Source organism: Phaethon aethereus, assembly GCF_964289735.1.
Source record: "Phaethon aethereus genome assembly, chromosome: 2".
In the NCBI taxonomy this organism is placed as follows: Eukaryota; Metazoa; Chordata; class Aves; order Phaethontiformes; family Phaethontidae; genus Phaethon; species Phaethon aethereus.
In genome coordinates, this window is record NC_138582.1 from 1,151,723 (window position 1) to 1,267,350 (window position 115,628).

The window sequence follows — 115,628 nt, forward strand, 5'->3', positions numbered from 1 at the left end:
CAGGAAGACCCTGGTGCTCTGGCAAAATCTACGGCAAGCTAAGAACCTCAGCTTATGCTTGCCCTACCTGCTTCTCAGACCGCCTCCCTTCCACTCCGTGCTCCTGCCTTTTCACTCTTTTCCCTCAATAAAGGTGTCCTGCATCCCAACCTGAGACGCCTCCACTTCCTTTCTTCTCCCAAGGCTCTTCCAACCTCACCCGCCACAAAGCCAGGGCTCAACACGCCACCGGGGTGGGTGGAAACGGGCCACGAGACCTCTCCTAGGACATATGCCGCCACAACCAACTGCAAGACAGGCTGGCACCTGGGGGGCTTCCAGAACGTGACGCAAGCCCATCACTGGCTCAGACAAAGCCTTTGACACGACAGCGCTCCCCTGCGCACGCCTCTGACCAGATCTCCCCGTGCCAGCACACGCTCGACTAACTCTCTTCCCCAGCGTGACTCCCCGGCCCTCCCAGCAAACAGAATCACAGAAGCATTTCTTTCGGCAGGAACCTCTGGAGAGCGTGAGCTTCGACCTCCCCTCCTCAAGCAGGGCCAGCTAGAGCAGCTTGTCCGGGGCCACGGCCACTCGGCTTTCCAGTACCTCCCAGGGCGCAGACTCCACCACCTCTTCCACTCTTTGACCGCCCTCACACTGAAAAGGGCTTGCCGCCTTTGCCCGTGGAATTCCGTCTGTTTTCACTTGTGCCCAGAGCCTCCTGTCCTGCCCCTCATCACAAGCCTCCGGGCCCAGCCTTTCAGCCGCTTTGCAGACCACCTCCACTGGCCCCTTACGCAACCCATGCTTTCTCAGCTTGTCTACGAGCGTGTAACGGCAGACGGTGACAAAGGCTTCATTCAAGTACAACTCAACAACTGCCACTGCTCTCCCCTCGTCCAACACCCAGTCACCTCAACGTGGAAGGCACGGAGGTCGGCCAAGCACGATGTCCCCTTCGGAAATCCATGCCGACCACTCCCCATCACCTTCTTGTCCTTCTCCCCGGGCTTGGCAGTGCTTTCCGGGAGGATTTCCTCCATCACCTTCCCCAGAAACGAGCTCAGGCTCACCAGCCTCTCCTTTCCCAGATCCTCCATCTTCATCTTCATCAAGATACCAGGGCTGCGAGCTCTCTTCCCAGTCTTCAGGAGTTGCTCCCAAGCACCATGACCTCTCCAAAGCAATTGAGAGGGGCCTCCCAAGGACATCAGCCAGCTCGCTCGGCATTCATCGGTGCAAGCCGCCAGGCCCCATGCGCCTACTTGGGGACATCTAGTCCCAAAGCACACCTTCCTACCTCGCTCCATCGCCCTCGGCAACAAGCACTGCTCGCCTGACAAAGGGCCTGCAAAACACTCACCTTGGCTCAACTGCGGCAGGCCTTGCCCTCCATCAACCCTTCGGCATGCAGCCACCACCACCAGGGCCTCGGCTCTGCAGCCACGGGCTGCGTGCTCGCCTCCAACTCCCCTCGGCAATCTCCAAGTCCTCTTTCTGCCCCTCAGACACTGTGCACAGCAACGGCCTCAGCCCTCACCACTCAGCCCAAGTGAAGACACCAAACGCCCTGGCTCCCCTGCCTGCCGCTCCCACTCCCCCTCTGCCTCTCGCCACGCTCACGGGCTCTCCAGAAACTCACCTGCCCTTGCAGGGTGCCCCCTATACGATCATAGAGTCACTTAGCTTGGAAAGGACCCGTAACGTTATCGACTCCAACCCTTAACCTAACGCTACCAAGTCCATCACCAAACCACGTCCCCAAAAGGCGCCACATCTACGCGTCTTTTAAACACCTCCCGGCATGCTGACACAACCGCTTCCCTGGGCAGCCTCTTCCAGTGCTTCTTAACCCTTCCGGCAAAGAAACTTTGCTTAATATCCAACCTAAACCGCCCCTGGTGCATCTTGAGGCCGTTGCCTCTTGCCCTATCGCTCGTTACTAGCGATAAGAGACTGACACCCACCTCGTTACACCCTCCTTTCCGGTAGCAGTAGAGCGCAAGAAGGTCTCCCCTCAGCCGCCTTCTGCTGCAAACTAAACACCCCCCAGCTCCCTCAGCTGCTCTTCATAAGCCTTGCTCTCTTCTCCTTCACCAGCTTCGTTGCTCTTCTTTGACGCGTCACACCAGAGAGCAGCCGGCAAACGTGCCGGCCCCAGCTAAGGCGAGCGCTATGCGAGGGCCAACGCGAGCCTGTGGGGAGCGCGGCAGGGCTCCCCACGTCACAGGGCGTGCGAGCTCTGAACCAGGGCTGCCACGACCACGAACGGCTCTCGCAAGCAGCGCTCCTCTGCCCGCTTGCACTACCACCCCCAGCGATGGCACCAAGGGGCACGAGCCCAAGCAGGCAGCCCCCTTTCTCTCAGCTACGACCTTACGAGCATGAGGGGCACCAAGGCGCCCACACAGCACACCCAACGGGAAAGGCCAGGCCTAAAGACAGCCTGAGCGAGCTGGCACTAGGGTGGAGAGGGACTGAAGGCCATGGAAGGGGCAGCCCCTCACGCCCCGCACACCTCCAAAGACAAGACCAGCCTGCCAGGGCTGCGAGGAAATGGGGCCCCTGCTTCACAACGTACCCACAAACCACACCACACCAGTGCCACCAGATGACCTCACTGACGACACCCCACCTCTCCGACGCGTTGGCCGCTTCTGCCAAATGCCCTGACACGCACCTTCCATGCAAATCCTCCCAAACACTTACTCTCACTTAAAAGCTGCCGCCGCCACGGTCAGATGGACGCGTCCTCAAGTGCGGGACATGAAAAGGGAGTGTTGCGCGAAAGAAAACACACCCCACCTCGCTGCTTGCCAGGCTGTGGCATGCAAGTGCTGCTTGCCACAAAAGGCCGTCATGCGCACAGGCCGCCCCGCCCCCTCGGGGACCAGCATAAAAGCCCGCCCGGCGCCTCTCTCTCACACACTTCTCCTGACGCCTTCTCCTCCACGCTCAACCAGGTGAGCTTGAACCCCCTTCCCCTCCGTCTCCTGTCCTACCTGGCCTGCCTCCTCCAGAACCCTCTGCCCCCAGCCTCAGCAGCCCAGACGCTTCCCCACCGCCATGCTCCCCACTGCCCCACAACAGGCCTCCCCACTCCCTTGCCCTCCTGCAGCACTGCCCCTCGCACCCCCGCGCCCCTCCTCCTCCTCAACAGCCTCTCTTCCAGGGCCCCGCCACACCACACACATGGCCTGCTACGACCTCTGCCGCCCCTGCGGACCCACCCCGCTGGCTAACAGCTGCAACGAGCCCTGTGTCAGGCAGTGCGAGGACTCCCGCGTCGTCATCCAGCCTCCCGCCGTGCTGGTCACCCTGCCAGGACCCATCCTCAGCTCCTTCCCCCAGAGCACCGCCGTCGGATCCTCCTCATCGGCTGCCGTGGGCAACGAACTCAGCTCCCAGGGAGTGCCCGTCTCCTCCGGCGGCTTTGGCTACGGCTACGGCTACGGTTTAGGAGGCCTGGGCTGCTTTAGTGGCCGAAGAGGCTGCTACCCCTGCTAAGGGCCCTCCACACCACCCCTGACGGCAACGACATACGCCCTGGAAGCCACGGCATAGCTTGAGGACGCAGCTCCGCGCTCTGGCTGCCACGTTGACCTGCCGCCCACAGCTCCTCCTCTCCAGACAGCGAGCAAGGAAGCAGGGAAGGGCCCAGCCCGGCTGCCTCAACACATGGCCCATGTACCTCCTCCTCTTCTCCCACTGCCCTCTTTGCATTCGCCCCTTCTGCCAGGTCCACTACTCTCCACTGCAAACACCTTCTCTCAAGACAAAGGCCAGCGGGGGACCTCCGCTGGGCTGCTCCCAACGCAGGGCAGGAAGACCCTGGTGCTCTGGCAAAATCTACGGCAAGCTAAGAACCTCAGCTTATGCTTGCCCTACCTGCTTCTCAGACCGCCTCCCTTCCACTCCGTGCTCCTGCCTTTTCACTCTTTTCCCTCAATAAAGGTGTCCTGCATCCCAACCTGAGACGCCTCCACTTCCTTTCTTCTCCCAAGGCTCTTCCAACCTCACCCGCCACAAAGCCAGGGCTCAACACGCCACCGGGGTGGGTGGAAACGGGCCACGAGACCTCTCCTAGGACATATGCCGCCACAACCAACTGCAAGACAGGCTGGCACCTGGGGGGCTTCCAGAACGTGACGCAAGCCCATCACTGGCTCAGACAAAGCCTTTGACACGACAGCGCTCCCCTGCGCACGCCTCTGACCAGATCTCCCCGTGCCAGCACACGCTCGACTAACTCTCTTCCCCAGCGTGACTCCCCGGCCCTCCCAGCAAACAGAATCACAGAAGCATTTCTTTCGGCAGGAACCTCTGGAGAGCGTGAGCTTCGACCTCCCCTCCTCAAGCAGGGCCAGCTAGAGCAGCTTGTCCGGGGCCACGGCCACTCGGCTTTCCAGTACCTCCCAGGGCGCAGACTCCACCACCTCTTCCACTCTTTGACCGCCCTCACACTGAAAAGGGCTTGCCGCCTTTGCCCGTGGAATTCCGTCTGTTTTCACTTGTGCCCAGAGCCTCCTGTCCTGCCCCTCATCACAAGCCTCCGGGCCCAGCCTTTCAGCCGCTTTGCAGACCACCTCCACTGGCCCCTTACGCAACCCATGCTTTCTCAGCTTGTCTACGAGCGTGTAACGGCAGACGGTGACAAAGGCTTCATTCAAGTACAACTCAACAACTGCCACTGCTCTCCCCTCGTCCAACACCCAGTCACCTCAACGTGGAAGGCACGGAGGTCGGCCAAGCACGATGTCCCCTTCGGAAATCCATGCCGACCACTCCCCATCACCTTCTTGTCCTTCTCCCCGGGCTTGGCAGTGCTTTCCGGGAGGATTTCCTCCATCACCTTCCCCAGAAACGAGCTCAGGCTCACCAGCCTCTCCTTTCCCAGATCCTCCATCTTCATCTTCATCAAGATACCAGGGCTGCGAGCTCTCTTCCCAGTCTTCAGGAGTTGCTCCCAAGCACCATGACCTCTCCAAAGCAATTGAGAGGGGCCTCCCAAGGACATCAGCCAGCTCGCTCGGCATTCATCGGTGCAAGCCGCCAGGCCCCATGCGCCTACTTGGGGACATCTAGTCCCAAAGCACACCTTCCTACCTCGCTCCATCGCCCTCGGCAACAAGCACTGCTCGCCTGACAAAGGGCCTGCAAAACACTCACCTTGGCTCAACTGCGGCAGGCCTTGCCCTCCATCAACCCTTCGGCATGCAGCCACCACCACCAGGGCCTCGGCTCTGCAGCCACGGGCTGCGTGCTCGCCTCCAACTCCCCTCGGCAATCTCCAAGTCCTCTTTCTGCCCCTCAGACACTGTGCACAGCAACGGCCTCAGCCCTCACCACTCAGCCCAAGTGAAGACACCAAACGCCCTGGCTCCCCTGCCTGCCGCTCCCACTCCCCCTCTGCCTCTCGCCACGCTCACGGGCTCTCCAGAAACTCACCTGCCCTTGCAGGGTGCCCCCTATACGATCATAGAGTCACTTAGCTTGGAAAGGACCCGTAACGTTATCGACTCCAACCCTTAACCTAACGCTACCAAGTCCATCACCAAACCACGTCCCCAAAAGGCGCCACATCTACGCGTCTTTTAAACACCTCCCGGCATGCTGACACAACCGCTTCCCTGGGCAGCCTCTTCCAGTGCTTCTTAACCCTTCCGGCAAAGAAACTTTGCTTAATATCCAACCTAAACCGCCCCTGGTGCATCTTGAGGCCGTTGCCTCTTGCCCTATCGCTCGTTACTAGCGATAAGAGACTGACACCCACCTCGTTACACCCTCCTTTCCGGTAGCAGTAGAGCGCAAGAAGGTCTCCCCTCAGCCGCCTTCTGCTGCAAACTAAACACCCCCCAGCTCCCTCAGCTGCTCTTCATAAGCCTTGCTCTCTTCTCCTTCACCAGCTTCGTTGCTCTTCTTTGACGCGTCACACCAGAGAGCAGCCGGCAAACGTGCCGGCCCCAGCTAAGGCGAGCGCTATGCGAGGGCCAACGCGAGCCTGTGGGGAGCGCGGCAGGGCTCCCCACGTCACAGGGTGTGTGAGCTCTGAACCAGGGCTGCCACGACCACGAACGGCTCTCGCAAGCAGTGCTCCTCTGCCCGCTTGCACTACCACCCCCAGCGATGGCACCAAGGGGCACGAGCCCAAGCAGGCAGCCCCCTTTCTCTCAGCTACGACCTTACGAGCATGAGGGGCACCAAGGCGCCCACACAGCACACCCAACGGGAAAGGCCAGGCCTAAAGACAGCCTGAGCGAGCTGGCACTAGGGTGGAGAGGGACTGAAGGCCATGGAAGGGGCAGCCCCTCACGCCCCGCACACCTCCAAAGACAAGACCAGCCTGCCAGGGCTGCGAGGAAATGGGGCCCCTGCTTCACAACGTACCCACAAACCACACCACACCAGTGCCACCAGATGACCTCACTGACGACACCCCACCTCTCCGACGCGTTGGCCGCTTCTGCCAAATGCCCTGACACGCACCTTCCATGCAAATCCTCCCAAACACTTACTCTCACTTAAAAGCTGCCGCCGCCACGGTCAGATGGACGCGTCCTCAAGTGCGGGACATGAAAAGGGAGTGTTGCGCGAAAGAAAACACACCCCACCTCGCTGCTTGCCAGGCTGTGGCATGCAAGTGCTGCTTGCCACAAAGGGCCGTCATGCGCAAAGGCCGCCCCGCCCCCTCGGGGACCAGCATAAAAGCCCGCCCGGCGCCTCTCTCTCACACACTTCTCCTGACGCCTTCTCCTCCACGCTCAACCAGGTGAGCTTGAACCCCCTTCCCCTCCGTCTCCTGTCCTACCTGGCCTGCCTCCTCCAGAACCCTCTGCCCCCAGCCTCAGCAGCCCAGACGCTTCCCCACCGCCACGCTCCCCACTGCCCCACAACAGGCCTCCCCACTCCCTTGCCCTCCTGCAGCACTGCCCCTCGCACCCCCGCGCCCCTCCTCCTCCTCCTCAACAGCCTCTCTTCCAGGGCCCCGCCACACCACACACATGGCCTGCTACGACCTCTGCCGCCCCTGCGGACCCACCCCGCTGGCTAACAGCTGCAACGAGCCCTGTGTCAGGCAGTGCGAGGACTCCCGCGTCGTCATCCAGCCTCCCGCCGTGCTGGTCACCCTGCCAGGACCCATCCTCAGCTCCTTCCCCCAGAGCACCGCCGTCGGATCCTCCTCATCGGCTGCCGTGGGCAACGAACTCAGCTCCCAGGGAGTGCCCGTCTCCTCCGGCGGCTTCGGCTACGGCTACGGTTTAGGAGGCCTGGGCTGCTTTAGTGGCCGAAGAGGCTGCTACCCCTGCTAAGGGCCCTCCACACCACCCCTGACGGCAACGACACACGCCCTGGAAGCCACGGCATAGCTTGAGGACGCAGCTCCGCGCTCTGGCTGCCACGTTGACCTGCCGCCCACAGCTCCTCCTCTCCAGACAGCGAGCAAGGAAGCAGGGAAGGGCCCAGCCCGGCTGCCTCAACACATGGCCCATGTACGTCCTCCTCTTCTCCCGCTGCCCTCTTTGCATTCGCCCCTTCTGCCAGGTCCACTACTCTCCACTGCAAACACCTTCTCTCAAGACAAAGGCCAGCGGGGGACCTCCGCTGGGCTGCTCCCAACGCAGGGCAGGAAGACCCTGGTGCTCTGGCAAAATCTACGGCAAGCTAAGGACCTCAGCTTATGCTTGCCCTACCTGCTTCTCAGACCGCCTCCCTTCCACTCCGTGCTCCTGCCTTTTCACTCTTTTCCCTCAATAAAGGTGTCCTGCATCCCAACCTGAGATGCCTCCACTTCCTTTCTTCTCCCAAGGCTCTTCCAACCTCACCCGCCACAAAGCCAGGGCTCAACACGCCACCGGGGTGGGTGGAAACGGGCCACGAGACCTCTCCTAGGACATATGCCGCCACAACCAACTGCAAGACAGGCTGGCACCTGGGGGGCTTCCAGAACGTGACGCAAGCCCATCACTGGCTCAGACAAAGCCTTTGACACGACAGCGCTCCCCTGCGCACGCCTCTGACCAGATCTCCCCGTGCCAGCACACGCTCGACTAACTCTCTTCCCCAGCGTGACTCCCCGGCCCTCCCAGCAAACAGAATCACAGAAGCATTTCTTTCGGCAGGAACCTCTGGAGAGCGTGAGCTTCGACCTCCCCTCCTCAAGCAGGGCCAGCTAGAGCAGCTTGTCCGGGGCCACGGCCACTCGGCTTTCCAGTACCTCCCAGGGCGCAGACTCCACCACCTCTTCCACTCTTTGACCGCCCTCACACTGAAAAGGGCTTGCCGCCTTTGCCCGTGGAATTCCGTCTGTTTTCACTTGTGCCCAGAGCCTCCTGTCCTGCCCCTCATCACAAGCCTCCGGGCCCAGCCTTTCAGCCGCTTTGCAGACCACCTCCACTGGCCCCTTACGCAACCCATGCTTTCTCAGCTTGTCTACGAGCGTGTAACGGCAGACGGTGACAAAGGCTTCATTCAAGTACAACTCAACAACTGCCACTGCTCTCCCCTCGTCCAATACCCAGTCACCTCAACGTGGAAGGCACGGAGGTCGGCCAAGCACGATGTCCCCTTCGGAAATCCATGCCGACCACTCCCCATCACCTTCTTGTCCTTCTCCCCGGGCTTGGCAGTGCTTTCCGGGAGGATTTCCTCCATCACCTTCCCCAGAAACGAGCTCAGGCTCACCAGCCTCTCCTTTCCCAGATCCTCCATCTTCATCTTCATCAAGATACCAGGGCTGCGAGCTCTCTTCCCAGTCTTCAGGAGTTGCTCCCAAGCACCATGACCTCTCCAAAGCAATTGAGAGGGGCCTCCCAAGGACATCAGCCAGCTCGCTCGGCATTCGTCGGTGCAAGCCACCAGGCCCCCTGCGCCTACTTACATCTAGTCCCAAAGCACACCTTCCTACCTCGCTCCATCGCCCTCGGCAACAAGCACTGCTCGCCTGACAAAGGGCCTGCAAAACACTCACCTTGGCTCAACTGCGGCAGGCCTTGCCCTCCATCAACCCTTCGGCATGCAGCCACCACCACCAGGGCCTCGGCTCTGCAGCCACGGGCTGCGTGCTCGCCTCCAACTCCCCTCGGCAATCTCCAAGTCCTCTTTCTGCCCCTCAGACACTGTGCACAGCAACGGCCTCAGCCCTCACCACTCAGCCCAAGTGAAGACACCAAACGCCCTGGCTCCCCTGCCTGCCGCTCCCACTCCCCCTCTGCCTCTCGCCACGCTCACGGGCTCTCCAGAAACTCACCTGCCCTTGCAGGGTGCCCCCTATACGATCATAGAGTCACTTAGCTTGGAAAGGACCCGTAACGTTATCGACTCCAACCCTTAACCTAACGCTACCAAGTCCATCACCAAACCACGTCCCCAAAAGGCGCCACATCTACGCGTCTTTTAAACACCTCCCGGCATGCTGACACAACCGCTTCCCTGGGCAGCCTCTTCCAGTGCTTCTTAACCCTTCCGGCAAAGAAACTTTGCTTAATATCCAACCTAAACCGCCCCTGGTGCATCTTGAGGCCGTTGCCTCTTGCCCTATCGCTCGTTACTAGCGATAAGAGACTGACACCCACCTCGTTACACCCTCCTTTCCGGTAGCAGTAGAGCGCAAGAAGGTCTCCCCTCAGCCGCCTTCTGCTGCAAACTAAACACCCCCCAGCTCCCTCAGCTGCTCTTCATAAGCCTTGCTCTCTTCTCCTTCACCAGCTTCGTTGCTCTTCTTTGACGCGTCACACCAGAGAGCAGCCGGCAAACGTGCCGGCCCCAGCTAAGGCGAGCGCTATGCGAGGGCCAACGCGAGCCTGTGGGGAGCGCGGCAGGGCTCCCCACGTCACAGGGCGTGCGAGCTCTGAACCAGGGCTGCCACGACCACGAACGGCTCTCGCAAGCAGCGCTCCTCTGCCCGCTTGCACTACCACCCCCAGCGATGGCACCAAGGGGCACGAGCCCAAGCAGGCAGCCCCCTTTCTCTCAGCTACGACCTTACGAGCATGAGGGGCACCAAGGCGCCCACACAGCACACCCAACGGGAAAGGCCAGGCCTAAAGACAGCCTGAGCGAGCTGGCACTAGGGTGGAGAGGGACTGAAGGCCATGGAAGGGGCAGCCCCTCACGCCCCGCACACCTCCAAAGACAAGACCAGCCTGCCAGGGCTGCGAGGAAATGGGGCCCCTGCTTCACAACGTACCCACAAACCACACCACACCAGTGCCACCAGATGACCTCACTGACGACACCCCACCTCTCCGACGCGTTGGCCGCTTCTGCCAAATGCCCTGACACGCACCTTCCATGCAAATCCTCCCAAACACTTACTCTCACTTAAAAGCTGCCGCCGCCACGGTCAGATGGACGCGTCCTCAAGTGCGGGACATGAAAAGGGAGTGTTGCGCGAAAGAAAACACACCCCACCTCGCTGCTTGCCAGGCTGTGGCATGCAAGTGCTGCTTGCCACAAAGGGCCGTCATGCGCAAAGGCCGCCCCGCCCCCTCGGGGACCATCATAAAAGCCCGCCCGGCGCCTCTCTCTCACACACTTCTCCTGACGCCTTCTCCTCCACGCTCAACCAGGTGAGCTTGAACCCCCTTCTCCTCCGTCTCCTGTCCTACCTGGCCTGCCTCCTCCAGAACCCTCTGTCCCCAGCCTCAGCAGCCCAGACGCTTCCCCACCGCCACGCTCCCCACTGCCCCACAACAGGCCTCCCCACTCCCTTGCCCTCCTGCAGCACTGCCCCTCGCACCCCCGCGCCCCTCCTCCTCCTCCTCAACAGCCTCTCTTCCAGGGCCCCGCCACACCACACACATGGCCTGCTACGACCTCTGCCGCCCCTGCGGACCCACCCCGCTGGCTAACAGCTGCAACGAGCCCTGTGTCAGGCAGTGCGAGGACTCCCGCATCGTCATCCAGCCTCCCGCCGTGCTGGTCACCCTGCCAGGACCCATCCTCAGCTCCTTCCCCCAGAGCACCGCCGTCGGATCCTCCTCATCGGCTGCCGTGGGCAACGAACTCAGCTCCCAGGGAGTGCCCGTCTCCTCCGGCGGCTTCGGCTACGGCTACGGTTTAGGAGGCCTGGGCTGCTTTAGTGGCCGAAGAGGCTGCTACCCCTGCTAAGGGCCCTCCACACCACCCCTGACGGCAACGACACACGCCCTGGAAGCCACGGCATAGCTTGAGGACGCAGCTCCGCGCTCTGGCTGCCACGTTGACCTGCCGCCCACAGCTCCTCCTCTCCAGACAGCGAGCAAGGAAGCAGGGAAGGGCCCAGCCCGGCTGCCTCAACACATGGCCCATGTACGTCCTCCTCTTCTCCCGCTGCCCTCTTTGCATTCGCCCCTTCTGCCAGGTCCACTACTCTCCACTGCAAACACCTTCTCTCAAGACAAAGGCCAGCGGGGGACCTCCGCTGGGCTGCTCCCAACGCAGGGCAGGAAGACCCTGGTGCTCTGGCAAAATCTACGGCAAGCTAAGGACCTCGGCTTATGCTTGCCCTACTTGCTCCTCAGACCGCCTCCCTTCCACTCCGTGCTCCTGCCTTTTCACTCTTTTCCCTCAATAAAGATGTCCTGCATCCCAACCTGAGACGCCTCCACTTCCTTTCTTCTCCCAAGGCTCTTCCAACCTCACCCGCCACAAAGCCAGGGCTCAACACACCACCGGGGTGGGTGGAAACGGGCCACGAGACCTCTCCTAGGACATATGCCGCCACAACCAACTGCAAGACCGGCTGGCACCTGGGCGGCTTCCAGAACGTGACGCAAGCCCATCACTGGCTCAGACAAAGCCTTTGACACGACAGCGCTCCCCTGCGCACGCCTCTGACCAGGTCTCCCCGTGCCAGCACACGCTCGACTAACTCTCTTCCCCAGCGTGACTCCCCGGCCCTCCCAGCAAACAGAATCACAGAAGCATTTCTTTCGGCAGGAACCTCTGGAGAGCGTGAGCTTCGACCTCCCCTCCTCAAGCAGGGCCAGCTAGAGCAGCTTGTCCGGGGCCACGGCCACTCGGCTTTCCAGTACCTCCCAGGGCGCAGACTCCACCACCTCTTCCACTCTTTGACCGCCCTCACACTGAAAAGGGCTTGCCGCCTTTGCCCGTGGAATTCCGTCTGTTTTCACTTGTGCCCAGGGCCTCCTGTCCTGCCCCTCATCACAAGCCTCCGGGCCCAGCCCTTCAGCCGCTTTGCAGACCACCTCCACTGGCCCCTTACGCAACCCATGCTTTCTCAGCTTGTCTACGAGCGTGTAACGGCAGACGGTGACAAAGGCTTCATTCAAGTACAACTCAACAACTGCCACTGCTCTCCCCTCGTCCAACACCCAGTCACCTCAACGTGGAAGGCACGGAGGTCGGCCAAGCACGACGTCCCCTTCGGAAATCCATGCCGACCCCTCCCCATCACCTCTTGTCCTTCTCTGGTCTGCCAGGACCCATCCTCAGCTCCTTCCCCCAGAGGACCACCGTCGGATCCTCCTCATCAGCTGCTGTGGGCAATGAACTCAGCTCCCAGGGAGTGCCCGTCTCCTCCGGTGGCTTCGGCTATGGCTACGGCTACAGTTTAGGAGGCCTGGACTGCTTTAGTGGCAGAAGAGGCTTCTACCCCTGCCCTCACACTGAAAAAGGCTTGCCGCCTTTGCCCGTGGAATTCCGTCTGTTTTCACTTTTAGCCTAGGCTTCTTTTCCTATTAGTTAGTATAACTGAGAAAAGCCAGGCTCCCTTGACTTCCGTGCCCCCGATAGAGGATTTAGACACACTTATGGCATCCCCCTGCACATCCCTGTCTGCTGGCTAAACAATCCCAGGTCTCTCAGCCTGTCCTCATATGAAAGAATCTCCAGCCTGTTCAGCATCTTCATGGCCCTGTAATGCTTCAAACCATCTTTACCCATGGACTCATGTATGTCCAGTTACACAATTCCCCTTTCTGGGGGATAGCTGTGAGTCCACCTGACTGCGCCCCAACTCTGCATTGGTCCAGTGTGCCTCTCACCTGCTAGGTACTCCTTGGACAGAGTAACATCAGACACAAGTACAGATTGGGAGAGGAGTGGCTGGAGAGCAGCCCTGCAGAAAGGGATCTGGGGGTGTTGGTCAACAGTGGGCTCAATAGGAGCCAGCAGTGTGCCCTGGCAGCCAAGAAGGCAAACCACATCCCAGGGTGCATCAAACGCAGTATAACCACAGGGTCAAAAGTGGTGATTGTCCCGCTGTATTTAGCATTGGTGCAGCCTCACCATGAGTATTGTCTGCAGTTCTGAGCCCCACAATTTGAGGATGTTAAGTACTTGAAAGCATCCAGTGAAGGGCAGCAAAGCTGGTGGAAGGGCTGGAAGGCATGTCCTATGAGTAGTGGCTGAGGACATTGAGTTAGTCTAGGCTGGAGAAAAGGAGGTTGAGGGGTGACCTCTTTGCTCTTCATAGCTTCCTGAGGAGGGGAAGTGGAGAGGGAGGTGCTGATCTCTTCTCCCTGGGACTCAGTGACAGGACACATGGAAATGGTTCAAAGCTGCGCCAGGGGAAGTTTAGACTGGACACTGGGAAGCATTTCTTTACCAAGGGTGGTCAAACACTGGAACAAGCTTCCTAGGGAAGTGGTTGATGTCCCAAGCCTGTCAGTGTTTAAGAGGCACTTGGACAATGACCTTAGTAACATGCTTTAACTTTTGCTCAGCCCTGAAGTGGTGAAGCAGTTGGACTAGTTGATCACTGTAGGTCCCTTCCAGCTGGACTGTTCTAGTCTAGTCTAGTCTCGTCTAGTCTAGTCTGCTTCATCAACCCTTTGGCATGCAAACTTCACCTCCAGGTTCTCAGGTGCACTGGCCTGTGCAGCATGCACACCTCCCGTTTCCCCTCTGCTACATCTAATCCCACTCTGGCCCCACAAACACTATGCCTCACCCCTCGGCACTCACCCCAAATTAAGAGCCCAAAGGCAGTCTCTCACCAGCCTTCTCTGCCTGCCGGTCTCACTTCCCAGCGTCTCTCTCAGGCTTCACCAACTCTCTGCTCAGCAGCCTCAGCCCTGCGGCCGCTGCCTTCCCTCACCCCAGCCAGGCACTCCCTCAGCGCCCTCAGCAACCAGCCAATCAGGAGGCAGCTAACAACCTGCCAGTCATGGGGGGCTAGCAGCCTGCCAATCAGGGGGCAGCTGACAGGCGCCAGCTCCTGCAGAAACCCCTGGAAGCTTCCAGAAGTTGCCTGTCAGTACCCCAAAATCAACAGTAACTGTACAGTAAATAGATAATCTTCACCAAACGCCCCCCAAAACAACTGCTGGAAGACATAGGGGGTGAACAAGGGAATGAATGAGTAGAAATGCTTCTGAAACCCAAACCAAATGCCTCACATAACAGTAGCTGGGGGACTTGGAAGGGGAAGAGGGAGGGAAAATGCCCTGATTAAATAACAGCCCCCAAAACGCTGCAATCCGTAAAAATGTCACCAGACCCTGCACTTCTTGCCCATGCTGCACGGTGCCAGGGACACCCATGCGGGGTCCCCGCTCTTGGCCCCATCTTGCTGTGGTCTCCAGCCCAACCGCCTGGCAGTCCCCATGACACCATCTTCCCTCACAGTGGGGCCCTGGGGACACCCACACAGGGTCCCATGTCCCTGTCCCCACTTGCTGCCAAGACTCTGGGCAACCCATGAAGGGGCCCAGCTCACCACGCACCTTGATGTGGGGTTCTCAGGTGACCCAAGGGTGGGCCCTTGTTGCATGGCCTGCCTGGCAGCTCAGCTCCCATTCCACCTATGTGGAAGTCCCCAGGCGATAGTCTCACCTTGCCATTGAGTCCCCAACTCATCCCTTGGTGGGGAGTCCCGAGGCCACCTTCCCCTCTTCACTGCAGGGTCCCACAGTGACCCATGCAGGGGGTCTCCGGACCACCATCCTCCCTGCTGCTGCATCCCTGGACCACCTGTGCAGGGGACTCCAAGCCACCATCCTTCTGCTCTGAGGTCACAATGAAAGCCCCCTGTATGAGGTCACCATCCTGCTCAGTGTGGGGTCCCTGAGGCACAGCATGGGGCACTGAGAACGAGGTGCAGAACAGGCCTTGTGACCCTGCTCTGCTGTGAAGACAGGGCTCCTGTGGGACAGCACGGCCAAGGAGTTGGCAGGGTGGGTGCATTCCTTTGTGCCACCCTAATACCTCTGTGCCTCCCAACTTGGGCACTCAAACCCAGATCTTTGGGTACCAAATATCTTTGGTCCTCCCAAATTGCTGATCACCAGTGCCACTCTCTTCTCCTTTGTTGTTTTTATTTTTCACTCTCTGTAACTGAAAAATAAAAGGCTCCTGCAATACAGGTGAGCTCTGGCCTGAGACAGGAGCTTGCAGTCTCCAGGGCTATTGGCAGCACTGAAATATTAATCAAAAGCAAAATAAGAGAATGTCTCCAGAGCAGCTGGAGTCCAGAGTGCTGGAGAGCTCTGTGCACAGCTGGAGTCAGCGTCGTTTCAAAGACGAAGCTTTTGCCTAGGAACAAAGCCCTTTCCTAATTCAAAACCAAACATCATCTGCCTTGGAGCTGGGCAAGGAGTCAGGTAATGGGTTCTGATCTCTCTGGCCTTTTTAGCCAGTGATTCAGTGTAAATAGCACATCTCCCCTGCAGACACGCTTCATTGGACTTGGGGGGCTTATTTCAGTTCATCTTAATGTCTAATCAATGGAGGATAAACTGAAGTAATACCTGCTCTTAGGAGCAATAGCTGTTCACCTTGGAGTTCACCCAGCTTGACATCAGCCCTTGGACTGAAATGGGTGCAGGATCTCGCCTCCCCGCAGCCCTGCGACGTGCCTGAGCAGCCAGGCCCGGCGGGATGTCTGCCTCATGCTTCAGAGCATGTCTCGGCCCAAACTTGCTCCAGAGCTGCTCATTTTGGGTACAGTCAGCTCAGACGGGTTCAAGGGAGCGCTGGGAAGAGGCTCATAGCCACACTGCCCTCTTCCCAGGGGGTGGATGGACCAGCACATGCCTCTCTCCCATTCACCCTGGGGAAGACAGGTTCCTTTGGTTGCCCCCTGCCCAGCTCTCTGCACTTCAACCTTAGGAGACCCAAAGCCAGGCACGCAGCAGGAAGGATGTGCTGGAGGGCACCCTCCTAAGCTGCAGGTGAAATGGGTGGCACTTCTCCCAGTGTCTGACTCCCAAGGAGACTCTCAGCCACCCAAGTCAGGACCCGGCTCTCAGAGCAGCCCCAAGCCCCACCATAGAGCAGTCGCAACTTGCAGCCACACGTGGCCTTTTCCCTTGTCTTCCTCCTTCAAGAGGACTGGACTTGGCAGGGCCAACTGCAAAGTGACGATGGCAAGGATGTTACTGTGCATCAGCTCCTTCCGATCCCATGAGCCAGGAGTCTGTAAGGGGTCCAGTTCATTCCTGTCTCACCCCAAGTCAGAAATTTTCCATTTGAATGGCTCCTGCTTCATATTTCATATGCTAAGAAACCTCCCATTATTAGCAAGTGCAAGGGGGTCTAGGAAAAGCCATGGCCATTGCTCCCATTCCCATCCCAGCCTTCCACCTCTGTGGCTCTGCAAGACTGTCCTGTGTTTTTGGACAACTCTCCCATTGCCAAGGGGCTGCACGTTGGTGGGAGCAACTCCCAACCCCTATGGAAAGTGGTGGGAGCTGGGCTGCTTGGGACAAAATGGACTTTAGTCAGCTGAAATCATGCATGGAGGGAGGCACATGCCCTCCAGGACATGACCTGGAAAGGGGCTCACTGATGGTGTCCCATCTACCTAAAGGCATGAAAAAGAGCCCCAAAACTGAAATCCAAGTGGGAGAGGAATGCTTAGAGCTGGTGTGTCTCACCTGGGCTCCTGGAACTTGGCCACAGCCATGCAGCATCATTACGAGCAGACTTCCACGCTGGAATGTGTTGCATCCGGGTGGCTCATACCCATCTGCCCCACTTTCCTGGGAGGAACGGGGAAGGGAAAGCAGAGAGTGGGGCTGGAGCCGAAACTGGACCAGTTTGAGAGAAAGAGGTTACCCACAAGGACGCTTCGTTATGGAAACAACGCATGAGATGAAGCAGCGGTTCTCCAACGACAATGAGATCTGACCAAGCCACCCAAGCTTTATCCTGCCTGCAGCAAGGTCCTGGGCTGTCCTCTGGTTTGTGTCATGCAGAAGACCTGCCCAGTTGACCTAATGGGTCTCCTCCGGTCTTTCATCCTTAACTCACAAGACCTTGCTAGATAATATCAAAAGCCTGGGTTATATTTCAGTAACAAGAGAGTCCTGCTCCATCCCATGCGGTCAACTGCAAGTTTACACCTCTCCTCTGTGATCTTCCCTCATGCCCTAACATTGCTTTGGTAATTAGCTCCAGAATTACCATATTTAAATCCAGCACTGCGGTTATTCAGCTGCTGCCACAGCAGCTCTGGCTGCGCCACTTGCCAGTGATTACTCGGCCGAAACAGGGGTTATCCCTAATTAGTCTCCAAAGTTTGCAGGATGCAGCAGGAAGCTCTTATCCTCCCACTGGCACCTGGAAAATCTTCCTCGGCCTTTTGCATTTCCTTGGCTCGTCTAATGGATGCCCCATTGTTGGAAATGTTCAAGGTCAGGTTGGACAGGGCTATGAGGAACCTGATCTAGTGGAAGATGTCCCTGCCCATAGCAGGGGGGGTGGACTAGATGATCTTTAAAGGTCTCTTCCAACCCAAACCCTTCTATTCTGTAACTTTACCATGCAGTGGATGCAGCTGGATGTGGGGTGGTTACGGTTCACGCCCCTGCCTTGAGCCAGTGCAGGTGGAGTAGGACATGCTGGAAACATCAACATGAGGTTTCTTCTTGCCAAACTTTGGTGTCTCGCAGAGGATGGCAGAGGTGATGCTGTTTGCAGGGCAGTTTAGCCAGCATGGAAAAGGAGCTTCAGTGCTTCATCCCTGGCTCCACACGTGAAATCAGCCAGGGCATCCTGTATCATGGAGAGGGGAAAAATAGCACCAGGACTTGAGTCACCCATGGGATTTTGGAGTTGGGAAAGGCCTGGGAGGGCTGGGGACATGATGGGACTCACCTAGGTGGGAGAGGGGCTGCACACTTCCATGGGACATGGCCAGTCACGTGAGCACAAGGTGACATCTTTTCATGTGCAGGGGGAAAAAATGACACCCCACGCAGGATGGGGGTCCCCAAGGACTCTGCTTTTCCTCAGACTCGCAACGGGAAAGGGCATGTTCTGTTTCCAGATCTCACCCAGTAGAAAGGAGAAGGGAGAAAAGGGCTGAAAAAGCTGTAATATCCTACTACTCCACAACATGCAGGCCATAGCTCTTTTGTGGGAAAAGTGGGAATTCCTGGCAGGGTCTCCCTTAATCCCACTTTTCAACATTTTCATTTAGAGCAGTGCAGGACCCTGCCTTTACCTAACAGAAATCCCGAAGGAAAAGCCAGCTGGAGGGGGCGTCTTTGAAACGAACCCCCCCCCCGCCCACCGTCAAGCCTTGCTCATTTTTAATCTCAGTTTAAGTGTATTAAAGATGATTAAGCCTTTTCTCATCGAAAACCCTTCTGACGAGCCTTTGTGTTTGGGAGGAGGGGAGGGGACCTGTGCCCCCCGTCCCTGCCTCGCTGCCTGCTGTGTGCAAACGCCTGCCTTGCACCAGCAGCCCCCTACAAGTGATGGCTGGCGGTGCCGGTGTCTCCCGGTGCTGCGGCAGGTCCCGGTGACCCCGGGCGTGGACTCCATTTCCCGAGGAGCCGAGCGGCGGCGCACGGTGACGGCGGCGGGGAGGCAGGAAGCGCGGCCGAGCCAGGCCGTGCCCCGGGCCGAGCCAGGCCGAGCCCCGCCGGGCCGAGCCGAACCTAGCCGAGGGCCGGGCAGCGCCTAGACGAACTCAGCCGAGCCTTGCCGAACCCACCCGAGCTTCGCCGAGACCAGCCGAACCCCGTGCCAGGGTGAGACGGGACCCCTAGCCCCATCAGGGGACGTTTTGCGGGGGCAGCCTGCCGCCCACGCGAGGGTGCTCCCGGGGCGGGGGGGGGAGAAGTGAGGGTGTCCACAGAGCGAGGGGAACAGTACGGAGGGGAGAGCTCCGGGAGGGTATGAAGGATCGGGACGGGGGGTCGTGATGGGAGCCTCTGGGGTGGAATAGGGGCGCTGCTGCGCGAGGGGGGGCTGTGGGTGGATGGGGGTCAGGCGTGGGATTTGGGGTGGGGGGAGGAATGAGGTACAGACCTGGGACTCGGGGTGCAGGGGAGGCGTGGGAGTCAGGCCTGGGATTTGGGGTGCGAGCAAGGTGTGGGGTGCAGGCCTGGGATTTGGGGTGCAGGAGGAGGTGTGGGGTGCAGACCTGGGTGTGGACCTGGCATTCGGAGTGCAGGGGATATGTGGGGTGCAGACTCTGGATGCAGAGGAGTACAGACCTGGCATTTGGGGTGCAGAGGAGGCGTGGGGCACAGACCTGGGCTTTGGAGTGCAGACCTGGGGTGCAGGGGGAGATTTGGGGTGCAGACCTAAGACTCGAGGCAGGCACGGGGTGCGGGGTGAGCCTCAGTTTCCACAGGCCGGGCAGCGCCGCGTGGCAAGGTCTGGCCCCAGCCCAGGTGCTGCCTGTGCACAGGGAGCCCATGGGCCACCAGCCAGTTTCATTAATTAGCAACTACGGCTGATGAATTTCTGCCGGCCCAGCCGCGTCATCACCAAACACACTGCTTCCCCTTTTCCTTTTTGCTTTTGCCGGCAGAAGCAGGTAAAAGCCCCCCCCAAATAATCCTGCTGGCCTGGCGTGTGACTGATGCTTGTGGGCACCCATGCCAGGGTGGGGGTGAGCTGGATGGTCCATAGCAGGGTGCACCCTGAGGTGACCCCAGCTTAGGCCCTCAACTCCCTGCAGGCTTTTGGCCATGACGGAGGCGGCGGGGCTGGTGCCCAAGCGCATCTTGGTGACGGGTGGCACCGGCTTGGTGGGGAGAGCCATCGAGAAGGTGGTGGCTGATGGAGAGGGACGGCAGGATGAGGAGTGGATCTTTGTGTCCTCCAGAGATGCTGACTTGACGTGAGTTGACCCTGTGGGTTTTTGTTTGGAAAACTCCCTGGTCTGCTCCCTCGACATCACTGAACCCAAAATTTTCCATCCCAGGAATGCCACAGAGACCAAAGCCTTGTTTGAGCAGCACAAACCCACCCATGTCATCCACCTGGCCGCCATGGTTGGGGGCCTTTTCAAAAATATCCGCTACAACCTGGACTTTTGGGTGAGCACCTGGGGAATGGGTGGTATCATGGTCCCTATGGATGCTGCCACCCCCTACCCTCCCTGAGCTGTGGCATGGGGACGTGGCTTGCTCTGCTCCCAGGACCAAAACAGACCTTTTCTGGTTTCTGGAGATATTACCCATAGGATGTAGTTTTGGGGGTCCACACCCCACAGATATGACAAATCTCTCCATACCCAGAGGAGAAACATCCATATCAACGACAATGTCCTGCACTCAGCATATCAGATGGGGGTGCAGAAGGTGGTCTCCTGCCTCTCCACCTGCATCTTTCCAGACAAGACGACATACCCCATCGACGAGAGCATGGTAAGCATCTCCGTCCCCATGCACAGCCCAAGGAGGATCCCTGCACTGCTTAACTCTCTGCTTTCTTGTCCCCAGATTCACAATGGGCCACCTCATAGCTCCAACTTCGGCTACTCCTATGCCAAGAGGATGATCGACATCCAGAATAGGTGTGGAGGGGAACACAGGAGAGCCCTTACGGGCTGTGAACACCCTTCAGTTACCAGAACAAGGGGAATCCCTTGGGGCCCCCAGGAATTAAATGGATCTAGGGAGATACCTGGGCTCAGCAGATGGGAGATACTGCTGGCTGGGGTCTTCTGGGGACAGCTCTGTGCTGGAGGGGTGGGTGACGGTGACTGGTTGACAACCCACCTGCACCTCTCCTGCTCTCACCCAGGGGCTACTTTGAGCAGCATGGCTGCCTCTTCACCGCCGTCATCCCTACCAACGTCTTTGGGCCACACGACAACTTCAACATCGAGGATGGCCATGTCTTGCCAGGGCTCATCCATAAGGTCTACCTGGCCAAACGTGAGTGCAGCAGGACTTACAGCTTTTTTGGGCAGGGTTGTGGTGGTTTGGGTTTATTTTTTGCACCTTGCCTGCTCCACGAGCTGCTCTGCGGGGTAGCCAGGGTGAGTAGAGGAGGCTCCGATGCTCATGGACATGCTCTCCTTCCTCCTGCAGAGACCAGCTCTGCTCTGACCATCTGGGGCACGGGCAAGCCCAGGAGACAGTTCATTTACTCCCTGGTATGCATGGCCTGGGGAAGCACTCTCTTCCCACAGCTTGGGGAGGGCAGGGTATAAGGCTGGGGGGGCTGGTGCCTGGACCTCAGCAGGATCTGACACTGCCTGAGTTATCCTGGGCAGGGTTGGCCATCCTCAGGGTTGGATCACCTTGTGATGGGAGGGCTGGGGGACAGCAGCCACCCCCCAAGAGCCATCTGCCCCTCCACAGGACCTGGCTAGGCTTTTCCTTTGGGTCCTGCGGGAATACGATGAGGTGGAGCCCATCATTTTGTCAGGTAAGGCCCATCTTCCCCTCTACAACACGGGGCTCCCACCCCTCTCCAAGAACGTGGAGGAATGTCCACAATTGTGCCCTTCTCCACAGTGGGAGAAGAAGATGAAGTCTCCATCAGGGAGGCAGCAGAGGCAATTGTGGAGGCCATGGACTTCAGGGGAGAGCTTATTGTATCCTTCACTACAGGCCAGCCCCCCTCACTTGCAGGGCTGCTGTGGAATGGCGGGCATCCCACTTTCCACCAGCAGCCGTAGGGCTCCAGGGAAGATACTGTGGTCCAGAGAAGCACCCCAAAACAACCCTCCTGCCCCAGCGCCTCAGGCATTGCTCCAGCTGCCCCAGCCAGGACATGGTGGGGCAGAGCAAGACCTGGTTTTCCCCCTTTGGTTTCCCTTAATCGCTCCTGCCCCAGTTCGACACCACCAAAGCAGACGGGCAGTTCAAGAAGACGGCCAGCAATGCCAAGCTACGGCGTTACCTCCCCAGCTTCCAGTTCACACCCTTCAGGCAAGGTGAGATCGGGGGCTTCACAAAACAGAGGTCCTACCCACTGCAATTAACCTTGGTGGCATCAGGTGGTCCATCTTTTCAATACTTAAAAGGAGCTTATAAGACGGATGGGGACAGACGTTTTATTAGGGCCTGTTGCAATAAGACGAGGGGTAACGGTTTTAAACTGAAAGAGGGCAGATTTGGACTAGATCTAAGGAAGAAGTTTTTGACAATAAGGGTGGTGAAACCCTGGCCCAGGTTGCCCAGAGGTGGTAGATGCCCCATCCCTGGGAACATCCCAGCTCAGGTTGGACGGGGCTCTGAGCAACCTGCTCTGGTTGAAGATGTCCCTGCTCACTGCAGGGGGGTTGGACTAGATGGCCTTTGAAGGTCCCTTCCAACCCAAACCATTCAATGATTCTATGAACAAACTGCATTCTCTATCCCAAAACCCATCCCATCTTCTCCCTCCCCAGCCGTGAAGGAGACCTGCTCCTGGTTCAACGCCAACTATGCCAATGCCAGAAAGTGATGGGCCAAGGTGGTACTGGGACTGGCGTCACCCGGGACCGGCATCATCCTCTTCATCTCAGGGTTGTCCTTTGCTGGGGCAGAGGATGGGGTTGGGGGGGGACGACACACAGTGACATTTCCAAAGTACAAGGGGGCCAGAGCCCAGGGAATAACCCCCACATTCCTGCCCACTGCTGGAAGCAGTGTGGGATGCCCAGGGCAGGCAGGGGAAGGAAGGTTGGGACACCCTGAAGGCTCTGGGACCCCAGACAAGGTGGTAGCCACCAGCTGGAGCCACCACCATTGCCTTGGCCATATGTGGGAGGCTGGCAGCTCCTGCTGAGCTGTAATAGGCTACACTGCTAATTACCTGTAATTAAGGCTGTAATAAAGGGGAGGTGATCAGGGTTGTTTCTCCAGTGCAGGAATGGCAGCTTGGCATTTGCTGTTGCTTTTGGCACGTGGGAATGGTCCCAAAGCGCTCCCCCTGGCAAAGCCAGCCCTGCCCCAGCATCAGGATGGGGGGGGGGGGACAGGGACACCAGAACAGGGAAGGCTCCAGCTGTAAATATGACATTTATTAAAATATATGCAAATAGCATAAAACCAGTGGGATAAGGAGCATCTGCCCTGCAGCACAGTCCCATACCCATGTTGGGTCCTGAGCACCATCATGTGTTCTCCACCAGTATCTAGAAGAGCCAAAAAGGGTTTAAAACCCCTCAGGGGCGGGGGGGCAGGGCGTAGAGGGTCAACCATAGGGGGACAAGTCCATGGCCAAGCCCCTGCATGAGGTTTAACCAGTGGTGTGGATGTGGCAGAAGTCCTGCCCGGCAGTGGCTTTCTTTCGACATCGCTGCCCGGCTCTGGTAAGCCCCTGGCATGGGGACCGTGGCAACAGTGAGGTCCTATAGATGAGAGACCCATCAGCACCCCAGGAAGCCCCCAGTGGGACTGTCCCCACCACTGTCAGGTCACTAGCTGCACCCTGAGGTGACACCAGCCCCTGGAGAAGGGATGTCCTCTGTGGTTGGTACTCACATGTTGCCAGCCAGAGACCGACTTGGGCTGCCAGGTTTGGGCTCCCAGCGCTTCCCAGTGCCCATGGCCAGCTCCAGCATTGCCTGGTTGGGGAAGAAGGGGTTTAGACAGGGCATCCTCCATCCCCACTGACCCTCCTGTCCTGCAAAAGATGTCCCTTGTCCCCTGGGGACATGTGGGTCATAACAGTATGGGTGCCTTGGCCATCCTTGCAGGACACCCCTCCTCCACCCAAAATTTTTCCCTGTGCATCACATCCCCAGCCCTGGCCCCACTCCCAAAGGGGTGTCCAACACCCAAAAGTGCAGTCACGATGAGGACACCCCAGCCCTAGAGGACCTGACCATCAGGGGGACCCAGCTGGCCCCCAGGAGCAGGATCTGGCCCAACCTGAGGACATCCCACCCAGCACCTCCCCCCAGCTCAGGCTTACCCCACACGAGCTCAGCTTTGTCCTCAAGCCACTGGGGATGGGTGAGATGCACCCTGCTAAGTTGGGGAGGTCCTCTGCCATCTCTGGGGCCCACTCCAGGCAAGAGGGGTCTGCAGGAACATGGCATGGGTGGTGAGGCATTCCCAGTGCTGCTGTCCCCAGGTGTTGGATAGGGACACCCTGCGGTGATGCATATGCCCTAGCATAGCTTGGGGACACTCTGGGGTAACACACATGTCCCAGCATGTTCCCCCAGCACAGGATGGGGACATGCTGGGGCTTCAGACCTGTCCCACAGCCACCACACCTCCCACCTCATGGTTATCTCTCCCACATCCCCTTGCCCAGCCAGCTCTCACCTTGCAGGCAGCTCATCTCCATCCCGTCCAGCTCCTCCCTGAACAGCTCCATTTCGCACTCCCTACATGGGAAGAAGGAAAACCAGAACCTCATCACCTTGGTGGCTTCTGCGTCACCATCATAATGGCAACCCCGTCTCCAGCCTCCCTCAGGCAGAAATAGGGCAGGGAGCTGGGATGAGGTGTCCAAAAGCTGCAGGCAAGCCATCAAAATGTGTCCTGCCCCATCCTGGGGACCAGCAGCCCACCTTGGGGACCTCTGCCAGATGGCAGCGGGATGGGACATCCCAGATGGGTGCCCAGGCTGTGTCCTAGAAGCTCCCAAGGGTGCCATGCCTGTCCCTCCCCAACCATCTCCTACCTGTCCGGGGTGGAGGTGAGCCGGTGATGGAGCTTATCCCGGAGAAGCACTGGACAGGCCCCACCAGCACCACGGCGGGCGGCCACCACCAGCCACCACCCTGTGAGGAAGTAAGAGGGTGGGAGAGGGCAGAGCACCCCCAGCCCACCCCCATAGCACCCCCAGGGTGGTGTGTCCCCAACAAAGTCCCCCCACATCTGTCCCCACCTGCCAGAGCGAGGGCCAGGAGAGTGGAGAGTGCTGGGATGCCGAGGAGCTCGCTGAGAGCGCTAGAAGAGAGGAGGAGGAGGATGGTGCGGGGCGGTGTGGGCACCAGTAGCGTGACCAGCAGCACAAAGTAGGACCTGTGTAGGACGCAGGTGGAGATGGTGTTCGGGCTCAGCCCTGCAGGATGGGGAGCAAAGAACCTGGCATCAGCATCCGTTCGTTCACCCATCACCATCACCCACCCACCCTCCAGTACCCATCCCTAGCTCACTGGCTGCATCGAGGACAGTTTGGAGGTGCTGCAGGAGGTTCTCCAGCCGGCTCTGTGCACCCTCCATGGTTACCAGCATCAGCCTCAGCCTCCGGTTCACCCGTCGCAGCTTCTCCATCGCCTTCTCCATCTGGCGCTGCTGGGCCAGGAGAAGGGCCAGGTTGCTTTCTGCACACGGAAGAGAGGGATACGGTGTTGGGATGACCTAGAAGCTGCACCCAGGAGTGTCCTGGTGCGAAAAGAGCTGAGAATGGGGTTTTCCATGTTCCCACCTAGTTGGGAACAGACAGCCCGAGCTCTTGCCTGCCTGTGGTGGATGTTGGATGGGATAATCCGGTGCCCTTCCCAGAGCCCCGCAGCCCCAAGGCTGCTGACGTTCCCTGTGGGGAGGCACAAGAGGCTGGGTTGGTCCGCAAGGTGGGACACGGGGATGTAGCAGCATCCCAGCCACTGGCTCTTACCCATCTGCTGGGTGATGTCCTCCGCGAGCTGGGCCACCCGGTGTTGCCCGCTGGCAGTGAGGGTCTCCAGTTTCAGCCGCAGCCAGCTGTCCGGCTGCTCCCGCAGCTCCTCTTGCCCCTCCTGGTGCGAGCAATGTGGGAAGTGGTAATGGGAAGTTGGCCCCACAGCTCCCCACGGTGATGCCCACCATGTACCAGGTGGATGCCGGCTCTCACCACAGACACCCCCTCAGCATCCCAAAATGAGCTCCCAGTGTTTAACCTCCATCCCACGGCACTGGGGAAAGAGACTACGGAAAAGCCTTTGGAAGTTAGCAAGGCTGGGGGTGGGAAGGGGGTCAGGAGTGGAAAACCCCATCTGCCACGAGGGAAATGGGCTAAACAGGGCTGGTTTTACCCCAAAATGAGGATGAGAGGCTAAGTAGAGGTGGCTAGGTGCCGCTTGGGCTCTGCGGCTACGAAGTTTGGGATTTGGTGGTGGGAATTGCATTGAGTTACTATAGGATTTGGGGTGGAATTGGAGAAAACAGGATTTGGGGTACCCTGTCCCAGCACCTTACCATGTCTGGGGTGCAGGGGTATGCTCGGTGACCCTGGGCACTAGCCTGGCAGTTGAACAGGTCCACCCCCAGCTTGGCCACCGCTGCCTCCTCCTCCTCACTCAGGTGGGCGCAGAGCCGTGCCACGAACTGGCGGCAGCACCAGTCTCAGCAGGGCTCAGCACCCATGGGTGCTTCCAGCACAGCCAGGGTGAGGGTACAGAGGGGTGGGGTTTAGGTGTGAAAGAAGTGTGAGCCCACCTCAGCACTTGGCCTTTCACCCACCCAAAAAAACATCCCACATGGACATGGGTCACCCCACATGGACATGGGTCACCCCACACCAGGTAAAGTAGCTGCCCAGGGTGGGGTCTCCCAGGCACCCCCATTTCCCAGCCGGGGGGGTGGGGAGCCCCATGGTCACACCTGATGGTGGCAGGAATCCAGGGGCAACGGGTCCCAACATGTGGCTTCAGCCTGGAACTGGTCATCACCCGTGGTCATCTCAAAGGGGACATGTGGCGGGATCTCCACCTCCGGGGGGGTCCCCGGCTCCTCCAGGGGGTTGCCAAGGCCCAGCCTCCCAAAAAACCCAGCGGTGGCACAGAGGAGCAGCAGAGCCCAGCAGCTCTGGGACAGCATGGTATGGGGGAGGATCCTGTGGGGAGAAAAGGGGTGGCAGAGGGCAGGAGCAGCCTCCCAGATCCAGGGAGAGCCCCCTCCATTGAGGGGACCCACAGCGTGGGGACACCCCGCAATACACCCCGGAGTAGCAATGGCCTTGGCCACGGCCCAGGGGCGCTGGGAAGTGGCTGGGGACCGTCGTGCCCCCGCCCCGCCCCCCGCGCGCGCTTTCCCCGGTGGGAGGGGTTCCCCTCGCCACGCGTGGACGGGCTCGGCTCCACCCCGGACGCAGCCACCGCCCCCACGGAGCACCCCCGCACCTGCGCAGACACCTGCCCCTTTGCCAGGTCCCGCCTGTTATAGCCAGGCGCCGCCAATGGAAGGGCGGGGGCGGGCAGAAGGCGACCAATGGGCGTGGAGGGGGCGTGGCCTGGAGGGGGCGTGTCCGCGCGGCGGGCGGTGCGATGGAGGCGGTGGAGCTGCGGGTGGGCTTCGTGGGCGCCGGGCGGATGGCGGGCGGCCTGGCCCGGGGGCTGCTGCGGGCAGGTACGGGCAGGTGAAGGCAGGGGGGAGGCGGCCCGGGGGGCCCTGCCCCATAGAGCGGTGTGGGGACATGGGGTCATCCCTGTCCTGTCCCCCTCCCCGCGGTCCCTGCCCCATAGAGCGGTGTGGGGACATGGGGACAGCCCTGCCCCCCCCCCCCGCCGGGGTCCTTGCCCCACAGCTGTCCCTCCTCCCTCGAGTGTCCTCGGTTGTCCTTGCCCCATAGTGCAGCCTGGAGACAGCCCTGCCCATGCTCAGAAGCCGGGAGACGGCCCCTGCTTTTGAGGTCGCCTCCCTAGTCACTGCACCGTGGCATGATGGGGTGCCCATAGCTGTCCCCGCAGGGTGCTTGTGCTGACCCATGGGGTGCTCGTGCTGGACTGGCAGGATCCGGTCCCCTTTGCTCTACATCCCCCACGCTGATGGGGCTCGGATTGGAGGAGAGAACCTTGTTCCAGCTGGGATTGGGGTACCTGGGCTGTGCTGGGGTCTCCCCACCACCCTGGGGCCACCCCAGCTGCTCACGCCGGTCCCTGTATTCCCCAAGGGAAGGTGCCAGCCAGCAGCATCCTGGCCAGCGCTCCCTCGGACAAAAACCTGGATGCCTGGCGGGTGAGTGGGGCTGTGGTGTGACAAGCCACCCTGCTCAGTGGCCATGGTGGTGGGAGGCATGTTGGGATGCCCCTTGCCACGATTTTGGGGCAGCCTTTCTCCCCGCACAGGGGTTTGGCTCATCCTTCCTACGTCTGGGTGAAATCCAGGCAGAGCTTTGGTGGCTTCACAGCCAGGGCGTGCTCCCCAAGCCGTGTCCCCACATGCGAAAGTGCCTTGCCTGTGGGAGTGCTGGGGTTGGGGAGTGCCAGGCTGTGACACCTCTCCCTGCCTGTGGGCAGGAATTGGGCTGCCGGACCACGCACTGCAACCTGGAGGTGCTGCAGGAGAGCACCCTGGTCTTCCTGGCCACCAAACCCCACGTCCTGCCGGCCGTCCTGCAGGAGATCCGTCCTGCCGTGGGACCCCACCACATCATTGTCTCGCTGGCGGCCGGTGTCACCCTCCAGACACTGCAGCGGGTGAGCTTCCTCTTCCTCCTCCTTTTCCTCCCATTTGTACCCAGGCCTGTGGAGAAGGACACACCACTGTGGCTCTGTCCCCACCCAGGTTGCATCTCCAGGTCTTTCCCCATGGACCATACTTCTCTGCCAGCCCCAATGGGTGATACCCACTGGTGTCTCAGGGCACCCTTGGGTGCTGCCCAGAGCTAGCACCCCTCTCCCATCCCCATCTTTCCCCAGCTTCTCCCTGCCAGGACCAAGGTGCTGCGGCTCATGCCCAACCTGCCGTGCGTGGTACAGGCAGGGGCGATGGTCTTCGCCCGGGGCAGCAGTGCCGGGGATGGGGAAGCCGCCTTGCTGAAGAGCCTGCTGTCCTCCTGTGGGCTCTGTGAGGAGGTCCCCGAATCCCACATCAACATCCACACCGGACTCAGCGGCAGTGGGGTGGCCTACGTAAGCACCCATGCTAGGCGGGCACCAGCTCACTGGTGGGATGTGGGATGTCGGCAGAAATCCCACCCATGCGAGGTTGGGGTTTGGGGTCCCCCTTTTTGCCACGCTCACCCCTGATGCTCTTCTCTCCCAGGTCTACCTGTTTGCCGAAGCCTTGGCCGAAGGAGCGGTGAAGATGGGCATGCCGGGTGGCTTAGCCAGCAGGATCGCAGCTCAGACGCTGCTGGTGAGTCGTTGCTGTCGCTCAGGGACACCTGGCATCTCCCTCCTGCCCCACAGCTCCCACCCAGCTCAGGCACCCGGTCACCATTGCTGCCGTGGGCTCTGCAGCACTCAACAGGGTGGCAGAGCGAGGGAGGATGTGCTGAATGGCCTCCTGCCTCAGCTTCTCCTCTTGAAACTGAAGATGAGGACACCAGAAGACAGCGAAGGGCATGATCGTGGGACAGGTGCTTTGGCACCTTGTCCCCCACCGCAGGGCGTGGGTGATGGGAGGATGCTGCCGTCCCATCCCTGGGTAAAGAGAGGGGGCGGTTTGGGAGGTCCCCTTCTCTCTGACCTACCCTGGTCTCCCATAGGGTGCAGCGAAGATGATGCTGGAGACGGGGGAGCACCCAGCGAAGCTGCGGGGGGATGTCTGCACGCCCGGGGGTACCACCATCCACGGGCTACACCAGCTGGAGAAGGGAGCACTGCGGGCCACCGTCATGAACGCTGTGGAGGCGGCCACCAACCGGGCATGCGACATGGCTGAGGACTAGTGGCCTGGCTGGGGATGAGCCCCTCTGTCCCATCCCCCATGGGGCAGGAGGGGCGATGGGGACCAGACCGAACCCCTTCAAGGAGCAGGGGGACCCTGACATCCCCAGGAGACCCTGGCTGGGGGTGGGAGATGGTGTAAATTCGTGTCCATGCCACATGCTACCTCTGCAGGGCTGGGACCGAATAAACATGGGCAGCACAATGGCAGGTTTGGCTCTTTCTGGTCCCTTCAGTCCTGCGGGGCTACTGCACCCAGCACAGGGTCACCTCCATGGGTAGGTGACAGCTGTGGGCCCCTGGGCCAGCAGGGATGGAGCTGATGCCACACTGGCTCTATGCTCACTGGTGCTGTGCCGGGATGTGTGACACTGGGGACAGGGATGGGGATGGAGTTTTGGGGACAGGCTGATCCCAAATAAAGCCTGCTGGGCCTGGGCAGAGTGACTGCAGCTGGAGGCGAGGACTATCACAGGTGCTATGAGAATGCCAAGGGACCTTGGGAAGTGGGGAGCTGGCGGGATGATGCTCTGGGGTTGAGCACAGAGAGAGGCTTTGATTTCCCAACTCGATGCTGAGCAGGGGTGCTCAGTGCTTGGGTTGCATGTGGGCACCGATGCCTGCTCCTCTGTGGAGATGCATGCACGAACAAGGAGCTGCTATCTGCATCCCAGAACCACAAGCAAGAAGTCAACCAGCTGAAAAATCTCCACCTCGCAACCCAGCCAGGCACCAGCATTGCACCATGGTCCTGCAGACGGGTCTTGCTCCGGCAGCGAGGCGGCGGGATGGAAGCCCAGACCCGCTCTCAGCCCCAGGGTGCCGCACATCAAGGGATTAGAAACTCAAAGCTTGTCTATCTGGAGAGGATCTGAGCCTTTTGCATGCCCTAATTAAGCTTTGTTTGCCTCCCAGCACCTGCACAGATGCAATTAGTGATGATTTGTGAACTGCTTTGAAGATGAAAGGCTTTTTCTGGGCAAAACGTCGCTGGTAAAACAGCTGGATGCTGAGCCTCCGGTTCCTATGGCTTTGACCCCATCCCCAGGGATGCCGTCACCGCACATGCCAGCGGCACCAAGCCAAGAGAGATGCTGCAGCCCTACAGCGCTGTCAGGTCACGCCAAAGCATGACCTCCCTGGGCACATTCTCAAGGCACCTAATTAATTAGCAAAGCTGCACAAAAGCTGGAGACAGAGCTTGAGCCTGCCCATCTCTACGTTTCGCCGTGTAGCCAGGGAAGGGGCTCATGGCACCTACATGGTGCAAGGAAGCAGTGGTCCTCAAGGTTTCCAAGCCACCTGGTAGCTCCTTGTCTTTCTTCTGCCTGCTTTTATCCCTGCTCTGTGCCCAGGTCCTCCCCATGGTGATTCTGCCAATCTGCCCGAATTATGCAGCCTTCTGATTTCATTCTTGGGCGTCTCCATCTCTTCTGTGTCCTCCACACCACTCTGACATATCTGGCCAGAAAGCCTGGGCCAAATCCAGCCCCACCACTCGTGATGCTACTGACCCCAGCCCCCGCCCATTCCCCATCTCCATGTGTCCTCCTAAAGGCTTTTGAGTTTTGTGTTTTCAGGTTGTCTTTCAGAGAAGCGGCACGTTCAACCCCAAAGCCAGGATGCTGATGACCTTCATTGTTTTGCTAAATGCTAGTTTTAACAAAACTGGCTTAAATTCCATGAATTTTATTAAAAAGGCCAGCACTCGCTGCAAGTGAACTTGCAAAGTTTTGTAAATTATTATTGTATAATTGTTGTAAATTATTGCTACTCCCTTCCTGCTAGTACTCCTGTCTTCAAGGAAGGCATGTTGAAACAGGGAGGCAATGAGAGACCATGGCTTCACCACGGGCAAATCATGCCTCACAAAGGCAGTGGCCTTATACGATGGAGTGACTGCATTGGTGAACAAGAAGTCATCTACCTAGACTTCTCTAAGGCCTTTGATATGGTCCCATACAATGTTCCTGCCGCTAAATTGGAGAGATGTGGGTTTGATGAGTGGACTATTAGATGGATCAGGAATGGATGGCCATATACAAAGGGTTACAGTCAGTGGCTCAATGTCCAAGTGGAAACCAGCAATGATTTGTGTCCCCCCAAGTGTCCATACTGGAACCAATAATATTAAATATCTTAATCAATGACATAGTGGGATCAAGCGCACCCTCAGCAAGTTTGCAGATGACACCAAGCTGAGTGGAGCGGGTGACACACCTGAGGGACAGAATGCCAACAAGCTCAAGGAATGGGCTCATGCAAAGCTCATAAAGTTCAACAACACCAAGTGCAGGGTCCTGCACCCAGGTCGGGGCAACCCCCAGTATTAGCACAGGCTGGGGGATGAAGGGATGGAGAGCAGCCCTGCCAAGAAGGACTCGGGGGTCAGGGGGGATGAAAACCTGGACAGGAGCTGGCAACGTGTGCTTGCAGCCCAAAGGCCAACCGTGTCCTGGGCTGCACCCAAAGCCGCATGGCCAGCAGGGCGAGGGAGGGGATTCTGCCCCTCTGCCCCGCTCTGGGGAGACCCCCCCTGCAGTGCTGCGTCCAGCTCTGGAGCCCTCGGCACAGGAGAGACATGGACCTGCTGGAGCGGGGCCAGAGGAGGCCCCAGCAACGCTCCGAGGGCTGGAACAGCTCTGCTGGGAGGACAGGCTGGGAGAGCTGGGGGGGCTCAGCCTGGAGCAGAGAAGGCTCCGGGGAGACCTTATAGCAGCCTCTCAATATAGAAAGGGGGCTGATAAGAAAGATAGAGCAACGGTTTTAAACTGCAAGAACATAGATTTAGACTAGACATAAGGAAGAAATGTTTCCAGTGCTGGTGGTGAGATGCTGGAATAGGTTTCCCAGAGGATGCCCCATCACTGGAAGTGTTAAAGGTCAGGTTGGATGGGGCTTTGAGTAACTTGATCTAGTGAAAGATGTCCCTGCCCAAGGCAGGAGTGTTGGACTAGATGATCTTTGAAAGACACTCTCAACCCAAACCACTCAATGATTCGATGTTCTCACCTCCCCAAACCAGGCCAAACAGTGCCATGAGTACACCCAGGCTGAGAATTGAAGACCTCCAGCCCAGTACCTTCTGCTGAGCCTGGCAAAGTTTTTGTCAAACAACTGAAGACTCCTTTAATTCACAAACTACCGCTTGAAGTGAGCCACATCCCAAGCTCTAGAATATTTTTGTGGTGTTTTTTTGGTGCAAAAGATTATAAAAATAAATAGAAATGTGGTTTTACATGATTATATCTCATCGGTGGATAAAAGCTAAGGGAGAAGGCTGAAACAGGTGAAACACCATGCAGCACGCTGTCTGTGATCCTGGCAGCAGCCGAACAGCAGAAATTGAGGTTGAGTGGGTTTGTGGGAGCAAAAAAGCACATTTCTCCCCTAATCTGAAGCTTTTCTTGTCATTGGTTCTGCAGTGGAGTTTCATTATCTGAAAGGACAAACCTCAGCTCCAAATTTGACTTTGCGTGTTGTTGTTTTTCTTGCTGCTTCCCTAAATTCCATGGCAGACTTGTTTATTGGCAAGTTAATCCTACTAATAATGTAAAAAAAACTCAATTTGGGGAGCAGCCACAGCAGCTCGGGTGCCTGCCTGGCCCTGCTGTGTCAAACGGGCTGTGGAGAAATGAGAAACACAATGGAGAAGACCGCACCAAGAGGGCACAACTGCACAGAAGTCTCCCTTTTGCCACCCTCCACCTTGCTGTGATGGCTCCACGTGATCATTTACAGATGACAACCCCAAAGTGGGAATAAAAATCCATTTAATTTTCATAAACTCTGAAGTTATGAGACAAAGACCCAACAAGTAAAAACACCCACCCTGCCTGCTAACACGGGGCACCGCAGCACTGATGAGTTTTTTTTTTTTCCCCCTCCCTTCAATAATTTGGCTAAGCAGGCTAAAATTTAGTCGAAAATCAGGTCAAGAGCTGCTAAATTCACATCTGATGCCTCTGGTAGACCAAGGCAGCACTGGGAGCCCTCCCCACTCCCACCTCATCTTGCAAGGCATGGCATGCCAGTGAGATGCATCCTCCAGCCCCAAGCGCCCCTCAAACCCCGGAGGGAGCACCTCAACCCCCATCCCCAGAGCCTTTGGCTTCGTGTGGTTGCTTGGATGATGGTACCTGTTTCAGCAGGTCTCCGTGGTCCGGGCATTCCCGGGTGTGAGGCTGTCATGGGAGTGATGGAGGTGGCCATCTCCAGGGAGCTGCAGCTTCTTGGATGCCACCCAAGTGTCCATGTCCCAATCCAGTGCATGAAGAAAGTTGTCTTAAACCAGCCCCAAATCTCCCCAGTTTGACAGGACTCCATTTTGGCAGTGGGAAAGGCATCACTAGCCTCTTCCAGGGCAGGACATTTGCCTTATAGCACCCCAGGAGTGGTCCCTGTCCAGGCAGCTGTGCCTACTTCGGCCCTGCTCCAAGATGCAGGGAATTACTTAGTGTAACTTCCATCATCCCAGCTCCTCGCAGTGACACTGAGCAGGTCCTGCCCTCACCCCTTCTCCCCATGGGGTCAGGGGGACCGGGCAGTGTGAGGGGCATCCACCCCCTTCTAGCGGTGCCAGTGACACCAGGGGGCATCCCTCCAGCTCAGTCTCATGGGACTTAAAAAATAGCACCTCCTAAATATACTTAGGGTGAGGACCAACCCTCAGATATGCAATGTATGGAGGGGTTGTGGCAGGAAAAAACCCCATTAGCCCTAAATTGTAAACCTCTGCCTTAGCCGTGGTAACCCAGGGGTATTTGGGACTCCTGATCCCCAGGGACTGCCCGTGATGGAGGGTGAGAGGAGCTGGCACCTCTGCCGCGAGCCCCCTGGGCCAACCAGGGTGTCCCCAGCCCCATGCCCCCCTGCCCCAAGTGGGGCAGTTGGTAGCTGAGAGGCCGCGGGTCGCCCTGCCCTAGGAATGGGGGCTGCTGCCACGGTGCAGCCGCTGGGCCATGCTGATGAGGGAACGGAGCTGCACTAGCTTGAGCGGCCCCACTTGCCGGGGGTCCTGACCCTCCAGCCAGCGCAGCGCCGTCTCCAGACCTTTGATAGCTTCCCGAGCCGTGGGCAGCAAGGCGTCCCCTCCTTCCCCACCCTTTCTACCACCCCTGTCTCCAGCAGCTGCCTCCTCCTCATCCTCCTCTGCCCCGCAGCCCCTCAGGCCTTCCTCCTCAGCGTCTTCCTCCCCATCGTCCTCCTCCATACCGGGGGCCGCATCATCCAAGTGCAACCAGTTGGCCACCTCCTCGGGAGCCAGGCGCTTGTAAGCCAACGCTGCCAGGTGGGTCAGGTCGCTAAAGACTTTGCTGTCCCCACTGCCTTCCTCCCTGTGTGGGTGGTCTCCGTGCTCTTCCTCCCCAGGCTGGGGCTCGAAGGCAGCGCGCAGCCCCAGCAGCCAGCACTTCTCAATGGAGCCGGGGGGGATGAGGTCCCAGGAGAGGCCGGCCAGGTACAACATGTCCTTGAGGAGGAAGGACCGCACAAAATCCATGGGGCCACCGGGGCCACCACCGCCCGCCACGCACGAGACGGCCAGGCGCAGCAATTCCCGCTTGTAGAGCTGCTTGAAGGCAGACACCACTCCCTGCTCCAGCGGGGCCGGGATTCGGCCTCCCGCTCCAGCTGAGCTGCTCCCAGCAGGGCCCTTAGAGAGGAATAGGACACGGATGGAGCCGTCGGGTGTCTGCAGTGGGGAGGACTCCTCGGGGCCAGTCGCGGAGGTGGGTGGCGGGGAGCTGAGCAGCAGCACAGCCTTCTGCTGCAGACAGCTCCGGCGCAGGTATCGTTTGACAACTGGAACAAAGTCCTCAAAGAACCAAGCCCGGAGAAGGGCTGGCCCCAACCTGGCTTCGGGGCTGTAGCGGTAGCAAGCGGGGAATTTGTCCTGGTTGTGATGGCGGAGGCTGGGGGGATCACGAAGGCCCCCGACCACCAGTGGCTTGAGCTTGTGGGAGCCAGTCAAATTGGCGGCCAAGAGCACGGTGACCCGCTCGCGGGGAGTTGGCCGCCGCCGTGCTGCTGCCGTCACCCCGCCAGCCTGCCCCGGCAGCAGCTTCCAGTAGAGCCTGGTGACGTTGGCGTTGTAGATCTGTTCATCGCCGTAGCCCCCGGCATCAGTTGCCGGCATCGGCAAAGTCTCGGGGCAAGCAGCGGGAGCCCGCTCAGGCTCAACAGGGAGGCCACCCTCGCCATAGATACGTTGGCTGGAGATGCCATGACGCTTCTGCCAGCGCCAGAACCAGCCGTGGCTGGCCTTGAAGGTACATTCAGGACCGTAAATCTGCCGGGCAAAGGCCTCGGCCTGGGCTTGGATGAGGGGCCCGGAGAGGGGGACGCCATGCTGGCGGAGGGCGAGAAACCAGGCGTAGACAGCGCGGTCGATCTCCTCCTCGTTGGCCAGGCGCATCTTCTTGCGTTGGGTGCCCACCTCACCCCCCAGCTGCTCCAGGAACCACCGTAGCTTGGCCTCGTCCTTCAGCCAGCCCCTCAGCGTACCCCCTGGCACCCCGAAGGCCCGACACACCGACGCCTGTCGCTCGCCCTTCTTCACCCGCTCGATGGCCTGTAGCTTGTCCTTGATGGAGTAGGCCCGTCGCAGCGCCATCTTCACCGACACCCCCCCAGCTGCACTGCTGCTGCCGCCCCGCCGCCCTCCCGCCATACCTGCCGGCCCCCCACCCGCCTCCGGCTCCCCCCCGGGCATGGAGTAGCCCCCACAGCCATGGGCCGGCGCGGTACCGGGAGGGGGGCGCGTTATAACCGGGGCGGGGCTGGAGGGAGGGCGGGAGGGGGGGGCACGGGGCCTTTGTCTCCGCTCCGGCCCTGAGCCGGCCGGTAGGGCGGGGCGGCGCGCAGCGCGCATGCGCACCTCCCGTAGTGATTAAGTTGCGCCGCTCCCCCCGCTCCCGTGCCCTGTTGGACTCTTCCTCGCAGCTCCGCCACCACTTCTGGGTTGTACCATTCTGCAAGAAGGGGGGGGTGGAGGGCGCGCCTCCCCCCTTCTCCTCCTCCCTGCTTCCCCTCTACAGCTTTGCCTGACTGTTCCACCGTGGGGAAGTGAAGGGGGGGGAGGAAGCTCGCTCCCTGAGTGCGGCGCGTTGTCTCCCTCCGCGCGGCCACTCTCCTCCCCCCCCCGCCCCCCCCGCGCGTGGTTTGCGCCGCCCCCACAACCCCCCGCGCGGCGGGCGGGGCCTCCCTTTGCCCGGTGGAGGCCGAGCGGAACGGAGCCGCCTGCGGCCTGCCCGGGCCCAGCGCTGCCGGTGAGTGCCGCCCCCTCCTCACCGAGGCGCCCCGCTCTGTAGTTTCGTTTAGTTTCGTTCATTCCCCTTCCGTGGGACTCGCTAATGGGAGTTTCGGGGCGTTCTAGGGCGTCCCTCGCACCTCTTCACAGCCCTTGGGTGGGAGGTTTGGGAGCCCCTCGTTATCTGTGGGGCCGTTTTCGGCTCCGGGGCCAGGAGAAGGGGTTGTGCGGGCTCCTCACGGTCCCTGGGGTCCCGTTCTCCTCTCACAATCCCCAGGAAGGGGGTTATGATGGCCCCCCAATTACCTTTGGGGTCTTTTTCTGCTCATGGGCCGTGAAAGGGGGATTTGGGACCCCTTCCCTCACAGTGGCGGGAAAGGGGGAGTTGTGGGAGAGCTTCGTTATATGCGGCAGACTCTTCCCTTATTATAGTCTCAGAGAAGGGATGTGCGGTTCCCCCATCGTCTCTGTGGTCCTTTCCTCTTCATGGCCTCGGGAATGGGGGTGCTCCCTGCCATTTTCTGTGGCATGCCTTTCCCCCCTCCGGAGTTCTCAGGGAGAAGGCTTGGGGTTGCCTTGTTCTTTGGGATTGCTTTTCCCCACTGCAAGTCCCAGAAAATAGCGTAGTGATACACCCCATTCTCCCCACCTCTTTCTTAGGCCTCTTTCTTCTTAATAGATCTGGGAAGGGGGTTTCTTTTCTTCTCACACCCCAGGAAAGCATGGGGGTGGGGACGCTCATTATCTGTGAGATCCCTTTTTTCACCCCTCAGGCCTAGGGAAGGGGCGGTTGTGGGGTTCTCCTTTCTCTGGGGGGTTGCTTCCCCTTCACAGGCTCTAGGTAGGTGTTTGCAAGAGCACTCTCTTATGGGTGTAAGGGCCGAGTGGGCCGATGCTGGAGGTCTCCCTAAACCTGTCCATCTTTTGGGAAGCAGGGATGGCAGATTCCCTCTCTTTGGGGCCCTGATTGTGGGGATACTCCACTGCTATGTGGAGCCTCACCCCTTAAAGTCTCAGGGTCGGTGTGATTCCTCCCCTCGTAGGGAGGGGAGTTTAGGGGACCACCCCCCACCCCCAGCAGCTCCGAGTGCCTCGGGGGTCTGCTTTTTTCCCCATTTCTCATCTTGGCAAGGGTTTCTTGTTGAGTTGCCTGCTGCAGAGGGAAATGTGAGCTGCTGCTGTGTCGTGGCAGAGGGCTGGCAGTCCTCTGTAACTGAAGCAGGGGCCTGATCCAGCCAGTTGCCCAGTACCCTTAGCTGCCTCTCCAGACTCAGTGTGGAGCTCCCCACTGTCCCGCCCTTGTTCTAGGTGCACCTGGGCTCTGCTCATCTCACCTCTCCCTCTCCAAGTTCTGGTGTTCCCAATGCCTCTGTAACCTTGGCGGTGCCTCCGGCAGCCTGTCCTGCTCTTTATGCTTTTCCTTTTTGTTTCAATGACAGCTTGCTCACTCGGGAGGTATCTGTTTCAAAACTATATTTGGGGAATGGGCAGAGCCAGGGAGGAGTGTTTGTACAGAGGTTGCTAATGTGCTCCCTGGGGGTTTGTGAAGGATTAGTGGTAGCCAAAGTTGCTGAGGCTGCTATGGTCTCTTATTCCTCCCTATCTCTTCTCCCAGTGTTCACAGAAATCAATATGGATTTGTTCTTTCACATCTAGATCACTGATCTTTTGAAATTGATTGTAATCTGATATTCACAATCCTGTCGTGCTCAGTATGGAGGAGAAAATAACTTTGCTTGGCCGTAGAGCTGTAATTCTTTCCTCTCCTTTTCTAGGTGTGCCCTCTTTCTCCCTGACCTTGCAGGTATGCCTTTTTTTCCTCTTCACCCAAGCTTTTTCTTATGAAGGTGACTTCTTTCCTGTCTTTCCCTACTGCTGATTTCCCATGTCCTTGATTATCTCTTCATTAGCAATCAGCAGCATTGTTGCTTGGAGTGAAGAGTCTTTAGCGTGGGAATTGTTGTCGTTTCTCTGGCTAAAGGTTAGTGTGGAGCTTTGTGTTATAGCAAAGGTAATGGAAGAAGGTGGTCCCTCTCCTGTGTGTCCTGCTGCTTTGACCCACTAGCTCTGCTGCTTGTGAGTTGGGGGAGAGCCAATTTAGGGAGTTAAACCAGCAGATGAGCAATACTACATAAGTGTTAGTTGTTTTTTTTTTTGCTTTAGCTGCCTGTATTGAGTCAGTGCTGGTGTTGAGAAGGGAGTGGATTTGCTCCCTTCAGCTGCAAGAGGCCATCAGATCCTCTGGTGTGAAACCAGTCTCGGTTCTTTTAACTCTGAATCACCAAAAAGAAAAAAAGCAGGAGATGGGGCAGGGTTGATGCTTGCCTTTCCTTTGCTGTACAGCAGGTAGGTATGAGGCAGCTGTGCCTGCTGCTTAAATGCCTATCTGAAATGGCTCTCCCTTTTGTGCAGGACTGCAGTGGTAGCAGTTTTGGGAAGAGAAGAAGCATTTCACTAGGAAGGCATGAGCACTGCAGATGTCTTGAGTGTGGCATAGCCCGTGTGCCGGTTTGAGGATGTAGAAAGGAACAAACTGGTGCCCATGGCCCTTCTTGCTCCCCTTTCTGCTCTCTGACATCAAATGGGCCCTTTTTGGGTTTATTGGCATTTATTTTTCTGGATGCTGCTAGGATGAGTCTTCAGGAGCTTCTGGTGGGGAGGCTGGTGTGACATGCGATAGGACAGGAGCACTAAATATATAACTATGTTGGCCTGGTCAAAATCAGCTGTGCCAAGGTATGTAGCAAATATGGAGGATTGGGATAGAATCTCCTATAGCGAGAATCTGTCAGTGCTGGGCTGGGGGAAGAACAACTGGTGTGGGCTTGATAGCTTCTTAGGCCTGCAGAAATCAGGACTTCCCTGCTTAGCCTTTGGGGCTGCATCCCTGGGGTGTTTTTGGGGTCAAACGGCAGCAAGCTGCCCTGTGTCTCCATTATCTTGTGTCCCCGATGCCCATTTTTTATGCCTTTTCTGAAGAAGGCAGTTGAACCGTGACTGTAATCTTGCCCTCTTAGTTATGGCTTGCAGGAAGCGGCTGTCACATCCCTCCAGAAATCAGTGACGGATAAGATTTGCTGCTTTTGCTCATCTGAAGATACATTTTCAAGGCAATTGGAAAGATTTTAAGCCACATCAAACTGCTAAATTAATTCTGGGAGAGCTGCTTTCAAATTATGGTGCTGCCTGACTTGCTGTGCACACAGCTGAGATTAAAATCGCAGTTCAGTTCCAGTGCAAGAAATTGTGCAGGGCCTGATGGAATTTTGGTCTCTGGGAGGCTGTGACAGACATATTTCTAACCTGACTCCCTCAAAACCCCCACATTTATTTTATAGGCCCCTCAATTCAGGAGAAATGTAACTTTCTCATGGACAGAAGAGAAAGAGTGGCTTTCATTAAACCAATGAATGAAGTTGACTTAACTTTTTTTGTCTACAGCCTTAGGGTAATGTATTGTATGCTTTTGTTTTACTGACTTAAAAATTAGCTAGACTTAAGGGGATAATGCAGCCAAATAGCTGAAGTCCAAAGCTTTTTTTGGATTTACAGAAAAACAATAGAGACCTTTTCATTGCCTATTTTTAACTTAATGCATGCATTTCCCTGCAGTGCTGGATGTACAGCACAGATTCGTTCTGGCTTGAAATACCCAGGACTTGGTGACAAAACACCACGAAGCCCAAAGCTCGGAAGCAGTAGCTACGATTAAAAATTATTCTTTCAGGTTTTTGTAAACCCTCTTTTACGGTCCTTGGGAGGCTTAAACAGTGACCTGTGAATTTTTTTTTGTTACTTGGGAGTATTTGATTATTTGGCATCGATGAAGATAATAGCATTTGCCTTTCCAGTGGCTTCATGCTTTGTAAAACACCAGATATATTGTCTGCACTGTCAGTGGAAAGGCAAAATTGTCCTGAGTCCACAGGAGCCAGTCTGTGGTGCACAAGTAAGCCCTTCTTACATATTTTCACTCCACTCACAGATTTGTGTTTCTTAAACACTTTTTATAAAGTTTGCTGCCTCTATCTCAAACTTTAATTTATCTTCATGCTGAAAAAATGCTAGTTAAATGAAGAACTGCTTCTGTTCTGAAAAATGTTACTAGGCAGCAAACGAATGTGGTCTTAGGAGTGGTTTGAGGGAGTGACCTTCTGAGTGTAGCTGTGTTCATGTTGCCCTGCTTCACTTTAAATGCAGACTGATGGGTCTCTAATTCAGCTCTAGTTTCTGTGCTCTGACTTTTGCCGGTGGAGAGTGTTCATAAAACGATAGTGTGTTCTTTTAATTGTAAAACTTTCTGTTTGAGAAGTGAGTAGTTGAGAATACTGGGCAGAAGGCATTGAAACAACAACTCAGGCTGTGGTTTGGTGTGGTGGTAAATCTTAGAACAGACTGCGAGCAGTGTGACATATGGTGCAGGCTCTTAAAGTCCAAGCCTGTTGAAATTTCTTCCAAAACCTTTGAAGAGGTAAGTTTGTGCCTCTAGACTTTCAGATTAGGTATCTTCCCTTCACTCATCATGCTATAATTTATCAGATTTAGCTGAAGTAGGATTGTGAGCTCCTGTCTTGTCTGCAGTAAATTTGTACGCTGGGAGAACTGGTAGTGCTCTGGTCTGGTAACGGTCTGCAGCTCTCCTCTTTCATCAGGCTGTCTGCACCAGCTCAGGTGATGGTTTGTGTAATTAAATTCCTTATATATGCCTTTTCTCAGGCATATATTTATGAACACAGAGTAGAAATGACATTTTTCTCAATTTTTTGCTTGTGTTTGTAAACTTCTTTGGAAATCTGGTCTTTATCATAACTAAACGTAAGGTTCGGCCCCTCAGGGAAAGAAATAGGTGCTGCAAGTGTCTTGTACTCGTTTTCGGAAAATGATATTGCCACTTGTTGTGGTGAATTCCCTTTACAAACATGTTCCCTGGTAATAATCTTCATAAAAACAACACTTGCATTCCTGTGAGCCAGATTTGACGGGGAACATTTGTGGTCACTTTGGCTTGGGGGTTTGTTGCAGAAATACCCTTTTTTATGTGTAAGGCTGAATTGGTGACATGAGAAGCTGTGTCTTGTCAGGCTTTGTAAGCGTAGCCTTAAAGGTGTGGTTCTGTGTAAGTCTTAAATTCTACTGCAAGCTTTCATGTCACTTTTAATTAATGCTTTTCGTGAAAAATTAGTAGGCTGAGTATTGGTCCTAGTGTTTTATTTCGTTCTCATTCATAGAATTTTGCACAGATCGCTAACTTCTGGTAGAACTGACGGCAAATATGTGAATTCATTATTTTACATTGTAATTAATTCTTTCAAGTATTTGCTGTTAGTGTTTAGTTACCTGAAAGCAGGAGACCCAAGCTTCACTTTTTCACCAGCTGACAGTATTGGTATGGCAGGTTGGGAGCCTCTCTGGCTGGTTCCCTGTTGTGATGGGTAGATCCTTTTGGATACTCACATTTTTATTGCTTGTTATTTAAAATGCAAAGTAACTGGTGGTCTGAGGTGTTGGTTCATGAAGGTAATGTTTTTCATTACCAGCTTAATTAACCAGCTATAAGTTTAATGAAATGTATTATGGGGGGAGTTAACTATATGATAATACATTTGGCTGTTGTCATTCTATGTCCTTGCTGACTAGCTGCTGCAGCTCTAGAACTTGAAACTTTTTCTAACTTTGTCTTTTTTCTTAATGCTATCATAGGAGTTAAAAAAGTAAGTACTCTCTAGTTGTGTGGTTTTTTGCACTTTCTGGAAAATCGGAGGAATATAGTACTGATCTGATACTTCTTACTATATGGATTATTGCACAGTTTTCTGATTTCCACTGGAAATAAGTGTACCTTTACTGGTTTATTTATTAAATTCAACAGCGTCTCACTGATTCAAGGCAGTTCTTTGATTTGAGAGAACCTCCTGATAATTGGAGTCCTCAATAATGCACCTCACCCTTGAGATGAGTGATGTGGGGGCTGAAACTCCAGTGCTTGAAGCTGTTTGCTTAAGGACTTGAGCAAAATCACCTATAATTTAAAAAAAAAATAGTAACCCCCAAATTTTAGGTTTTTTTGTCAAATGGTCATGCTCTTTCTGTATGAAATGTTAATGGCTGTAATGCAAATTAAATATTTAAAAGGTGTGACAGTTTGAGCTGTATTCAGTTATGTCTGGGCTTCTTGTTACACCCACTGGAGATTCTTCCTGAAATAGTTTAAGTTGTAATCTCTGCATTGGGTTAATGAAGTATTCTCAATAAAAGGTCTCCTTGAAGACTATAGACTATGATTTTTTTTTTTCCTTGGAATAACTCAAATGAGTGTGAGTTTTAAGCCATGTCAGGCAAATGTAGAAAGCTGATGTTCTGTTTAGGAGTCCTTATTGACCTCAGTAACCTAAAAATTCAAATGTATTGTCTTACCTATGCAGTTTGTTGCGCATTTTGCTTTTCCTGTGGATTTTGTGCTGGCAGGTTACTGCACTAGATCCAGATGGCTGTTATTGTAGAACGTGTGTGCTGCAAAGCAATGCCTTTGTGCACAACATTTGAATTTGCATCTTTTAATCCTTTTCCAGTCTCTCGAATGACTGAAATGCAGATATTGCTCTAGCAGATGTTACCTTGTCTTGATGGTTACCATCTAAGAATTCCATTTAAATTGGCATCTCCCATGAAGATTATTTTTTTTAAGGGGGATGTTGTTTGCCATGTAAGAATATAAAAATATCTTAAATTATTTGCCCAGCAGCTGAAACAATCAAGAGTATAAGGCTGCCTCAATGGTTGCTTTTTTTACAGCAGCAACATAGCCTTGTACCTCAAAAATAACTTGTGCAGTGGTGCTGGCATGTCTTCTGTCCGCATGATGTATGTGATGTCGTTTTTCATTGCTTGATGATAACACTGTGGAAGCTGTAGTAGCAGAGCTTATCCTGATGAGCAAACCGAAGTTACTGCTTGCTCGTAGCATTGCTCATACCTTGCAATGCGTGTGCTTCCAGCTGGGCTATTTTTAATGTTGATGGTAATGAGTAGATTAATATTTATTGCTGGTTTGCTTCTAGCTGTCTGTAGTAAGAAGTGTTTTATTGCTCCATAACTGGTGTAAAATGCAAGTGAAGAGTGTAAAGTAAAATAAAGACTTCAAAATATGCTTCAATTTAGATATTTTTAAAAGTTTTTAGCTGTATCACAGTGTTTTCAGCAGCTGGTGGAGGAGCAGTTTCACAATTCCAAAAAGAAAAGAAAGATTTACTTTTTCTTTTCCTAGTAATTTTTATAATTGAAATATACATTGCTTTAATATTTTAAAATATATAATTTCAAATTGAAGGTTTAAAAAGGCCAAAGTGCTTACTTGTAATAATAGTTTATAGTTTCCACTGGTCTGTCAAGCCTGGGACTTGGGGCTTGTAAAATCTTCCAGGAGTGATTAGAACTGCAAGCCATCAACTGAAGGATGGAGGTTATTTCAGCTGTATGTGAATTTTATTTGGCAACCTGTCACAGATAAATTTGTAGCTATAAAACTTGCAGCTGTCAGGAGCTAAAGAGAGAGCTGGCTTACAGGTACTTAATTTCAGACCTTTTTTTTTTTAACTCCAGGGATCTGACCATGTAGTGTTTGGCAGAGAGGTAGTTACCTACTTATTAGATATTTGAGCAGTACAGTAAATTCTGTGCTTGGAAAGGTATTTCCTATGCTCTTTCCAATCTACACATACTTGAAATGTCTTGATTTTTTTTTTTCCCCTAGTTAGGTATGACTAAGGAAAATACGAAGTAGCTGCAGTATTTTTCATTGCAACAGAAGATTTTTTTTTTGTAAGCTAAATTAATAATGCAGTCTTCAGCTCTTGGTCAATTTTAATTGGCCAATAAGTGGGGTTTTAAACCAAAAGAGTCATAGTTTTTCAGTCAGCTCCCTCTGCTGGTGTTCTGGTAGTGGAACACAAATAGGTGTAAGCAATGACCTCTAAATACACTCAAGAATTACAGCATCTTTCTTTTTTTAGCCTGTCTTCCCAAATCAGTGCCTAGTTGGGAATACCTAAAAATTAATTAAGGGCTCATCTACTAACTTGGAAAACTATCTCCTACATTACCAGGAAATTGAACAAAACCTCATTTTTTTTCCTGCCAGTTGTCTTCAAAAGTGAAATTTGAAGTGCCATCAGCTGGTGCCTTTATTTTTAAATAGTAATGTGCAGAATACTTGTCAGAACAGCAGAAGTATTTTAGGAGGAGGCTTATTTTGCCTTTAGAAACCGGACATGTTTAGGCAATTTAGTTTCTTCGAATTAAAATTTATAACAAAGGAAAAATGGAACTAAATGCTTAGGTTCTTTACTGTGAATAATAATGGCGTGATAGCTTTTTTGACATTTAAATTACTGAAGTGTGATGCATGCCCTTGCTTTATTTAGTTTTGCTGCAACTACATTGTTGTGCTTATCTTTTAATGCTGCCACTCTTTGGAAGATGAGGACAAGGAAACTTCCCTGCCCAATAGAAAAAGTGTGGGTAGACAAGCACAAATATGATGAAGCAGAGAGACTGCATTATGAAAGAGAAGCGATGCTAGCTGCTGCGGCCCCTGAGGAGTGCCAGGAGATAGAGGCTGTAAACGGAGTCTACAATGATGACTCTGTTGAAAGTGAATTCAAGGGAGACCTGAAGAAAGCAAGGAATGGAAAGAAACAAAGGAAACGGAAGCGTTCTCCAAAGCCCAAAAACGCGGCCTCCAAGTTAGACTCTATTTTGACTGGATTGTTAGCTGACCATGTGTGGTTTGACAAGCCTTTCTATGATCATGCTGAGAACGTGTACAGGAAAAAACTAGCGGATTGTCAGAACCAGGAGGCACCTGAGACTGCACTAACTGCTGAGCAGTCCCCTTTAGTGGCCAGGCCAAAAGCTGTCCAAGATGTTCCTAAGCCAAGGATGCTTTCAGCAGCTCTACCCTGCTCCCATGGTAGTCTGTCTGCATGTCACCATGTTGTTCAGGGTGTCTGGGTCAACAAGTTTGACTTTGATAAGGCAGAGGAGGCGTTTATTGAAAAATCTCAGTTCTTTGTTCCTCCAAATGTCCTAACCATCCCGTCTGTGTGGTCAAACGCTGGCAACGTTGGGCTGAGAACGCCAGATGAGGGCTATGTTACAGCCCTGCCTACTCCTGCTACACCAAGCTTAGCTCCAGATGTCCTTGCTGATTCTGCTTCTTCCTTCGTTACCAGTTTGCCTGGCTCTGTGCACCCGACAGTAAATGGTAAGCCGCAGATGTCAAGCTTGCAGGCTCTCATGTCAGAGGTGTGGTTGGAGAAACCTCTCTATGATGATGCTGAGAAGAGCTTCTACGAGAACATGTTTGACGGTCATCCGTCGGGCAAAGTCAGACAGAAGCAACGCGGCTACTCTGAAGCACTGAGGAACCACCACGAGGACAGGAAGAACCACAGCGCTGGAAAGCAAACTGGCATGAAACATGTGGAAATCGCCACCAACTCTCTGCTTCCCAGTGATGCTGAGCAACCTCTGCCTACCTGCTTTTTTCTGCATGAGGACAGTGAAACTGTGTGGCTTAATAAGCCAACATATGACAGAGCTGAATCACGATACTATGCAGCCGAGGCTCTGAAAATGTCAAGAACAGGAGAGAGTACGGGGATGCAGGATTCTGCAGTAGTAAAACCCTCCCAACCAGCTATTTCAAGCACATCTGCACCAGAAACGAAGTAGGAGAAGTTTATTCTGGGGTAACACTCACACATGCAAAACTGTCGGGTCAGGATTGAGCTGAAAGAATTTGAATGTGTAGAAGACGGGCGTCCTTTGTGTCCGCAGGACCAAGCGTGCATGCCACTGTATAGAGGTGCTGCTCCTGAGTCAGGGAGCCTGTTTCTGGGCAGGGCTAACTGGGGGAATCTCCTTCACGGAACCCCTTTCTCCTAATGAATGCTGGTTGCTAAAGGTAGTATTTCTGTGATGCTAGAAGTTAAGCATTTAAAGTGAGGACTGGTAAGTGAGCTAAAATTTGACCCCCTCTTTACATGGGGGAGCCATGCCCCTTTCCGCATTCCTATTACATACAAAAAGTGGTAAAAGTTACAAGCTGAAAGGAGGGATCACATGGTTTAAACAGGCCTCCTGAGACGGTGGAAGATGCAGTGTTTCGTCTTTGAATTTGAGAAGTTAAAATGGTGGCTGTTTGCTGTGTTTGTTTTGTTGAAGTGCCACCCCAGAGCACATAGGCTAGCCATGGAGCTCTGTGTGAGAGGTGACTGCATTTGAGCATCACTAGTAGTATCCAGCTTGAAGAAGGCTTGAGAATGACAGTGAAATACAATTTAGGGCATCAGTCTGGTGGGAGCATGTGCTGTATTAGCTTCATTGAAGGACAAGGTTGTTAGACATTCGATCTGGAAACTGCTGTTCAATATGGGACAGGGCTAGCTAGATTACAGCTTGTTTGGTGTGTGTGTATATAGTTGGGCAGGAAGAGTTCATTCTCAAATTGTAGATGACCTTTGTAGTTCTAACTTGTAGTTATAAATCAGTTTACAGACAGACGTTTAAAGGTGGCTTCTTAAGTTGTGGATGAGATGCAGTATGATACTGTCCTTTTTGTGTTTAAAAATATACATTTATGTAGAATGGTTTGGGTTGGAAGGGATCTTAAAAGCCATGTAGATCCAGCCCCTCTGTTGTGGACAGGGACAGTATGGACATATGACTTCCTGAATCCTGAAGTCTGCTGTGTGGAGGTCTGTAATGCCCTGGGAGCCTGTCAGAAGGTCAGTGCTTAGATGTTATTTTGCAGTGACTGATGTTCTTGGAAGAAAAGGTTCTTGGAGCATCAGTTCTTATTTCTGACACTTGATCCTTGAGTTTCTTACGGTTTGTTGGAAAGTTTTAAGGTCTTTACATCAAGTGGTAAAGGGGATTTACAGGCAAGCTTTAGAGAGCATACATGCCTTTCACCCTGTCCTATTTGGGATAACTTTCTCTTTAGTTGGACAGAACAAGGTATTTGGTCGTGCCTTTCACCCTTCCCCCGGGAAGTCCATGTGTCATTGTAAAGTAAGTTTGTAACTGGGATTCTGGATTAATAGTACTGGTTGGCAGCTCAAGCAGGGTCTTGGAGGTTTGAGTGCTGGGAATGGCTTCAGTGTAGAGGACCTGTTATGGTATGGTGGCCTCTGGTCTCTTTTGAATGGGGTAGATGAGAAGGGTGCTGCTTTTACAAAAAATGCATCTGTTGGCTTCCTTGGAAGTGTTTTGCTGGAGAGCGGAAGGGTTTTGAGCTGGTAAGGAAAGGGTTTGTGAGTTGTTATTAGTTGCTTTCTCTGCGTTGTGTGGTGGAACCTGGTAATGGTGTGGTTTCATCATGATGCTCTATCCCTGCTTTCACCACCTCCTCAAACTGATGTTGGCTCTGTAGCTGTCCCCTGGCTTGAAATAAGGGCACAGCCTCTTCTCTTAGTGTTGCAAGGGCTCCATCATTTGCCTTTGAGTTAAGAAATTAAACAACCTTTGGAAGCTGCTGTGCTGAAGAAAAATAACACCCATTTCACAGCAGCATTAGGATGTTTTATGCTGTTCCTCCTTGTAGTGACAGGTGTCTGTCCCTTCCAAGTTTTGCATTGCTGAAGATTTTAATTTCTAAACAGTTGTAGCAGTTTCCAAAGGGTATGTCTGCGGTTACCTGTGGTGCCATTGTAAACTGTGTGTATCTGGATTCCTGGAGGCCGGTTGCTGTTGGTGTCAGGCAGTATCCTGTGCCGGGCTGTTCCTTACAGGAGGATTTGGTGGTGCACCTAGCGAAGCATGGCATGACCAGGTAGACACATGCACGAGCCTAAAACAACCAACAGTTGCTGTCCATGCACTTGAGTCATGTTCAAGGAAGACTGAAATGCATTTAAATTTGTGAGTTGTAGTGTTGGGAGCTGCCTGTTGCACACAGTGCTCCCTTGTTGGCACACTGTAGGGTGTCGTGCTGCTTGGAGCTGTGTATTCTTCAGTCTTTGGTTTCATCACGGTGATGAAAATTAAAAGTATTATTCCCTTTTTGAGTCTCATACACAAGCCATCTTTCTTAGTAGCAGATTCCCATTTGTCTAGCATGATCTAGAAAATCCTGCTCTGAAAGCTTTTTTTTTTGTGGAAGAAGATACAGATCAGCAGTTTTATTCTGTCCCCACCTGGTGTCCTGTCACTAAATGCAGGTCAGGCCAGACAGACGGGTGGGTGATTAGACTGTCCCGTTTTCTTAATAGGATCCTATTTACTTAAAGCTTTCCACTGGAGGGGGGAAACTGTTGAGCAGAGAACTGCAGGCGCAGCTCTTGGGGAAGAAAATACTCTTCTGACAAACTCATTGCAAGCTGCTAACCCGAAGTACTTTTAGGAACTCACTTTGGTTTTGTGGTGGTTTTTTTTTTTTTCCTTTCTGCAGAAAAATGGCAGTCGACTACTTTAAGCATGAGAAGATCTGGTTTGAGAAATACAAGTATGATGATGCTGAGAGAAGATACTATGAGCAGATGAACGGGCCAGTTGGCAGCTCTTCACACCAGCAGGTAATGCTTGTTCTCAGGTGGGGTTCAGTGGAGTGCTGAAGCTTTAAGAGCTAGTACAGAGCATGTGAGAGGACACGATCCACCTGGACGTGCACTTCTGTATTATTTCCACTCTGGGTGCTGCTTTTTTCAAGTGTGAGAGTCTTCTCTGGAGCTCCTTAAGCTTACCCCCAGTTATGACCCCTTTTGCCTTTTGAAAGACCATCTTCTGTGGACTGTGAAGAATTTCTCCTGTATAACCGGTGTACTGGGAGATCAGACACCCTTGTAACAACAGACGAAGCAGTTATAGGTTAGAGCAGTTAATCTTTTCAGGCTGCTGTGGCAGGGCACGGATGCTATCTGTGATCTAATGGGGGCACTATTAGGGCTGTAAGCCCAGAGAGCTGCGATTCTGTTGACTGGGCTGGGTGATAATGCTAGGTGAAGAATTGATCTGTCCCCATTCAGCCAGGGAAGATGCTGTTTTGCTGTGGTTTTGGAGCAGCTAAGCTTTCCTTAGCAAGGGATATACTGGGTATATATGACGTGATGTTTGAAGAGAGGCACCGTGGCTCCAAAGAGACCAGGAATTATGTTCCTCTCTTTGTACACCCCCTGCAGTATTCAGCATGCTCCTGCAGAAGACTGCATCATAGTACTGGTGAGTTGGGGGGAGCAGGTGGAGGGGAAGCATGGTGCTGCTGCAGCACACCTGAGCTGAAGTAGTTGAAACTTAAATATTAGCCCGAAATCACTGCTGTTTAAAGGTACAGAGCTATTATAACCTCTTCCTGCTATGTAAAGAGCAGTTAACTGCTTATGCATTTGGTTGGTTATGTAGAAAGCTGCTTAGTTTTAAGTGGCTGTCTTGCAAGTGTTTAAGGGGAAGCGAAGCTTTTTGCTTAAGTAATAGCTTCTAGGCACACTGTCTATTCCTGCTGCCCATGTTAGTATAGTGGTGGCCCACACAGCACCTAGGACATTTGCATGAAAGCATAGAAGTTATAGATAAGCGCTTGAAGTAGATGTTAAAGAGCAAAACCTCTGCAGTGCTTAGAAGAAGTTAGACTATTTCATGCCACGTAAGGAGCTTCCAGTGAAGAAGTTCTGCCTGCGAGAGGTGACGTGAAGACTATGGCGAAGATTCTGCAGCAGTTGATCAACCACTCCTCTGCTAAGGAAAAAAAAAATCCATGCTTCTTAAAACCTTCCTGCAACCTGGAAATGGTATCCACCTGAATGCATCCAGGCTGTTGTTTTTCTACAGTCTATTCGACATGGGATTTCAGGCTTGTGGGCAGTTTCATGTCTCAGGCTAAGGCATGGCAGCAGGAGGATGGGGCGGGGGGAAAACTTGTGCTGCCGTACGCTGGGTCATTACCCTCTGGATAGAAGTTAGGGCTGTCACTTCTTGCCTGAACATGATGACAGGTAATACTATGAAAAAGAGCTGCCTAACGGTGGATTTCTAAGGAGTACTGAAGTGACTCCAACCCTTGGCCTGGCTGGCAGCTATCCAAACTGTTCAAGGTAGTAGAGAATTTGAAAAGCTCTTGACTGGATGATCTTCTGGACATGTGGCCTGATGTGACCAGGGACTGCAGTTGGTGCTGCTTGATTTAGAACCAATCCTTCTTGCAGCTAATTTTGCAGTACTTGCTGAATCATTGGAAGGAACCCTCCCCCACTCTTACTCCCTCCCCCCCCTTTTTTTAACTTCCCTGACCAGTTTCCCATGTTTCATATTTTTTTAAAAAAATCTTGGTTCTTTCTGCACTGTTTGCAGGAGAACGGAGCCAGCACGATCCTACGCGACATTGCCAGAGCCAGGGAGAATATCCAGAAATCGCTGGCCGGAGTGAGTACCCAAGCTCTCTCACCAGCTGGCTACCCGCAACCATTTTTAGCTGTGGTGCATCTCACAGAATCCCGCTGTGACCACTTCATAGATTGTGTGGCTTCTTATTTTTAAGTTAGAGGAGAAAACCAAGGTGTGCAGCGCTGTGTATCACCAGCATAGCTCCAGCCAGTCAAGAGAATCGTTACTACTAGAGTGCATGCTGCTTGCTAGCCTGCAGTGCTTTTAAAAACTAACTGGATTTGGGTTAAAATTCTTCAACTCTGCATTTCTTTCCTTTTTCTCCTGGTGGAATGTTCCCACAAGTCTTATCTAACAAGTTATGAGTCACTATTGAAGTAACCTTGCTGAGTAGCAAAGCACTGAGCTGCCAGCAGGAGTATGTATGTCTCCTTGGGGTACACTAAGCTGCCACCTTCTCTTTCCTGTTTTGCTTTCAGTTAGGGTATGTGCAAAAAAATGGTGTCTTCCATCTGCTGCATCTAGGGAATTCAGCTTGGCTACTAGCTCTAAGTCTGGACCATCCTGTAGAAGTTCAGTAACATCTTTTTTGGAGGTGTTTTTGTGCTGATATGTACAGACAGCACTGTTAAATCTCTTAATTTTTCAAGAGGAAGCTGAGATCTTAAACTAATAGCTGGGCTGGTTTCACAGGTGAAGAAAATTCACATAATACAGACCATGTGTCTTGATTTCTTACCTCTGCAGTGGGACTACTACATACCTGCATGTATCTTCCATCTGAGGTTATCCATCCTTTACCTATATTGATTTGGCCTCATAACTCCCTCTTGAGATACTTGACACCCTCAGCTTCTGTTTAGATCAGTACAATAACAGGGATTTGAGCCTTTCTCAAGGGGACTATTTCATATTCCTCCTTAACTCAAGCAGAAAGGAGCCATACGTTTGGGGTGAATGCAAAGGAGTTAGGGTAATTGGTTTCCCCATGGTGGTCTCACTGTGCTTGTTGAACTTGATGCTACGAAAGCAACTTCTGCAGCCGCTCATGTGAGTCATCCAAGACACTCAGTACTGCACTGGAAACTTGGAATTGGATGCAGGAAGAGCAGGGCAAATTTCATGAAAGGATTAAATTTGCTTTGATTAGATTCTGTGACCTTGAATACAGCATAGGAATCAAGGGAAAGTTGGGACATCTTAATAATATTAAAAACAATAAACATCTTGAGGAGGAAGACACTTGGAAGTTTTCTAATGCTAGTTTCTTACTTCAGCCAACAGCTTAGGCAAGATTTTCCTGAACTGGCTCATTTACGTTCAGATCTGAAATAACATGTTTAGGCTTTCAGTAGATGGTATTTGCCCCTGCCGAAGATTCTTTGTTTGGACTAAGTCGAATATGGGGGGAAATTAGCCCCCACCCCAAACAGGGTTGAAGAACTCTGGCAGAGATAGTGTTAAATGCTTTTGGAAAGACCTCTTCAAGCTGCGCAAGGTTGCTGCTTCCTCCAAGCCTCCTCCAGGAGCAGAGGCTGGATGTGGTGAGTAGGGACAGAAAACCTAAATACAAATCACTTGGCAGTGCTACTGGTCTGCCCTGAAGGCATATTCTCATCTTGCAGAATAGTCTGTGGTTTGCTAAAGATGAGGAGTTTCTTGCCCTGGCCTGTGACTCCTGTTAAATTGCTTCTTTGTGTGAGAAGCCTCTAAGTTGAATCGTCCAAGTCCTGTAATGGGGAAGACTAGGGGAACTGGCAAAGCACCAGATCAAAGCCAGAACAGAAATTTGAGAATGAAGTCCTTTACACCCCTCTGCCACTTGTTGGGTTTGGTGCTGAATATAAAAAAAATCAATCTCCTGGGATTTTTTTGTTCCTGTGAAGAAAACTTGGTGGGCTTGAGGATTTAAGGTCAGGAGTGAGCCATAGGGCCTTAAAACTGGAATCTGGGGTGTTGGAAAAAATGGACTGAGACTTTCCAGTGAAGGCTTGAAGGAAAAGCTTTGTGTTACTGCACGACTGTATTAGGGAAAGCATTGTGCACTGTAATCTGCATTCCTGTCAGGGGCACGCTGTGGTAATTTAACATATAGCTGCTGTTCCGCTCTCAAAGTATGAAGTTGCTTGGCTAAGCAGAGCACATGGCAGCAGTTACTACTTCCTTACTGTTTTGTAATCCCATTTTACTGATCGTGCCTTACTGGCTTACACAGTACCCCAGAGAGCTCACCTTTGCAGTTTTTTCCGCATCTCTGCCCTGGAACCTGAAGTGGTAAAGCACAGTCAGATCTCCTGTGTTAGTGTGTGGGTTAGAGTGAGCTGTTGAGAAACAAGTCTGAAACATCAGCTTTTGTAGCTTGCAGTTCTGAAGGATCATTGATCTTGGACAGCCGTGGCATAAAGCAGGCTTGACTTTAGAACATGCTTAAACTTTGTTTTTTTTGTTTCAGAAAGCCAAATTTATACTGTGTGATCTACAGAACAATAGTGAAGCATGTTTTTATAGTCAGGATTTAGTCTTCCACCTGAATATGTGGAGTTATTTTCAGGAGTCTGAATATGTAGCAAGTGAAGAGTTGGCTCTTTTAAGATGGGAAGGTGGAAGATTAGTGCCTGCCTTTTGCTGTGAAATTCAGCCAAGGCTGGTTTCAGAGCTGCTTCAGCTGGATAGTGTTGTTCTGAAATGCATGAATGAGTGTTAGAAGGGTTGAGGCAGTGGTTGGTACTTTCTGAAGGAGGGTACAAAGCTCTGATGCTGGAAACATTTGTTTGCACATACCTCTCATCCTGCTTTGCATGGTCATCTCTGCTTTAAACAGTCTCTCCAGTTGACATCTGCTTGATCACTAATGCTTTCCTAGATAAAAAAGTTTTTAACGTGTGCAGTACTGCAGCTGGTGGCATTGAGACCACAGGTGGTGAGAAATCTTACAGGTGGGGACCTGAGGTGTGGAAAGGATGGACTTGCCTGAGATCATAAGCAAGTCCAACAGAGTGAGTGACTGAACTCTCACTTCCTAAACCCTCCCTGGGGACTGCAACAAAAGGGATGTCGCTGGGGCTGGTGTCGGAGTCTGAAGCTCTGTTATTCCCCTCTCTGTCCAAGCTTCCTCTTACAAAGCCTCTGTATTTGTGCATTTCCTGCATGTGGGTTTCAAAAAAGAAGAGCTCCCAGAAAACTTCTAATCTTGCTCAAGTGTTTGGAAGCCACATTTATAAATGCAGGGAACAGAATCACAGAATCATTAAGGTTGGAAAAGACCTTTAAGATCAAGTCCAACTGTCAACCCAACACCACCATGGTCACTATAAACCATGTGCCGAAGGGCCTGTCTACATGTTTTTTTGAACACTTCCAGTGATGGTGACTCCCACCTCCCTGGGCAGCCTGTTCCAATGCTTGACCACTCTCTCAGTAAAGACATTTTTCCTAATATCCAATCTAAACCTCCCCTGCACAACTTGAGGCCGTTTCCTCTCGTTCTGTCGCTGGTTACTTGGGGAAGCGACCAACACCCACCTTGCCACAACCCCCTTTCAGGTAGCTGCAGAGAGTGATAAGGTCTCCCTTCAGCCTCCTCCTCTCCAGACTGAACACCCCCAGTTCCCTCAGCTGCTCCTCATCAGACTTGTGCTCCAGACCCCTCACCAGCTTCACTGCCCTTCTCTGGACATGCTCCAGCACCATAACGTTCTCCTTGGAGTAAGGATCCCAAAATTGGACACAGGATTCGAGGTGCAGCCTCACCAGGGCCAAGTACAGGGGCAAGATCACTTCCCTACTCCTGCTGCCCACACCATTTCTGATACAGGCCAGGATGCTGTTGGCCTTCTTGCCCACCTGGGCACACTGCTGGCTCATGTTCGGCTGGCTGTCAACCAGCAACCCCAGATCCTTTTCTGCCAGGCAGCTCTCCAGCTGCTGCTCCCCAAGCCTGTAGCGTTGTGTGGGGTTGTCGTGACCCAAGTGCAGGACCTGGCACTTGGCCTTATTAAACCTCATACAGTTGACCTTGGCTGATTGATCCAGCCTGCCCAGATCCCTCTGCAGAGCCCTCCTGCCCTCCAGCAGATCAACACTCCCACCCAACTTGGTGTCCTCTGCAAACTTACTGAGGGAGCACTCGATCCCCTCATCCAGATCATCAATAAAGATATTGAACAAGACCGGCCCCAGAACCGAGCCCTGGGGAACACCGCTTGTGACCGGCTGCCAGCCGGATTTAATGCCATTCACCACAACTCTCTGGCTTGGCCATCCAGCCAGTTCTTTACCCAGTGAAGAGTAAACCTGTCTAAGCCACGAGCTGCTAGTTTCTCCAGGAGAATGATGTGGGAGACGCTGTCAAAGGCTTTACTAAAGTCCAGGTAGACAGTGTCCACAGTCTTTCCCTCATCTATTAGGTGGGCCACCTGGTCATAGAAGGAGATCAGGTTGGTCAAGCAGGACCTGCCTTTCATGAACCCATGCTGGCTGGGTTTGTCCATTGGTTGTCCTGCACATGTCGTGTTGAGTGCCCTTAAGATGAACCGCTCCATAATCTTCCCCAGAAGGGTCACACCTTCTGTAGGAAACCAGCCAGGATCCATCCTGCTGGTCTTAGGCAGGGGAAAGCCTCCCTTAGTTCTTCATAATGATTTCCCCACTGTTCAGTTTTGTGTATTTGACCATGGCTAAACTTTCCATGTTTTCAGAGCTCAGGTAGACTGACTGGCGGGGAGGCGGTGTGTATCTCTGCATGCACAATATAGGTTTATTTTTTGGCTAAAGTTATAAGTGCTTTGTGAGCTCTGGACTGGAAAACCTACACATCAGGTGTAACTGAGCTTGTAAAATCTGCATGCTGTTCTTTGTAACTGGTTAACTCTCAGAGAAAAGGGTTGATAACTCCAAATACTTCATATAGTAAGGGAAGTGCCGGCTTTCCAGCTGTGTCCATTGTTTAGGCCTGACATATCAAGGGAAGAGCTCTTAGCTGTAGTTTCTTTTGGCTGATACATAGAAGGTAACCTTTGCCAACTTTTTCTTCATTAGTCAATGTTCTTGTCTCTGATTTTTAAAGTATGTTTTAGAGTCTGAAGCTGTAGAGAGGGCTGGATGTTGAAAGCCTTTTGAGGCTGAGGCTAGGTTCTGTTTTCTACCTTTCATAAGCAAGAAGTCCTGGGGTTTTAATTTGCTTGGATAATTAAATTTATATGTGGTCCTTGGTATGGTTCTGGGCTTGCTGAGTGCTTCTGCTATGCAGAATATTTTGAATAGGTTGCAGCACTGGTCAGTGTATCACTAATGGGAGTTCAGCAGAAAAACTGTGTTACGAAAGAAACCAGACTGTAGGTAATATGTAGTTTAGGTTGGTGACCACATCTTTAAAAGCTTGAAACATCCTCACCACAGGGGAAAGCCCACAGTCTCATAAAGGCAGCTTTGTCACAATTTCTGAAAGTGTGGCTTGACCACCTCCCAGAATTGGGAACTTGGTTCAGTGTTGTGCCTCTTAGACCGTGCTTCACACAGGTTGCAGGTTCCCAAAGGATGGCTGGCCTGGTTTGTGGAGACCTTTAATCTTTTGTTTGCTTGAGGTTGGGGCAGGCAGCCCTCTCTTCTTGACAGCAAAAGATGGCTGTGCTCAGGCTCACATTGCCCTGGGGTTTCCTGGGGCTGACAAATAACATCTGAATTCCACCGGGTGTTGATTTAAATGCTTTGCTGTGCCATGTCTGGGAGCACTGTGAACTCCTGCTGTGCTGTAAATGTCCCTTTTTAAACAGACATGAAAAATACAGCATGGAGGAGTAAGTGAATACTGGTTTAGGATTAGCTTAGCATATGTAACATGCTGAATCTCTTCATTCAGGTGCACAACACTGAACATGAATTTTGGGGGTGTGTAACCTGTAGGTGCATCCCGGTTGTTAATCTTGCCATTTCTGCAGAGACCTCAGTAGCAACTTGCAGCTGGAGAAATCCTGCAAGTCACAGCTACAACCTTTTTTGGGAAAATGGCCATGATTTTCTCCTCAAATTCTTCCCCTAAATGACACAACCACCCAAGGCTGGCAGGTTTGTCTTGAGCTGGAGGCGTCCTGCTAAGCTGTAGTTTTTTCCTGTGAGACTGCAGGGAAAAGCAGTGTTGATCTATTCCACGTGAGACTCCAGGATGGCAGCTGACACGTGTAAAGGTAGATGGTACTGCCTCGATAGATTTCTCACCTTTGGGGGGTTATTACTAACAAGGAAGAGAAATGTGGAGGTATAGCTGGCTTCTGTGGCAAATGCTTCCACTAAAGTTGGGAGCCAGGGTTTAAAAGCGGGCTGTTCTGCAGCGTAGCCATCTTGCAGCATCTTGAACGCCCACGGTCGCGTGTGGGGTAGCCAGTTGCCAGGGCAAACACAGAGCCTGTGGAAGTGCTTCAGCATTTCAGACTTCAAAATGTGATGGGGGCTTCAAACTGCCAAATATCTGTGGTGCTTGCTGCTTAGCTGAATCAGCAGGCTGCTTTTGCAGGTGACAGCTCCTGCGTTTCATCATGAGTTAAAACAAGAATTGCTTTTTCAAGGGGTGGGGATGAATATGACTACTGCCAGAATTCACTTTCCACTAAATTAACTTAGACTTTGGCCCTGATTGTGTAACTAGAACAGGAAGAGGTCAGGCAAAGAGTTCGTCTGTTTAATTTTTGTCGTTGGTTTACAAGGCTAGGGCTAGCCTGGTGGCATGAGCCCACTGTGGCTAGCAGCCTCTGTTCTGGTGGTGTGTGTGAGGATAGAAGCCCATGCAGGCATCTCACCAAATTGTTAGTGCAGACTGGTGTTGTGTTGCTTTACTCCTCTCCAGGAGAGATGCATTAGTGGTAATTGGGGAGTTATTAAGAGTCTTGGTATGTTTGCATGTGTGTCTGCATCTGTTGAGTATTAGATTTTTATCTAATGACCAGAGAGCCAGCTGAGGCTGTGGTGCCTGCTGCAGTGTGCATGCACCTGCTGCATCTCCGATTTTACAGATGGGGAGATGACTAAGACCATGCTCTAGGCATCTCCATCTACTTTTATCACCCAGCTGTGTGACCTTTCTGCAGGCACTGAGATGTTTAACAAGAAGATGGCAGAGTTCACAGATACATGTTTCTTCTGTGCAGGCTTTGTTTGGGTGTGTAGTTGGTGTGAGGCTGTATCTTGTTGCCTGACAATTTGTCCTGCATGTGGATCTGCTTCCTGCACTTGAACTGCTTCTTCCAGCATGAGTGAGATCTTTTTCTATCTTCTGTGTTGAACCAAATGTCCTCCAAACCTTTTGCCCTTTGCAGCCGAAGACAGTTCCTCGTAGTAAAGAAGCTCCTTCTGCCCGTCACAAGAGGCAGTCAGGCCGCTCAACTGTAAGTCACCTGCGCACGGATGGAGCTGATTGTGTGATTTGAGAGGATGTTGTAGGGCAAGAACAGCTTTGCCTTGGAGAGATGGACCAAGTTCTCCTTCCGTACGATGATAAACATTTGTCCTTTGGCACGTGGTCGTAGCTCAGCCTATAGGATAGGATCTCACAGCAGGGCATTTAGGTCTCCCAGCTTGGTGTGCGTCTGGGGACTGCAGATCTGCACTTGTGTTCCTGAGCCTGCATCCACTGCAAAGGCTGCTTGGAGATCGATTTCATGGTGCTTTTGACTTCTGGCCCCTGTCCCTTTTTGGGTGGGTGGAGAAGGATCTCTTTGACCTTGACCTTCCTGCTAGGAGCAGCTCACGCTGCTCTGTGTGTCTCCCAGGGCCAGGTATCTCCCAGACTTGCTTTCTGTGTGCCACATATTCCTCATCTTAACTCCTCTATTTCCTTCTCTCCATCTTGAGTGACTGCTGAGATCTCAGAAGTGTGTCACCTGTAACAGAGAACCACGTTATAATTACATGCAAGGTGCACTCGAGGGAGTATAAATTATTTTCTCTATTGTGATATTTAGTTATAAATGGCACTTAAAGCAAAGTGTGAAGGCCTGTTATTTTCTTTCCTTCTGCTGATTTGAACTATAGATAAGGGCCTCCTTAAAAACAAAAAAGCAAGCTCTTTTTTGCTGGTCAAATACTTTTGAAGCTGGATCGGTATAATTGCTCCCTTGGGATGTCTTAAAGTAGGTTTAAGTTTTTTGAGAGGAACTAAAGGCTGGACTCAGAAGGTGGGAGTATAAAAATGCCAAGATCTCTTTCCAGCTTTCACAGTGACTTACAGTGTGACTCACAGGTCACTTCTGTGCTCTGTGCCTCAGTTCGTCTGGAAAAGGAGACCAGCTGCCCCATTTAAGGGGCTAAGTGTGAAACTTTCAAAACTTTTTGTGTGTTTAGTGGCCGTCTGTGATCTGAGACTATAAAGAATGACTTTATCCTTTGCTTATTGATGCCAGCTGAAATTTCTCGAGATAAGTTTCATGCTTCATTCTATAGAGCTAGTATATTCTTTTCATAAATCCTTCAGAGAAAACGTCTTTGTTCTTAGGTTAGCTCTCATATTTTCTTCTTCCCTGAAGGCATGACTGCTTTGCTTCACTGAACCACTGAGCTAGGGAGTAGGTGAACAGATTTGTTTCATCTGTTTTCCTTGTTGCAGAGTGCAAGCACAACCTCTTCTGGGCCTGCTGGTGACCAAAATGAACTTCTTTCCAGAATTTCTCACCTGGAGGTAGAAAATCAAAACCTTCGGAGTGGTAAGTAGGAGAATCTTCTGGCATAAAAGCAAAACTGGATGGGGTCCTGCTCCTGTGGGGTGTATCCTGTAGTGAGTTTGTCTGTCGTGAGGTGAACACATGCCGATGTCTTGATCAGAGCTTTGCAGGCTTCCCTCTGACTGGGGCAACTGGTGGTTTTTAAAGCACATTTTGAGCAGAAGCAAATGTTTTCTGACTTGAGAGCTGATACAGAGGCTACATGATAAGGTTCTTTCTTGGTTTTTCCTCCCCCTCCCCCTTCCTCTTCTTGTAGTTGTTGCAGACCTTCAGACAGCTATCTTCAAGTTGGAAAGCCGCCTGAATGCTCTGGAAAAGTCATCTACCTCCCACCAGCCCTCACCGGTTCCTCCAACCCAGGTGAGCCTCGGCAAAGTGCCGTTCTCGAATGCTTCACATTCACAAAGTGCCAGGTCATTTCCAAGGTCTCGTGGCTGCCTGAAGATGGAGATATGCTCATCGTTAGGATGAGTTTGTTGCAGTTTTCCAGGATTTTTGGCAGCTGCCTCGTCATCTTTCTCAAAAAGTATGCGTACAGAGTAGTGTTGTGCCCCAAGACCAGCAAAGAAGCTACGTTAGAGATTTCAGCTAGGGAGAGCTGGTGCAGATCTGTGGAATTTTGGAGTTAATATGTACTTGATCAGCATTTAGCCCCATGGTGCTATGAGTTTCTTAGCACGCACCAGGTAAAATGCCACTTTGTTACAATAGATAAGCAGAATTGGTGACACTTTTTAACAAATGTCCTCTACAAGAATGTAATAGGGGGAGCCACGAAGAGACCACGAAGAGGAAGCCACAAGAGGAAGTGGCCTCAAGTTGCACGTGGGGAGGTTTAGATTGGATATTAGGAAAAATTTCACACAAATTATGTGATGTGGGCCGTGTTCGCTGTCTTGAGCAATGTAGACATCTGTTCCTGAGCTTCTCCTGAGTGCTGCTCTGATTTAGCTTCAGCTTAATCTTCTCCCCTTTTTCCTTAATGCAAACTTGAATGCACGTCACCCCAACGAAGAAAGTGGAACCATTCAGTGTTCCCTCCAAGAAAGTGGACCTCCCATCTGCTTCACTGGCAAAGAAAGTTGAGCCAGCTGCTGCAGAGGAAGATGATGATGATGACATCGACCTTTTTGGTAGTGATGATGATGAGGAAGACCAAGAGGCTGCCAAAGTCCGAGAGGAGAGACTGCGTCAGTACGCAGAGAAGAAGGCCAAGAAACCGGGTCTTATTGCCAAGTCTTCTATCCTTCTGGATGTGAAGCCAGTGAGTAACTGAAGTGGGGGATCTCCTGAGTGAGGCTGTATGTCTTGTGCTGCAGGAGGCTGTAAATCATCTCACTTGCACATCTGGCTGGATTGGTGAAGATAGGACCTGCAGATTTCCAAACAAAGGGTCAGAGCGAGGTGGGACATTGCAGCTGGGATCTGTAGCTTTTGTGCTGCTGCCCTGCTTCTTGCACTGTGGCAAGTACAGGCTGTTCTCTGAGGTTCCCCTGACCAGGACTAGCCCTTTTCTGTGAAGACAAGACAGATCATAAATGCCCTAAAGGTGGGAATAAGCCTGTCTTTGTCAAATTGTCATGGTAGAACAAAACTTCTGGGCTGGCTAGTGCTCAGAGAGATGCCCTTGGTAAAAGTCACTTGAAAGTGAGCGCTCCAAAGCGGTTGTGTTGCTGCAGGAAGAATCTCCCTTGCATCTGCAGTGCTTATAGGTAGAATCAAAACAACATGCTACGCAACATTGCAAAGTCAGATTTAGCTTGGCTAACCCATCAGCTAATTTCTGGTGAAAACAGTAGCCAAGAAAGGGCAGCTTGGGTCAGCCGAAATGTACTGAGAGGTGCAATGTTGAATTTTAAGTCACTGGATGCCTCTTCAGGCTAATGGTGGTCTCTAGGAAAACACTAACGTTCACATTTCATGTTTTTCCAGTGGGACGATGAGACTGACATGGCGAAGATGGAGGAGTGCGTCCGGTCCATCCACATGGATGGGCTGGTGTGGAGAGCCTCCAAGCTGGTCCCAGTAGGCTATGGCATTAAGAAGCTCCAAATCCAGTGCGTAGTGGAGGATGACAAAGTTGGAACAGACATCCTGGAGGAGGAGATCACCAAGTTTGAAGACTACGTAAGTCTTTCTGCGAGCTGTGTAGTGCTTCGTGATGCCTGACCTGCAGGGTCATTTTTAAGTAAGGTTCATTTTGGCAAACTTGGATTTTTAAAAGAAAACCACATGGAATTGATGGTGTTTGCCTCCTGAGATGTGTGTATGATGTATTTAAATATTTATTTTTTTAAGGCTGGCTGATGCAGAGATCTTGCAGATGTTTTGTAGAGCCATTTTCCTGGCTATTGCTGCTCATCCAGCCCCCAGTGACTGTTAGTTTGGGGAACCCCTGCTTTAACACTTAGCTTGGGCAGCACCAGTGTAGACACACATATTTAACTTTAGCAGCTGGGGCTGGAGGAGTTGTCTCCATCCCCATCCTTCCATGGAAATGGTAGCAGGAGCTCCAGCCCTGTGCCAGGTCATCTGCAGGCTCAGTAATGCTGCCAGTCTCTTGGTTGGGAGAGCAGCAGGACAGATACCTGTTTTTATTGATCTTCTTTGCCTACTCCTTTGCTTATATTTAGAGTAAATCAGGAACTTTAATCTTAATGTTGCTAGAAACTCTTAATACGATGTTCTTTGTAGGCTGGACTGTCTAAAGATTTGTGCAGTAACTAGCACAGTGCAGTGTGCTGTTGTGACTAATGTTGCAAGGAATATTAAATAACAGTCCTTAAAGGTCCTTGTACCACAGCTGGGGAGCTGGCCTAAGAGCCCTGGGCCATACTCGATCTGTTTGAGCACTGCTAGTGCATGCTGTGAAGAAATCCCCACTGCGAGTGCTTTTTGTTGTGAACGTCTGAAAACGCCTTGGTGACCTCTAGCTGCTGCTTTTGTTCCATTTCAGGTGCAGAGCGTTGATATTGCTGCTTTCAACAAGATCTAGAAGCAAAACTGTATCCCCTCTGAAACTGTAACTAATAAAGATCGAGACTGGGAGTGTAGACTGGATCATGTTTTTGTTGGCCAAGTGCAACTTCTCCAGAGTGATCTGTTGTGAGACTTGGGGATATTTCCCTTCCTTGTTCCCTTCATAAAAGGAAAGGCCTTGAGATGGGAGTGATCTACATTTCTGGGTTGGAATGAAGGTCTGAGTGGCATCCTGTCCCAGTAGCCTGTGCTAAGGGTGTTTTGCACTCACCTTTCCCAAGGTAGAGGTCCCAGTCAGTTTATAGAAAAAACACCAAACCAGGATGAATCACCAGGAAGCATTTGGGAATTGCTAGTTTGAGGCTGAATTTCCTCCCTCGTTTCTTCTTGCTGCTCTTGATATCATGCACAGGTCACTTCAACTGCTCATTTGGTTTGTTAGGAGCCAGGGCCATGCTGAGTGTGGCCTGTGGGAAAGGGAGGTGGCATTTCTAACCGTAGGCGTGCGTGGTGCATCATAGTGCCAAGAGTCCAAGGTCCGGGTGCAAAATGCACAGTGCCAACACCAAGCAAATGGGAAGTGCCATGGGGTTGCTCTTCAAGCACCGGACGAAGCCATGGCAGCGCCCAGCCTGGGCAGTATGCGGCAGCTGAGTGACGTTGACTCCAGTGCTGGCTTTCATGGCTGGGCACAGTGCCCTGTGCCCAATGACAATGTGCAGGTGCCCAGCAATGCTGGGTGTGGGTATGTCTGGGGCATGGCTGCTGTGTGCCCGGTGTGTGAGGTATGGAAGCCCAGTGCCTGCTGTGCCCCTTGGGACTGGTGTTGGCATACATGGTGCTATGGTTGATGCACATGGTGCCTGCTGTGCATGGTTCCCCTTGCCTGCTGTTGCTTTGGCCAGTGTTTTGTCATGGAGCCTGGCATGTGCACAGTGTCCCCTGCACCAATGTGCCTGGGACTCCACGTGCGTGGTGGTCTGTGTCCCTTGTACCACCCTTCCCCAGGCCCAGTGCACCACATACCTGGTGTCCTGTGTATTCTGGTCCCTGCTATGGCATGTGTCCCCTGTGTCCTCCAGTGTGTTGTCCTCCCCCCTGTGCCATGTGTACCTTAAGCCACCAGTGTCCCATATGCCTGGTGTCCCACATGCTGGGGATGCTGGGCATCCTGTGTGTACAGGGTCCTCTGTGCCTGGGGCTGTCTATTGTCCCCTGTGCCCAGTGTCCTGGGTGCCCAGTGTCCTATGTGGCTGGAGCTGGAGGTGCCTGGTGACCCATGTACTGCCATCCCCAGAGTCCCTGGTGTCCTGGGTGCTGGCATAGTTGGGGCCACATGTGCCCAGCGCTGAGTGCGCAATGTCCCATATGCCTGCTCCCATAGGCTGCCATACCTGGTGCCCTGTATCCTATATGTGCTGCTATCCCTGGGCCATGTGTCCCCTGGGTGCTGCCATCCCTGGTGCCCTCTGTGCTGCTGTTCTTTGTGCCCTGTGTCCCCTGGGTGCTACCATCCCTGGCACCATTGTGTCCTATGTCCCCTGGGTGCCGCCATCCCTGCACGCTGCCATCCCCCCTGTCTCCTCGTGCTCCCTCCCGGTGCCTCCCGCCCCCTCTCCCCGCTGCGCCCCGCCTCCTCGGGCCCACCCGCGCCGCCAGCCCCGCGTGTCGCCTCCTGGCCCCGCCGCTCCCAGCATGCCCCGCGGCGGCGCAGCCGGGCCATGGCGCCGCTGGCCGACCTGTACCAGCTCACCATGGCCTACGGGCACTGGCGGGCCGGGCGGCACCGCGCCCCCGCCGCCGCCGAGCTCTTCTTCCGCCGCGGGCCCTTCCGCGGAGCCTTTGCGCTGGGCGCCGGCCTGGCCGAGGCGCTGCGCTGCCTCCGCGCCTTCCGCTTCTCCGCCGCGGGTGCGTGGGGGCACTGCCGGGAGTCCTCCGGGGGGAGAGGGACAGTCCTGGAGGGGCGGACTTGGGGACAGGGGTATGCCCCAGCGGGACCTGGGGGGGGGCGACGGAGAGAGCCCTCAGGGGGACAGGGGAACCCCTCGGGGATTTAAGGGGGACCTGCAGTGGGGGACAGAGGGACAGCCCTCAGCTGGGCCAGGAGCCCCCTCAGGGGGACCTGGTGGGGACAGAGAGATCCCCCAGAGCCCACATGGGGACCTGGGGGAGACAGGGACACTCCTCCGAGGGACAACAGGACCATTCTGGGCGTGTGACAGGGACAGCTCACAGAGGGACCTGGGAGACAGGGAGACCTTTCAGCAGGAACTGTGGGGGCCAGGGGGACCCTTCAGCAGGACCTGGTGGGTTGGTGGGGATGGGGACATCCCTTGGTGGAGAGTGGGACACCTCAGGGGGACAGGGACATATCTCAGAGGGATCAGGAGACCCCTCAGGGGGATCTGGTGGGGTCAGGGACATTTTTCACAGCGATCTCTAGGGACAAGGAATTCCAGCTAAAGAGGGACAGGGGGACCTGGCGGGGGAAGACAGGGACAGCCCTCAGGGACACTTAGGGGGCAGTGGGACACCCTCCAGGAGGACAGTACTCCCATGGACAGTCCGTTGGAGGGGACTTGGGAGGCCACGGTACCCTCCCAGGATTAGGTTGCCCCCAACCTTACCTCTCCAAGGCGGGGGGGATGTTACCCACCCCCAGCATGGGTGGCTCAGTCTGTCCAGCCTGACCTGTGCTGGGGGGCCATGGCTCAGGGGACCACCTCCCCTGGTGCCCACTGAGCTCTGTCCCTGCAGACGTTGCCTACCTGCGCTCTGTCCTGCCCAGCACCACGGAGGATGCCTTCTTCGATTACCTGGCCACCCTGGATGCTTCAGAGGTGACAGTGTCTGCCATGCCGGAGGGCTCCACCGTCTTTGCCAGGGTGGGACATGGCTCGGGACCCTCCCCTGCTTTGGATGGGCTGCAGGGTGATTGGCTCCTGTGTCCCTGGCGAGGGCAGGGACGTCATTGCCACTGGCCCGGCTGTCCCCACAGGTCCCGTTCCTGCAGGTGAAGGGGCCACTGCTGGTGGTGCAGCTGCTGGAGACCACGTTGCTGTGCCTGGTCAACTATGCCAGGTAGAGACCCATCCTGCTCTGGTCCCCCAGCCGCTGGGGACACATCTGTCTCCACTGTGCCAAACCCTCCGAGTCCCACTGCGGTCCCTGCCACCTCCCTGCGCATCGGCTACAGTCGAGCAGAAAGGGTCCTGGAGCACCCTCACCCTTGGCTGTGTGCTGGTTCCATGCTCAGCCTGGCTTGGTGCGACCTGTCTCTTCCTCTCCCCAGCCTGGTGGCCACCAATGCTGCCCGCTTCCGACTCCTTGCTGGCCCGGACATGAAGCTGATGGAGATTGGGCTCCGTCGTGCGCAGGGGCCGGACGGTGCCCTTTCAGCCTCCAAGTACTCCTACATCGGGGGTGAGTGCTGCCCCGTGGCGCCCCACGGCACCGCGGCCGTGCCATCACCCGTGTGTGTCCCCCGTCCCTCCTTGCAGGCTTTGACTACACCAGTAATGTCCTGGCGGGAAAGCTTTACGGCATCCCGGTGCGCGGCACCATCGCCCACTCCTTCATCATGTCCTTCACCTCGCTGGAGGAGGTGCACCCCAGGGTGAGCATCGCCACAGGCAGGGGATAGGATGGTCTGCCCATGGCCACGCTCCCGGTGCCATGGAGGATGCCAAGGGGTATTCAATGCCTGTGTCCCCTGGGCAGGAGCTGCCACCGCTGGCAGGAGGAGAGCCAGTGGATCTCCCGGCCCTGGCCGAGTCGTGGCTGCAGCAGGTGTGTGAGCTGCTGCAGACCCCGCCTGAGAAGGCGAACCGGGGTGAGCTGGCTGCCTTCGTGTCCTATGCCATTGCCTTTCCGCGGGACTTCCAGGGGCTTCTGGACACATACTGCGTCAGGAGGTGAGGACGCCAGGTCCACCAAGGTGGTTTTTGCTACGGTGGCAGATGGGACAAATGTGCCCCTCCTTGCTTGGTGGCCTTGAAGCAGGGACATTTCCACCTGGCAGCGTCCCCGTGCGGTGCTGTTGCCAGATGCAGGGCTTGGACCACTGGATCTGCCCTGGGTCCCTGTCCCACCAGGTAAGGGACACTAACTCTCTCCTCGCCCATGCCAGAAGTGGCTTGCCGAACTTCTGTGCCGTGGCACTGGCCCTGCACCAGCTGGGGTACCGGGCCATCGGGGTGCGCCTGGACAGTGGGGACCTGGCTCAGCAGTCCAAGGAGATCCGCCGAGTCCTCCGAGCCTGCGGTGCTCAGTGAGTCCCCCCACCAAGCCTGGGTTGGCTGCCACTAGTCCTTGGCTTCCCCATTTTGGGCTCCCAGCACCTCGTCCTGCCAGGGTGGGAGACCTTGCTGCTCAGGGGGGTGCTGCGAGCAGAGCCGGGGGCCTCCCTTACTCACTGCCCAGCTCCTCTTCAGCTTCCAGGTGCCCTGGTTTGAGACTGCCCTCATCGCTGTCAGCAATGACATCAGTGAGCAGAGCCTGGAGGAATTCAGCCGGGAGGTGAGGTAGCTGCTGTCAGGGCTGGGATGTCACCTTGGCTTTCACTGGTGCTGCTGAGATTTGGGGTGCGTGGGGTGGACATGAAGCATCAGTTGGGACTTTCTCCTTGGGTGATAACAGAGAGGAGCTTCCAGGCTGGAAAAAAAGTGGCTTTTGGATGGGACAGATGGACAGACAGACACCAGGCACCTCTGGGCAGAGCATCCTCTGACCCACCCTGTGGCTCTGGTTTCGGCACGGACTTAAAAAAACAGCAGTAGGGCTGGGCTGCTGATGGCCACTGTCTTCTCTGCTGCACCAGGGGAGCGAGATTGACATGATCGGTATCGGGACGAACCTGGTGACGTGTCCTCTGCAGCCATCGCTGGGCTGTGTTTACAAGGTAGGGGTGGCAGCTCGCTGCCCTCTTGGTTCGTGGGGTGTGGGGCTCCCTGGCTTCTCTGAGGTTTCGCACGGCTGGGGCTGTGCAGCAAAGGGGGGCTCCAGCCCTAAGGGACACTGCTGTGAGGCCAACACCATCAAATCATAGAATGGTTTGGGTTGGAAGGGACCTTCAAAGGCTATCTAGTCCATCCTCCCTGCCATGAGCAGGGACATCTTCAACTAGAGCAGGTTGCTCGGAGCCCTGTCCAACCTCTTCCAATGATGGGGCATCCACAACTTCTCTGGGCAACCTGTGCCAGTGTCTCACCACCCTCATTGTGAAAACTTTCTTCCTTAGATCTAGTCTAAATCTCTCCCCTTTTAGTTTAAAACCATTACCCCTTGTTCTATCGCTACAGACCCTGCTGAAAAGTGCGTCCCCATCTTTCTCCTCAGCCCCTTTCAGCCCTAGCAGCTGCAGTGAGGTCTCCCCGGAGCCTTCTCTGCTCCAGGCTGAGCTCCCCCAGCTCTCCCAGCATGTCCTCCCGGCAGAGCTGTTCCAGCCCTCAGAGCATTGCTGGGGCCTCCTCTGGCCCCGCTCCAACAGGTCCATGTCTCTCCTTGCCGAGGGCTCCAGAGCCCAGGACACGGTTGGCCTTTGGGCTGCAAGCGCACATTGCCAGCTCCTGTCCAGGTTTTCATCCCCCCTGACCCCCGAGTCCTTCTCGGCAGGGCTGCTCTCCATCCCTTCATCCCCCAGCCTGTGCTGATACTGGGGGGTGCCCCAACCCAGGGGCAGGACCCTGCACTTGGCCTTATTGACCCTCATGAGGTTCACATGGGCGTCTTCCTTGAGCTGGTTCAGGTCCCTCTGGATGGCATCCTGTCCCTCAGGCATGTCACCCGCACCTCTCAGCTTGGTGTCATCTGTAAACTTGCTGAGGGTGCGTTTAACCCCACCACCTCTGTCCTCCTTGGAAACAATGTTCATGAGACCACTGTAACAAGAAGCTTGCAGGCAGGAGGAGGCAGGATGTCCAATTTTGGGGTGGTTTGAGGGGTTTTTTTTAATGATTTATTCAGCTGGTTTGCATCAGTGGCCTCCCTAGCATCCAGGGACACATGCAGAGAATACAGAGCTCAGCATGGTCCCCAGCAGCAGCACGAGCTGGTGCAGGTGACAAAAATAAGGTGACCATCTCCATAATCTCCTCTGCCTACAGCTGGTGGAGGTCAATGGCTCCCCATGCCTGAAGCTCACAGAAGACGAGGAGAAGATGACGATCCCAGGGACTAAGACGATCTATCGGCTCTATGATCCTGCTGGTGAGTTAGGACACCCTTGCCATGGTGCTGCCCTGTTGACCTGCATCCCTCCCTCATAACCCTGTCCCTGCTGTCCCACGCACCCACTGGCCCCTAACCTGGCACCCCTGCAGGTCACCCCTTCATGGACCTCATGGCCCTGGAGGAGGAGCCCTCACCCAGTGTGGGGCAGGAGCTGACGGTCCGTGTCCTGGGGTGGCTTGGTGAGGCCAGCAAAGTCGTGCCCACCACCGTGGAGCCCCTCCATCGCACATACTTCAGAGATGGCCAGGTCAGAGGTGGTGGCTCTACCTTCTGGTGTTGGGGTGTCCTCCTCCACATTGGGTGAACAACCAAGCCAGGGTGGTGGTGTCTTGTCAGTAATGGCTGAATCAAAGGGTTAAACCCCAGTGTTTCCTTGCATCTGAGATGTCCCCTGTCCCAACAACCCAGGTGCCACCCTGGACATGGTGGCATCTGAGTCCAGCCTGGAGCTAGCTCACTGGGCAGTGGTGCTGGGTGGCCAGCACCCTGCATGGGTGTGGTCATACACTTCCATCCTGCAGGTGTGTGAGCCACTGCCCAGCCTGCTGGAGGTGAGGAGCCATGCGCAGGCGTCCCTCAGCCTGCTCAGCCCTGTTCACCGCCGGCTCTGTGAGCCCCAGCCATACCCGGTATGTCCACTTCTCGCCAGGCACCATGGGTACATGCCCAGGAACACTGCCCGGCCCTGGTGGCCTGTGCAAAGCCAGTGTAGCCTCACCATGGAGCTGCAGTGGCACATGGATATGGGGCTGCAGTCCCTTCTGGGGAGCCCACGCTCACCGTCCCCTCTCGCTCCCATGTCAGGTGGCCATGACAGAGAGGCTGCACCGCCTCCTCACTGAGCTGCGGCAGACCAGCCAGTGAGGGAGTCCCTGCTTGCCCCCCATGCTGCACCAGCCCACATCAGGCATAGCCCCGCCTGGGGCCAGCTCTTCCTCTGCGCTCTTTTGAAGACCAGGTGACTAATTAGGAATTAATGGTTCTACTGACGTTGCTGCTGTACAGTGCTAATGTGAGGACCCTGCAGGAACTGGAAGCGCTCCCTGGGGTCCCAGGAGCAAAGCTGGGATAAGGCAGGCAGCACTGGGAGGCAGCTGCCCCCATGTCCTCTGGAAGCGACAGTCCTTCCCTGCCTTCCTCAGTGGGCCTGCCAGACGACCAGCACCTTCTGCCATGGCAGTGCTGCCTGTCTTGGTGGCCCTGCCAACCCTATGCCTTATGCTATGGCAACACTGCTCGCCTCGGTGGCCCTGCCAACCCTGCATCTTCTGTGGTGGCAGCCCATGCTGAAGCTCCTCAGTGGCTCTAGAGACCAAGTCTTGAGTGCACAAGAAGAGGTCCTACCACGGGAAGGGCCAGCCTGTCTCCGCAACCCATGCCATGGGACATCTGTGGCATTCTAGGTTTTGGCTCTGTGGCCACTTCTTGTATCTTTCCATGTTGTATCTGTTCCCTGGGGCGTTGAGGCTGGCTCCAAGTTGACGCCTGCACTCTCTTAACATGATATCCATAGAGGAAGCATGGCACTAATCCCTGCAATTAACTTCATCCTAAGTGAAAAAATTAAATAAAAGCCTTTACCCACCACAGCTACAGCCACACTGCGTGGCTGCCTTGGTCTTTCAAAACACTTGTTGCCTTCAGCTTGAACGTTTAATTCAATGTCCTTCACTTCATGGTTTATGACAGAATAAAGTCGGCATGAAAAAGCAAGTGCTGACCCATGAGACCACCTGGAGGTAGCCCCAGCAGGTGCTTCACCGCTCCATTTCATAGCATCCTATGACCCTAATTCCAGTGCAAACCCCTTTCTAGCTCTACTGGGGGTAGGTCTCATGCCCAGGCAATGACTGTTTGAAGGCTTTATCAAAACAGGGTCAAGAAAAGTCATTGCATGAGTGGGAAAAAAACCTGCACGGACTGAATCTTCTCTGAGATACTCATATTTTCTCTAATCCTGCCCAAAGCTGTAACAGGGAGATAGTAAATGCTTTCACCTGAGCTTGTGAAACATACAGATCCAAAACTGAGCCACCCATCAGAAAGGTGCGGTGAGGGAGGGCAAGAGGGAAATGCCCAGTGAGATGCACCTGCACATCCCCACACACCAAGCCTAAGCCTGCGTTTGCACACCCTCCCAGGAACAGCCGTGGTTTAGATCTTGTTTAGATCTTTGCGGCACATGCTGATGGGGGAAATGAGAGTTTAACGAACAAGGCTGGATGCTCTCTTGTTTCTAAAAAAATCCAAGAGGCTGGAGCTCCCTGTTGCAGTGCTCCAGCTGTGGGGGCACTGTCTCACACTTAGCATTTTAAGAGAAGAAAAAGCTCCAGGAAAACCAAAAGCAGTTTGCTATTAGAACTTACATTTTTTAGAGTAGAAGCACCAGAAATAGAAAAGCCCAACCCCCAGCGTACCTGAGTAGAGATTGTCCTGAGTTCTTAAGAGAGAAGGAATGAAGAGCAGCTTTAAGCAAATGAAGGAAGACAGTGAGACAGCAGCATCCTCAGTCCTGTCCATGGCCACAAGGATCATCCAGAGGTCTGTATGTGAGTTCACAAGCAGGAGCAGGGTAAACCCATCCTCAGGATGATCCGTTGCTAGATCTGCCACCGTCTTTCCTACGCCTAGACAGACTCTTCAACCCGCTGGTGCTTTGGCTTTGCCTAGAACCATTTTGAGTCTCTCCAGTGATGGAGACGCCACCACCTCTCCAGGTAACCTAACCCAGGGCTTGTCACCCTTACAGTGAAGAGGCGTTTCCCGATGTCCACAGGGAACCTGCCGTGTTTCAGTTTGTGCCCATTGCCTCTGGTGCTGTGACTGGGCACCACGGAGAAGCTCCTGGCACCGTCCTCTTTGCACCCTCCCTTCAGGCATTTACAGACATTGATAAGTTTCCCCCTGAGCCTTCTCTTCTCCAGGCTGAACAGTCCCAGCTCTCTCAGCCTTTCCTCAGGAGAGATGCTCCAGTCCCATCATCATCTTCATGGCCTTCACTGGACTGTCTTCATCTCTCTTGTACTGGGCAGCTCAAAACTGGATCCAGTACTTCAGGCGTGTCCCCTCCCTTGACCTGCTGGCAACACGTCGAGTGCAGCCCAGGACATTGTTCACCTGTGCCACGAGGATACATTGCTGCCTTGTGGTCGACTTGGTGTTGAGGCCGAAATGCTCAGCAAGGACTTTTGGAAGCTGAACAGACATTCACTGTCTGTTAACAGTCTGGGTTCATTACAACACCAGCTGTCCTTTGTAGCCACCACGTACAGAAATAAGAGACACCCCCGAAAGCCGATGGAGCCATCAAGCTGTTGAGGTCCCAGTTAGCATCACAACCCCGCCGACAGCAAAAAGACCCCAAGCCATGTGCATTGTGTGTCTCAAGCCAACAAGACCGACATAAAGCTACAGGCTGCATATTACAGTTACTGCACCCTGTGTTAAAGAGGAAAAAAAAAGACAGGTGGGAGATCCCTGCTGCACATCTGGGGCTCCTGGATGCGTCCCTCAAGGTTTTAGTGTCGCGGCAGTGCAACATGGAATCTGGGCAAGCCAGTTCATAGCGCTGACTCCCATAACAGCTTCCCACTGCCATGACAGCATATGCTTAATGCCAGAAAACCCCCAGTTCGCAAATTTAAGTTACTTGAGGAACACCAGTTCCCAACCCAGAGACCCTAAACCTTATTTGTCATGGCAGAAAATCCAAGAGAGCTCATTTTTTCCATTTTTGCCCTTGGAATTCTGTTATTGGTCTCTGGCACAGATCTCAGAAGTAGATGCAAAGATGGGACAGTAAGTGCTAAAAGTGAGCTTAAAACACCCAATCATGTAGCAATAGTGCAGTCTTTGCAAAAAAAGAAGATGGCATAATAAGCTCACATGCTGCTCCTCAGCTCCATCTTTCTTCCAGTATTGGTCTTGCAAAAATATGTACTTCTAAAGCTTATTTGCAGCTCAAGACATCCAATTAATCTCATGGTTGAAAATAAGGGATGGTGGGTAAAAGTGCCGGAATATTACTGCTGGGTAAGGGAAGTGCAGACAATTCAGGGACCCACCTTTAGGTGTGGCGTCGCATCCCAGACCTCAAGAAAAACTCTCATCCTGACCCATCTCTTAATCACACCGGTGCAGCTCACACCTCCTGGTTTTCTCACTCTGCAAGTCCACGTGAGGATGTCTTACGCAGGGCGAGGCTGCGGTTTTCTTGTGTTCTTTGCAAACCTGAGGATAACTGCTCATGTTTTAATTAGATGCTGGTCCTCAGCTTAGGAGGGAAGGGCTGGCAGCAAGAAAAGGATGTTGGGGAGGACTGTGAGGTCAGGCAGAGCTGCAGAGTGCCTGGGAAGGAAGGAGGCTGGAAAGGGAAGGTAGGAAATGAGAACGAATTTGAGTGTAAATAATTCAGCGTCCAGGTCTGCAGGAAGTACTGTCACTTGATAAGGCTGGGTACAAGATTTAACAAGCCCAGACAGGCTGTGGATAGCTCGATACCAGACACTGGAAGAGGTAAGAAGAGGCAGAAGTGCAAGCTTGGTGCACCCAGACTCAGCTGCTTTCACTGACTATGAGCTGCAGGGTTGATCCAAGCTCAAGTTTCTGAAGCCTCGCTGCTCTGCAGCACCAGCCCAAGACAGTGTCATTTGTAAAGTGCCATCTTCTTGCTCTGGTACATGTACATGTAGGCGTCGCAGAAGAGGCGCTTGGCTACTCCATCCATGTCCCGGGGTTGCTCCAGGGCCAGCACAGCCAGTGGCAAGTCCAGGTATTTGGCAACTTCAGGGCACAGCGTTACTGTGGGAATGTTGAAGCCGTTTTCATCACCTAATCCAGAAAGAAGGAGAAAAGTCCAAAACAGGTCCCAAGGGACAAGTACCTACAGCTTGAGCAGATACCATCACACTCGACAGTAACGTAGTGTCTTAGCTGAGAGATCTGGAGGCCAACAACAAAGTGGGCAAGGACAGGAGGATGGTCCTCACCCACATGGCAGCCAGTCCCATCTGGCTCGACAAGTCCCTTGTTTGAACACAGCCGGAGCATGAAAGCATGAGGGGAAACTCACATGTGCTTGGCTTGGCCATACTCTTCTCTGGGGTCTACTTAAATGGTCACTGTTGGAAGCAGGGTCCAGAGAGAGCCTAAATCATCTAGGGGGCTTCAGAAGAAAAGGTGGACTGACCAGCACCTACGCAATGAGCACTGCAGACCCTCACAGCTGCCCCACTGCACAGCGCGCGGCTGCGATCAAAGCTCTGAGCCCACCACCATGTCCTTACCATGCCTGTCAGCCATGCTGTCGAAGAACATCCAGTGTTCGTTCTCGGGACCGTATTTCACGAAGGAGACGTAATGACTGGTCTCGATGCAGAGCACTGCGAAGAGCTCCATCTTCTCACGAGGGACCTGCTGGCTGCCCCGGGGACTCCGGCTGTGAAACTCTTCTGGGATGTGCAACCTAGTTGGCTTGTGTGTTTTGCGTCGGTAGTGGGAGTGAACCTGAGGAGAGATGACGGGGTGGCACATCTGAGAACCTGGCCTGAGAAAGAGGAGTGTGCAGCGGTCAGACCCCCAGTTTATTCCCCACTGATCTGAGTCCCATGGTCCCTGCATGCCAGAGAATGGCATTGTGTCAACAGGCTGGCAGCGAGAAGCTGAGACAAGAGCCTGCCACCCTCCAAGAAAGGCCAGAAAGCTGTAGGAACTCTCCTGGTGAGACCCAGCACTCAAGTCTGTGCAAGATCTGTCCATAATTTAGAGGGTTCAATAATGTGTGGCACCTAACCCTGCTCATGCAACTGATACAGGCAGTGGGACTGATGCTCAGGAATGGTTTTAAAAACTAGAAGGGAGTGGATTTACACTAGACATAAGGAAGAAATTTTTTATGATGAGGGTGGTGAACCCCTGTCCCAAGTTGCCCAGAGAGGTGGTAGGTGCCCCTTCCCTGGAAACATCCCAGGTCAGGCTGGACAGGGCTCTGAGCAACCTGCTCTAGTTGAAGATGACACTGCTCGCTGCAGGGGGTTGGACTAGATGGCCTTTAAAAGTCTCTTCCAATGCAAACTATTCTATAATTCTATGAAGGGGCCCCTCTGTGCCCAACCTGAATGGTTGCAAGGGAAACATGGGTGTTTTGAGGGGTTCAATCTGCTTTCAGCCACCAAAGCAGATTTCACAAGCACCCAAAGAAATGGAATACCTGTCTGGAGCAGGAGCTGCAGAACTGCTTCAGGCCCGTAGCTGCGAATACCTTGTCTTTGAAACAGTCCGAACACTCCAGGGTGGCGACATCACCGCACACGCAGCACTCCCTGGGACCTGCAGGGGCAACAGGGGTGAGAGCATGTGTCTTCTTCAGATCTAACCTGAAATCCAACCTGTTCTGCCAAAACTGGTGTTCAGGGAAGAAGAATCACACCGTGATCCCACCTTACATCTGCTCACAACCCAAAGAGGTGAGACCTGTCACCTGGTTGCTCACAATCCCAGACGGCAGCTTTACCATTGCCCAACAACTTACTGTCAAGCAGCAGATCTGTTATATCCAGCTCCAAGGAAGGAATGATTTTGCTGAACATTTTATAATCCTTCCCAAAACGTGGCATTTGGATAATGAAGCAAGATGGGATCTGGGAAAAGAAAGGCAAATGAGTCATCCTGCCAGAAGAGACAAGCCCCAGAGGCTCTTCTTTCCATATTGCTGCTGGGAGTAAAGGCTTTCTGCTCCAGTTATCCACAAGACAAAACAGCAACAGAGAAAGCATAGCCCTCTTCCCAGGTCACACTCAGATTCCCCAAGACCTCTCTCTTGTGGGTGTATCCTGATGCTTTGCAGTGTTGGATGTAAGACTAGACCCACTGGCAGGCATAGGTATGTTGGAGGAAGCAAGAAAGAGGCAGCAGATAGCAGCAGCATAGGCGGAAGGTAGCTGGGCTCACCTCCACTAGCTTCAGATCAGAGGACAGGAAAGAGTGTTCCACTAACTGCTGGACGTCAGGAACCACCAGATCCTCCTGTTTGTCCATAAATATCTGGTAACAGTAACAGTCCTGCTCCTTCTGGCCTCCTGACCTGCAAGGAGTGGTCAGGGGGCTTGTTTATGTGGTGCCACAAACATCTGAGCTCCCCGAGGACATACCGGCTTTGTCCTGTAAGAGCTTCTGGGCCCAAGGCACCAAGGGCTGCTTGGTGCAACACTGACACGAAGCGCTTTTTCCACCCAGAAATACTAAGTATGTGCCATGGGACCATCTTTGGTCTCATTATACCTCCATAGCATCACATCCTGCTCCTATAAGCAAAACTCAATTTTCCCTCGTCGATGTAAATATTAAAAGACACTTCAATATTTTTTAAATCAACTGCGCTGTGGCACAATCAGCAAACTCCTTCTCAGATGAAAAATCCACTTATAACTGCAAATACAAAAGCCACAAAGCAAAACTTAGTGCATTCAAAAGGTGAGTTGTGTGCAGAAGATCTCCCACAACCCCTACATCCCTGAGCCAGCAGAGAAAGGATTTCCTTCAGATGACTCTCTGCAGGGGAGCTGCACTACAGAGCTGTCTTTGTGCTCAGCCTTTCCGAGTACTCCACGATCTACGACTTGACTGACATCTCAACAAAGGAGCACAGAAATCGAACAATCCCCTTCTATGCTCCTGAACAGCACAGTTATTTTTGGCTTCCTTCAGCCTCTCATCCTCTTTGTAGAGTCCTGAAAAACTGGGACTGCATCCATGGACTGCCTGTTTGAGAGGCTGTAGGACCTCAGCCAGCTTGACAGTCTGGACACATCCCAAACGCATCCAAAGGCTGCCAGATAGTGCGGGTTCTGCACTGAAGTTGGACACTACGTTTCTCGAACCACTGCTGGCTCACCCTAAGGATGAGACAAGGGTTTTATCCTCGTTGTTTCTCCTCCAGGGAGAGATTAAAAATGTCTTTTCCTGGATGTGTCACCTGAGACAAGATCACAACAAGCAAGACCATACGGACAGCAGAGAGGAGCTGCACACAACTCACTGAGCTGTGCCTCCAAAGCCTTGATGAAAAGGTGCAACACCTGGTGATCTTGAGGTGGATAACTAACGAGCTTGGCCTGGGTAAATGATCACTTATCTATCTATCTACCTACCTACCTACCTATCACTTATAAGTAAAATATCACTTAGATATGGAAACTTACTGCAGTTTCAAGAGTGGCTCTATTCCCAGGATCTGATGCATTATGAGATTGAGGAACTCCTCAGGATCTGGAAGGTCAAAGGAAAATACGTGTCACACCACACCAGGACTGCCTTGCCCCACTGCATCCAGCAGGCAAAAGCTGCCAGATAAATCTGAGCTAGCATTTTGTGAACGTGGAATCTCCTCTTTCATTCTAGGTAAGGGGACAATTGGGATAAAAGCTGAGAGCACTTAGTTAATGCATAAATCGTACGGTGAGCATGAAAAAAGCAAACCAGCCCTCGGATGCTGCACTCTTACAAGACACATTACAGCAACACCATCTCAGAGACCTTAACCTAACACCAAAGTATAAACTCAAAGTGAAATCAGGGACAGCTATGGAAATTCGAGAAACTGAACAGTTAAACTATCCCTGGTTAAAATAAATACACAATAGTACAAAACACAAGTGCTGTTCACTGACAAGATACCTGCTGTTTCTGGAAGAATCAATACCACTCATTTGGTATCCAGATACATAGAGGTTGTTGCAGTGATGTTTGGCATTGATGTAATCTGTCTCCTTGTTGTAAACTACATGGGGGCTTGCTGTTCACGGATGGGAGCATGGTGATTGTAACCAGAGATTGGTGGGTTTCAGATGTAGGTGGTTTTTGTCTTCTTTTAACCCGACTACAGTCTTTGAGGAAGCTCAAATAGCTTGTCAGAACTCATACACAAGTTGATCTTGGTAAAATGATAAATCAAACTGGATTCTAGCAGGGACATCAGGGATGGACTTATCAGGGTATAACTCAAAGTATAAAGGAGAAGGAAATTTCCCCTGTTTAAATTCTGTTCACGCAGATCTTCCTCTCCCCTCTTAGAAACAGCTGCCACCAGGTAGAGACCCAGCAATTCCTATTTTTCTATCAGACTTCAGGACAAATTTCAGTTTAAAAGCCTGTAGAATTTTAACAGCTGTAAAGTATTTTACATGTACATTTTTACATAGATGAACAGCACAGCAGACATATTAATTCACGTGCCTGAGAGAAGCATAAAATGAAGTTGTCAGCCTGGTGCCTGGATGAGGCGGCGCACAGCGAAGCAGCCTCGGGGAGGCCCCAGAGGGCACATTACCTTTCTCAGCGTTGGTAAAGCTGGAACACTGGCCTTTTTCAGTCAGCTGCTCCCTAAGGTGCATCACACTCCTAGCCCTGACGAAGCCAGTCCTAGAAACAAGAAGCAGCTGCAGATGATCTCTACAGTGTATTTAAATCAGAATCATTGAATGGTTTGGGTAGGAAAGGACATTTAAAGTTCGTCTAGTCCAACCCCCTGCCATAAGCAGGGTCATCTTCAACCACAGCAGGTTGCTCAGAGCCCCATCCAACCTGACCTGGGATGTTTCCAGGGATCGGGCATCTACCACCTCTCTCGGAAACCTGGGCCACGGTTTCACCACCCTCACTGTGAAACATTTATTCTTTAGATCTAGTCTAAATCTCCCCTCTCTTAGTTTAAAACCATTACCCCTTGTCCTGTCACTACAGGCCCTGCTAAAAACTCTGTCCCCATCTTTCTCCCCAGCCCCTCTCAGCCCTGGCAGCTGCAGTAAGGTCTCCCCGGAGCCTTCTCTGCTCCAGGCTGAGCCCCCCCAGCTCTCCCAGCCTGTCCTCCCAGCAGAGCTGTTCCAGCCCTCGGAGCATCGCTGGGGCCTCCTCTGGCCCCGCTCCAGCAGGTCCGTGTCTCTCCTGTGCCGAGGGCTGCAGAGCTGGACACAGCCCTGCAGGGAGGTCTCCCCAGAGCAGGGCAGAGGGGCAGAACCCCCTCCCTCACCCTGCTGGCCACGCAGCTTTGGGGGCAGCCCAGGACACGGTCACCCTTCTGGGTTGCGAGCACACGTTGCCAGCTCATGTCCAGCTTTTCATCCCCCAGGACCCCCCAAGTCCTTCTCAGCAGGGCTGCTCTCAATCACATCTCAGCATCACCAAATGCCTCAGGGTTGTATTTCTAGAGCCAGTGCCAGGACACTGCTCCTCAAGGAAGATGCTAATGTCTTACATTCAATCAGCTTTCCATGCCCCTCTTCCATGCCTCTCTTCCACACCTCTCTAAGGAGGATGAGGAAGGAACCTGCTATCTTTGATACAAATTCCAGAGAATTTAGCTCTCGTGCCACAGTCTACCCTCATCTGACCTGGCACTGCATAATGCCTTTGGGACTAATGCCACTGTTTTATCACCTCCAGGGTTCCTCCACAGAGGTGGTCGCAACCCCAGGAATCCCCCTTTCATCTTTTCACTGATAACTACAGCTCACAAGGCTTCCTTTTGAGCTGGCGAGACTCATGTACATGCAGTAGGAGTCATGACAGCCTTGCAACCTGGTAAAAGGAACAACTGGAAGAGAAACCTGATATGCAAATCTTTAGATGTGGCTGGCAGGAGAAACCCTCCAGGTAACCCTTTCCCTCAGTGACAGGTATCATCTGGCAGGGCAGCAGAGAAGGTATGAAGGCAGATGGATGACTTCCAGGATTCCCACATACTATACTCACTTTCGGAGGGGACTAACAATCTCATCTCGCAGAATGCTCTGGACGTTCCTGTCACACAGTGGGAAGGGCTTGAAAAGCATGGAGTCCAGCACAGATGTACAGGAGAAGAGGCTGTGAAAAGAGAGTGCTATGTAACTGATGGGTTTGCAGCAGTAGTTAGAACCAAACCGTTGTGCTTGGTGACAGTCGGTGGCTTTTATTTTCAACAGTCCATGCATGCAATTACAGAAAGGTGAGTGACAGCGCGTCCCCGCAGTGAAATAAACCACATCTGGTTTAATGAACACTGGTAGTAAGCAAGGAAACGTTCAGAGAGAATGAAATCTCGTACTTTGCAGCCAAAACTGCTGGGCGGGGGGGGGCACCACTGAGTCTTTTCCTCTCCAAACAGTGCTGCACAGTGAAGCTGGGACCTCCTGGGCAGTTTCTTTGAAACGTTTTCAGCCAGTACCTCCAGTAACAGAGTCAGCACGATCCAAGTCCAGAGAACTACGATCTCTCACCACCTTGCATGACAGACACATGGGTACCTTAGGTACTCACAAGGGGTACTTCAGGGCCTGAGAACCTACCAGATTAGGAAGGAGATCAAAAAGCAGCAAGCATCAAGGCTGCGTCTCCACAGTTATATTCTGCTCTATACTGGGTAAATTCCCAGCCACCTTGGAAGTCCAGGGAAGTGCTGCAGTTTAGGGCTCTGCTCAATTAAAAAAAGCACTCATTTAATGAAATGGCACCACTTGAGTAGGTCCTCACCTGAAAAGAGCTGCATCCATATAGCAGGAATTACAGTGGCCTTGGATCCCTTTCATCCGCCCTTGCAGGACATGCACTGCTGCCTCGTCCCTGAGGGGAGGAAAGCTGTCTGGAGCTTGTGGAAGAACTTCCTGCCCTCCTGCAAAAGAAGGAACAGAAGCAACTCCCTTTAGCTTCCCATCTTGTCTGGGTCAACTTTGCCCTTCCCTGGTGCCCCAGAGCTCTGCTCAGAGGTCGGCACCTGGCTCCTCTGTGCTGCTCCTGCTGGGACTCAACCACATTGGGATGAAGACTTGTCTCTTCAGTAATTCATCTATGGGAAATGAAGACAAAACCAAACCACCTCTTCTTTACCAAAGCCATGCCCTAACCTCTGCCATCGTTACACCATGTCTAACGAAGACAAAAAGAGCTACAAACGAGCTAGTGCTGTGTTATGTGCAAGCTTGGGATCTCTCTGTTGAAAAACCTACGTCCCCAGTAGCAAGGGACAAACAGGCAACTGTGTTTTAATAGCCTCATCCCGCTGGCCTGTTGTCTCCTTTAAGCTTCAAAGGTGAATTCTCAATATGGTCTTTTCTGGTTTCTTCAGCATTCTTCCCTTCTAATTCAATCCCCTCTCTTCAGCATGTCCTTATGACATTCTTCCTTATCCCTACTCCCAGTTTTTGGGCAGTCCCTACAGCAATCCTGTCTTCTTGTTTACAGTGATCTCTTTTACAGTTCCTAAATGGCTAGTTCATGCTGTCTTCTCTGCTCTGGAGGAATTTCTTCCTTTTCAAATGAAAATACTGACCTGTTCTTCCCCATTGTGAATGTCTTATCGTCACATCAAGCTGTATGTTAAATTTGATTTAATCCTCTCTCTCTCTTATTTCTCAGTCCCCAGGTGTAACACCATTATCACCTGACATCTTGGCCATGGGCCTGAGTTACCCGCTCCGATTCTCCAGACCCCCACGCTTGGTCTATGTTTGCGCAACGTTTACGGTATGGTAGCTAGGCCAGGCCCAATAGCTAAAACACTTGTCCACATTCAAATCTCAATTACACAAGACCTTTTCTCCTGCCCTGAAAACCACAGGCAGAAGAGCCCTGCCTTGCTTGCAGCATTCACAATGCCTTGCAAAAACTGTTGCTCTGGAATTCTATCCTCTGTTACACCCCAATGTTTCCTGCCAGCTTCCCCTTCTCCAAAACACCCATGCCACCGAGGCTTCATTTTTTAGAGCCACTCACAATATTTAGCAAGGCCTGTTGTGATAGGACAAGGGGTAACAGTTTTAAGCTAAAAGAGGAGAGATTTAGACTAGATCTAAGGAAGAAATTTTTTATGATGAGGGTGGTGAGACCCTGTCCCAGGTTGCCCAGAAAGGTGATAGATGCCCGATCCCTGGAAACATCCCAGGTCAGGTTGGACTGGGCTCTGAGCAACCTGCTCTGGTTGAAGGTGTCCCTGCTTATGGCAGGGGGGTTGGACTAGATGACTTTTAAGGTCCCAACCCAAATGATTCTATGATTCTATATTCAATGCCCTCGTCTACGTTATCCCTATATTAAGTAACTTACCATCTCTCACACTCATGGGGCATTCCCTATAAATACCACCATAGCAACGTCAGCATTCTTAAAACTGACATCTTTTGGAACTCTCAAAGAAAGTGAAGAATTACTAAACCGCTGATTAAGACACTGCGCATGAGGCTTCTCCATAGCATGCCTCATCCCAGCACGGCACTGCCTTCCCTCTCCCCAGAGAACTCACTGTAATCCACAAGGCTCAGGTCACTGTTGCGCGAACACTGGAAGCGAACATCGGGCTGGCAGGACTGCAGCTTCACGAAAAGACCACGCTTTGGAGCGCAGTGGAAGTAGTATTTGCCCAGCCATTCGCCAGCCGTGACCCCCTTATCTTCATCCTGGGAAAAGAACATTGAAGAATAACATGCAAGCAGGCTTTCCACAAATGAGGTACAGTCTCCCATATGGCCATTTAACATCAGAAGTGCTGTGTACAAGTTTGGTTCCGTTTTGCTGGCTGTTTTCATTTATTTGGTTAGGTTTTGAACGTATTGATGCCGTTTGTAGGATTCATGATTGTTCCGTTCCCACGTTCCAGTAACATTGCTCTTGAAGAGAGCAAACCAACCCTCATAATCATGCTGCAGGCTCTCCTCCCCAGTCTAAGGGAGGGCACAATGGTGTGCTTGCCCTCACAGTGCACACTCTGACATGTCAGAGGCCCAGGTCAAACTGTGAGATTCACAGCCACAAGCTGAAAGTCTTCAAAGACTTCAAAGAGAAGAAAACAGCAACCAAGACCTGCCCATTCTGATATACAATCTCACAGCAGGACGTATTTTGCTCCTTACCAGTTCAACTCCTGCCATTTTGTGCATAATTTGAGGCAGGTAGCCCAACCAGCGGATGATTCCCGAAACCTGATTTCCCTTGTCCAAGGTGATCTGGACCATGGAATTCACCTCCAGGGACGAATTCCCACTTTCACACTCCTCACTGCTCTCGCTTCTTTCTAGTTTCATTTGTTTTGAGTGTCCCAAGCCCATGTCAGATTCGAACGGTGAAAATAAACCTAGGGGGCAATACAAAATATCAGGTGAGGTAAGAAGTCAACACCTAATGACAAACATCTCTGGATCTCACCTAATACCAGGTGTATTTTGAAATTATAGACCAGACAGATAAGCATGAAGCTGAGCACCAGAGACACAAGGTGTAATTCTCAGGACATATTTCAGTCATATGGCCAAGCTGGCCTAACAGGCTGAGAGGAGACAATCCTGCTCTGTGTTTCCCTGCTCCAAGCTGCACACTCCAGCCTCTCGCTGGCCCTGGAGCTAATCCAGCCATTGAGAGCCATTTCAGATGACTGAAAAGGCAGCAGGGGGGGTTATTTCCAAATTATTTTTCTGCATTTTGTGAGATGAATCAACTCAGTGAAGAGTCTAATGACGGTTCCCCTCAAGCTGGCCCTGACAGCTGCACAGTGTCTTTTGATGGCAACAGAGAGATTCCACTAATTTCTTGTCTTGTCCAATGACTCACACCACCGCTGCTGGCATCTGCACCTTTCTGAGTTTGGCTGGCATCAGGATGAAGCTACTGCTCCACCTTCTACAGCTAAATTAAAGACTCTAACCAGTGGTGCCTCCTCCCCCAGGAAATACTTCTGCACTGCAATCAAACTCTCTCTTCTTCTTCCTGACAAATGAGTAGACCCAGCTTTAGTTGCCTAATGCAAAGACTTTTGTCCAGAACTCGAGACTTTTCATGGACCCTCTCTGCCTCCTGATCAACTAAGTTGGGAGTAGCTGAAGCTTTTTTTGGACTTTCAGCTCATCAGTACCTTGCAGAGAAGAAATAAACGCTAAATCCCCAGGAACATACACAGGGCAGACACATCTGATGATAACCTACTTTGCAAGCTTTCCTTCACAACAGAGTCCATAGGGATTTCTCTGAAAATGTCAGTTGTTCCTTCTTCTTCCTGAAAGGAAAGAAAAATCTATCAGCTAAAGGCTTTATCAGATATAGGGCATTCCTGGAATATGAACCAATTTTTTAAATAGGCCTGGGAAGTTTGCATGTAACCTCATGTCTCTCTTGGACATTCCTTCCACTTCTCTCATGTCTCACCATAACATAGTTTTTAAAAAAATCCCCCAAAACCAAGGAAAGGCAGCAAGACTGCTCGTACCGGACAAACTTTGACGAACCATTGTGTTCCCTCCCTGTAAACTGCCATTGCTATTCCTTTTGTGAGGACCTCATCCACGTAGAAGCTAACTGCATCTCCTACTTTCACAGGAACACCCTCCTCCGTGGCTGGTTTTGGCTTCTGTTTCACATAGTCGTCATCCGGCACGGGAGTAAACTGGACTCTGCTAAATGGCAGGAAGATCCCACAGTTCCGTTTACACTTGAAATACTCAGTGCCATGATAAGATCCATCGCTGCGCCCTCTGTTTTCACCCTCACCCTGAAAACACACCAGAAAGGCACGTTACATACACAAATATAAAGAGGAAATAAGCAACTTACTTTCTTGGCCACTTTACCTGTAACTCCACCCCAAAGAAGAAAGGAGACAGCACAGCCGAAGTGTTTTTGTAAATGCTCCCGATGTAGCGGATGATACCAGGGAAATACTGCCGGTCAACCTCCACCATCACTTTTTGGCCTGGCACAGCCCGCAGAGCTGCTTCAAGGCTCAACCTCTCCAAGAAGTAGTTCAAGCGTTCGTTGTGGCTGCTGATAGCCAGGAGGAAGACGGCCGTCTCCTCACGCACAGGCTGAAGGATTTCTACGTTTATTGTGACGGTGGAGCTGTCATCCAGCATGATGACTTTCAAGAAGCAAGCCGGGGGCCTGTCATCGGAGAAGTTACGCAGGTAATTTCTCTCGCTGCAGAAGCACATGTTCCCAGCTTGGAAGTACTTGCTGCCGTAGGCACAGTCTTCTGTCAGGATGTAGTAGCAGTTTCCGTCCCCTGCTGAAGGCAGGAGGCTGGTCATCGTCATTCCCCTGGGTTGTGAGAGAGAGTCACACCAGTGAAGATACATGTGTGTTATCACAGGATGTCAGCGGAATTCAGGTGGGAAGAGGTCTCGAGCCCAAGCCTGTGCTCAAAGCAGGTTGCTCAAAGCCTCACCCAGTTGAGTTTCGAGCATCTCCAATGACAGAGATCCCACAGCCTCCCTGGTCCTATGTTCCAGTGCTTGATATTCACCCACACAGTAGAAAAGAAAAAATTCCATTTAACCAAGGTTTCCCATGTTCCTGCTTGTCCCCATTGCTTCTTGTCCCCTCACTGTGCGCCCATGGGAAGAGTCTGGCTCCCTCTTCTCTATTAAACCCTCCCAGTAAGAAGCTGCACAGTGGAGCACCTTGTCTGTCCTGTTCTCTACAACACTGTACAGCCAGAACGGCCTCATTAAATTCCACCTCCTGCTTTCTTTTCATACTTAATCGTAGGAGTGGGGCAAAGGCTAAATTCTTCCTTTTAAAAAGTCTCTAAAAAGGGAGTTCTACTCTGCGACTAGAGCTCTTCGATGTGTTAAAGCACATTAATATTCAAACCATATGCAAAGCACAGCACCTACTGCATTACTATGCGGAGGCACTAAAGATCAAAACAAATATTTTAAAAGAAATTCAAATATCTAGAATCAGAAGTACATTTTTCTGCTTAAATTCTAGTTAAATTCTCATGCATTTTACCCCTTCCCCATCTCACTTCCGACAATACCGCACACAGCCAGGACCCAGATTTTTTGTTACAACACAAAAAAAGGGGTGACTATGGAAACTTCTTCCTGCAGGTAGACAGAACTGGTTGGCCCAACCTGGCCAATATAAAGAAAATAAAAGACCATTTCTAGGCCATGGAAGAAATTAAGGAAGAAAAAGAAGATGGGCGACCTGGCAGAAGTTTCTTAGAAGTTCGAAGCGGAGAGAGAAGGAATTGAGCAGATGCAATTAAGGGAAGTAGAAACACGCTCGGGGCATTGCAGCAGGAAGCACAAATGCAGCTGTTGGGGTGGGCTGGGAGGAAGACGTAGGCAGAGCTTGAACAGAAAAGCTGCACAGAGCTCAGCAAGGAGGGCAGTGTTACTGGGGATTTCACCAGAGATTAATATCAAGAGAGCTCTTTTTTTAAAGTATTAGGGAAAGAGAAATCACTGTTTGTGTTGGAAAAAAATCACCCGATGCCTGATCAGCTCCTGGAGCTTTCCTTGTGTTTGGGCTCAGCGTGGCAGCTTCCTACAGGAGCTGTCTCCCTTTTGCTCTTATTTTTTTAACGACAGCAGGCGGGATGAAGGCTCAGAGACCTGATCCAAATGCTGCTGTACTGCTTTTGGGCAACACTCATTTGCTGCGGCTGAAGGTCTGCTCTCAAAACAGAATAACTCCTCCCAAAACACATGGGTCTCCTCAAGTAGCATCCACTTGGGCCTGCCAAGGTGGCTAATTTCACATGTATAGCAACGATTCAAGAACCGAACATACGGCACCGAGGCAAGGCCCTGCCATAGCGGTGCAAACCACGCTCACGCTCTTCCTTCTTTCTACCGAGGAACTCCTGCCAGCAGATCACCAAATCTGCAGGAAACCCAGCACAATTCGTGCCGGGGTACCCACCTTGAAGGCACAGGGCACTATGGGGATACACGGGAGCGGCCGTACCAGGGCAAGGAGTCCCCCTGCTTTGCAGTAAGCAAGTTGGGAGGCGACAGCAGGCTGTGGAAGTGGAAGAAATCCCGTGGCATGCAGCAGTTCCCTTATTTTCCATCCATGCAACTGGCTGCTGACATTTTGTAACTCTGCCGGCAGAGCAAAGGCTTGAAATTCTCTGACTTTTAAAGGACAGACATAAAGAATAACATTCTGTGTCCCCAAACCCTCCTATTCAATCTTCCATTTTCATGCCCTCTGTTTTATTTTACTACCTTTTTTTTTAAAAGTTCTTTCTCCACAAGGAAGACAATAAACCCCACCACGCTTTAAATGCTGCCAAAAGAGGAAAACCCAAGAATAAACCGTTTTCCTCATCAAAACCCAAGCATGAACAGTTTTCCTTATCAAAACCAAGAACAAAGCATCTCTTTAACGTTAGAATGGTCACAATTCCCTCCCAGGTTTATAGAAATAAAAGCACATCCAGGCCAGTGTGTGATATTTGGGCTTGGGGCATTTTAAACTGCGCCGAAACCTGATGGATTACACTGAAGGGAACCTGGAAAGCGCCGGATAATGAAAAATAAAGCGAAATTAGAACAGTAAGTTGAGTTTGGGCGGGAGGAAGGCTCTCCAGGGGTCTGCCCCTGAGTACCGGGGGGGCACACGGGGCTGAGAAGGCCCCACAAGGGACGGGGGGCTGCGGGGTAAGGCCCCGCTGTACGGCGACGGCCGAGGCGGGGAGGCCGCAGGCGGAGGCCGGTGGGGGGTCCCGGCGCGGCCCCCCCCCACGCCCCCCGCTCTCACCGTCTCCCGCCGCCGCCCCGGTCCCGCTCTTCCGCCTCAGGGGACGCCACCACAGAGACGCGCGGAGCGCGGCCCAGAGCGACGCCGCCGCACACGGGCACTTCCGGTCCGCCCCGCCACAGCCGGCTTGCCAGCCAATGGGAAGCGGCGTCCAGAGGAGGGGACAATGTAGGTAGCCAATGAAAGGGAAGGGGGCGGAGACAGGCAGCGCGGAGGGCGGGTTTCGCTGCTGCATAGCCCCGCCCTCTGCCGTGTCTGGTGTCGCCGTGGCCCCATATCCCTCTGTCCCCATGGCCCTGTGTCCTCATGGCCCCATGTCCCCTGTCCCCATCACCCTATGTCCCATGTCCCCATGGCCCTGTGTCCTATGTCCCCATGGTTGTATGTTCCCATGGCCAGTGCCCCTGCATCCCCATAGCTGTGTGTCCCCATGTCCCTGTGTCCCATGTCCCCGTGTCCCATGTCCCCATAGCCCTGTGTCCCCATGGCCCTGTGTCCCATGTCCCAATAGCTCTCTGTCCCCATGGCCCTATGTCCCCACAGCACTGTGTCCTGTGTCCCCATGGCGCTGTATCCATTGTCCCTGTGTCCCCACACCCCTATGCCCTGTGTCTCCCATCCCTCTGCCTCATAGCCTGTGTCCCCTTGGCCCTGTGTCCCATGGTCTGTGTCCTGTGTCCCCTCCCTGGATTACCCTGCCAGCCACAGCACACACATCCCAGCCACAAAACCACGCACCGCCTGGGTGTCCCACCACTGCTGGGACACGTCACGGGAAAAAGGGCGACACACTGAGCTCAGGGGTCTAGGACGACCAAGCCACCACCCTGGGGATATCACACACCCAGGGACATCGGTGCTGGGGGCAGAGCTGGGGGGTGGGGACCAGACTACAGTGATGGGGTATAAATATTGGCTAAATAGATTTATTTTCATACAAAGAATACACAGATCCCCCCATCCTGGATGCCCCGACACCAGGGGACACCCCGAGATGTCCCCAGCCACTGCCCCGCCAGGTACCACCTCCATTGGCTTTACTGGCAGGATCCATGCCCATTTCCAGGGTTTGGTGCCAACGCTGGTGTCACCTTGGGGACATCTCTGTCCCCTCTGGGGCCACCTTGGTGCCCACGTCTGCCCAGTGCCCACTTGGGCCACCCTGTCACTGGCCACCGTGCTCTGCGGGGCACCCCCAGGCCTGGTCCCCTGCTTCCTTGTGCCCATGCTGGGGGCATCTCCGGACATTTTTGTGTCCCCTGTGCCCTAATACTGCGGCTGGTACAGACACCCCCCCACCCCGCGCCATATGTACACGCTGGATAAAAGAAGAAAATACAGATATTTATAGCGGGGGGGCAAAATGCCCCCTTCCCCCCCCCCAAGTATCCCTTGCGTCCCCATCCTGGTGCTTCTCTGCCAGTTGGTTCTGTCCCCAGGATGGAGGTGGCCAGTCTTGCCCCATCCTGGGCCAGCTGGGCACCTGTGCCTCAGTTTCCCCATGGGCCACAGGGCTCATCACCCCCCCTCCGCCATGGGGTGTTGGGACATGGAGGATGCAGGGTGAAGAAGAGCCGTGGGGGCCACCCTGCGGGGACAGGGATGTGGTCACGAGCCCCAGGGGACATGGGATGAAGCCGGAGGCACTCGGGATTTACTCCAGAGCATCCCGCCTCCCACCTTGCCCCAGCGGAGAAACGTCACAGGCAGAGCTATCCGAAGTCCCCTTTCGTCCCCAAATTTGTCACGCTGGTATCACCCAGCCCCAGGTATGGGGGGGTCCAGATCCGGCCACCCCACCTCCCTCTGCAGCAGGAGAGGAGGTGGCTGGGGAGGCCTGCAGTGGGCTGGCGGGCTCGTGTCCAGCCAGCTCAGCTGCGTTTGGTGACCATTTGCCGGTCCCTCTTCTTCTTCTCCATCAACCTGGTGGGGAGCAGGGTGGTGGACTCAGGGACCCTCCCAAGGGGGATGTCCCAAAGCCACAGGGAGGGGACACTCACTTGCGGTTGCGGACTTCAGTGAGCTCCATGAGCCGCTCCTGGGCTGCCCGTAGCTCATCGAGGCGCTGCTGGTAGCGGGAGTCACAGCCATTGGTGCGCTCATAGCTAGAGACCTGGCTGGAGAGCTCGCTGGCACGGTCCCGTAGCTGCTGGATGGACGAGTAGAGGTTCTCCTCATCTTCCTCCTGCTCCGACACAAGGGTATGAGGCTGGTGGGGTGGATAGGACACCCCAGGGTGCTGTTCCCTCTTGCTCTGGCGGGGGAAACTGAGGCATGTGGTTCCCCAAGCCGCCTGGGCCACCTGCCTTGGCGTTGATGATCTCAATGTGGATGAGGAGAGAGGCAAGCTCCAGGTCCTCAGTGTAGCTGTTCTTCAATGGCACTGACCGGTAGCCTGGACACAACACCATGACATGAACTCAGCCCCATGGAAGACTCCGAGCCCCTTGCCATGTCCAGTTCCCCGAGGAGATGATGATGATGATGATTGCAGGGGGTTGGACTAGATGATCTTTAAAGGTCCCTTCCAACCCAAACCATTCTATGATTCGATGATGATGATGATGGTGTCATGGATGGAAGTACCATACCTGTTTTGAGGCCCTTGACAGGGAAGGTGGCTTGTGCCAAGAAGTTGGGGTCGCTGAACATGTCCTCCTCGTACACCACAAAGCGGAGGAAGGCAAACTCAGGGTTGTTGATGTCGAAGACAAACTGTTTGAAGAGCCAGACGGGGTTGAAGCCATTGTCAGCTGGGGAGGCGAGGAAAGAGTGAGGAGGGTCAGAGTGGGGCTAGATGCATGGACATCACCAGCATAGCACCAGCACATTAGTGGGAGATGCCTGTCCTCTTCCCTCCTCCATGAAACCCAGCCCCGTCACCCACATGTCCAAGAGGACCCCAAAGGGCATAGTTAGGGTTGTCCCAGCATCCCCATGTGCCCCCAAGGGTACAGAGGCTAGGTGGGAATGTCACCCATGTGGACCCTCACCTACGACATCCGTCTTGTTCTTGCTGTTGTCATACTCGGAGCCGCACACCTCCACCTCCACGAAGGGGCACACAATGCTCCTCCCATTCTTGGGCAGGTGCCGGGCGCCCAGGATCTGTGGGACAAAGAGAAGGAAGAGAAGGGTGAGTTCCAGCTACGCTGGGCAAGTAAGGACTCCTCAAGCCAGCCCCATGGCTCAGTTGGTTTGGGCTTGCCAAAAGCTTCATGGCCATAATTAGCCACACCACACCTTATTTATGATTTTGGACTGGTTTTAGCTTGATTTTAGCTGTATTGATGAAATTATTTAAAAAAACTTTTGCTGGATCCATGCCATGCTCAAGATTCAGATGCCTACGAACCAACCCATTCCAGCTGTAACACCAAAATTACCCAAGGGTTGAGCAAGGTTCTTCTCGGCTTGTTTTATCTACTTTACCCTCCACCTTACTCTTGCTCAGGTTAGGCTCAGCTCTGTACAATTGTGGGGTTGTCCTTTGGGAAAAATGACACCTTATGCAGAGAAAAACCAACAAACCCAAGAGATGGGGTAACGAATTCCATGGAGCAATTATGTGTCAAACATGGACAGACCACCCCTAGTTGACCCAAAACCAAGGAAGAAGCAAGTCCCCATCTTGATGGTGACCACCTCAAGGTGGACTTGCTGTCCTTGCTCACTTGCCTGCAGCTGGACCGTGATGGGCTCCACAATCTTCAAGCTGTTCTTGTCAAAGGGGTCAAAAGTCTCATCCCTCATGACATCAGGCTGCAGGACGTAGCCGCTGCGGCCACTGAGCATGAAGAGTGCCTGGTTCAGTTGCATCGGCTTGTCTGTGGCCATGGGGATAGAGCAGCTCTGAGCCGTGGGGCTCAGGGACCTCCTGGAGGTCCTTGGGCAGAAGGTCCTGCCCTGGAAACCACCCTGCTAAGAGCCCCCAACCCTGGTTGTAGAAGGCATGCAGCTGGGTTCTGCATGAAGCACCGAAAAATTGCATGGAGATGTCCCCATTGGGATGAGGACAAAGATTGGAGAGATCATCCAAATCACCTCCAGCAACAGGACCCAGGGCAGAGCCACTGGGAATGGGGAATTTGGGGTGACCTGTGGGGATGAGCCCAGCAACCACACCAGGAGCAGGATTTACCGGGCGTCTGGAAGTTGAGGGCCACGAGTTGGCTACCGCAGATCCACATGGGCAACGGGTCATAGTTGGAGGAGTCCAGACGCTGCCCTTTGGGGTAGATGCGGCTGAGCTGGCGCCGGTTGTACTGCAGGAACTTCTTGCCCTTGCTGCGGTTGGCGTACTTCTCTGCCTTGGTCTCCGGGAAGGAAGACATATCCCGGTAGCACGCCTTGTCCGTGCCAATCTCTGAAAGCACCGAGGTGGCCATCAGTGAAGGACATGGAGCTCCCTGGTGGCCTGGGGGTGGCCCACCGTGACTGCTTGGTTCCCTCCACCCATCTCTTCCCATGCTCATCCCATCACCGCCCTTCTCCAGCTCTTACTGTCCTCATCGAATGGCACTGGGCGGCAATACACAACCAGCTCAGAGAGCTCCAGTGCAATCTTCTTTCTCCGCTCCATGATCTTCCCCTCTTGCATCTGCACAAGGCAAAACAGGAACTGAAAGTCTCCCCCCCAGCCTCCTCCTTCGGAGATGTTGGGGAACATCCACTGGGGGATGGGACCATCCACTCCCAACCCCTGCATCCCTATCCCCCTCACCCTGGCGTCGGCGTTCTGCGTGGCCTCTCGGATCTTGGCCACCCACTCGCTGAGTTCCTCCTGTGTGTCAGCGGCCACGTCCAGCGACTGGGCTGCGTGGGACATCTGCTGGGAATGGATGGTGAAGACAAATGGTTTGGAGCTCCTCCCGTCTTTGGAGATAACTATAAGGACACCAGAGGGGGGCTTTACTTGAAGACATTCCCAACGGATGGCTCTGTGGAGCAAATGGAACTTCAGCAGTCCCGCTCCCAGGCCCCCACCAGCCCCTCCTGCCACCCCACCAGCCATTGGGGTCCTCCTCCTATGAGGATCTCATGTTTCTAATGTGTGGTTTCAGCTTTCCATGCTGAAATGCATTGTCCTTTGAGCCAGGGGTAAATGTCCCCAGAAACATTAGGACCTCCAAATTCCTCTGAATTCCCCCCAAATCAGCCAAATCCCTCTGAACCCAGCCCCATGTTGCTCCCTGGCATATTGTGCCACACACAAGCCTGGCTGGCAATTGTGCAACGAGTTTGGGGAGCCTCAGCTCACAGCACTGAGCTTCAGCACAGGGTGCGCGCCATCCCAGTGGGCTCCCACAGCTGCAGCGGGGACATTGTGGGAACACTCACCGACGTGGCAGGATGGCACATCAATGAAGCCCTTCAAGAAGTTCCCCAGGGGGCTGTTTTCCGATGACTGCAAGAGAAGAAGGAAGAAGGGATGGTGGGGGAGGCATGCGTGGCCAAACCTGGTCCCCAATCCATTTGGCAGCCTCCCTCCAGCCCTCCAAATCAGCCGAGTCCGAGCAAAAGCAGAGGAAAAACACCCTCTTGGCATGCTCTGCTCTGCAGTTGAGCATCCCTCAGCCTCTGGATAAGGGTCCACACTGGCAGAGGACTGGGAGTATCTCGGGTGGCCTTAGTCCAAGGTGTGTGGGGACATGGCACTCACGGCCTCATCCTGCTCCTGCGCTTGCATGCTGACAATCTCCTCCACATAGTTGGCCGGGAACCACAGTTGCTTCTTGCCCCCGTAGTCCCCCCGCCACCTGCAAGGGGTGAGAGGATCAAGGCAAGCGGACCGATCTGGGGGGGGACATGGGTGTTCATGCTGCATGCAATGTCAGGGAGCGGTCGGAGAAGGGGTGGGGGGACAGAAAAGGAGGTAGTTAAAACCCACCATGGGACAACCCGTGGGAAAACCCAGGGTGTCCCCTCCACCTCCCACCCACGGCGATGCCCACCAGGGGGCCACCTGACTGCCCTCACCAGCCGCCATCCTGCTTGTCGACATTGTGGATGATGGCCTGCTTGCAGAACGACAGCTCATCCTCACGCTGCGCTTTGTAGTCGTAGAGAGCCTTCACTGTGCACTGGGGCACCGGGGAGAGGGACACGTGTCATCACCCAGTGCTGGGGACACTGGTGGGCAGCATGCCCCACTCAGCCTAGCTCCTCCAGCCCCCAAGGTGGAGCATGAGGGCTCCTGAGGGTCCAGCACCCCAAATGATGCCTCCAGATTCCTCATGCCAGCAGTGAGCTATGTGAGAGGGGACAGGAGGGCTGGAGGCACCTGTGGTCCTGTAGGACCACCACATTCAGTGCAAAGCAGGTTCCTCTTCCAAGTTCCCCAATGGTTTCTCCTGGTGCACTGAAGCGGTTAATCCCCTTCTATTCCCACATTCCCTGGAAAAAACCCCTTTGGGTTAAGCTTTCCCGTGTCTGGTCTTAGCCTGAGAGCTGCTCTGCTGCAAAGGGACAGCAGTGCTGAAGCATGGGATTGTAGGATCACAGGGAAGGAACCTTGAGGCTCCAGTCCAGCCTCCTCCAGTGTCAGCTCCGAGACCAGCCCAGTCCCAAGAACCTCTGAGGATGGAGACTGCACCACCTGGGAACTAACCCTAAACCTTCTCTTTCGGGGTTCCCTAGTGCAAAGGGATCCATGGGAGTTTCCTTACTGTTGGGGCAAACTTGTGCCAGGTCCGTGCTTCAGGCTGGGCTCTCTGCAGACCTGTCCCCCCTCCCCGCTGTGACAATGCTGTTGCTGGAGCTTGGACTGTCCCCAAGTGATGGCGGTGTGGGAAAGATCCAGCTCCAGCATCACTTGAGGGTCAGAAAAACACAGCAAAATGTCACCACTTCTCAGGTTAGTGGTGTAAGATGTGGTGGGTTTGGAGGGGACCACCCAAGAGCCCCAGCACTAGAATTGTCATGTCCCACCACCCTCTACCTCCCATGGACACCAGCTCAGCCCCTTACCCTGGCCATTGGCATCTTATTGGCCTCTACGTAGAAGTGGGGGGTCCGCACCTCGTACAGGGCTCCATAGTCCAACTCCTGCAAGGAGAGACATCTGAGTGGGTCACTCAGATGTGTGCAGGGGCTACAAGGGGATGTGGTGGGAGCCAGGCTACCACATGTAATTCAGAGGAGGTTGAGAGGGACCTAATATCCCTTTGCAACTCATTGGAAGGGAATTATGGTGGACTTATAACCATAGGCAATGGCTACAGAATGAGCTTGGCTGGTTCTGGTTGGGTTTCAACCAAAAGGCTGAAGGAGACCTTCCCACCATGGTAGAGCTGGGAATGGGGCTTGGTTGCCCATGGCACAGAGCTTCCATCCCCACCATCCCCACTGCCAGGAGCACTCACGGTGGTGCCCATCTTCTCCAGGGTCTCCTCGTTGATGGGGTAGCGCAACTTCATCTTGCGGTAGAGCGGATGCTTCTCGTAGTAGCTGACAAGGTCCACGAGGCTCTCAAACTCGGCTGAGCTGCCCAGCATGAACAGCCGACCTTCTTGCTGGATGCGGCAGTGCTTGATCTTCCCCTCTGCCCTGGGGCCGAGAGAGCCGTGGGGGATATATGAGAGGTGGCCGGATCCTGGCTCCATGACCAGGACAGGCAGGAAGCGATGTCCTGCCCCAGCAGGGATGCCACCGGGGTGACCACCCTGAAGACATGGCTTTCCCATCACCGCAGCTAGGGTGTCCCCCCTGTGACAGCATCATGCATCCCACCGTGTCACCCTGAGCAAACCCCTGTCACCCAGCATGGAGTCACAACAGACATGAGCCAGGCAGTTCTCAGCATGGCCAGCAACGTGGGCACCGTGGCCAAGCCCCACAGTCCTTGGGGTGCCAGGGTGGCCACACTCACCGGAAGGAAATGGCATAAGAGCTGGGTTCACTGCGTTTGCGCACAAGGAAGGCTCCATCCCGCGGGACCCGCATCAGCATGTGCTCGGCCTGCAGGCGTGTCAAGCTGGCATGGTACCACCTGTCCAGGCAGAGAATGGGGGCTGTGGGCCGGCACCAGCATCCCCATGCCCCGGGAGGCACCCAAGACTTGACACTGGGGATGGAGGAAGCTGGTGGACCCAGGGGACCAAGGGGATGGGGACTGTCCTCACTCTTTGCTCTCATGGGCATTGGGTTGGGGGACAGGGTCAGTGAGGCGCATCTCAAACTCGTTGCAGCGGAGCGGCACCTCACGGTAATGGCAAATGAGGCTGTAGAGGCTGTCGAAGACCAGGTTGTCTGTCAGGTAGAACTTGGTGGCGCCGGCCTCCTGCCGTGAATGGATCCGGCAGTGCTGCACCCGGCTGGACCTCCTGCCATGGTGGTGGGGAGAAGGCAGGAGCAAATCAATTTGTGTCCATGTCCCCACCATCCCATGCTCGGGGGTCTATGTGCCACACAAAAAGGTGGCACTTCCCCCCACCTAAAACACCATTCCAGCCGCCAGACCAGGGATCACCTGGACCCCCAGTGGGACACCCAGACTGGCTCGGGGACGGTGGGATCTTGCCTGCCCCCAGGGCTCCTACCAGAAGGAGAGGGTGTAGTCGCCTACAAAGGTCTCGCTCTCGCGCACCAGGAAGGTGCCATCCTTGCCACCCGTCTCGGTGCAGTACTCGTGCAGCAGCTTCTCAGCAATCTGCCTCCCGTCACGGCCACCTCCCAGCTTCCCATGGAACCACTTCTCCGTGAAGTGCAGCTCATTGTTGTTGAATTCCTGCAAGTTCACCCCAAAATGGGCGTTGCCACCCTCTCACCCTCCCCACAGAATCCTCCCTAAATCCCCCTGCTCTGTGGATGCATCCTGCCCCTCACACACCTCCTTCTGCTCCACCTCCTCCTCATCCTCATTGAACTGGTAGCGGGACGTCTCCTCTGAGTAGTAGATCTTGTTGCTTGTCAGGACGAAATAATGGGGGCTCCAGGTCTGGGAGGGAGGAAGAGCATCACCGAAGTGGGCAGGATGGTGGCATGGAGAGACGGGGTTTTGAGACCTCCATTTCTGCCCCTGCCCCGTCCCCCCATGGCATTGCAATGGTCTAGGAGAGCCCATGCCCCACACCCAACCCAAACCCTGATGCTCATCCCTGTCCAACAGACCCCACGCGTCCCCCAGCCACCAGCAGCAGGGAGACCCTTACATGGTCAATGGGGTCTTCGAGGTAGAGGATGCCATTCTTGATGGAGTTGCTGATGTCATTCTCTGAGTAACTGGCGGTGGAGACCTCCTCGTACAGGTTCCCTTCGACCAGCTTCTTGTGCTGGGGACAGCCCGGGCAGAGGAGCTCAGTGATGGGCATATTGTCCCCATCACACTAAGCTCCCAGCTCTCAGGCCATACTCAGGCTCCTGCAGGTCCCCCTCCATTTCCCCCTGTTCCCCTTGCCCCTCTCTTGCAGTAGGACATCTCTCTAACGTCCTACTGCTTGTGCATGGAGGGATATTGCTGTTGAGTCCCAAGATTTGGGAGAGTCACCATCCCTCCCAGCCCAACACGGTCTTTGTCTCTTCTGCAAAAAGGAGCTTTGGGGTGGTGCCCCTTCTGCACCTTGATTAGGATCTTCTTCTTGAGCTGGGTGGGTGAGGGCAACTCATCAGCATTGATGTCCACTGGCTTGGTGAGCAGCATATCCCCAAAGACCTTCTTGAAGTGGGAGGCCATATTCCTCTGTTGGACGATGCTGCAGTGGTCTTCGATGGAGAGGATGATGGGGAACCTAGAGGAAGCAGGTGGGAATGGCGGCTTGGGACGAAGGCAAAGGAGAGGGGAATTGAGGCAGGGGTTGCCTGCCTGGCCCAGAATTGTGGTGTTGTTGCGGGGGCTGGGGCTTACTCCGAGGTGACGAATGCATGCTCCTTGATGGTGTGCAACACATCCAGGAATTTGATCTTGGAGGTGAGTGTGTGGCCATGGTAGATGATGGGGAGATCGTCTGGGCCATCCCAGCAGTCCACTGAGTGGGGAGACACCTCAGTTAATACATGTCTATCACCGACTGTGCACTGGGGACCATGTTTTTGGGCCCCCAAAGGACATGGAAGACCTCCCACACAGTGCTATGGGATGGGTGCAGGGCACTGTCTGTCTGATGGACTGTGGGGTTCTGGGGGGGGACTGAGCATGACTGCAGGGTGCTGGAGTGACTCACGCTCGATGCAGCGGCAGCCCATGCGCAGGCAGCGTGCATACGCCTCCAGGGAGGACTCGCTGGAGAACTGGTCCCCCGTTAGGTACCTGCAGAGGAGAGAGAGGGACCATCAGTGGCCAGGGCTGCCCTGGCCAGGGTGATGGGATGCTCATGGAGGTCCCTGAGGAGAGCCCACTCTGTCCTTACGTGTTGTGGGAGGAGGAGATCCAGTACTGGGACAGGGGATGGTTCATCTCCTCAGGCACCACACGTTCATACTTGGCATCCATCACCATGTTCTCCTTGGAGAAGAGGTATGTGAGGAACTAGGGGGGAAGCAGACAGGTCAGAAACTGCCAGGGCTGGGGAGACACCTCTGGGTGGGTGCCACATGGGGCCACCCACCTCATCCAACTGGAAAGAAGGGTCTGCTGCCTCACTGGAGCTCTCCTTGAGGTAGGTGCACATGTAGTCCCGCACCATGCCCACATCATTGGCCCAGGGTTCCTGAGGTGCAAACACAGCCACCATTATGGAGGGGACCAGGCTGAGGCATCCCATGGGGGTCCCCGAGGTTGGGTCTGAGAGAGATGCTGCAGGGGTCTCTAAGGGCACCCACCTTCTGGTCGTGCAGCAGGAACTTCTGGAAGTCGTAAAGGGAGACTTGACACAGCTCGGGGCGGTCCACATTCCTGGAACATGGAGCAGCCATCACCGAGGACCGGGAGCAGAAGTTGGGGTAGTCCCATGGAGGAGTTGAAGCTGCCAGTGTCCACCTGCAGCTTGGCCCCTTGATGCCCCCCACTCCTGCCCCGCTCCTGGTCACCATGGCAGCTGGCAAGGGACTTGGAGAAAGCGCAGGCCATGGGGGTGCAAGGAGCACCTCAAGCTGTTGGATGCTGCTAGAGCAAACACTCCCAGTGTCACCCTGTGACCTGGTAGAGGTGGGCATGCAGCCAGAGGGTGCAGCAATGCCAGAGCATATGCGAGGAGGGCAGGGAGACATGTTCCTACATCCCTGGCACCCATCCCTACTCACACCCCTGCTCCCATTCCCGCTCCCATCCCCTCTCATATTCATGCTCCTACACCTGCTCCCATCCCCTGCTCTGCCCCACAGACCGGCTGCGTTGCCCACTTGATGGATCTGACCCTTGGAGGCTTGGCCAAGATGGGAACCACTGGGCTCCTGGGTACTCACCGCAAGGGGAAGGAGAGCTCCAGCTGCTCGATGACCTGCAAGGCAAAGGAGGGGACCAGGCTTAGCTGGCTGGGGATGTACCACACCGGTGGGGGATGCTCAGGAAGACAAGCCATGGCTCTTACAGACTTCTGTGCATCAAACATCAGGTTTTTGTAGAACTGGATGAAGTGGGAGAAAGTCATCTCGTTCCTGGCTTCCACCTCCTGTGAGAGACGATGATGCATGAGAGCAGGGCCACCCAACCAGAGCCAGCAATACCAGGGCCGGCTCCAGCCCAACTGCAGGGACTTGAAGACCCTCTCCCTGCATAGTTGGGCTGCCCAGGGGTTCCTTACCACAAGCTTGTCCCGCAGGAACCTCATGTTGGGGACGCGGTAGTTCACCTGAGGCAGCATGGCCTTCAGGTCCTTCACTGTGATGCTGCAGGAAGATCACTTGGTGTCAGGGCACTGGCCACAGCCCTCAGAGGATGGATAAACCCCAGACAGGTCTCAGCTCCTGACACAGAGTGTGCCACCCCAGATCCTGGTGCCAGCATGGTCTTGGGCATAGAGCTTCCACCCTATCACGCTGTGGACCCCCGCAGTGGCACAGGACCCCTAATTACACGGAGTCTGGTGCAAATGTGAGCAGAGGGTCAGGCAGAGGGAGCACATCCGGGAACAATCTGGGTGCTCTAAGCCATCATCACATCTGAAGATGATGCCCATCCCCATAGTAACTTAAGTCCAAATTCACTTGATTTGGGTTTTTGTCTTGGGGAGATGTTTATGGGCTGTCCATCCCCTCCTGGTGCTGGTGGAAATGCAGCAGCAGGCATGAAGGCATCGGGGTGCCCATGGTCCGTATAGCAGTGAGGAGGAGACTTGTGCTTGAGCTTCTGATTTTTGGTGCCTTCGAGAATCCCAGGTAACCTGATACTACCTTTCCCCACAAACTCCGCTCCCAGCCTGGCTCAGCCTCCAGTTTTGGGGTACAGCTGGGGGGATATGGCCCTGTCCAGCCGAACCCTCTGGCCACTTCCCAGCATTGGGCCACGCCGGTGCTCACCTGCCTTCCCGCGACCGGTCCATCCCGTCAAACTGTTTCCGCAGCCACCTGGGCAGGAAGAGATGGACAGACGGCATTCAGCTCCAGCGGAGACCAAACCCAGGAGGATTTTGTCCCCAGAATGGGGACTGGGAAATGGGACCTACAGGTCCTTCCTCACCTCTCAATCTGCAGTGGGGTTTGGGCTTTCTGGGTGTCTGCCACCAGCCAGTTGAGGCCAGTTATCCACAGATTGATGTCCTCCTCACAGAAAGCTGGAGGAGGAAGAGGAGGGTAGTGAGGCTGGGATGGGGGAGATGGGATGCTGAGGAGGGAGTGAGAGCCCGAGGGTGGGTGGGGGCAATGGGGAGGGAGTCCACGCACCGGCCACACTGAGCGTCCGTAGCCTGAAGTCCATCCCGTAGAGGATGATGAAGCACATGGTGAAGTCAAGCTTGCGAGCATCCTCGGGGTAGCGCTCAAAGTCCCGCGAGTTCTTCCCCAGGCGGATCTCCTTGATCTCCCGAATGTCGACTGCAGGGACAGAGGGACATGGGACTGTCCTCAGCTACCCTGCTACCGCAGACACATGTATGGGGCTCAGGGACGCTGTGGGAGATGGGACTGCCGGGAGACCACATGCCCTTTCGGGACCATTGTGTGATGTTATCGTGGGTGCTGTGGCCTTGTGTCCTCTAGGGAAATAGGCCCCCACTGCCCTCCAGTGATGTGTCTACTAGTGTGATGGCACTATGGGTACTGCATGTCCTTCAGGGAACTGCCATCCCTGTGGCACTGCCCGTTGGTATACGATACCATCACAGGTGCTATGGCCATGCATCGTCTAGGGATCCATGTCCCTGCACCGTTGCTGCACTTGTGTGACAGCACCATGGTTCTCATGGCTGTATGTCCTCCAGGGCGTCATGTCCCCAGGATGGGGTGTCCCCTGCAGAACTGCCCCCAGGTCTGTGGTGGCACCTCACTCCTGTGTGTACTCCAGGGACTTATGTCCCCAGAATGTGGCATCCCCACAGTGCTGCCCACTAGTTTCCCAGCTTTGTGGGTGCCACGTGTCCTCCAGGCTCAGCTTGCCCCATCCCAGCTGGCACATCACCAGCCACCTTTCCCCTGCCTTCTCCTCCCCAGGACAGACCCTGCTTTGAGGCAGGCTGAGCTCATCTTTTAATTGAAGACATCTGCCCAAAGGTGGCAATTTGGAGCCCTGGCAGCCCAGACCACAGGGCGTTTCTTTCCTGCCGTGCTGCTCTCTCATTATCTCGCTATATAAAGCCCCGCCGGTGGCGGGAGGGCTGGGTTTCCGGACTGCTGTCTTCCTCGCTGCTACACAGCCGGGAGAGATTTCCAACCCCTGTTTTTTCCAAGCAGACAAGTCCCACGGGGAGCAGAATAATAATATGATGATATTAATAATAACACCCAAAGTTGTTCTTGATACCACGAGCATCACCCCTGGGGAGCTTTACCCTCTGGGGCTGAGGTGCCGGCACCGGAAAAGGCTTTGTGCGGCCGAGGGCGACCGGACCACCATGCTGGGGTATTGTCCTGCTGAGGAAATGGGTCATTTCCCGGAGAATTTCCAGCCCAGCTGCATTTCCGATGCGGTGGTGGGGAAGGGTGCAGGCATGTCTGTGCCTCGATGGAAACACTCAGCCTAATCCAAAATTGGGAAAGAAAAGCCAAATGCAGGGACGAATAAGGGATGGGGGAGAAATAGAGCTGATTAAGCAAGAAAAGAGGTGCAGAATAGTTTTTCTTGGCGGAACAGCTCCAGAAAACACTGGAGGCTTTATCCAGCCTTCCCTCACTGAATGACTGCAAGCCAAATTTCGTGGGCCATGGTGTGATTTTAGCACAAGCGATGCATGGGGGGTCTGCACCCCTGCGTGTGCTTTGTTTTGGGATGAGATCTCAAGAAACTAATCCCTGTTGCTGGCTCCGTTAAGCCCCCATGGCTCAGAGCAAACCCGCTTTGGTACAAACAGGCAAGTATTTGTGGGTAAAAATGGGTTTATAGTTTAAAAACCACATGCACATCCCCAAACCTGCCCACTGCAGGTTGTCCCAGGGCAACAGAGAGGGGTGAGAGGCTGGTGGCTACCGAGGCTCTGCCAATAACTTACAACGCAGCCACCCCCCGGCTTCAACATTGCCATGATCTGGCCTCAGACCTGACCTCTGGGCACTACCAAAAATCATAGAATCATAGAACAGTTTGGGTTGGAAGGGACCTTTCAAGGCCATCTAGTCCAACCCCCCTGCCATGAGCAGGGACATCCCCAACCAGAGCAGGTTGCTCAGAGCCCCATCCAACCTCACCTGGGATGTTTCCAGGGCTGGGGCATCTACCACCTCTCTGGGAAACCTGTGCCAGTGTCTCACCACCCTCATCATAAAAAATTTCTTCCTTATATCTAGTCTAAATCTCCCCTTTCTTAGTTTAAAACCATTACCCCTTGTCCTATTGCAACAGGCCATGCTAGAAGGTTTGTCCCCATCTTTCTTATCATCCTCTTTAAGCCCTGGCAGCTGCAGGAAGGTCTCCCCGGAGCCTTCTCTGCTCCAGGCTGAGCCCCCCCAGCTCTCCCAGCCTGTCCTCCCAGCAGAGCTGTTCCAGCCCTCGGAGCATTGCTGGGGCCTCCTCTGGCCCCGCTCCAGCAGGTCCATGTCTCTCCTGTGCCGAGGGCTCCAGAGCTGGACGCAGCACTGCAGGGGGGTCTCCCCAGAGCGGGGCAGAGGGGCAGAATCCCCTCCCTCGCCCTGCTGGCCACGCTGCTTTGGGTGCAGCCCAGGACACGGTTGGCCTTTGGGCTGCAAGTGTACATTGCCGGCTCATGTCCAGCTTTTCATCCACCAGGACTCCCAAGTCCTTCTCCTCAGGACAAGTAGCCCGGCCCTGCAAAAAGCCAGAGGAAGAGGGAGCGGCGCGGGGCTGAACAATGCAACGCGGACGGCGGCTTCCTGGAAACCACATCTGCAGCGGATTTGCAGCGATCATGTCAGAACTATGTCTCCAAACTCCTCCCTGCATTGTCTCAGGGGTCCTGGGTGATTAAAGCACTCTGGAAGTCAGTTCCAGCTGCAAAATTCCCTTTCTTCTTCTAATGCAAAATGAGCAACATAGTGCAAAGAAGTTTTTAAATATAGAGGTGGTGGGAAAATGATGTAGCACCAGGGTCTGCCCAGTGGCTTTCAGTGATGCTGAGAGCCTGGGAGTTTTCCCAGTGCATTAGGAGAAAAGCAAAGCAAAGTGGTTGGAGGGAATGGTTGTGCTGGGAAATCCCACTGGCCCAGGCAGAGCCACAGTGGCACGAGCCACGTCCCCTCATGTTTGCTTCCATCCTTGCTTCTTGTGGAACATGGGGCAGCTCAGATCCTCCTGTATGGGGGGGGACCAGGTGGCCACATCCCCCAGGGCTCCTCATGCTGTTGTGAAGGTGATTTAAAACCTGAAATAAAAGATTTCATCCTGGTCTGGTGGTGTTAAACTGCGTCAGGATTTTCTCCTCCCCAAACAGTCCTATTTCTAATTATTTGGCATTAGCGAGGCAGGAGTTGTGATCCCAATTAGCTGTCCTTGTGGCAAACCACCCCTCCAAAATGCTCTTGGGTTTGCCAAGCTGCCCTCGCTCATATTTCTTTTAATTTCTTACAAAGATCCCTTTTGGGCTGTTTTCCGCTAGATTTCATCCTTGTGCTGGGGACCTGGGTCTGCCAAGGGTGATGAGCTGGAAAGCCTCCAGGATGAGGTTAATTTTGGAGGTGATGCTACAGGCGACCCCATCGGCATGGACATGCGTCCATCGGCTGCTTAACAAAGCATGTAATTAGCCTGCATGGTGTGGGGCCCTGCCAGTCCATAACAGAGACATCAGCGCTGTCGGTGGACCCTGCTAATCCCTCTGCAAGCGGGGTGCCTGGTTGAAGGGGGGATTTAAAATGGCCAGGGCAACCGTGAGGTTGGGCGTAGCAAGACCCTAGGGATGAATAGGAGATCCTGGCGCTTCCATAAAATCACAGTGAGTGGCAGGACGTGAGAGCACAGAGAGGGGCTGGACCAGGGGGTGAATCACAGAATCACAGAATCACTAGGTTGGAAAGGACCTTCAAGATCATCAAGTCCAACCATTAATCCAGCGCCACCATGTCCCCTAAACCATGTCCTGAAGCGCCACATCCACACGTTTTTTGAACACTTCCAGAGATGGCGACTCCACCACCTCCCTGGGCAGCCTGTTCCAATGCCTGACCACTCTCTCAGTGAAGAAATTTTTCCTAATATCCAATCTAAACCTCCCCTGGCGCAACTTGAGGCCATTTCCTCTTGTCTTATCACTAGTTACTTGGGAGAAGAGACCGACACCCTCGCTGCCACAACCCCCTTTCAGGTAGTTGTAGAGAACGATAAGGTCTCTACAACTTATCGCTCCAGACAAGATGCTCCAGACAAGCACCAAGACCGGGATTGCTCCCACCCAGGGCTGGAGGAAGCAGCTGGTGGGGTTGGATGGAAGGACTGTACCATTTCCAGAGGGATTTTCCTTTTTTTCCCCACCTTCTAGATGACCTCAGAGGATGCCCACTCATTCCCACGGTGGGTTTTGGGCCATTGCATGGGATAAGCCAGATCCCTAGGTGGGAAAACTGAGGCAGGGCATCGGGAGTGACCTGAGACCCCGACTTGGTGGTGCATGGTGCTCGCAGAAAAACCCAAGGAGCTGGAAACACATTATTTCCGCGAGCAGAGAATGAGCTCTTCCCTGTGAGGACCAAAACCACTTCTCCAAGAATGGGTGCCCTTCCTCCCTTCGCTCATCCCTCCTCCTCCCACAAATCTGCTTCCCTGCAAGGGCTGGTGGTGAGTTTGCCTCCTGCACCCAGCAGGTCCGGACAAGCACGAATCCTGCTCATGCCGATGCTCATCTCTGGGTGCCACCCTTCTTCCCAACTCAAAGCCTCTCCACGGCCAGCAGCCCACCTCAGGGTCAGACCTTCCAAGCAGGAGCTGAACCTTCCCAGGGATTTTGCTCCATCTTATGCAAAATTAGCAATGGGTGGTGATTTTTAGGTGGGTGACTGGGTGATTTTTAAGGGCACACCCCTGAAACCCTGAGGGAAATGGCACCTGCCATCTCCCAAACCTCCAGGATGGGCTCTGCCATCATCCAGGTGTGATGATACCCCAAAACTGGGTTTCTCCCCACATGGGGTTGTGGGATGAGGTGATGGTATGGTTCTGTGTCAGCCCAACCCTGTGTTTTAATCCATTGGCTCTTTTTAGCTCAGTTTAAGATGAGGTGCAAGTCTCCAGGTAACGAGCAACCAGGTAACGAGCACCAAGGCATGGAGCCCCACCAAAGCCTGGTGGTGGGAGTATGCCCCAACGACCTACTAGGCATCAGCGAATCCACAAGGAAGGGTGATTTTTAGGGATCCTCCAGTGGGAGCATCTCTTGTGTCAGATCCTGGCACCACCAGTTCCCACCAGTTCAGGCTCCATCCAAACTTTGCATTGATATCATTAATGCACATGGGGCAGAACTCAGCTGGTCAAGTCCTCTCTGGGCTGCGTGGGGCCACTACCATGCTCCATCCCATGCTGCTGCCTGACCCAGCAGCCTGAGCACCTAATTTTTGGGGTTAAAAGCACAATGAGCAGGCAAGGTGGTAGCTGTCTCCTTTACCTCCTTGCCAGGGAGGGTATAAAATCCCAGGGATGAAATGGCAGCAGCTGGAGTCCCATGGCAAGTTATGGGCCAGGTGAGCCACGATGGAGGAGGCGAGGGTTCCTCAACCTAGCAGCTCCTGTATTTGCAGCTTTGGGCATCCCATTGTGGCGAGGCACTCTGCCACCATAGGGCATTCCACTGCATCCAGACACCCCACAATGGCCAGAGACCCTACCATGGTAGGGCATCCCACTGCAGCTGGGCACCCCACCATGGTCAGGCATCCCACCATGGTCAGGCATCCCACCATGGCCAGGCACCCACTGTGGCCAGGCACCCCACCGTAGCCAGCCACCCCGCTATTTCCAGGCACTCCACCACAGCTGGACACCCTACGATGACCAGCCACTCCATAGCGCTGGGCACGGACCAGGCACTCCAGTTGGCCAGGCACCCCATCGTGGCCAGGCACCTCACTGAGGCCAGGCACTCCACTATGTCCAGGCACCCCACCGCAGTGGGCACCCTACCATGGCCAGCCACCCCAACACAACAAGGCACCCCACTGTGGCCACACACCTCACTGTAGCTGTCCATCCCACTGCTGCCAGGCATCCCATCACAGTAGGACCTCCCACCATGGTAGGGTATCCAACCTCAGCCAGGCACCCCATAGCCAGGCACCCCACCACAGTAGGACATCCCATCACGACCAGACACACTGTGGCCAGGCACCCCACTGTGTGTGGGCATCCCACCATGGCTAGGTACACCGTGGCCAAGCACTTCACCGTGGTAGGACATTCCACTATGGCCAGACACCCCAGAGTCAGGCACCCCACCGCAGGTGGGTATCCCACTGGCACATCCTCAGACCCCAGCGCCACGGCCACCGATACTCACTGTCCCCTTCCACCTTCTCGGGTGTCCGGCTCCAGATGATCTGCCTGGTTTCCAGCTTCACCTGGAAGGTCCTTCGCTCCGGCCTCTGCGACTTCTTCTGATAAAACAAGGTGAGGACAGTGCCCATCTCCAGGCAGCGGAGGATCCTGCCCATGTCCCCCGCCTCCATCCTGCCGTCCTCCAGAAAGCCATTGACGCTGTTGAGCCTGGCCACAGACATCTTCACTGCGCGGCCATCGCCCAGCGGAGCCGCAGAGCCGGGGTTGTCTCATGCAGAAGAGGACGAACCAAATAGCCGAAACCTCCCCTGGGATTTTCTCTGCTCGCCCTGGGCACGGGTTTCCTCTACGGCCGATGTCCCCTCCGCCGCACAACGACCGCAGCACAGAGCCAGGCTTGGCGGCAGCGGGGAGGAAAAGGGTGGGCTGGAGGCACCGTGACCTTCTCGCCGAGGCTGAATCCGGCCCCGGCGTTGGCATCCAGCAGCGGTGGGAGAAGATGGGCAGTGCCGGTGGTGATGGCCTTGCGGTTCAGAGCTGGGGGGGAGAAAAACCATCCGGTCACAGCAGGATGGTGGGGGCACCTTTGTGGGTGAAGAGAGTGGTGTGGGGGGAAAACCCAGCCCAAAAAAAGCAAAGTCACCCCAAAACTGATGGTGCCTGTATTGAGGCGGCGGATCCCACCCCGGCCTCCGGGCCAAGCGGGGCCGGGGTTGGGAGAGAGGTGCAGCGAAGGGGTGCCGAGGGGTGCTCGGCCAGCCTGGGGAGCAGCAGGGTCCCGTCGGGGCGTGTTGTGGGATGCAGGGTCGGGGTGGTGGTGGGTGGGGATGGGGGAGGCTCCTGCCAGCCGCCCGCCACCCCTCTCCTCCGCTCCTTAATTTCGGGCTGATGAAATGGACGCCCAGAGGAAACTGCAATCACACATGGCCGGAAAGAGATCAGAAAGGAATTTAAAAAAAAAAAAAAAAAAAAAAAAAAAAAAAAGCAGGATCTTGGAGAAAGGAAAATCTGAGCAGGGGAAAAGACGGCTGAGGGTGACATCTAGAGGAACTCAAGATGGGGACCGGCTTTGTGGGGGGTGCCCCAGGCCCTGCTGCTGACTGGGGGGCACCCCAGGACGGGAATGGGGTCATCTGGGTGGCAATGTGGTTGGTTGGCAAAAAAAGATTAAAGATAAGGAAAGCGGCTGCTGTGGCTTTAGCTCCTGGCTGTCCCCACTGTGACGCTGATCTGGGACTGAAGCCCCATGAGTGACCATGACCAGAGTCACTGCTGTTATGAGTTTTGTCCTGCCTCAAATATATGGGAAGAAAGAGTCTGGGAACTACAGAGGGAGGGGGAAAGAAACATAGCTGGAGAGAGGGGGGACGGCAGCGAGCGACAGGGCTTGGTGTCATGACGACTGTTTTGTCCCTTTGATGGGTGCTGGATAGGCAAAGACCCACCAGTGCTGTGGGGGCAGATGCTTTGTGCAGGGTTTTGGGGGAGGCAGGGATGTGAGAGGGGACCAGGGGTGCAGAGGGCAGGCAGGGTCTTCCTCCCCAGCCCCATGCTTTGGGGATTTGGACCAGGACGAGATCTTGCAGTGCTGGGGCTCTGAGACTCCTGCAGCATATTGGGATCCTGGTGATGGAGGTTCAGGCACCCAGGGATTCAGGTGATGGATGCTCAGGCATCTGGGGATCCCTGTGATGGAGGCTCAGGAACCTGGAGGTCCTGGTGTTGGTGTTTCAGGCACCTGGGGGTCCCAGTGATGGAGGCTTAGGCAGCTGGGGGTCCTGGTGATGGAAGACTCAGCAGAGCCAGAGCTTGGTACCAGCCCTTGCAGGAGAGAGGAGAGACACAGGAACTGCTGGGAACAGGGAGCTGCGCAGACCATTTCAGGCCTAAAATCCCTGAAAAACCATTTTACTCATTAAATACAGGATACATTTAAACTTGGTCTGAACCCTCTGAAATCCTTATTCTTTCCCCAGAGGCTGCAAGATCCTCCTGTTTCGCGGGTTCACTCCTTGCTTATGGGAGCCATTAATTTCTCTCCTCCATGGAGAAGTTTTACCTTTATTTTAACTCTTATCTTGCTAAAAACACTATCTTTCCCCTTCCCTCTCCCCCAGCCATATCTGATCTTCTCATCCCAGAGGAGCCCAGAGCCCTGTGGCAAAGCAGGAGCAGCTCAGTGTTGGCCACCAAACAAGGTATGTGTCCCAGTGGTGAGGAGGATTTAAGGACAGGAAAAATGTTCCATCTGTGCTCATCCATCCAAATTGCAGCAACAAGAGCTGAGGAGCAGCAATGGTCCCTATGGTGGTGGCATGTATGGACCCACTGGAAACCACTGGGGTTCCCAATGTCACAGCACGGGGTGTGCTGACACATCTTGATGCTCACATGTATGAGGGGCTGCAAATTTAAGCAGTTTGAAACTTCACCTCTCCAAAAATACAATGGTGGGACTGGTACTTTAGAGAAAAGCACAGTCTTGCTGGGTTTTGCTGGTGCCGTCTCCAATTGCCATTGCAGGGACAGAGATTTTGGCAGCCCTGGCAGGACTTGGCCCATGTGAACCTCATGAAGTCCAGTGAGGCCAAGTGCAAGGTCTTGCACTTGGGTCAGGGAAATCCCGAGTATAAATACAGACTGGGGGATAGATGGATTGAGAGCAACCCTAAGGAGGAGGACTTGGGGATACCGGTGGGTGAAAAATGGGATATGAGCCAGCAACGTGCGCTCGCAGCTCAAAGGCCAACCGTGTCCTGGGCTGCACCCAAAGCCGCGTGGCCAGCAGGGCGAGGGAGGGGATTCTGCCCCTCTGCCCCGCTCTGGGGAGACCCCCCTGCAGTGCTGCGTCCAGCTCTGGAGCCCTCGGCACAGGAGAGACATGGACCTGCTGGAGTGGGGCCAGAGGAGACCCCAGCAATGCTCCGAGGGCTGGAACAGCTCTGCTGGGAGGACAGGTTGGGAGAGTTGGGGGGGTTCAGCCTGGAGCAGAGAAAGCTCCGAGGAGACCCTATTGCAGCCTGCCAGAATTTCACAGAGAGATGAAGAGAGACTTTTTACCATGACCTGAAGAGGTAAGACAAGAGGCAACAGTTTTAAACTGAAAGAGGGTAAGTTTAGACAGGACATAAGGAAGAAATTCTTTATGATGAGGGTGGTGAGACACTGGACCAGGCTGCCCAGAGAAGCTGTGGATGCCCCATCACAAGAAGTGTTCTGGGTCAGTTTGGAAGGGGCTTTGAGCAACCTGATGTAGTTGAAGATGTCCCTGCCCATGGCAGGGGGGTTGGAGTAGATGACCTTCAAAGGTCTCTCCCAAACCAAACCATTCTGTGATTCTGTGACCAAACCATTCTGTGATTCTGTGATTCTATGATGTCTGGTGGGGCTGAACGTCTGGGGGCCAGCTTTGTGCCACCTGGCAGTGGCTCAGTGAGGATTGGGGCGTTTAGGCTTTTACTTCCATGAGGGTTGGACCCACACTATGGGTCCTGGCTGTTTGGAGAGCAGGGAGAATTCTCCACCTTTGTACTAGCTGACTGCAAAACTCCCCTTTCCCAATGAATTAGGTGACATATGAGGTGAAAATGATATCCTGAAGGATTTTTTTTTTTCTTTATCCATGAATTAACTTCTGTTTTCCCCCTTCTCTGGAGCAGAATAAGCTTTTGTTTAAGGCAATAAGCTGCAGAAATACTGGCTTCTTGTGTTTATGTTTTCCATTTCCAGGCAAATCCCATTTCAGAGCCCCCTGAATGGGAGTCTGGGAACTGAACATCCCAACCGCAGCGAGCCACGGTGGACTGAGGATCAGAATAGAAGATTGTTTTTACACAGGGGATTTAACAGCCTGGGTTTGGTTTCTGATGTCCATCCAAAGCACGTGGGTGGAGAAGGAATGCTCTGTTTTCAGTCTGCAATGGAGTCACTGTTTTAATTTTAGCTTCTCTGGAGCAAAGCTGTAAGCAAGCCGTTACCAAAGTAAAGCACCCTATGGAGGCTGGAAGGGGCAGAGGAACTAGAGCCTCCCTGCTCGCTTGCATGTGCCCCCCAGGGGTTCTGGGATGCCGCCCCAAAGTGGTGATGCTGAGCACACAAAATCCACATGTCCCTCTTAAAAACCCCAACGTGACTCATCCGTGCAGGTCAGAGGAGGCGTTGGGACATCGTGGAACTGCCAGTGTCGATGCTAGGAGAGCAGAGCTGTGCTCAAGAAGGAGCCATGAATGCACCTAAGGACCTTTATTTTACAAGAGCAAAGCTCCATCAAGAGGTGCCAACAAACCTCCACCAAAACACAGAGGAGCTTCAGCAGGTGCAATTTATGTATATGGCAGGAAAAATTGATCCCAGGAGGAATCAAGCAAGTTTAATTTCCTCTGTGACTTTCCATGATTGATAGTTACTGCTGGACATGAGCATCAGCCTCTGCTTCACTCACAGCTCACTCATGTCTCGGCAGGTCGGTGCTGCCCGCAGAGCTCCCAAGACCCTGTTGGGAGAGCAGCCAGGTCAAAACAAACCCAGAAAGGTCTTAATTTCACCACTTTCTTCCTGAGCATCCTTTTCTCTCTTGCCAGGGCTTGCAAAGAAATAGCCGATACTGCTTTTCCTTCAATAGCTGCTAGTAAAGTCCAGCAAATGCCACTGCTCAGTCACTAACTCGTAACTCAGTATTTGTTGAGAACAGTTTGCTTCCTCTCTCTTTGGTGGTATTGTGAAATTACCGAAACCTCATTGCGCCGAAAGGATTTGCAAATGTTTTTAGCAATGAACCCCTGAGCGGCAGGCAGGTCGTGCAATGTGGGAATGTTGCAACAGCAGCTGGTGTTGCAACAGTGCTGGCCGGGGACAAGCACAGATCCCTGGCTGGGCATGATCTCCATCCAAGCTCCACTAAGCAATGCTGGTCAGCAGTGCAGGCTGAACAGGCAAACTGTATTTCTAACGCAAACATTTGCAATTGTCAATGTATGGATTTCTTTTGTAACCTTTCCAAGCAGGGAAAAGTCCAATGCCCAAGTGCTTGGGGAGCAAAGTCCTCCCCGCTTCACAACTGAAGCTGAAGCCAAAATGAATATTTTCACATGAACAAATATTTATGGAGATGCTGCCGTGGTCTCATGCCAGGTTGGTCATAACCCTTGGAAATGAAGCATTTACCACAAGGAAAACAGCCATGGAAACTAGGAGCTGGTGGGGTCCCACGAGTCAGCGTGGTCACAGACAACTCCTTGCTTGGTAAAGGAAAATGCGTTTTGCTGTGGGGTGTCATTAGCCAGCAGGATCCCCTGCCCCACAGAGCAGAGGCCTTGGGATGTCATTGGATTAATTGAGGTGTAGTTGCTCTTGCTGCTTAGAAATGTTTATGGTTTGTGGTCAGTCCTTGCTGCCTCCATGCAAGCTCAAACCATCCCAATTTCAGCAGGTGAATGTGGAGGAGAAAAAAAAGGCTTGGCTTTCTGTCCCCACTTGGAAAATAATTGCCCTGACTGGGAATGACAGTGATGTGGAAGCACACAAAACATCGCTGCGATTTCTCTCCTTCCCCAAATTAGGTCTGCGTGCAGCTCATGAGCCAGCAGTGAGGCTGCAGGCAAGAAAGAAGGCTGCAACGCAGCAGAAAACTAGTGCCCACTTGATCAATGACAGTGGCTTTTCCTTTAGGATCGTGCAGCAGTTTCTTTTCCTGCTTCTGACATTTTCCTCTCTGTTTTCCATCTAACCCAAGAGACATCTTTTGCCCTTGAGCCCGCGCTCCTGAGTCTTGCTATCATCAGCAAAAATGCAATTCTAGAGTTTGTTTGCCCTTGGGAAGCACTTTTTTTCCCTCAAGTTAAAATAGCAAAAACTTCTTGGAGTAGAAGTAACTTTCTTCAGTGGTAGATAGCCATGAGCTCCTCTCCATCTGGAGGCTGAGCATGTCTGTGGGTTGCTATATAAACAGGGCTCGTGTTCTGAATTGTAGCAGCACGCAGAGCTCAAGACGATGTCAGGAAGGGCTGAGACTGTTAAGCTGGTGCTCCAAAGGAGTTGGAATCAGAAGTGGGACACAAAAAGACACAGAATAACCTCCTGGATGGGGAGCCTGAGAGGAAATACTGCCTGGCTGCTCAACTGTGGGCAAAGTGGTGTACTTGCTTGTATTTGCATCTATGTTGTGTCTCCACTGCATGGCAGAGTTCTGGTGCTGCAGGATGCAAGGTGCAATCTCCTTGGAGCCTGAGCTCAATCCTCTGCTCTCCTCTTCCACATAAACCCACTTGATTCAGGCTCTGGTTCTTAGAATGATTAGTTTCAAGCCTAAATGTAATAATCTAATACTATCTACATATGTTGCAAGGTCCTGCACCGGGGTGGGGGCAATCCCCAGAATGAGTACAGGCTGGGGGATGAAGGGATGGAGAGCAGCCCTGCTGAGAAGGACTTGGGGGTCCTGGGGGATGAAAAGCTGGACAGGAGCCGGCAATGTGCGCACACAGCCCAAAGGCCAACCGTGTCCTGGGCTGCACCCAAAGCTGTATGGCCAGCAGGGCGAGGGAGGGGATTCTGCCCCTCTGCCCCGCTCTGGGGAGACCCCCCTGCAGTGCTGCGTCCAGCTCTGGAGCCCTCGGCACAGGAGAGACACGGACCTGCTGGAGCGGGGCCAGAGGAGGCCCCAGCAACGCTCCGAGGGCTGGAACAGCTCTGCTGGGAGGACAGGCTGGGAGAGCTGGGGGGGCTCAGCCTGGAGCAGAGAAGGCTCCGGGGAGACCTTCCTGCAGCTGCCAGGGCTGAGAGGGGCTGATAAGAAAGATGGGGACAGACTTTAGCAGGGCCTGTAGTGACAGGACAAGGAGCAATGGTTTTAAATTGAAAGAGGGTAGGTTTAGACTGGAGATAAGGAAGAAATGCTTTACAATGAGGGTGGTGAGACACTGGCACAGGTTTCCCAGGGAGGTGGTAGATGCCCCATCCCTGGAAGTATTCAGGGTCAGGTTGGATGGGGCTTTGAGCAGCCTGATGCAGTGGGAGATGTCCCTGCTCATGGCAGGGGGGTTGGACCTTTAAAGGTCCCTTCCAACCCAAACTGTTCTATGCTTCATTGATTCTTGCTTGAATAGGTCTTCCTTTTCCTGCAATATTGCCTTCTTCCTCTGACACATTTGCAGGGAGCAGCCGTATCATCTCTCGGTGTACAAGGCTAAGAAAACTCAGCAGTTTTGGGCACCTCTTGTGAGAGGCACTCCGTTCCCCTGAGTATGTCAGCAACCACTCCCTAGATGTCTTCAGTCTGAATTCATTTATCTAACACAGCCATGGCATCGTGCACACCAATGAAAATTAGTTTTCACCACTGTGTTGTACACTAGTGTTACTTGTTCCTCATCTCTAATGGAAATCTGTCTTCTAATCCTCTCCGTGGTCCATTTTCTCCCCCTCCCCTTTTTTTTTTCCTTTATATTGCTTGAGTCTAGTCAGCAAGCTGCTGCTGCTACTAAAATTATCTCCTCTGCCTGCTGCTTGGCCAGTGTCACGCCTCCTCCTGAAGCTTTGCATCGGCTCCTGGTCTCCTTCCAGGGCAATTCAGATGCCCCATCTTCCTCCTAAGTTCTTGCACAGCTCCCACTGGCTCCTCCAGCTGGGTAAACCCCTGTCACCCGAGCAATACATTTCCCAGAAACAGGCATCTGAACAGCCATGAGACTGGCCCCAGTGATAGGAAGAGATGTCTTGGCAACTGGAGCACTGAACTGGGTCTTCTTTCTAAATCGGGGACTTTCAGCTTGTGATAAACTGGACTCAAAGCCACAGGCATTCTGAAACAGCATGGGTTTGTGCTCGGGTTAGAGCAATACAGGTCCATGTTACTGCCTAGAAAGGAGCTGTTCTCCTCCCATGGACTTCTGTCCATTGCACTCCTGAGACTGCATGGTGAATCTCATTAGAGACTAGATCAATCTGCAAACTAAATCAGAAGGAGAAGGAAAATTTGTTCTGCAGCTAGATCACAGCCTGTGAGCCCGTGCCATGGCTGTACAATGGCTGCTGCTTGCGCAGGAGGGAACTGGGAACTTAGCTTGGGACTCTTTCCTTCTTGATACTTCAGCAAAAGGATGCAGAACACAACCACTGGCGTTGGGACTACACATGCAAGATGCCATGGAGCCAACAAGACTTTAAAAACAGAAGTCAAAAACAAGTTGAGGAGGACACCTGAATCAGATCCCCCAGCAGGGTTCTGCACATATCAACTACCGCAGCAACACGCTTACCTTAAAGCTTCCCATCTTCACCAGGTAACCTCTTCTCTGGATAGCTGGAAATCTTTTCCTGACCGGTGACTTGAATCTCTGCTGCAAATGAAGCTTATGCCTCCTTTACTACCACCAGGGATCATCAAACACACTTGATAAGATATCTGATATTATTTCCCTTCTTTTTTTATCAAAACCTGAAAATTTTTCAGCTTTTCTTTATAGGTGGTGTTTTTTTAAACATTTACTCTTTTGTTTTTTTCTTTTCTTCTGGATTCTCACCAATTTGTCTACATTTTTATTAACGTGTATCCCCAAAAGCTTGATGCAATACTCCAGCTGAGACTCACAGATGCCCCCCAGAAAGAATAATCACTCTGCTGTCCTATACATGATGCTGCTGCAAATGGATCCTAGGCAGTGCTGGGTGTTTTAGGCAAAGCAGGAGGATCTGGGGATCCTAGGAGATCCCTGCACCTTTGTAAACCTACTCGTGGGAGCAGGTGGCAGAAACACCAGTGCCTCCCACTCACCCTGTCATCAGGTCTCCGCAATCTGCTGGTGCAGCGCTTAACGAAGTTTGGTGTTTTAGCTTGTCTCAGCAAGTTTACAGAAAGCCATTGAGAGACTCCAGACTAAACCAAAGCTGATGAGGCCATGATTTCAAACGTGTGAGCAGCTTAATTGGGTCCTATTGCCCGCTTGTCACTGGATCCCCAGT

General features: G+C 53.6%; 10 protein-coding genes across 10 annotated transcripts; 7 read left to right on the forward strand and 3 right to left on the reverse strand.

Moving 5' to 3' along the window:
- Window positions 1-3,177: 3,177 nt before the first annotated feature.
- Window positions 3,178-4,517, forward strand: LOC309417272 (feather keratin-like; the record flags this gene model as incomplete). The annotated part of the gene is made up of 1 exon (XM_082014745.1): window positions 3,178-4,517. One exon carries the CDS (start codon window positions 3,178-3,180, stop codon window positions 3,490-3,492), a length of 315 nt encoding a protein of 104 aa, XP_081870871.1. The 3' UTR covers window positions 3,493-4,517.
- A 2,469-nt stretch (window positions 4,518-6,986) lies between these two features.
- On the forward strand, window positions 6,987-7,620 carry LOC309417577 (feather keratin-like; the record flags this gene model as incomplete). Its single annotated transcript, XM_082015089.1, has 1 exon — window positions 6,987-7,620. The coding sequence occupies one exon, from the start codon at window positions 6,987-6,989 to the stop codon at window positions 7,293-7,295; it is 309 nt and encodes a 102-aa protein (XP_081871215.1). The 3' UTR covers window positions 7,296-7,620.
- A 3,165-nt stretch (window positions 7,621-10,785) lies between these two features.
- On the forward strand, window positions 10,786-11,499 carry LOC309417842 (feather keratin-like; the record flags this gene model as incomplete). The annotated part of the gene is made up of 1 exon (XM_082015412.1): window positions 10,786-11,499. The coding sequence occupies one exon, from the start codon at window positions 10,786-10,788 to the stop codon at window positions 11,092-11,094; it is 309 nt and encodes a 102-aa protein (XP_081871538.1). The 3' UTR covers window positions 11,095-11,499.
- An 8,357-nt stretch (window positions 11,500-19,856) lies between these two features.
- Window positions 19,857-22,569, forward strand: GFUS (GDP-L-fucose synthase; the record flags this gene model as incomplete). The annotated part of the gene is made up of 10 exons (XM_082014867.1): window positions 19,857-20,008; window positions 20,093-20,207; window positions 20,409-20,537; window positions 20,613-20,686; window positions 20,917-21,050; window positions 21,207-21,271; window positions 21,480-21,546; window positions 21,636-21,715; window positions 21,958-22,057; window positions 22,514-22,569. The coding sequence occupies 10 exons, from the start codon at window positions 19,857-19,859 to the stop codon at window positions 22,567-22,569; spliced, it is 972 nt and encodes a 323-aa protein (XP_081870993.1).
- A 4,517-nt stretch (window positions 22,570-27,086) lies between these two features.
- On the forward strand, window positions 27,087-29,658 carry PYCR3 (pyrroline-5-carboxylate reductase 3; the record flags this gene model as incomplete). Its single annotated transcript, XM_082015181.1, has 6 exons — window positions 27,087-27,392; window positions 27,937-28,001; window positions 28,283-28,462; window positions 28,685-28,897; window positions 29,031-29,123; window positions 29,476-29,658. Exons 1-6 carry the CDS (start codon window positions 27,311-27,313, stop codon window positions 29,656-29,658), a joined length of 816 nt encoding a protein of 271 aa, XP_081871307.1. The 5' UTR covers window positions 27,087-27,310.
- A 4,919-nt stretch (window positions 29,659-34,577) lies between these two features.
- Window positions 34,578-36,326, reverse strand: TIGD5 (tigger transposable element derived 5; the record flags this gene model as incomplete). The annotated part of the gene is made up of 1 exon (XM_082015054.1): window positions 34,578-36,326. One exon carries the CDS (start codon window positions 36,324-36,326, stop codon window positions 34,578-34,580), a length of 1,749 nt encoding a protein of 582 aa, XP_081871180.1.
- Window positions 36,327-49,069: 12,743 nt separating this feature from the next.
- On the forward strand, window positions 49,070-63,032 carry EEF1D (eukaryotic translation elongation factor 1 delta). The gene is made up of 8 exons (XM_082014557.1): window positions 49,070-49,480; window positions 51,249-51,320; window positions 58,589-58,657; window positions 59,875-59,971; window positions 60,246-60,349; window positions 60,987-61,253; window positions 61,922-62,116; window positions 62,946-63,032. The coding sequence occupies exons 1-8, from the start codon at window positions 49,361-49,363 to the stop codon at window positions 62,982-62,984; spliced, it is 963 nt and encodes a 320-aa protein (XP_081870683.1). The 5' UTR covers window positions 49,070-49,360; the 3' UTR covers window positions 62,985-63,032.
- A 1,648-nt stretch (window positions 63,033-64,680) lies between these two features.
- NAPRT (nicotinate phosphoribosyltransferase) lies at window positions 64,681-70,063 on the forward strand (the record flags this gene model as incomplete). The annotated part of the gene is made up of 13 exons (XM_082014868.1): window positions 64,681-64,876; window positions 65,726-65,853; window positions 65,967-66,049; window positions 66,261-66,391; window positions 66,469-66,584; window positions 66,689-66,882; window positions 67,098-67,238; window positions 67,402-67,486; window positions 67,788-67,868; window positions 69,073-69,175; window positions 69,289-69,446; window positions 69,721-69,828; window positions 70,004-70,063. Exons 1-13 carry the CDS (start codon window positions 64,690-64,692, stop codon window positions 70,061-70,063), a joined length of 1,575 nt encoding a protein of 524 aa, XP_081870994.1. The 5' UTR covers window positions 64,681-64,689.
- Window positions 70,064-73,844: 3,781 nt separating this feature from the next.
- LOC309417656 (ubiquitin carboxyl-terminal hydrolase CYLD-like) lies at window positions 73,845-85,242 on the reverse strand (the record flags this gene model as incomplete). The annotated part of the gene is made up of 14 exons (XM_082015182.1): window positions 73,845-74,029; window positions 74,485-74,704; window positions 75,408-75,526; window positions 75,729-75,837; window positions 76,148-76,280; window positions 77,398-77,464; window positions 78,525-78,616; window positions 79,946-80,056; window positions 80,702-80,840; window positions 82,467-82,620; window positions 83,074-83,294; window positions 84,140-84,209; window positions 84,420-84,701; window positions 84,781-85,242. The coding sequence occupies 14 exons, from the start codon at window positions 85,240-85,242 to the stop codon at window positions 73,845-73,847; spliced, it is 2,364 nt and encodes a 787-aa protein (XP_081871308.1).
- Window positions 85,243-89,577: 4,335 nt separating this feature from the next.
- Window positions 89,578-106,891, reverse strand: LOC309417320 (1-phosphatidylinositol 4,5-bisphosphate phosphodiesterase gamma-1-like; the record flags this gene model as incomplete). The annotated part of the gene is made up of 32 exons (XM_082014799.1): window positions 89,578-89,629; window positions 89,707-89,891; window positions 90,013-90,101; window positions 90,298-90,459; window positions 90,700-90,814; window positions 91,385-91,533; window positions 91,848-92,072; window positions 92,210-92,306; window positions 92,430-92,593; window positions 93,047-93,113; window positions 93,369-93,465; window positions 93,686-93,789; window positions 94,676-94,753; window positions 95,071-95,254; window positions 95,577-95,696; window positions 95,830-96,030; window positions 96,247-96,434; window positions 96,537-96,644; window positions 96,859-96,978; window positions 97,266-97,434; window positions 97,551-97,671; window positions 97,867-97,952; window positions 98,053-98,171; window positions 98,251-98,352; window positions 98,465-98,537; window positions 99,047-99,081; window positions 99,172-99,252; window positions 99,385-99,469; window positions 100,100-100,147; window positions 100,260-100,353; window positions 100,463-100,612; window positions 106,672-106,891. The coding sequence occupies 32 exons, from the start codon at window positions 106,889-106,891 to the stop codon at window positions 89,578-89,580; spliced, it is 3,888 nt and encodes a 1,295-aa protein (XP_081870925.1).
- Window positions 106,892-115,628: the final 8,737 nt, after the last annotated feature.

Coding starts and splice junctions, on each gene's coding strand:
- EEF1D (XM_082014557.1), top strand. CDS start 49,361: ATGGCAGTCGACTACTTTAAGCATGAGAAGATCTGGTTTGAGAAATAC. Junction 49,481..51,248: donor GCAGCTCTTCACACCAGCAG/GTAATGCTTGTT, acceptor CACTGTTTGCAG/GAGAACGGAGCCAGCACGAT. Junction 61,254..61,921: donor TCCTTCTGGATGTGAAGCCA/GTGAGTAACTGA, acceptor ATGTTTTTCCAG/TGGGACGATGAGACTGACAT.